The 144179-nt window shown below is 43.9% G+C and overlaps 1 protein-coding gene and 1 pseudogene across 5 annotated transcripts; both read left to right on the top strand.

The window, feature by feature from the left end:
- The first annotated feature begins 58901 nt into the window (after positions 1 to 58901).
- Positions 58902 to 134572, top strand: LOC126069982 (core histone macro-H2A.1). Of its 5 annotated transcripts, none has more exons than XM_049873694.1 (9): positions 58902 to 59051; positions 67588 to 67792; positions 91677 to 91783; positions 92195 to 92392; positions 103059 to 103169; positions 110653 to 110752; positions 117272 to 117361; positions 120344 to 120518; positions 133793 to 134572. In XM_049873694.1, exons 2-9 carry the CDS (start codon positions 67621 to 67623, stop codon positions 133956 to 133958), a joined length of 1119 nt encoding a protein of 372 aa, XP_049729651.1. In that variant the 5' UTR covers positions 58902 to 59051; positions 67588 to 67620; the 3' UTR covers positions 133959 to 134572. The 5 variants fall into 5 exon arrangements, with proteins under 5 accessions (XP_049729651.1, XP_049729654.1, XP_049729656.1 ...); XM_049873697.1 differs by having other exon boundaries at positions 58903 to 59051; positions 103062 to 103169; XM_049873699.1 differs by lacking the exon at positions 110653 to 110752 and adding an exon at positions 112485 to 112575 and having other exon boundaries at positions 58904 to 59051; positions 103062 to 103169.
- On the top strand, positions 132030 to 133781 carry LOC126069983 (60S ribosomal protein L17-like; annotated as a pseudogene).
- Positions 134573 to 144179: the final 9607 nt, after the last annotated feature.

Below are 144179 nucleotides of genomic sequence, written 5' to 3'. Positions count from 1 at the left end.
ACTTCATTAGTGGAGAGTTGCCAGACCTGAATTGCTGGGAACCCTCAGGCACCATTCCTGGGAGCAACTGCCACGGGCTGGTGGTAGCATTCTGGCCACAGTTTCCTCAGGGAGAGACAGCCAGCCACACAGCCTACTCAAAACTCCAGAATCAGAGAATAATGGTGCTCTTGGCAAAAGCTAAGTACTTGATTATATTTTACGGTGCCCCTAGCCCCCAAGCTGGCTTCAGTGGCTGTCAATTTCCCTGGGCCTGAGATAGGCACTGCTGAGCATCCTGAGCCATTCTCCCAGCCTTGGAGAAGGAATAAATTCACAACTGGAGGAAAAGATAATCTGCCAGCTACACTAAGCTGAGGAGCTCAGGACAGAAGCAGCACCTGTCCAGGCATAAACGGTCCATGGACTTTGAATGTCTTTCCCCCTGCATGGACCTGTGTGGGCCTATTTCAGGAGAATGGGCCCTTGTTGGCAGACTGCAACTGTTGCAGCTGTGCAGTGGAGAGTTGGGTGTTTGATGTTTGACACCGCTTTGCCTATTAAACAGGGTCCTTACCTACCCACATCAGGGGCCTAAGGACTAGTGGCTCCACTCAGGTCACCCAGCCACCCACAACAGGGGTCCAAGGATAACTGGTACCTCCCAGTCCTTACAATCAAATGCATTGGGTGCCCATTGTCCATCTGCAGAACCTACCCACATGTGTGCTCTAGGGAACAGGGATGCACTTTCCTCACAGACACTCAGGAGATGGTTGTCAGCCCCCTGCCTTGTTCAGAGCATGACCCCTGCTGCAATCAGACACCTGTACCTATGCTAATCACCCCTGTACCTCTAAGACTGTAGTACAGAGCCAGTACCACAAATTTGATGACCAACTACCTGGACACCTGAGCTGAAATCCATACAAGACAAGTGAATGGACTCCTAGTCTCATATACATGATAACAGCTTGAGCCATCTGGTGACAGGACGTTAGAGTTTCAAAGGTGAAAATAATCAAGCTAGCTCACTCAAGCAACCTATTTGGGCATATCAAAACAAAACAAAGCAAAAAGCTAGGATACAGTAAGCAAACATAAAGTAAATTAATACAATAACTTATAGATGGCTCAGAGGAAACAGATGATATCAAATCACATAAAAAAGCAGACGATGATCACTTCAACAAGCTCTCAAAACAAAGAATCAAGGAATCTTCTGGATGAAGGTGCCTTCCTGGATTACCAGATGCAGAATAACCTAAAAACTCACTGCTGTCGAGTTGATTCTGACTCATAGCAACCCTATACGACAGAGTAGAACTGCCCCATAGAGTTTCCAAGGAGCGCCTGGTGGATTCGAACTGCTGACCTCTTGGTTAGCAGCTGTAGCACTTAACCACTACGCCACTAGGGTACACAAAAGATTAATATACAGCACTCTTCAAGACATCAGGAACAAGATCAGGAAGGAGATCAGACAATATACAGAACAAGCCAAGGTACACAGATAAAGCAGTTTAAGAAATTAAAAAGGTTATTCAAGAACATAATGAAAAATTCAATAAGTTGCAAGAATCCACAGAGAGACAGCAATCAGAAATTCAGAAGATTTACAATAAAATTACAGAATTAGACAACTCAATAGAAAGTAAAGGAGCAGAACTGAGGAATTGGAAGACAGAATTAGTGAGATCGAAGATAAAACACTTGGCCCCAATATATTTGAAGAAAAATCAGATAAAGAATTTTTTAAAATGAAGAAACCTAAGAATCATGTGCGACTCTATCAAAAGAAATAACCTATGAGTGATTGAAGTACCAAAACAGGGAGGGATAATAGACAATACAGAGAGAATTATTGAAGATTTGTTGGAGAAAACTTCTCTGATATTGTGAAAGATGAGAAGGTATCTATCCAAGATGCTCACTGAACTCCACGTAAGATAGATTTAAAAGAAATTCACCAAGACATATTATAATCCAACTTGCCAAAATCAAAGATTAAAGAGAGAATTTTAAGACTGGCTACAGAAAAATGAAAAGTCCCCTACAAAGGAGAGTCAGTAAGAATAAGCTCCAACTACTTGGCAGAAACCATGCAGGCAAGAAGGCAGTGGCATGACTTATATAAAGCACTGAAAGGAAAGAAATTGACTGCCAAGAATTGTATATCCAGCAAAACTGTTTCTCAAATAGAAAGGTGAAATTAGGACATTTCCAGATAAACAGAAGTATAGGGAATTCATAAAAACCAAACCAAAACCACAAGAAATACTAAAGGGAGTACTCTGACTAGAAAATCAATAATATCAGGTATCAACCCAGGACTAGAACACAGGACAGAGCAACCAGATGTCAAACCAGATAGGGGAATAACAAAAATAAATCGAGATAAAAAACACTCAAAACAGGGAAACAGCAATATCATTATGTAAAAGAAGGCAACATTAAAACAATAAAGAGGGGCTAAGAAATGTAGTCATAGATCTTTCATATGGAGAGAAAGACAAGGCAATATAAAGAAATAAAAGTTAGGTTTAAACTCAGAAAAATAGGGATAAATATTAAAGTAACCACAAAGGAGACTAACAATCCTACACATCAAAATAAAATACAAGAAAAAAATAGAGACTCAGCAGAAACAAAATCAACAACAACAAATAAGAGGAAAAGACAATGTATAAAGTTAAACTAAGCACAAAAAATTAAGCGGGAAAAAGAAACTGTCAAAAACAGAGTAAAAAAGACATCAAAATGACGGCACTAAACTCATACCTATCCATAATTATGCTCAATGTAAATGGACTAAATGCACCAAAAAAGAGACAGAGAATAGCAGAATGGATAAAAACACATCGTCTGTCTATATGCTGCCTAAAAGAGGCACTCCTTAGACTTAGAGACACAAACAAACAAAAACTCAAAAGGTGGAAAAAAATACATCAAGCAAACAACAATCAAAAAAGAACAGGAGTGGCAACACTAATTTCCGACAAAATAGAATTTAAAGTTAAATTCACCACAAAGGATACGGAAAAAAAAGGACACTATATAATGATAAAAGGAGGATATAACCATATTAAATATTTATGCACCCAATGACAGGGCTGCAAGATACATAAAACAAACATTAACAACACTGAAAAGTGAAATAGACAGCTCCACAATTATAGTAGGAGACTTCAACACACCACTTTTGGTGAAGGATAGAACAACTAGAAAGAAGCTCAATAAAGAAATGGAAGATCTAAATGCTACAATCAACCAACTTGACCTCATAGGCATATACAGAACACTCCATACAACAGCAGCCAACTATACTTTCTTTTCTAGTGCACATGGAACATTCTCTAAAACAGACCACATATTAGGTCATAAAGCAAGCCTTAGCAGAATCTAAAAATCAAAATATTACAAAGCATCTTCTCTGACCATAAGGCCATAAAACTCAAAATCAATAATACAAAAAGCAGGGAAAAGAAATAAAACACTTGGAAAATGAACAATACCCTGCTCAAAAAATACTGGGTTATAGAATACACTAAGGATGGAATAAAGAAATTCATAGAATCCAATGAGAATGAAAACACTTCCTATCAGAACCTTTGAGACACGGTGAAAGCAGTGCTCAGAGGTCATTTTATATCAATAAATGCACACATCCAAAAAGAAGAAAGGGCCAAAATCAAAGAATTATCCCTACAACTTGAACAAACACAAAGAGAGCAACAAAAGAAACCCTCAGGCACCAGAAGAAAGCAAATAATAAAAACTAGAGCAGAATTAAATGAATAGAGAACAGAAAAACAATGGAAAGAATTAACAACACCAAAAGCTGGTTGTTCGAAAAAACTAACAAAATTGATAAGCCACTGGCAAAACGGACAAAAGAAAAGCGATAGTGGAAGCAAATAACCGAAATAAGAAACGAGATGGGCAATATTACAATACACCCAACTGAAAATAAAAGAATCATATATCATATTACTACAAAAAATTGTACTCTAATAAATTTGAAAACCTAGAAGAAATGGATGAATTTCTATAAATACACTAACCATCTAAACTAACACAAAAAGAGGTAGCACAACTTAATAAACCCATAACAAAAGAAGAGATTAAAAAGGTAATTAAAAACTCCCAAGAAAAAAAAGCCCTGGCCCAGACGGCTTCACTGCAGAGTTCTACCAAACTCTCAGAGAAAAGTTACCACCACTACTACTAAAGGTATTTCAGAGCACAGAAAAGGAAGGGATACTCCCAGACTCACTCTATGAAGCCAGCTTATCCCTGATACCAAAACCAGGTAAAGACATCATAAAAAAAAGAAAATTACATACGTATATCCCTCATGAACTTAGATGCAAAAATCCTCAAAAAAATTCTAGCCAATAGAATTCAAGAACATATCAAAAAAATAATTTCCCCATGACCAAGTGGGATTCATACCAGGTATGCAGGGATGGTTCAACTTTAGAAGAACAATTAACATAATCCATCATAAAAATAAAACATCAGACAAGAATCACATGATCTTATCAATTCACGCAGAAAAGGCATTTGACAAAGTTCAAAACCCATTCATGATAAAAACTCTCAGCAAAATAGGAATAGGAGGAAAATTTCTCAACATAATAAAGGGCATTTATACAAATGCAACAGTCAACATCATCATAAATGGAGAGAGTCTGAAAGCATTCCCCTTGAGATCGGGAACCAGACAAGGATGCCCTTTATCAACACTCTTATTCAACATTGTGCTGGAGGTCCTAGCCAGAACAATTAGGCTAGATAAAGAAATAACGGGCATCCAGATTGGTAAGGAAGAAGTAAAAGTATCTCTATTTGCAGATGACATGATCTTATACAAAGAAAACTCTAAAGAATCCTCAAGAAAACTCCTGAAACTAATAGAAGAGTTCAGCACATTATCAGGATACAAGATAAACATACAAAAATCAGTTGGATTCCTCCACACCAACAAAGAGAGCATTGAAGGGGAAATCACCAAATCAATAGTATTTACAGTAGCCCCCCAAAAGATAAAATACTTAGGAATAAATCTTACCAGAGATACAAAAGACCCATACAAAGAAAACTAGTAGACACTACTGTGAGAAACCAAAAGAGAAGTACATAAGTGGAAAAAAATACCTTGCTTATGCACAGGAAGACTTAACATTATAAAAATGCCTGTTCTACCACAAGCCATCTACAGATACGATGCAATTCTGATCCAAATTCCAATGACATTTTTTAATGAGACAGAGAAACAAATCATCAAGTTCATATGGAAGGGAAAGAGGCCCCAGAAAAGTAAAGCATTACTGAAAAAGAAGAACAAACTGGTAGGCCTCACACTACCTGATTTTAGAACCTATTATACTGCCACAGCAGTCAAAACAGCTTCGTATTGGTACAACAACAGATTCATAGACCAATGGAACAGAATTGAGAATCCAGACATAAATCCATCCACATATGAGCAGTTGATATTTGACGGAGGCTCCAAAACAGTTAAATGGGTAAAAGACAGTCTTTTTAACAAATGGTGCTGGCATAACAGGGTATCCATCTGCAAAAAATGAAAGAAGACCCGTACCTCACACCATACACAAAACCTAACTCAAAATGGATCAAAGACCTAAATATAAAATCTAAAATGATAAAGATCATGGAGGAAAAAATAGGGACAATGCTAGGAGCCCTAATACATGGCATAAACAGTATACAAAACATTCCTAACAATGCAGAAACACCAGAAGAGAAACTAGATAACTGGGAGCTCCTAAAAATCAAACACCTATACTAATTCAAAGACTTCACCAAAAGAGTAAAAAGATTACCTACACACTGGGAAAAAGTTTTCAGATATAACATTTTCGGTCAGTGTCTGATCTCTAAAATCTACATGATACTACAAAAACTCAACTATAAAAAGACAAATAACCCAACTAAAAAATGGGCAAAGGATATAATAGGTACTTCACCAAAGAAGACATTCAGGTAGCTAACAGATACATGAGGAAATGCTCACGATCATTAGCCATTAGAGAAATGCAAATCAAAACTACAATGAGATACCATCTCACTCCCACAAGGCTGGCATTAATCCAAAAAACACAAGATAATAAATGTTGGAGAGGTTGTGGAGAGACCGGAACACTTCTACACTGCCGATGGGAATGTAAAATGGTACAACCACTTTGGAAATTGATTTGGCGCTTCCTTAAAAAACTAGAAATAGAACTACCATACGATCCAGCAATCCCACTCCTTGGAATATATCCTAGAGAATTAAGAGCCTATACATGAACGGATATATGCACACCCATGTTCATTGCAGCACTGTTTACAACAGCAAAAAGATGGAAGCAACCAAGGTGCCCATCAACAGATGAATGGATAAATTGTGGTATATTCACACAACGGAATACTACACATCGATAAAGAACAATGATGAATCCGTGATACATTTCCTAACACGGAGGAATCTGGAAGGCATTATGCTGAGTGAAATTAGTCGGTTGCAAAAGGACAAATATTGTATGAGGCACTATTATAAGGACTCAAGAAATAGTTTAAACAGAGAAGAAAATATTCTTTGATGGTTACGAAAGTGGGGAGGGAAGGAGGGAAAGGGGTATTCACTAATCAGATAGTAGACAGGAACCATTTCAGGTGAAGGGAAAAAACACACAATACAGGAGAGGCCACACAACTGAACTAAACCAAAAGCAAAGAAGTTTCCTGAATAAGCTGAACACTTTGAAGACCAGCGTAGCAAGGGCAGGGGTTTGGGGACCATGGTTTCAGGGGACATCTAGATAAGTTGGCATAATAAAATCTATTAAGAAAACATTCTACATCCCGCTTTGGAGAGTGGTGTCTGGGATCTTCAACACTACCAAATGGCCATCTAAGATGCATCACTTGGTCTCGACCCACCTGGATCAAAGGGGAATGAAGAACACCAAAGACACAAGGTAATTATGAGCCCAAGAAACAGGAAGGGCCACATAAACCAGAGACTACATTAGCCTGAGATCAGAACTAGATGGTGCCCAGCTACAACAGATGACTGCCCTGACAGGGAACACAACAGAGAATACCTGAGGGAGCAGGAGAGCGGTGGGATGCAGACCTCAAATTCTCATAAAAAGACCAGACTTTATGGTCTGACTGAGACTAGAAGGACCCTGGAGGTCATGGTCCCCAGACCTTCTGTTAGCCCAAGACAAGAAGCATTCCCAACGCCAACTCTCCAGACAGGGACTGGACTGGACTATAGGATAGAAAATGATACTGGTGAGGAATGAGTTTCTTGGATCAAGAAGACACATAAGACTATGTTGGCAGCTCCTGTCTGGAAGGGAGATGAGAGGGTAGAAAGAGTCAGAAGCTGACCGAATGGACACAAAAATAGAGTGGAGAGAAGAAGTGTGCTGTCTCATTAGGGGGAGAGCAACTAGGAGTATATAGCAAGGTATATATAAATTTTTGTTTGAGAGACTGACTTTATTTCTCAACTCACTTAAAGCACAATAAAAGTTAAAAAAATGAAAGAGGAAACTGATCTGATAGAAAAAAAGAGAATTATGACAGACTAAAAAAAAAATTTATTTTTTATTTTTATTATGAACAACTGTACAGCAACAAGCTAGATAACCTAAATGAAATGACAAATTCTTAGAAGCACATATCCTACTCAAACTGACTCAGAAGGAAATAAAAAGTCTCAACAGACCCATAACAAGTGAAGAGATTGAATCAGTGATTCAAAACTCACCAACTAAAAAAAAAAAGTCATGGACTGGAGGACTTCACTTGGGAATTCTACTAAGTATTTAGAGAAGAATTGACACCAATACTGTTTAAATGCTTCCAAAAGATAGAGAAGGAGGGAATACTCTCTAATTCACTCTATGAAGCAAATATAATCCTGATACCCAAACCAGACAGACACTACAAGGAAAGAAAACTACAGGCCAATATCTCTTGTAAATATAGATGCAAAAATCCTCAACAAAATAATAGCAAACAGAATCTAACAGAATAGTAGAAGAGTCATACACCATGACCAAGTGAGATTTATTCCAGGAATCTAGGGATGGCTCAACATTAGAAAATCAATCAACATAATTCACCACATGAATAGGACAAAGAAAAAGAACCACATGATCATCTTCACAGATGGAGAAAAAGCATTTGACAAAATCCAACACCCTTTCTTAATGAAAACCTAAAAAAAATTGGAATAGAAGGGAAATTCCTCAATATGATTCAGGGCATATATGAAAAGCCAACAGCCAACATTATACTTAATGGAGAAAGACTGAGAGCTTTCCGCTTGAAATCAGGAACAAGAGAAGGGTGCCTACTCTCACCATGTCTGTTCAATTCTATTCTATTAGAAGTCCTAGTCAAAGCAACAAGACAAGAAAAAGAAGTAAAAGGTATTCAGGTTGGAAAAGAAGAAGTAAAATTATCTCCATTCTTAGATAATATAACCCTATATACCGAAAATGCCAAAGAGTCCAGAAGAAAACTTTTAGAACTAATAGAGGAGTTTAACAAAGTTGCAGGGTACAAGGTCAACAAACAAAAATCAGTTGGGTTTCTATACACCAGCAAAGAGAAATCTGAAAGGGAAATTAGGGAAACAATTCCCTTTACAATAGCATCTAAGAGAATAAAATACCTAGGAATAAATTTAACCAGGGGCATGAAGGATTTATAAAATGAAAACTATAAAATACTGCTGAAAGAGATTAAAGAAGACTTAAATAAATGGAAACATGTTCCATGTTCATGGATTGGAAGACTTAATATCGTTACGATGTCAAGACTACCCAAAGCGGTTTATAGATTCAATGCAATCCTGAACAAGATTCCAACAGCCTTCTTTACAAAAATAGAAAAACCAATCCTCAACTTTACATGGAATGGCAAAAGGCTCCAAATAGCTAAAGCTATGTTGAAAGAGAACAGCAAAATAGGAGGACTCACACTTCCTGATTTTAAAACATACTATGCAGCTATAGTATTCAAAACAGCCTGGTACTGGTGTGACAATAGACACACAGACCAATGGAACAAAACTGAGAGTCCAGAAATAAACCCACACATCTAGAGTCAACTTATTTTTGACAAGGGTGTTAAGTCCATTTGATGGAGGAAAGAAGAGTCTCTCAATGAACGGTGCTGGGAAAATTGGATTTCCACATGCAGAAAAATGAAAAAGGATCCATGCCTCACACCATACACAAAAACAAATTAAAAATGGATTAAGGACCTAAATGTGAAAACTAAAACCATAAAATTCTTAGAAGAAAAAGCAGGGACATTGTGAAGAATGGGAATTCCAGAACACGTAATTGTGCTCAGGAGGAACATTTACATAGATCAAGAGGCAGTTGTTCAGACAGAACAAGGGGATACTGATGGGCTTAAAGTCAGGAAAGGTGTACGTCAGGGTTGTATTCTTTCACCATACCTATTCAATCTCTATGCTGAGCAAATGATATGAGAAGCTGGACTATATGAAGAAGAATGGGGCATCAGGATTGGAGCAAGACTCATTAACAACCTGTGTTATGCAGATGACACAACCTTGGTTGCTGAAAGTGAAGAGGGCTTGAAGCACTTACTAATGAAAATCAAAGACCACAGCCTTCAGTATGGATTGCACCTCAACATAAAGAAAACAAAAATCCTCACAACTGGACCAATGAAAAACATCATGATAAATGGAGAAAAGATTGAAGTTGTCAAGGATTTCATTTTACTTGGATCCACAACCACCAGCTATGGATGCAGCAGTCAAGAAATCAAAAGACGCATTGCTTTGGGTAAATCTGCTGCAAAGGACCTCTTTAAAGTGTTGAAGAGCAAAGGTGTCAGTCACCTTGAAGACTAAGGTGCGCGTGACCCAAGCCATGGTATTTTCAATTGCATCATATGCATGTGAAAGCTGGACAATGAATAAGGAAGACAGAAGAAGAATTGATGCCTTTGAATTGTGGTGTTGGCGAAGAATATTGAATACACCATGGACTGCCAGAAGAACGAATAAATCTGTGTTAGAAGAAGTACAACCGGAATGCTCCTTAGAAGCAAGGATGGCGAGACTGCATCTTACATACTTTGGATATGTTGTCAGGAGGGATCAGTCCCTGGAGAAGGACATCATGCTTGGCAGAGCACAGGGTCAGTGGAAAAAGGAAGACCCTCAACGAGGTGAATTGACACAGTGGCTGCAACAATGAGCTCAAGCATAACAATTGTAAGGATGGCGCAGGAACAGGCCGTGTTTCGTTCTGTTGTACATAGGGTCACTGTGAGTCAGAACCGACTTGACGGCACCTAACAACAACAACAATGCTGCCAGGCTTAGCTTTTAACAATGGATTGTCTAACATAATAATAACACAAACGGCAAAAGACAAAATAAATAAATGAGACCTCATAAAAATTAAAAACTTTTATTCATCAAAGAACTTTACTGAAAAAGGGAAAAGACAAGCTATTGATTGGGAGAATATCTTTGGAAACCATATATCTGACAAGAATCTAACAACCAAAAAATATATATATATAAAACTTTAACAGCTTAACAACAAAAAGGCAACCTAATCATAAAGTGGGCAAAGGACTTGAATAGACATTACACCAAAGAGGACATTCAAATAGCCAACAAACACTTGAAAAGATGTACAGTGTCATTAACCAACAGAGAGATGCAAATCAAAACTACAATGAGAATTAAAACATGCACAAATGATATGAACAGACAGTTCACCAAAGAAGACATTCAGTTTGCTAACAGACACATGACGAAATGTTCACAATCACTACCATTAGAGAAATGCAAATCAAAACTATAATGAGATACCATCTCACTCCTGCATTACTGGCATGTATCAAAAAAACAGATTTTGGAGAGGCTGCAGGGAGAATGGAACTCTTATGCACTGCTTGTGGGAATGCAAAATGGTACAGCCATTTTGGAAAACAACATGGCACTTCTTAAAAACACTAGAAATAGAAATACCATATGCTCCAGCAATCCCATTCCTAGAAATATATCCTAGAGAAATAAGAATAGATGTATGCACACTCATGTTCATTGCAGCGTTATTCACAAAAGCAAAAAATGGAAACACCCTCAGTGCCCATCAACAGATGAACGGATAACAAACCATGGTACATACACACAATGGAGTACTACACAATGATAAAGAGCAATGATGAATCTGTAAAAGATCTCACAACATGGATGAATCTGGAGGGTATTATGCTGAGTGAAGTAAGTCAGTCACAAAAGGACAAATATTGTATGAGACCACTAATATAAAAACTCATGAAAAGGTTACATACAAAAAGGCACAATCTTTGATGGTTATGGGGAAAGAGAGGGGTGGGGAGGGAAAAACACTAAGGAGAAAATAGATAAGTGGTAATTCTGGTGAAGAGTAAGACAGTACACAATACTGGGGAAGCCAGCACAACTTGGCCAAGGTAAGGTCACGGAAGCTCTATAGACACATCCAAACTCCCCGAGGGACCAAATTACTGGGCTGAGGGCTGGGGACCACGGTCTTGGGTAACATCTAGCTCTATTGGCATAACATAGTTTATAAAGAAAATGTCCTACATTCTACTTTGGTGAGCAGTGTCTGGGCTCTTAAAAGCTTGTGAGTGGCCATCTAAGATACTCCACTGGTCTCACCCTGTCTGGAGCAAGGGAGAATTAAGAAAACCAAAGACACAGGGAAAGATTAGTACGAAGGACCACAACTACCACAGCCTCCACCATACTGAGTCCAGCATAACTAGATGGTACCTGGCTACCACCACCGACTGCTCTGACAGGGATCAAAATAGAGGGTCCTGAACAGAGTTGGAGAAAAATGTAGAACAATTCTAACTCAGAAAATAAGACCAGACTTACTGGTCTGACAGAGACTGGAGAAACCCCTAGAGTATTGCCCCTGGACACCCTTTTAACTCAGTACTGAAGTCACTCCTGAGCTTCATCCTGCAGCCAAAGATTAGACAGGCCCATAAAACAATACAAGACTAAATGGGCACACCAGCCCAGGGGCAAGAACAACAAGGCAGGAGGAGACAGGAAAACTGGTAATGGGGAATGCAAGGGTAAGAAGGGGAGAGTCTTGAAATGTTGCAGGGTTGGCAACCAATGCCATAAAACAATATGTGTATTAATTGCTGGATGAGAAACTAATTTCCTTTGTAAACCTTCATCTGAAGCACAATTAAAAAAAAAAAAACTACAATGAGATACCACTTCATGCCCATTTAGATGGCTAAAAGGAGCCCTGGTGGCACAAACAGTTAAGTGCTCATCTGATAACCAGAGGTTAGCAGTTTGAACCCAGCCAGTGAGTTCGAGAGAGAAAGACCTGGCAATCTGCTCCCGCAAAGATTACAGCCCAGAAAACCTATGAGGCAGTCATACTCTGTCACTTGGGGTCGCTATGAAACAAAAATTGAGCTGGCAGCACACAACAACAACAAGGATGGCTAAGATTAAAAAAAAAACTGAAATAACAAATATTGGTGACGATGTGGGGAAATTAGAACTCTTACCCATTGCTGGTAGGAATGAAAAATGATACAGCCATTATATAAAACACTGTGGTGGTTCCTCAAAAAACTAAAAATAGAACTACCATACCTGTTGCTGTCTAGTCAATTCCCACTCAGAGTGACCCTATGACCCAAAAATTTCACTCCTAAGTATATACACAAAAGACTTGAAAGCAGAGACTCAAACAGAAACTTGTACACCAATGCTCATTGCAGCACTACTCACAACAGCCAAAAGGTAGAAACAACCTAAATGCCCATCAGCAGATGAATGGATAAACAAAATGTGGTACATACATACAACAGAATACTACCCAGTAGGAGAAATGAAGTCTTAATACACGCTACGATATGGATGGAGCTGGAAGACACTATGCTAGTCAATCACAAAAGGGCAAATATTGTATGACCCCGCTTACATCAAAAGGCAAATGTATAGAGAACAAAGCTTACTAGTAAAAAAAAAAAAAATTTTTTTTTTTTTTTTACCAGGGGCAGGAGGGAGAAAGAAAGGGGGAGCCAATGGTGATGGAAATACCGCATGGTTTAAGGGTAAGGTTGCACAGCCAATTATTGTAATTGCTGTCAATAAGTTGTTGTTGTTAGGAGCCATCCAGTCGGTTCTGACTCATAGTGACCCTGTGTACAACAGAATGAAACACTGTCTAGTCCTGTGCCATCCTCACAATTGTTGGTATGCTTGAGCCCATTGTTGCAGCCACTGTGTCATTCCATCTCACTGAGGGTCTTCTTTTTTTTCTCTGACCCTCTACCAAGCATGATGTCTTTCTCCAGGAACTGGTCCCTCCTGATAACACGTCCAAAGTATGTGAGACATAGTCTCACTATCCCTGTTTCTAAGGGGCATTCTGGTTGTACTTCCTCCAAAACAGATTTGTTCATTCTTTTGGCAGTCCATGGTATATTCAATACTCTTTGCCAACATCACAATTCAAAGGCATCAATCCTCCTTTGGTCTTCCTTATTCATCATCCAGCTTTTGCACACATATGAGGTGATTGAAAACACTATGCCTTGGGTCAGGTGCATCTTAGTCCTTAAAGTCTTTGCTTTTCAACAGTTTAAAGAGGTCTTTTGCAGCAGATTTGCCCAATGCAGTGTGTCTGGATTTCCTGACTGCTGCTTCCATAGGCGTTGATTATGGATCCAAGTAAAATGAAATCCTTGACAGCTTCAATCTTTTCTCTGTTTATCATGATGTGGCTTATTGGACCAGTTTGTGAGGATTTTTGTTTTCTTTGTGTTGAGGTGCAATCCATACTGAAGGCTGTGGTCTTTGGTCTTCATCAGTAAGTGCTTCAAGTCCTCTTCACTTTCAGCAAGCAAGGCTGTGTCATCTGCACATCACAGGTTGTTAATAAGTCTTCTTCCAACCCTGAAGCCCTGTTATTCTTCATATAATCCAGCTTCTTGGGTTATTTGCTCACCATACAGACTGAATAGGTATGGAGAAAGGACACAACCCTGATGAACACCTTTCCTGACTTTAAACCACACAATATCCCCTTGTTCTGTTCAAATGACTCCCTCTTGGTCTATGTACAGGTTCCTCATGAGCACAATTAAGTGTTTTGGAATTCACATTCTTTCCAATGTTATCCAAAATTTTTATGATCCACACAGTCAAATGCCTTTGCATAGTCAATAAGACACAGGTAAACATCTGATAGTCTCTGCTTTCAGCCAGGATCCATCTGACTTCAGCAATGATATCCCTGGTTTCCTGTCCTCTCTCGAATCTGGCTTGAATTTTTGGCAGTTCCCTGTCGATATACTGCTGTAGCTGCTTTTGAATGATCTTCAGCATAGTTTTGCTTGTGTGTGATATTAATGATATTGTCTGATAACTTCCACATTTTGTTGGATCACCTTTCTTGGGAATAGGCATGAATGTGGATCTCTTCGAGTCAGTTGGCAAGGTAGCTGTCTCCAAATGTCTTGGAATAAACTAGTAAACACTTTTAGCACTGCATACGTTTGTTGAAACATCTTGCCACGGATTAAATTATGTCCCCACAAAATATGTGTCAACTTGGTTAGGCTATGATTCCCAGTATTGTGTTGCTGTCCTCCATTTTGTGATTTCCCTCTGTATTATAAATCATAATCTCTGCCTGTGGTTAAAAAGGATTAGGGTGGGATATAACACCCTTGCTCATGTCACATCCCTGATTCAATGTAAAGGGAGTTTTCCTGGGGTGTGGCCTGTACCACCTTTTGTCTTACAAGAGTTAAAACAAAATGGAAGCAAGTAGAGGGGGTGACCCCATACCACCAAGAAAGAAGTACTGGGAGCAGAGTGCATCCTCTGGACCCAGGGTTCCTGCGCAGAGAAGTTCTCAGTCCAGGGGAAGATTGATGACAAGGACCTTCCTCCAGAGCCAACAGAAAGAGAGAAAGCCTTCCCCTGGAGCTGACACCCTGAATTTGGACTGCTAGCCCACTAGACTGTGAGAAAATAAATTTCTCTTTGTTAAAGTCATCCACTTGTGGTATTTATGTTATAGCAGCACTAGATGACTAAGACACATCTCAATTGGTATTCTGTCAATTCCTGGCCTTGTTTTTCACCAGTGTCTTCAGTGTAGCTTGGACGTCTTTCTTCAATACCATCAGTTCCTGATCATATACTACTTCCTGAAATGGTTGAACGTTGACCAATTCTTTTTGGTATAGTGCCTCTGTATACTTCTTTTGATGCTTCCTGCGTTGTTTAATATTTTTTCCACAGAATCCATCAATACTCCAAATCGAGACTTGAATTTTTGTTCAATTCTTCCAGCTTGAAAAATGCCAAGCATGTTCTTCCCTTTTGCTTTTCTAATTCCAGGTCTTTGCACATGTCATTATAATCCTTTACTTTGTCTTCTTGAACCACCCTTTGAAATCTTCTGTTTAGCTCTTATACTTCATCATTTCTTCCTTTCTCTTTAGCTACTCGATGTTCAAGAGCAAGTTTCAGAGTATCTTCTGACATCCATTTTGGTCTTTTCTTTCTCTCCTGTCTTTTTAATGACCTCTCACTTTCTTTATGTATGATGTCTTTGATGTCATTCCACAACTCGTCTGGTCTTTGGTCATTGGTGTTCAGTGCGTCAAATCTATTTTTGAGATGGTTTCTATATTCAGGTGGGATATACTCAAGGTCGTACTTTGGCTCTCATTGACTTGTTCTAATTTTCTTCAGCTTCAACTTGAACTTGCATATGACCAACCAAACTTGCATACGGTCTGTTCTTAGCCCCTGGCCTTGTTCTGACTGATATCAAGCTTTTCCATTGTCTCTTTCCACAGGTGTAGTCAATTTGATCCCTATGTATTTCATCTGGTGAGGTCCACGTGTATAGCCGCTGATTATGTTGCCGAAAAAAAGGTATTTGCAATGAAGAAGTCATGGTCTTGAATATTTATCATGCAATCTCCGGCATCATTTCTATCATCAAGGCCATATTTTCCAGCTACTGATCCTTCTTCTTTGTTTCCAAAGTCCGCATTCCAATTACCAGGAATTATCAATGCATCCTGATTGCATGTTTGATCAATTTCAGACTGCAGAAGTTGGTAAAAATATTCAATTTTTTCATCTTTGGCCTTAGTGATTGGTGAGTAAATTTGAAGTCATATTAACTGGCCTTCCTTTTAGGTCTATGGGTATTATCCTATTACTGACAGCATTGTACTTAAGGATAGGTCTTGAAAGTTTCTTTTAATAATGAATCCAATGCCATTCCTCTTCAGGTTGTCATTGCCAGCATAGTGGACCACATGATTGTCAGAATCAAAATGGCCAATACCAGTCCATTTCAGATCACTAATACCTAGGGTATTGAAGTTTATGCGTCCCATTTCATTTTTGAGGGTTTTCAATTTTCCTAGATTCATACTTCTTACATGTCACGTTTCAATTATTAACTGGTGTTTGCAGCTGTTTCTTCTCATTTCAAGGCATGCCCTGTCAGCAAATGAAGGTCCTGAAAGCTTGACTCTATCCACATCACTAAGGTCGACTCTACTTTGAGGAGGCAGCTCTTTCCCAGTCATCTTTTAAGAACCTTCCAACCTGATGGGCTCATCTTTCAGCACAGTATCAATGTTCTGCTGCTATTCATAAGGTCTTTACAGGCTAATTCTTTTCAAGGAAACCCTGGTGGTGTAGTGGTTAAGAGCTACTGCTGCTAACCAAAAGGTAAGCAGTTGAAATCCACCAGGCACTCCTTGGAAATCATATGGGGCAGTTCTACTCTGTCCTGTAGGGTCACTGTGAGTTGAAATAGACACAACGGTTTGTTTTTGTTTTTGGTAATTCTTTTCAGAAGTAAATCACAGGGTCCTTCTTCCTAGTCTTAGCCTGGAAACTCAGCTGAAACCTGTTTGCCATCGGTGACCCTGTTGGTATTTGAATACCAGTGGCATAGCTTTCAGTATCACAGCAACATGCAAGGCCCCACAGTATGACAAACGAACAGACACATATTTTTTGTTGGTTATTGATCTGGCCATTTTTGTTTAATGGACATTTTTATTTAAAAAACTATCTCCCCTCCATGATCCCTTAAGAAAGCTGCACCAAATCATCTGCCTGTTTTTTTTTTTTTTTTTTTTTTTAATATACTTATGAAAACAGAAGGTTCTATTGCAGGGATTTTTGATTTATCTTTGTTGTGAATGATGCTTTTTTGTATTTATTAGTATCAAATTCACTTATAAATAAACTTGATAGTGGAAACAGAAAAAAAAGTTATACACCTGTAAAAAGTTGGATTGGCAAAAGATGTGTGATAGACATATTCATAACAATAGCAACAACAAAACGGTAGCTGCTAAGGCTGCTTATGTACAACCAAACTCCCTGTGGGATTTGGTTTCTTGGTTTGGAGATTTAGGGTCTTGGTTTCATGAGACATCCCAGTTAATTGGTCTAATAACATGTTCATTGCTTTTGTTCTACCTTCTAGTTTGCTGTGTAGTGTCTGGGGTCTTAAAAGCTTGCAAACAGCCATCCAAGGCACAAAAATTGTTCTCTATTCATCTAGAGCAACAGATGAATAAGGGGCATTAGGAATAGAAGAAGGATATGGAATGTGTAGCTAACTGCCTCCATGAACACCTGCCTCCTTTGCCATGAGACCAAAAGAACTGGATGGTGCCCAGTTACCATTACTGAACATTTTGATCAAAGAGTCTATAGAAGAATCCTGTTAAAAGGAGGGAAAATGCAGAAAAGAATTTAAAATGAACTCTAGACTTCCTGGAGCCATGAATGTTGGATGAACTTCTGAAACTATTGGCCTGAAATAACCTTTAAACCTTAAACCGAAAATATCCCCTAAAGGTTTCTTAAAATCAAACAACAGTTTAGCTTAACCAGTAAAAAATGTTTGCCTTGCGCATTATGAACTTTTAAGAACTATCTATATGGGATCAAATTGACAACAGCAATGTGCAAGATTAGATAGGAACCTTAGGGAGCAATGAATTTATTTTGATGGGAGGAACAAGTCAGAAAATGAGGGTGAGAATGGTTGTACCACTCAAAGTATATAATCAATGTCACTAAATGGTACTTGAAGAAACTGTTAAATTGTATGTTTTGCTGTGCATATTCTCAACAATAACAACAAAATAAATAAATAATTTTTTTTTAAAGTTAAATATAGAATTACCATATGACCCAGGAATTCTACTTCTAGGTATATATCTAAAAGACTCGAAAGCAGGGACTCAAACAGATACTTGTACACCAATGTTCACTGCAGCATTATTCATAATATAGACAAAAGGCAGAAACTAACCAAGTGTCTATCAACAGATGAATGGCTAAAATAAATGTGGTAAATCCATACAATGGAATATTATTCAGCCATTAAGAGAAATGGAGTTCTGATGCATGTTACAACCAACATACAAGAACCATGAAAACATTATTCTGAGTGAAACAAAGGAACAAATATTGCATAAGCCCACTTGTATGAAATATCTAGAATAGGCAAATACATAAAGACCAAAGTTTATTAGTGGTTACCTAGGGAGAGTTGGAGGGAAAATTGCCTAGGAGGTACTGAGTTTCTGTTAAAGGTGATGAAAAAAATTTGGAAATGGATAGTGATGCTTGTTACACAACATGATGAATGTAATATATAAAACCCCAATAAAAGCCATAGATTCAAAATCATCAGAGAGCTGCAGATGCAACAAAGATTAAAACAAGTAAAATTTCATAGAGGGAAGAAACTTTTCAAAGGCAAGCTGAACATCTGCATCAATACTGGAGGTATTTGTACTTCCCGGGACATACTATAGGCTGAGAACCTAGACCGGGCCTAGGCAGTAGGTGGCTTCCAGAGACAGAGATGAAGCTTTAGGAAGTCAGATGGGGCTGGAGTGACACCACTGGAGTCTTGAGGGGCCTCAAACACATGGCCAGCTTCCTTCCCAAGATCTTAGCTAAATTCCTAAGTTGCACAGCTCAAGAGGCTAAATTTTAAGTCAAAACCTTAGAAAAGTTGAGTAGAATTTTCTACAGCCTTAAAATACTTGTTGTTGTTGTTGTTAGGTGCCGTCGAATCAGTTCCGACTCATAGCGACCCTATGCACAACAGAACACAACACTGCCCGGTCCTGCGCCATCCTTACAATCGTTGTTATGCTTGAGCTCATTGTTGCAGTCACTGTGTCAATCTACCTCGTTGAGGGTCTTCCTCTTTTCCGCTGACCCTGTATTCTGCCAAGCATGATGTCCTTCTCCAGGGACTGATCCCTCCTGAAAACATGTCCAAAGTATGTAAGACGCAGTCTCGCCATCCTTGCCTCTAAGGAGCATTCTGGCTGCACTTCTTCCAAGACAGATTTGTTCGTTCTTTTGGCAGTCCATGGTACATTCAATATTCTTTGCCAACACCACGATTCAAAGGCGTCAAACTCTTCTTCGGTCTTCCTTATTCATTGTCCAGCTTTCACATGCATATGATGTGATTGAAAATACCATGGCTTGGGTCAGCCGCACCTTAGTCTTCAGGGTGACATCTTCGCTCTTCAACACTTTGAAGAGGTCCTTTGCAGCAGATTTGCCCAATGCAATGTGTCTTTTGATTTCTTGACTGCTGCTTCCATGGCTGTTGATTGTGGATCCAAGTAAAATGAAATCCTTGACAACTTCGATCTTTTCTCCATTTATCATGATGTTGCTCATTTAGTAGACAAAAAATCTGCTTGGAGGTTGGGGGATGAGAAAAGTTAAAAGCTCTAGGAATGATAGGAGTAGACACTGACAATCTCCTACCTTTCTTCCTGAGAACACACTAGCAATCTGGGCATAGAATCCAGGCTTGGCCCCTGGCACAGGCTGAGAAACCAGCTTGGGTTAGAACGAAAAATGTGGAGACTTAAGGAGCGTCAAATGTATTATTACTCTCTCTTTTAGAACTACTGCAAATTCCTGAAAGTAGGCTGGGCAAGAGACTTAAAATTTAAGCCATTGATGTCTCAGAGCCAGAATAATAAGTTCCCATAGTCTCTAGGTGCTGAGAAATAAAAGACATGTTAGTGTCTCAATTGGAAGCTATGGAGGGTCGAAACCTATGAACAAGGGCAAAGACATAAATTGAGTCTTTTCAAAACATCACTCAACCTAGCCGCAACCCAGCTCAGGCTTTGATTAGATTAAGGTGATCAGTTACAGTAGTAGCTGGCTTGATCGTGCACATTTAATTGCAACCTTTCTTTTCTTATCACGTTTCTCCACTTCCCTACTGGGAACACAGTCTACCTTGAAGAAACACTGACACAGTGCATTGAAGTTAATGTAGGCCATAAGGATATCTCAGTGGTAGAAGGAGTGGACTGTAGCAAATGCTGTCAGTGCCCTGATCATATTCCTTTGGGCCATATCATTAAAGCGTAGAATGGCCTTTCAACTGTTTGATGGCTCTGTCTCGATGCTGGAGCCCACACTACCCACGCACACACCAAGCGAGAAAGGCTAGAGAATTAATGTCTCTTGGGAACAGCCCTTAGTCAATGGCTGATGGGAGTTAGTGAATAAATATCTCAGCTACCTCATCCTTCAGGTGGGCTAACTCTTAGGCATATATTCTACACTACCAGAATTCCCCAGCAAAATAAAACTCCAGTTACCTGCAGTGGAAACTTAACATGAAATGTACCTCTCTTGGCTGTCTTTGTTCCTAATCTCACTTTCCCATTCCATTACCAATGCTTTCTGAGATCAGATTTTAAATAAATTAATTGCTCTTAAATTCTTGCCACAAGGTCTACTTCTGGAAAAACCCAAAGTAAGAAGGCAGAACACAGGATTAATAAACTGAAAAACAGATTGATAGAAAATATCTAAACTGAATCACAGAGGGAATGGTATGAATGACTTTATGACAATGAATTTGATAACATGAAATGGAGGAACTCTTTAAAAAACATACTAAAACTAACACAAGACCAAATTTAAAATATTATCACCCCTATTTCTGTCAAAGAGACTGAATTTGTTATCAAAGTCCTTCCTACTAAAGAAAAGCTAACAAAAAACCTTCCAGATCAAGATGATTTCACTGGTGAATTCTATCAAACATTTAAGGAAGATATAATACAAATCTGACACAAAGTCTTTTGAAAAATAGAGGAAGAATGAACACCTTCCCAACTCTTTTCATGAGGCCAGCATAGTATTGATTTTAAAAAAAAAGACCAAAGCTTTACAAAAATTATAAGCCAACATATCTCATAACAATGATGCAAAAATTCTTAACATAATATCTATCAGCAAATCAAAACCAGCAGTATATAAAAAGTAATAATAAACCATAACAATGTAATGTTTCTTCCAGGAATACAAGGTGGATTTCACATAAACAGTAATGTATTCCACAATATTAACAGAATAAAGGAGTAAAAGCTTATGATGATCTCAATAGATACAGAAAAATCTTTTGACAAATTTTAACACCTAGTTATGACAAAAATTCTTAGGAAATTTGGAATAGAAGGATATTTCTTCCATTTGATAAAGAGCATCAATAAACAAACCTATAGCTAACATCATACTAAACATTTCCCTTGTATAATCAGGAAAAATTAAAGATGTCTCTTCTCATCTGTTTTATTCGACATTATATTGGAGGTCCTAGTCAGTGCAGTAAGGCAATCAAAAGAAATAAATATCACTTATACTAGAAATAAAGAAGTAAAATTGCTCCTATTTGCAGGTGATATGATTTTTTTTCATAGGAAATTTAAAAAATTAACAACAAAAACTACTAGACATAATTAGTAAGTTTTACAAGGCCTGAGGATAAATGGTCAATATGCAAAAATCAATTGTATTTCTGTATATTAGCAACAAATAACTGCAAGATGAACTTTGAAATTGTGTTTAACATAATGGCAAATAAACGTAAAATACTCAGATGCATTTAACAAAAGACTTGAAAAACTTTTACTCTGAAACCTACAAAACACTGCTGTGAGAAATAGAACATCTAAATAAGTAGATAGATAAACCATGCTCATGAACTGGTCAATTTAACTTTGTTAAATTATTGAGTCTCCCTAAATTAATCTATAAATCCAACATAATCCCAATCATAATGCCAGACTTTTTTTTTAAGTAGAAATTAACAGCTGACTCTAAAGGTATATGAAATGCAAAGGACTCAGAATATCCAAAACAGTCTTGAAAAGATGAACAAAGCTCAGGAACTTATACCACCTGACATCAAGAATTAGTACAAAGCTGTAGCAATCAACACAGTTTACTGTTAGCATAATGACAAATAAACAGATGAATGGGACTGAATAGAGAGCCCAAGAATAGACTTGCATTTATGTGGTCAAATTATTTTCAATAAAGGTGCCAAAGCAGACCAATGGAGAAAGAGAAGTCTTTTTTTTCAGATGGTGCTGGGACAACTAGATATCCCTATGGAATAAAATGAAGCTCAACCTCCCTATTCATACTACACACAAGATTTAATTTGGGATGGAACATAGACGTAAATGGAAAAGCTAAAACTATACAGATACTATGGAAAATATAGGAACATATCTTCATAACCTAGGAATCCAAAAACCAAACCAAACCCAGTGCCGTCGAGTTGATTCTGACTCATAGCGACTCTATAGGACAGAGTAGAACTGCCCCACAGAGTTTCCAAGGAGCGCCTAGTGGATTCGAACTGCCAACCCTTTGGTTAGCAGCCGTAGCACTTAACCACTACACCACCAGGGTTTCCAACCTAGGGATAGGCAAAAAAAAAAAATTAGATTAAACCAGGAAGATGTAAACATAAAATAAATAATGGATAAAATGGAATTTATCAAAATTAAAAACCTCTGCTCATGAAAAGTCATCACTAATAAAATCAATAAGAAAGCCACGGACTGGAAAAAATATTTGCAAAACATGTATATGAGAAAGAGCTTGTATCCAGAACACATAAAAACTTCTACAACTCAGTAATGAAAAGGACAAAACCTAACAAAAATGGTCAAAAGGCTTGACAGACATATCAAAAAGGAAGGTATATGAACAGCCAATAAACTAATAAAAAATGCTGAACATTATTAGGCATCAGGGAAATGTCAAGGATGAGGAGAAACCAAAGCTCTCATATTGCTGGTAAGAACATAAAATAATACAACCACTTTGCAAAACTCTGGCAATTTCTTATAAAGTTAAATATACACTTACACTTTGAGCCAGGAATTCCAATCCTAGGTACTTATCCAAGAGATATAAAAACATATGTTCACAAAATAACTGTACAAGAATGCTCAAACAGCTTTGTTCACAATAAGTAAAAAAATAAAAAATCCAAATGTCCATCAACAGAAGAATGAAGAAACAAATTATGGTATAATCATACAATGAACTATTGATACACAGAGATATTATCATGGGCAAAAATAGCTGAACACAAAGGCATATGCTGTATAATTTCATCTAAAACAGGCAAAACCAATCTAAAACAAAAAACATCAGAAAAATAGTTGTCTCTGGGGTGCAAGTCAACTGCAAAGGGACGTGAGGGAATTTTCTGAGGGGATAAAAATGTTCTGTATTGTGATAGAGGTAACAATTACATGGTGTATCCATTTGTTGAAATTGTAGAGTTAAAATATATGCACTTTGCTTTTTGCACATTTTACCTTAAAAGATCTGTTAAAAACTCATCTTCATCAAGTTGGGCAGGGGGTAGGGGGAGCGGGAATGGTTAGAAGTAAAAAATAGAAAACATAAAAGAATTGCAGAATTTGGACATTGTTGTAGCTGGGTTATGAATACATGGGGGTTAATTATGCTCTCCTGTTTACTTTGTGAATGTTTGAAATTTTCCATAATAAAAACTGTTTGCTATGAAGGTAAAATAAAAGAATTTGAAATAAACAAAACTGAGAGAATTAATTGCCAGCAAGCCAATGTTCAAAGAAACACTAACAGGAGTTTTTTCAGGAAAAAGAAAAATGATACATATGGAAGCATAGTTATGCAAGAGGGAATAAGTGCCAAAAAAAAAAAAAACGGTAAACGTGGATAAATATAAATGAATATAACTGTAAAAAAAAAAATCCTAGTATTGTCTCATGGAGTTTAAAATATGTAGAAAATTAAGATTTATGACAACAAGAATGCAAAATTTGGCCTAATTCAAAATGGATCAAAGATCTAACTATAAAACCAAAAACTATAAAGATCATTGAAGAAAAAATATGATTAATGCTAGAGGCCGTAATACAAGGCATTAACAGAATACAAATCATAAGTGAGTAACAGCACACAAACTCCAGAAGATAAGCTAGATAACTTGGATCTTCTAAAAAATTAAACACTTGCACTAATCAAAACACTTAACCAAAAGAGTAAAAGAGAACCTACAGACTGGGAAAAAAATTTTGGCTATGACAAATCAGACAAAAGCCTCATTTCCAAAATCTATGGGAAAATCCAACACCTCTACAACAAAAAGGCAAATATCCAATTAAAAAATGGACAAAGGAAATGAAAAGACACTTCACCAAAGAAGACATTCAAGTGGCTAATACAAACATGAGGAAATGCTCACAATCACTAGTCAGTAAAAAAAGCCAAACCAAACCTAGTGCCTTCGAGTCGATTCTGACTCATGGAGACCCTGTAGGACAGAGTAGAACTGCCCCATACGGTTTCCAAGGAGCGCCTGGTGGATTTGAACTGCTGACCCTTTGGTTAGCAGCCATAGGACTTAACCATTACACCACCAGGGTTTCCCACTAGCCAGTAAAAAAAAAAAGATGAATGCAAATCAAAACCACAATGAAATACCATCTCACCCCAGCATTACTGGCACAAATAAAAAAAACAGAAAATAACAAATGTTGGAGAGGTTGCAGGGAGATCGCAACTCTTACGCACTGCTGGTGGGAATGCAAAATGGTACGACCATTTTGGAAAACGATATGGTGCTTCCTTAGAAAGCTAGAAATAGAAATACCATATGATCCAGCAATCCCACTCCTAGGAATATATTCTAGAGAAATAAGAGCCTTCACATGAATAGATATATGAGCATCCACGTCCATTGCAGCATTGTTCACAATAGCAAAAAGATGGAAACAACCTAGATGCCCATCAACAGATGAATGGATAAACAAACTATGGTACATACACACAATGGAGTACTACACAATGATAAAGAACAATGATGAATCTGAGAAGCATCTCACAACATGGATGAATCTGGAGGGCATAATGCTGAGTGAAATAAGTTGATCACAAAAGGACAAATATTGTATGAGACCACTACTATAAAAACTCATGAAAAGGTTTACACACAGAAACAAATAATCTTTGATGGTTACAAGGGAGGGAAAGTGTGGGTACGAAAAAAAACTACATAGACAATAGATAAGTGGTAACTTCGGTGAAGGGTAAGACAGTACAAAAAACTGGGGAAGCCAGCACAACTTGTCCAGAAAAAGAAAAAGAATGCAAAAGTTGGGAAAGTGTACAATTTAGTTAAAATATTCCAAGATCTTGGCATTATTAGGAAGACGGCTATATATATATATTTAAAATATATATAAGTATATATATATTTTAAAGCCAAGGATACATCTTGTAATATCTAAGGTGACCACTAAAAGAATTGTAATAGATCATAGAATAACAAGGAATAACTGGGATCATAAAAAAAATTATTAATCCAAAAGAAGGCAAAAACTGAGAAAAAGGAACACAAAACAAATGGGTCAATTAGAAATCAAATGATAAGATGGTAGATATAAATTCAATTACATCAGAAAAAATGTAAAGGACTGATATTCCAAATAAAAGAAAAAGTGATCAGGCAGGATTTTAAAAATACCTATATGATGCTTACAAGACATATATTTTAAATATGAGGACACAAAAAGATGTAGAAGAACGATTTTAGAAGAAGAAATATACCATACAAACACTAAAAAAGAAAGAAAAGCTAATGCAGCTATATTAATATCAGACCAAGCAAGTTTTAAGAGGCATTATAAAAAAGTAAAGTGTAATAATGGCAAATGGCTCAATCTACCAGGTAACATAATACTTAGTGAAATATTGAAAGAGTTACCAATGATAAAGATGTTCACTATAATCCCTTCCATTTAACATACAGGACAGTCTAGCTGGAGCAATTAAGACAATTAAAAAGAAAGAAAAGGCATAAAATGTATAAAAGAGAAAACTGTCAGTGTTTACTGACTGTATGATTGTAATGGATTGAGTTGTGTCCCCCCAATATATGTGTTGTAAATCCTAACCCCTTTGGGAACCCTGGTGGCACGTTGGTCAAGAGTTCGGCTGATAACCAAAAGATCACAGTTTAAATCCACCAGCCACTCCTTGGAAACCCTATGGGGCAGTTTTATTCTGCCCTATAAGGTCGCTATGAGTAGGAATTGATTCAAGGGCAACAGGTTTGGATCGGTGGTTTTAGAGCTCTGGTGGCGCACTGATTAAGAGCTTGGCTGTTAACCAAAGGGTTGGCAATTCGAATCCACCAGCTGCTCCTAGGAAACCCTACTGGGCAGTTCTACTCTGTCCTATAGGGTCGCTATGAGAGGAATTGACTCGACAGCAATGGGTTTGGCTTTTTGGTTTTATAGTGGTTATAATTCCATTTGGGAATGGGTTTTTCTTTTTTCTTTCTTTCATTTTTCTTTTTTATTATTGTGCATTAGATGAAGGTTTACAGAATAAACTAGCTTCTTATTGAACAATACACATACTGTTTTGTGACATTGATTACCAAACCCACAACATGTCAACACTCTCCCCTTCTAGAACTTGGGCTCCCTATTAGCAGCTTTCCTGTTGCCTCCTGCCTTCTGGTCCCTGCCCTTTGGCTGGTGTGCCCCTTTAGTCTCATTTTGTTTTATGGGCCCGTCCAATCTTTGACTAAATGGTGAACCTCAAGAACAACTTCATTACCAAGCTAAAAGGTTTTCCGGAGGCCATACTCTCAGAGTTTTTCCATTCCCTGTCAGACTAGTAAATCTGGTCTTTTTTTTTTGTGAGTTAGAATTTTGTTCTCCATTTTTCTCCAGCTCTGTCTGGGACCTTCTACAGTGATCCCTGTCAGAGCAGTCGGTGGTGGTAGCCAGGCACCATCTAGTTGTGCTGGACTCAGTATGGTGGAGGTTGTGGTAGTTGTGGTCCATTAGTCCTTTGGACTAATCTTTCCCTTATGTCTTTGGTTTTCTTCATTCTCCCTTGCTCAAGACATGGTGAGACCAGTGGAGTATCTTAGATGGCCACTCCCAAGTTTTTAAGACCCCAGATGCTACTCACCAAAGTAGAATGTAGCACATTTTTTTAATAAACTATATTATGCCAATAGAGCTAGATGTTCCCCCAAGGCCATGGTCCCCACAGCCATTAGACCAGTAATTCGTTCCCTCAGGGAGTTTGGGTGAGTCTATGGAGCTTCCATGACTTTGCCTTGTACAAGCTGTGCTGGCTTTCCCAGAATTGTGTAGTGTCTTACCCTTCACCAAAGTTACCACTTATCTATGGTCTATTTAGTGTTTTTCCATCCCTACCCCTCCCCTCCCTTGTAACCATCAAAGATTGTTTCTGTGTATAAACTTTTTCATGAGTTTTATAATACTGGTCTCATACAATATTTGTCCTTTTGTGATCAACTTATTTCACTCAGCATTATGCCCTCCAGATTCATCCATGTTGTGAGATGCTTCTCAGATTCATCATTGTTCTTTATCATTGTGTAGTACTCCATTGTGTGTATGTACCATAGTTTGTTTATCCATTCATCTGTTGATGGGCATCTAGGTTGTTTCCATCTTTTTGCTATTGTGAACAATGCTGCAATGGACGTGGATGCTCATATATCTATTCATGTGAAGGCTCTTATTTCTCTAGAATATATTCCTAGGAGTGGGATTGCTGGATCATATGGTATTTCTATTTCTAGCTTTCTAAGGAAGCACCATATCGTTTTCCAAAATGGTCGTACCATTTTGCATTCCCACCAGCAGTGCGTAAGAGTTGCAATCTCCCTGCAACCTCTCCAACATTTGTTATTTTCTGTTTTTTTTATTTGTGCCAGTAATGCTGGGGTGAGATGGTATTTCATTGTGGTTTTGATTTGCATTCATCTTTTTTTTTTTACTGGCTAGTGGGAAACCCTGGTGGTGTAATGGTTAAGTCCTATGGCTGCTAACCAAAGGGTCAGCAGTTCAAATCCACCAGGCGCTCCTTGGAAACCGTATGGGGCAGTTCTACTCTGTCCTACAGGGTCTCCATGAGTCAGAATCGACTCGAAGGCACTAGGTTTGGTTTGGCTTTTTTTACTGACTAGTGATTGTGAGCATCTCCTCATGTTTGTATTAGCCACTTGAATGTCTTCTTTGGTGAAGTGTCTTTTCATTTCCTTTGTCCATTTTTTAATTGGATATTTGCCTTTTTGTTGTAGAGGTGTTGGATTTTCCTATAGATTTTGGAAATGAGGCTTTTGTCTGATTTGTCATAGCCAAATTTTTTTTCCCAGTCTGTAGGTTCTCTTTTACTCTTTTGGTGAATTGTTTTGATGGGTGTAAGTGTTTAATTTTTAAAAGCTCTCAGTTATCTAGCTTATCTTCTGGAGTTTGTGTGCTGTTACTCACTTATGATTTGTATTCTGTTCATGCCATGTATTAGGGCTTCTAGCATTGACCATATCTTTATAGTTTTTGGTTTTATAGTTAGGTCTTTGATCCATTTTGAATTCGTTTTTGTGTATCATGTGTGGTATTGGTCCTGTTTCCTTTTTTTGCAGATGGACATCCAGTTTCGCCAGCATCGTTTTTTAAAAAGACTCTTTTCCCCATTTGATAGACTTTGGGCCCTTGTCAAAGATCAGGTGACCGTGGGTGGATGGATTTACATCTGGGTACTCAGTTCTGTTCCATTGGTCAATGTATCTGTTGTTGTACCAGTACCAGGCTGTTTTGACTACCTTAGCTATATAGTAGGTTCTGAGGCCAGGTAGTGTGAGTCCTCCTACTTTATTTTTCTTCTTCAATAGTGCTTTACTTATTTGCGGCCTCTTCTCTTTCCATACAAAGATAATGATTAGTTTTTCCATCTCTTTAAAGAATGCTGTTGGTATTTGGATCAGGATTGCATTGTATCCATAGATTGCTTTGAGTAGAAGTGACATTTTCTCAATGTTTAATCTACCTATCCATGAGCAACATTGCAAAGAATGGGAATTCCAGAACACGTAATTGTGCTTATGAGGGAACTTTACATAGATCAAGAGGCGGTTGTTCGGGCAGAACAAGGGGATCTCATTGGCTTAAAGTCAGGAAAGGTGTGCGTCAGGGTTGTATTCTTTCACCATACCTATTCAATCTCTATGCTGAGCAAATAATCTGAGAAGCTGGACTATATGAAGAAGAATGGGGCATCAGGATTGGAGCAAGACTCATTAACAACTTGTGTTATGCAGATGACACAACCTTGGTTGCTGAAAGTGAAGAGGGCGTGAAGCACTTACTAATGAAGATCAAAGACCACAGCCTTCAGTATGGATTGCACCTCAACATAAAGAAAACAAAAATCCTCACAGCTGGACCAATGAGCAACATCATGATAAACGGAGAAAAGATTGAAGTTGTCAAGGATTTCGTTTTACTTGGATCCACAATCAAGAGCCATGGAAGCAGCAGTCAAGAAATCAAAAGACTGATTGCTTTGGGTAAATCTGCTGCAGAGGACCTCTTTAAAGTGTTGAAGAGCAAAGGTGTCACCTTGAAGACTAAGGTGTGCCTGACCCAAGGCATGGTATTTTCAATTGCATCATATGCATATGAAAGCTGGACAATGAATAAAGAAGACAGAAGAAGAATTGACGCCTTTGAATTGTGGTGTTGGCGAAGAATATTGAATATACCATGGACTGCCAAAAGAATGAACAAATCTGTCTCGGAAGAAGTGCGGCCAGAATGCTCCTTAGAAGCAAGGATGGCGAGACTGAGTCTTACATACTTTGGACATGTTGTCAGGAGGGATCAGACCCTGGAGACGGACATCATGCTTGGCAGAGTACAGGGTCAGCGGAAAAGAGGAAGACCCTCAACGAGGTGGATTGACACAGTGGCTACAACAATGCGCTCGAGCATAACAACGACTGTAGGGATGGCTCAGGACCGGGCAGTTTTTCATTCTGTTGTACATACGGTCACTATGAGTCGGAGCCAACCAGACGGCACCTAAGAACAACAACAACAATCCATGAGCATGGTATGTTTTTCCATTTATGGAGATCTCTTTAGGTTTCTTGCAGTAGTGGTTTGTAGTTTTCTTTGTATATGTCTTATATCCCTGGTTAGATTTATTACTGTTTTACTTTTTCAGGGGCTATTATAAATGGTATTGTTTTCCTCATTTCCTTTTCATCATTCTCTTTATTGGTGTATAGGAATCCAACTGATTTTTGTATGTTTATCTTATATCCTGCTTCTCTGCTGAATTTTTTTAGCAGTTCCAGTAGTTTTCTCATGGAGTCTTTTGAGTTTTCTATTTTTTTTTTTTTATGTATAGTATCATATCATCTGCAAATAGGGGCAGTTTTACTTCTTCCTTACCGATTTGGGGAAACCTAGGTGGCATAATGTTTAAGAGCTTTGGCTGCTAACCAAAAGGTCAGCAGTTAGAATCTACTAAGTGCTCCTTGGAAACCCTATGGGGCAGTTCTACTCTGTTCTATAGGGTTGCAATGAGTCAGAATTGACTCGATGGCAACAGGTTTGTTTACCCATTTGGATGCCCTTTATTTTCTTTTCTTGCCTTATTGCTTTAGCTACTGCTTCCAGCACAATGTTAAATAGGAGTGGTGACAAAGGGCATCCTTGTCTTGTTCCTGTTCTCAAGGAGAACATTTTCAGCCTCTCTCCGTTAAGATTGATGTTGGCTTTTTGTTTTGTATAGATGCCTTTTATTATGTTGAGGAATATCTCTTCTATACCTGTTTTATTGAGAGACTTTATCAGGAATGGGTGTTGGACTTTGTCAAATGCCTTTTCTGTGTCAATTGAGATGATCACGTAATTTTTTCCTTTTATTTATGTAGTGGATTACATTGATTGCTTTTCTGATGTTGAACCATCATCCTTGCATACCTGGTATGAATCCCACTTGGTCATGGTGTATTCTTTTTTTGATATGATGCTGAATTCTATTGGTTAGAATTTTGTTGAGAATTTTTGCATCTATATTCATGAGAGATATTGGTCTGTAACTTTCTTTTTCATGCTGTCTTTGCCTGGTTTTGGTATCAAGGTTATGCTGGCTTCATAGAATGAATTCCTTTTCTGTGTTCTGAAATAGTTTGAATAATACTGGTGTAAACTCTTTTCTGAATGGTTGGTGGAATTCTCCAGTGAAGACATCTGGGCCAGGGCTTTTTTTGTGTGTGGGGGGGTGGGGGGGGGCTTTTATTACCTTTTCGATCTCTTCTCTTGTTATGGGTCTGTTCAGATTTTCAAAATCAGTTTTTGTTAGTTTGGGGAGGCAGTGTGTTTCTAGAAATTTGTCCATTTCCTCTAGGTTTTCAAATTTGTTGGAGTATAGTTTTTCATAATACTCTGTTATGGTCCTTTTTATTTCAGTTGGGTCTGTTATAATGTGCCCCATTTCATTTCTTATTTGAGTTATTTGCATCCTCTCCTGTTTTTTCTTTTGTCAGTTTTGTCGATTTTGTTGATCCTTTCAAAGAACCAACTTTTAGTTTTGTTGATTCTTTCTATTGTTTTTCTATTCTCTATTTCATTTATTTCTGCTCTGATCTTTATTAATTTCCTTTCTTCTGGTGGCTGTGGGCTTCTTTTGCTGTTCTGTTTCTATTTGTTCAAGTTGTATAACTAATGTTTTGATTTTGTTCATTTCTTCTTTTTGATTGTGTGCACCTACTGCTATACATTGGCCTCTGAGCACCACCTTTACTGTGTTCCAAAGGTTTTGGTATGATGTGTTTTCTTTCTCATTTGATTCTAGGAATTTTTTTTATTCCATCTTTGATTTCTTCTATTACCTAGTGGTTTTTAAGCAGGGTGTCATTCAGTTTCCATGTGTATGATTTTTTTTCCCTTGCTCTCCCCGTTGTTAATTTCTCCTTTGGTGGCGTTGTGATCATAGAAGATACTTTGTATTATCTCAGTGTTTTGGATTTTGTTGATGGTTGCTTTATGGCCTAAGATGTGGTCTATTCTGGAGAACATTCCATGTGTGTTGGAAAAGAATGTGTACTTCACAGCAGTTGGGTGGAGTGTTCTATATATGTCTGAGGCCAAGCAGGCTGATTGTGGCCTTTAGATCTTCTGTATCTTTGTTGAGTTTCTTTCTAGATGTTCTGTCTTTACTGAGAGTGGTGTGTTGAAGTCTCCTACTATTATTGTGGAACTATCAATTTCAGTGCTGTTAGAGTTCGTTTTATATATTTTGCAGCCCTGTCATTGGGTAGATAGATGTTTATTATGATTATGCCTCCATGATGGATAGACCCTTTAATCATTACAAAAAGCCCTTCCTTGTCTTTTATGGTGGATTTTGTTTTAAAGTCTATTTTATCTGAGATTAGTATTGCCACTCCTGTTCTTTTTTGGTAGCTGTTTGCTTGATATATATTTTTTCCATCCTTTGATTTTTAATAAATTTAAGTTTTTTTCCTAAGGTGTGTCTCTTTTAGACAGCATATTGATGGATTCTGTTTTATTATCCATCCTGTCACTCTTTCTCTTTATGGGTGCATTTAGGCCATTTACATTCAGTGTCATTATTAATAGGTGTGAGTTATTGCTGTCATTTTGTAGTGCTGTGGTGCTGACATTTTTTTTGTTCCTCTTACACTCCTGTGCTGAATTCTTTTTACTTGTGGATTTTTTTTCATGGCTTTTGTTTTTGTAGATTTTTTGTTTACTGAGTCTTTTCTTCTTTATTTTTATGAGTAGGTTAACTTTCTTTGTGGTTACCTTGAAATTTACCCTTATCTTCCTGAGTTTGAACCAGTCTATTATTACTTGGTATCTCCTTGTCTACCTCTCCATTTGAAAGTTCTGTACCTACACCATCTATTCCCTCTTTTATTGCTCTGATAGTGTTGGCATTTACAGATTAACTTCTCTGGTTCCCTGTTATAGATCTTTTAGTTTTGATTAATCCTTGAGAGTTCATTACCTAGGTTTGGTTTTTACATGTTCCCTTAACTTCTGTTTACCTGGAAATATTCTAATTTCACCATCATATTTGAGAGAGAGTTTTGTGGGATATATTATTCTTGGTTGGCAATTTTTTAAATTTCAAGGCTGTATATATGTCAGCCCATTGCCTCCTTGCCTGCGTGGTTTCTGCCGAGTAATCAGAGCTTAGTCTTATTGTTTACCCTCTACATGTGACTCTTCATTTTTCTCAAGCTGCTCTCAAGATTCTTTCTTTGTCTTTGGTTTTAGTGAGTGAGATTAAGATAGGCCTTGGTGATTTTCTTTTGGGGTCTATCCTACATGGAGTTCGTTGAGCTTCTTTGATGATCAGCTTTTCATCTTTCATGATATTAGGGAAGTGTCTGTCAGCAATTCTTCAATGATCCTCTCTGTGTTTTCCATTTTCTCCTCCTGTTCCGGAACTCCAATCACTCACAATTTTTTTGCTTTTGATTGTATCCCACATCGTTTCAGGGATTCTTCATTTTTCTTCATTCTTTTCTCTGATTTTTCCTCAAACAAAATGGTATCCAAGTATTTGTCTTCAATTTTGCTGAGCCTGTCTTCCATTGTTTCAAACCTGCTTCTCAAACCTTCTATGACACTGTAAATTTTTGAAATATTTTTGTTTATCTTTTGGATTTCTAATTGGTGTTTTTGTATGATTTCTAGCTGTGAATTTATTTTGACATTTTGTTCCTGTATTATTTTCCTGAATTCTTCCATTGTTTTGTCTATCTTTTCCATGATTTTGTCTATTTTTTCCTCATCTTTGTCTGCTTTTTCCCTCAACTCTTGGATAGCTCTGAATGTTAGTGATTTTAATTCCCTGTCTGGTAGCTCCAGTGCCTTTTCTTCTCCCGGAAGGTCTTCTGGTGTTTTATTTTGGATGCCTACAGAAACCATACTGTCCTGTTTTCTTAATAGGTTTTGATATTGTCTGCTGTCTTCAGGACATTCAGTAACTATTTTCTTCATTTATTGATTGTAGATTTGTTTGTTTTGTCCTAATTTTTTGTTTCATTTGGTTATGTCTGAGGAGGCAGGTGGGGCGTTCTTTGTTGTTTGCTTGTCTGTGGGCATGATACTTCTCACCTCCTTGCCCAATGGGCAGGACCAGTCATTGAGCTATAGTGCAGCAGGGCAGGTCCAGCAGAGGGGAAGTAGCTGGGGTGGGTCATTTGTGGCATGTACTGGAGCTGACAGGGTGGGACCAGGGGTCAGTGCAGGGCAGGTTCTGGTAGACCATGTCTATGCTGCTCGGGGGTGTGATGCTCAGTGCACAGTGCTGATAGGCAGGAGGGAGGGTGGAGGTTGTGATGTGTGGAGCTAAGTGGGTACACAAAAGGAGAGAAAGAGGATAGAGAAACAGGAGCCAAAAAAAAAAAAAAAAAGTGCTGAGTGACACAGACCAAGGTAAGCCATGTGCTGGTGGCTTTACAGCCATGCAGTGAGGCACAACCCATCAAGAAGGGACAGATACAGCACATGCAGCTAGGTGGGCAGGAGAAAGGAAAGAAAGAGAGAGAGAGAGATAAGAAACAAGGTAAAAATAAAGAGAGAGAAAGGCATACATGGACAGGTGGTCAGAAGAAAGGAATGTAGAACAAGACAGGAAACTGAGGAGAAAAAAAGAAAAGATGCTAGGTGTTTGGGAGGAAGGAAAAAAAGAAAGAAAGAAAGAAATATTCCCCCAGGGAGCCCACTGGCATGGCAGCATGGTCTGGGGAAGTGGTTCCCCAGCTGAGCAGTGCTTCACAGCTGGTCAAGACAGAGCAAAGACGGCACACAGAGCCAGGAGTTCAAGACAAAGGAGGAGGTAAGAGAGAGAGAGAAGAAACCAAAAGAAGCCAAAAAAAGCAACAACTGCAACCAAAAAATGGCACTGAAGGAGCCGGCCAGTACGGGTGGGGCAAATCCCAGCAGCAAGAAGCTGGGACCTCTCCGAGTGACAACGGCCCACTGGAAAACCACAGACGCTGAGCAGGAGGAAGAAGGGTGGGGGTGGGAAAGCGTGTGTCATTTGTTACCAGGTGCTCTGTCTCCTGCTGGAAGCTCTGTGGAGCTGCCTTCCTGTATTTCTCATCTGCTGTTCTCAGTGGCTGAGGAGTCCAATATGGTGAATCCCTGGCTTCTTAGCTAATAGGGGACCTCCACTCTGTATCTTTCCTCACTCTGTTATCTGTCAGTTTCTTATTCCATTTCATGCTTGGTTGCATTCTTTATCCCTTCATCTGACACTAAGGATTCCAGGATTGGCATTTATCTCTGGTTTACTTAGCTTTTTAGGTCTTTGCTGTGGAGGGACAGCATGGTGCTTCTGTCTATAGTGTCATATTGGCTCCGCAGGAATGAGTTTTCTTTGTTATGTTAATGAGCCATTATTAGTGTACAGTGTGCCTTAAATCAATCTCTTTTGAGACACTAATGAGGAGATTAAGTAAGGAAGCAAGCAAGAAAGCAGAGGTGGGGAAAACTGGACACGTGGAAACAGGGAACCTGGAGTGGAGAATGTGAGAATGTTGACACATCACAGGGTTGGCAACCAAAGTCACAAAACAATTTGTGTATTAACTGTTTAACGAGAAACTAATTTGCTCTGTAACCTTTCACCTAAATAACTTTTTTTTTTTTATTAGCTTTTTATTTTCCCCAGAAATCCTGAGCTTGGTAGCATTTATAAGCCCAGAAGCCCTAGCAGGCACTTCCTCATCATCTGCCCCTTATATCTACCTACCATGTCCAAATGCACAGAAAATGTAAGAAGGTGTGTGGAGAGTGAGTTGGGTGTTTTGGTTTCAGGGATGCACTTTTGAAGAGTATGCAGAATCCAAAAAGCAACAGGTTGGCAAGGTCAAACAGTGCTATGTAGACATAGGAGGTCACACAAGGAAGAACATGACTGTGAATATCTCAACTGGGTTACACAACACAAATGGAGTAAATGCATTAACACTGGAGACTGGAGGGAAGGCTCCTTCATTTACTCCAGTTGGCCACTCATGGAGATGTTGTTATGAGCTGCTGTCGAGTCAGCCCCGACTCACAGAGACCCCACGTACAATGGGACGAAATGGTGCACCATTCCCTTGATCAGTTGTGGATCAGGTCCTTGTGATCCACTGGGTTTTCATTGGCTGATTTTCAGAAGTAGTTCACCAGGCCCTTCTTTCTAGTCTGTCTTATTATGGAAGCTTTGCTCAAACCTGTTCAGCATCATAGCAACATACAAGCTTCCACTGACAGATGGGTAATGGCTGCACATTAGGTACATTGGCCAGGAATTGAACCCAGGTCTCCCTCATGAAAGGTGAGAAATCTACCAATGAACCACCACTGCCTCACACTCACAGAGAAGGGGTTAAGTTAAAACCAAAAAAAAAAAAAACATTGCCATCCAGTTGATTCTGACTCATAGCAACCCTATAGGACAGAGTAGAACTGCCCCACAGTTTCCAAGGAGCACTTGGTGGATTCAAACTGCTGGTCCTTTGGTTAGCAGCCGAAGCTGTTAACCACTACACCACTGGGGTTTCCGTTGATAAGTTAGCTTATTTAAAACATTAGGACACACCTAAACACTACTATTTTTTTTACCAGGAATGAAATTAAACTTTCAAAAGAGAATACTAAGGGCGTCCTCAGAGACCAGTTACCAAACAGAACAAACTGAGGTTCTTACAGAACAGACAAATCAATTCATGCTCTACTGGCCAGGAATCAAAGCAATAGGCTATGCATGTCAAAAAGATTGGTTGAAAATGATACGACAAAAAGAAGATATAAAAACAGCCAATGAATATATTAAGGAATAATCCACTTCACTAGCATACAAAACCAAACCCACTCCCACTGCCGTCGAGTCGATTCCGACTCAGTATACAAAGAAATGTAAATTAAGAGTTGGCACAGGTAAAAAAGATAGTGAAAAAGCTGATCACACAGAATACTGGTAGGAAAGTGGAAAATGGTTATGTTTATAAGTTTCAGGTTGCAGCACAACCTCCACAGCTGCCAAATTGTCACTGGGTCACTCTTGACTGCAAGGTACAGTTGTATTTAGGCTTTGGGAGCCAGAGACACCAAGAATGAGACACCTGTAGGTATATCCACCATAACCTGAGGCCCAGAATGACCACAGACTGCTGGAGGGCCTCTAACCTAGAGCTTGACCCTCACATTTTGTTTTTTTCTTAAAAGGGAAAGAGTCTGTGAAAGGCACAGAAACCATTTCAAATATTTTAAAATAATGTTTTAAAAATTCCAGTTTGTTCATTTGGTGATCCCAGGTCCTGTAACAAAGGCTTATAGCGTATGTGTTGGTAACTTCACAGAGCACCTTGGTCTTGAGGGTATTTTTCAGCTTCAGCTGCATCACTCTGACTTAAACAACTCACTGATACCATGTTTGTTAAAACTGGATATGGATGTATTCTAGATCACATTTCAATGTGCTACAGACCAACAGAGCAAAAAAGAAGAAGACGAAAGCAGAGATGGGGGGAGAGAGAAGCCATACCACATGAAGATCATCAAGGAACCAAGAAACAGAAGCTAAAAAGAGACAAGGACTTTATCCCAGAGTTAAAAGACAGAGAAAAAAGCCTTCGCCTAGAACTGGTGCCCTAAGTTCAGACTTCTTGCCTACTAGACTGTGAGAAAGTAAATTTCTGTTTGTTAAAGCCACCCACTTGTGGTTATTTCTGTTATAGCATTGTCTAGATAACTAAGACAATGATTGTGCAAATAGAAAAAAAAATTTAAACCACAAATGATTATAATAATGAATAAATTTAGGAAGATAAAAGGACAATGCACAAAACTCAACTGTATGTATGCTAGAAAATAAAAAATGGAAAATAAATTTTTAATGATTCATTTTATAATACCATAAAAATATCAGATTCCTAGAAGGAAATCTAGTGTAAGACATGCAAGATCTCTGCACTGAAAACTACAAACCATTATTAAACATAATTTTAACACAACTAAAGAAATGGAGAGCTATAACATGTTCGTCGATTGGTATAAATTCAGTATTTAATTTTTTGGGGGGAGAAAAATAGATCTAAATCTAGCCAATAATAGCTAAGGCCATCTTTTTTTTTTCCACTTTTTTTTTTTTTACTGTGCTTTAAGTGAAAGTTTACAAATCATTCTCTCATACAAAAATTTATATACACCTTACCATATACTCCTAGCTGCTTTCCCCCTAATGAGACAGCACACTCCTTCTCTCCACCCTTTATTTCTGTATCCATTCCTCCAGCTTCTGTCCCCCTCTGCCCTCTTATTTCCCCTCGAGACAGGAGCTGCCCACATAGTCTCATGTGTCTACTTCAGCTAAGAAGCCCACTCGTCACCAGTATCATTTTCTGTCTTATAGTCCAGTCCAATCTCTGTTTGCAGAGTTGGCTTTGAGAATGGTTCCAGCCTTGGGCTAACAGAAGGTCAGGAGACCATGACCTCCGGGATCCTTCTAGTCTCAGTCAGACCATTAAGTCTGGCCTTTTTATGAGAATTTGAGGTCTGCATCCCACTGCTCTCCTGCTCTATCAGGGATTCTCTGTTGTGTTCCCTGCCAGGGCAATCATCTGTTATAGCCGGGCACCATCTAGTTCTTCTGGTCTCAGGCTGATGTAGTCTCTGGTTTATGTGGCCCTTCTGAAACCCTGGTGGCATAGTGGTTAAGTGCTACGGCTGCTAACCAAAAGGTCGGCACTTCGAATCCACCAGGCGCTCTTTGGAAAATCTATGGGGCAGTTCTACTCTCTCCTATAGGGTTGCTATGAGTTGGAATCAACTTGACAGCACTGGGTTTGGTTTTGGTTTTCTGTCTCTTGGGTTCAATAATTACCTTTTATCTTTGGTGTTATTCATTCTCCTTTGCTCCAGGTGGGTTAAGATCAATTGATACATCTTAGATGGCCACTTGCTAGTGTTTAAGACCCCAGATGCCACTCACCAAAGTGGGATGCAGAATGTTTTCTTAATACATTTTATCATACCAATTACCTAGATGTCCCCTGAGACCATGGTCGCCAAACCCCTGCCCCTGCTACACTGGCCTTTGAAGCATTTGGTTTATTCAGGAAACTTCTTTACTTTTGGTTTAGTCCAGTTGTGCTGACCTCTCCTGTACTGGGTCTTGTTTTTCCCTTCACCAAAAATAGTTCTTGTCTACTACCTAATTAGTGAATACCCCTCTCCTACCCTCCCTCCCCACTCTTGTAACCATCAAAGAATATTTTTCTCTGTGTTTAAACTATTTCTTGAGTTCTTATTATAGTGGTCTCATACAATATTTGCCCGTTCGCAACTGGCTAATTTCACTCAGCATAATGCCTTCCAGATTCCTCCATGTTAGGAAATGTTTCATAGATTCATCATTGTTCTTTATCAATGCGTAGTATTCCATTGTGTGAATATACCGTAATTTATTTATCCATTCATCCGTTGATGGGCACCTTGGTTGCTTCCATCTTTTTGCTATTGTAAACAGTGCTGCAATGAACATGGGTGTGCATATATCTGTTCCTGTAAAGGCTCTTATTTCTCTAGGATATATTCCAAGGAGTGGGATTGCTGGATCATATGGTAGTTTTAATTTCTAGCTTTTTAAGGAAGTGCCAAATCGATTTCCAAAGTGGTTGTACCATTTTAAATTCCCAACAGCAGTGTATAAGTGTTCCAATCTCTCCACAACCTTTCCAACATTTATTATCTTGTGTTTTTTGGATTAATGCCAGCCTTGTTGGAGTGAGATGAAATCTCATTGTTTTTTGATTTGCATTTCTCTAGTGGCTGACGATCACGAGCATTTCCTCGCATATCTGTTAGCTACCTGAATATCTTCTTTAGTGCAGTGCCTGTTCATAGCCTTTGTCCATTTTTTAATTGGGTTATTTGTCTTGTGCAGTTGAGTTCTTGCAGTACCATGTAGATTTTAGAGATCAGATGCTGATCAGAAATGTCATAGCTAAAAACTTTTTCGCAGTTTGTAGGTAATCTTTTTATTCTTTTGGTGAAGTCTTTGGATGAGCATAGGAATTTCATTTTTAGGAGCTCCCAGTTACCTAGTTTCTCTTCTGGTGTTTGTGCATTGTTAGTAATGTTTTGTATACTGTTTATGCCATGTATTAGGGCTCCTAGTGTTGTCCCTATTTTTTCTTCCATGGTCTTTATCATTTTAGATTTTATACTTAGGTCTTTGATCCATTTTGAGTTAGTTTTTGTGCATAGTGTGAGGTATGGGCCTTCTTTCATTTTTTTGCAGATGGATATTCAGTAATGCCAGCACCATTTGTTAAAGAGACTGTCTTTTCCGCATTTAACTGACTGTGGGCCTTCTCAAATATCAGCTGCTCATATGTGGATGGATTTATGTCTGGATTCTCAATTCCATTCCATTGATCTAATGTATCTGTTATTGTACCAGTACCAGGCTGTTTTGACTACTGTGGCGGTACCATAGGTTCTAAAATCAGGTAGTGTGAGGCCTCCCACTTTGTTCTTCTTTTTCAGTAATGCTTTACTCATCCAGGACCTCTTTCTTACCCATATGAAGTTGGTGATTTGTTTCTCCATCTCATTAAAAAATGTTAATGGAATTTGGATAGGAATTGCATCGTATATATAGATCGCTTTTGCTAGAATAGACATTTTTACAATGTTGAGTCTTCCTATCCATGACCAAGGTGTGTTTTTCCACTTTTATAGTTCTCTTTTGGTTTCTTGCAGTAGTGTCTTGAAGTTTTCTTTGTATAGGTCTTTTACATCTCTGGTAAGTATTTTAAAAAGTATTTTATCTTCTTGGGGGCTACCGTAAATGGTATCGATTTGGTGATTTCCTCTTCAATGTTCTCTTTGTTGGTGTAGAGGAATCCAACTGATTTTTCTATGTTTATCTTGTATCCTGATAATGTGCTAAACTCTTCTATTAGTTTCAGTAGTTTTCTTGAGGATTCTTTAGAGTTTTCTTGGTATAAGATCATGTCATCTGCGAATAGAGATACTTTTGCTTCTTCCTTAGCAATCTGGATGCCCTTTATTTCTTCATCTAGCCTAATTGCTCTGGCTAGGACCTCCAGCACAATGTTGAATAAGTGTGTTGATAAAGAGCATCCTTGTCTGGTTCCCGATCTCAAGGGGAATACTTTTAGACTCTCTCCATTTAGGATGAGGTTGGCTGTTGGCTTTGTATAAATGCCCTTTATTATGTTGAGGAATTTTCCTTCAACTCCTATTTTGCTGAGAGTTTTTATCATGAATAGGTGTTGGACTTTGTCAGATGCCTTTTCTGCATCAATTGATAAGATCATGTGGTTTTTGTCTTTTGTTTTATTTATATGGTGGATTGCATTAATGGTTTTTCTAATATTAAACCAACCTTGCATACCTGGTATAAATCCCACTTGGTAGTGGTGGATTATTTTTTTGATATGTTGTTGAATTCTATAGGCTAGAATTTTGTTGAGGATTTTTGCATCTAAGTTCATGAGGGATATAGGTCTGTAATTTTCTTTTTTTGTGGTGTCTTTACCTGGTTTTGGTATCAGGGATATGCTGGGTTCATAGAATGAGTTTGGGAGTATTCCATCTTTTTCTATGCTCCAAAATACCTTTAGTAGTAGTGGTGTTAACTCTTCTCTGAAAGTTTGGTAGAACTCTGCAGTGAAGTCATCCAGGCCAGGGCTTTTTTTTTTGTTTGGAGTTTTTTATTTACCTTTTCAATCTCTTCTTCTGTTATGCGTTTATGTAGTTGTCCTACCTCTGTTTGTGGTAGTTTAGGTAGGTAGTGTGTTTCTAGAGATTCATCCGTTTCTTCTAGGATTTCAAGTTTGTTAGAGTACAATTTTTCATAGTAATCTGATATGATTCTTTTAATTTCAGTTGTTCAAGTTGTAGGGATAATTCTTTGATTTTGGCCCTTTCTTTTTGTATGTGTGTATTTACTGATATAAATTGACCTCTGAGCACTGCTTTTGCTGTGTCCCAAAGGTTCTGATATGAAGTGTTTTCATTCTCATAGGATTCTATGAATTTCTTTATTCCATCCTTTATTTCTTCTATAACCCAGTCGTTTTTGAACAGGGTACTGTTCAGTTTCAAAGTGTTTGATTTCTTTTCCTTGCTCTTTGTTACTGATTTCTACTTTTATAGCCTTATGGTCAGAGAAGATGCTTTGTAATATTTTGATGTTTTGGATTCTGCTAAGGCTTGCTTCATGACCTAATACATGGTCTATTTTAGAGAATGTTCCATGTGCACTAGAAAAGAAAGTATACTTGGCTGCTGTTGGGTGGAGTGTTCTGTATATGTCTACGAGGTCAAGTTGGCTGATTGTGGGATTTAGATCTTCTGTGTCTTTATTGAGCTTCTTTCTGGATGTCCTGTCCTTCATCAAAAGTGGTGTGTTGAAGTCCCCTACTGTTATTGTGGTGCTGTCTATCTTACTTTTCAATGCTGATAGAGTTTGTTTTATGTATCTTGCAGCCTTTGCCCATTTTTTAATTGGGTTATTTGTCTTTTGCAGTTGAGTTCTTGCAGTACCATGTAGATTTTAGAGATAAGATGCCGATCGGAAATATCATAGCTAAAAACTTTTTCGCAGTCTGTAGGGTGCATAAATATTTAATATGGTTATATCTTCTTGGTGTATTTTCCCTTTAATCATTATATAGTGTCCTTCCTTATGCTTTATGATGGAATTAACTTTAAAGTCTATTTTGTCAGAAATTAATATTGCCACTCCTGCTCTTTTGTGATTGCTGTTTGCTTGATATCTTTTTTTTCCCATCCTTTGAGTTTTAGTTTGTTTTTGTCTTTAAGTTTAAGGCATTTTTCTTGGAGGCAGCATATAGACGGATCATGCTTTTTTATCCATTCTGCCACTCTGTCTCTTTATTGGTGCATTTAGTCCATTTACATTATGGATAGGTATGAGTTTAATGCTGTCATTTTGATGCCTTTTTTGTGTGTTGTTGACTTTTTTTCCCACTTAATTTTTTGTGCTGAGTAGTTTATCTTTATATATTGTCTTTTCCTCTTATTTGTGGTTGTCAATTTTGTTTTTGCTGAGTCCTTATTTTTTTCTTGTATTTTACTTTGATCAGTAGTATTGTTAGTCTCCTTTGTGGTTACCTAGCTAAGGCAATCTTGAAGAAGAAAAACAAAACTGGAAGATTTACACTACCAGTTATCACAAACATATTATAAAGCTATATTATTTAAGAACATGTATTATGGGCAAAAGAATAGAAAAAACATATTGGACATCCATAGGCCAAATAAATAAATAAAATAAACCTTGACCTAATGAGACTGACTGCAAGTAAAACTGGGGAAATCTGATTAAGATCAAAGGGTTGTATCAATGTCAATATCCTGGTTATGATATTCTATGATAGTTTTGCAACATATTACCTTTGTGGAAAACTGGGTAAAGGGTACAGAGGATCTCTCTGTATTGTTTCTTAAAACAACATGTGCAACTACAATTATCTCAATAAAAATTCCATTGGGGGAAATAAAGCCAATTAAGACACTGAAAAAGTAAAGGCAAACCATAGTGTGGGAGAAGATACCTATAATACATACTAAGGACTTGTATCTAGAACATATAAAGAACTTCTTTAAATCAATAAGCAAAGGACAAACAGCCTAATAGGAAAAAAATGACAATAGTTTTTGTGTGCTTTAAAAATATATATAACAAAACATTTGCCATTTCACTCTTTTTCTTGTGTAAAATTCAGCGACATTAATTACACGCACCACGTTACACAACGATCATCACCATCTGTTCCCAAATATTTTCACCACACTTAACAGAGACTCAGTGCCCTTTAAGCAATAACTTTCCCTTCCTCCCCTCCCACCCATCCTTGGTCAACACGAATAAACTTTGGTCTCTGTATATTTGCCTATTCTAGATATTTCATGTAAGTGGAATCATACAATATTTGTCTTTTTGTGTTTGACTTATTTCACTCAGCATAGTCTTTTCAAGGTTCATGCATGTCTGTCGTAGCATGTATCAGAACTTCATTCCTCTCTATGCTGAATAATATTCCCTTGTATGCATATACCACGTAATAGTCTTGAATAGACACTTTATAAAAGAAAATGTCCAACAAACATAGGAAAAGGTGCTCAATCTCATTAAACATCAAGGAAATGCAAATTAAAGCCACAGTATGATAGTCCCTACGCACAGCACCAGAACAGCTAAAATGAAAAGATAGACAATGCAAGTGTTGTGGATATAGAGTGATTCATGGGAGTGTAAAAGACAAATCCACTTTGCGACAATGGCATTATCTTCTAAACTAGACCCAGGTTCAGTTCCGGGCCGATGTACCTCATGCACAGCCACCATGTGCCTGTTAGTGGAGGCTTGCGTGTTGCTATGATGCTAAATAGATTTCAGTGGAGCTTCCAGACTAAGAAAAGGAGAAAGGCCTGGTGATGGACTCCTGAAAATCAACCAGTGAAAATCCTATGGATCACAACAGTCCGATCTGCAACCCATCACGGGAATGGCACAGGACACGGCAGTGTTTCATTCTGTTTCGTATGGGGTCACCATGAGTCAGAGGCCGACTCAATGGCAGCTAATAACAAATATATATTATCTATTGTCAAATGATATTGCATAAGAAGCAACTACAAAACCTCGGAACCATACACTGATAAACATTTATTTTTGCTCAGTAATCGATGGGTCACCTGGACATTTTTTCCGTCTTGGCTAGTCCTACAGGGCTTACTCATGCCTTATTCATCCAAGGGTCAGTCAGTCAAATTTGCTTCTCTCGATTGGGCCTTCTCAGATTCCTGGGGCTTTAGCTCTGATGACTTTCCTCCACGTCATGTAGCAGCAGGCTAGCCCAGATTTTGTCTCAGGCTACCTGGGGGCATGTTCTCATGGCAATAATAAAGGAACAGGAGAGTGAAGGAACAGAAGTGCACAGTGCCTCTTGAGGCCTGAACTCGAAACTATCACAGCATCACTTTCCCGCATTCTGTTAGCCAAAGCAAGTCACAAGGCCAGCCCAGATTTAAGGGGTGTGGATATAGGCTCTACTTCTTGGTGGAAGAAATTACAATTATAGTGCCAAGGACATGATTATAGGTATGGTTAAAGAACTGATGCCATTTTTGCATTAAATCTATTACCTCCTATGACCCAGTATGGAAATGTGCGTGTGTGTGTGTATGTATACATTCTCAAAAGACATATCCATGAATACTCACTCATAGCAGCACTATTCATAAAGCCTGAAACTGTAAACTATCCAAATGCTTATAACAGTAGAGTGAATAAAGAAATTTTGGCACATGTATCCAATAAAGTACAAATGCAATGAAAAAGAATGAATTACTACTAAATACAATGATGTGGATGAACTTCAAAGATGTAAGACTGAGAAAAAGAAGCCAAACACAAAGGAGTACATACTATATGATCCATTTATGTGAAGTTCAAAACAGACAAAACAAATCTATGATGTTGAAAGTAAGTATAGTGGTTACTCTTGGAACCTAGAAACTGAAAGGGAGCTTCTGGGACGCTGATAATGTTCTTTCTGTCTTTTGGTCTCGGTGCTATTTATGCTTTGTGAGAAATTCAGGGAGTTATACACTTATGATTTGTGCATTTTTCTGCATGCATGGTGCAGTGATTAAGAGTTCAGCTGCTAACAACCGAAAAGGTCGGCCGTCCGAATTCACCAGCCTCTCCTTGGAAACCCTATGGGGCAGTTTTACTCCGTCCTGTACTGTTGCTAGGAAACCCTGGTGGCGTAGTGGTTAAGTGCTATGGCTGCTAACAAAAGGGTCAGCAGTTTGAATCCACCAGGCGCTCCTTGGAAACTCTATGGGGCAGTTCTACTCTGTCCTGTAGGGTCGCTATGAGTCAGAGTCGACTCTACCGCACTGGGTTTTATAGTGTTGCTATGAGTCAGAAGCAACTTGACAGCAAAGGGTTTTTTTTTTTTTCATGTTATACTTCAGTAAAAAGCCAATGATATAACCCCAAAGAAAGTAAAAACTAAATAATAAAGAAAAGAACAGAAATTAATTAGAAAATAAAGCACAATAAAGTAGATCAACAAAGTTGTTTCTTTGAAAAGATTAAATTGAGTTTTGGCAAGGTTGATCAAGAAAAAAATAGAAAACGCACAAATAACCAATATCAGAAATTTTAAAAGGCACATTCTCTTAGTTTTCTTTTCAAAGGCTGCCATAACAAAACACCAAAAGCGAGTGGCTTTAAAGAACAGGAATTTATTGTCTCAGAGTTTTGGGGGCTAGGAGCCCAAATTCAGGGTCAGCAGAGCTAGGTTCTCTCTCTGCCAGCTCTCAGGGAAGGTCCTTGTCTCCTTCAGCTTCTAGTAGTTGCAGGCAATCTTTGGCTTTCCTTGCTGCTTGTAGACATATCTTCTCAAGGCATTTGTCTTCCCTCATGTGTGTTTCTGATCTTTTTATAAGATACCACTCAGAAATGATTAGGATTAGGAATCCCTTTATCCCACTATGACTTCATTAATGTAACAAATGAAAACCCCTATTTCCAAGCAGAGTCATATTTACAGGTATAGGGATTAGGGCTTCTGAATATCTTTCCTGGGGGACACAATTCAACCCATAACATCTGTGCTACGTCTTGCAGATTTTTTTTTTCCAGTTTGTCATTTGGGTTCTGATTTTGCTTATATATATTTTTTTAACCATGCGAAATTTTTGTTTTTGTTTTTAAATCAGTCAAAGGAAGAGTATTGGAACAATCTTTTCAGATAATTGTGGATACTTTTCTCTGATTTTACACTAAAACTCTGCAAGTGGCAGTTTCTTAAAGGTTAGTAGTTACGTGGAATCTGAAAACACATCACTGAAGTTTTTGCATTCGGTGACGTTGAAATATATTGGTCTGTCTTGCAGTCTGAATGAATCTTTTACCTACAGGTGATTTTGTAACATCACACATTGGTCATTTGGGAAATATTGTTTCGATGAGTTATGCATCTCTTCCAAATGGTGACACGTTTTATCATATGACATCAAAAAATCTTTCAGTTAATGCTATCACTGATCTCGTCGGAAAAGCCTTGATGTGTTGAGAAACTGTCAAGCTCACGGTGGCAAATATGAGTTTTCCATAATTCTAATTTTACTCATTCACTAAGGACATTCTTAATTTTTAAGTGAAATTAGCTTTTTTTTTTTTCTTCTGTGTGAGTGCATTGTGGTGAAGGATTTCATGACTGCTACACGGTTCGAGGCTACTGCTTTGATTCGCGTTAAGGTGCCAAAAGCTTTCCTCACCACTGCTTTTATAACTTCAGTAAAAAGGTCGACACAGTGAAAAGAACAAATAAAGCCCCAGTGTTACTGTGAAAGGCCCATGGGTGTGCAGTTTGTACTCCTCTACTAATTGACAGGTTAGTGGTTTGAATTCACCCATCAGTAAAAAAAAAAAATTTTTTTTTTTTTTGCTGCAGAAAAAAGGCCCGGGAATCTGCTTCCGTGAAGATTACAGCCAAGAAAACCCTATGGAGCACATGTCTACTCTGTAACACATGGGGTCTTCATCAGTCAGAATGAACTTGAGGGCAATGGGTTTGGTTTTTGGTTTTTTATTATTGTGAAAACAGTTTTGACCTCCACAGGCCCCATGAAAGGGTCTCAGGGATCCCCCTACCCCACCCCCGGGGTCCACGGGCCCATACTTTGAGTACCACTGCTCTGCAGGTATCCTAAATCCTTTAAACTGTATTTTCAATCAGCTCTAACCTCAGGGAAAGAGAATATTTAAATCACTCAAAGAGATGCCTCTAGGCAAAGAAAGAGGTAACACGCCCCCTCCCTCCTCACACACAGTCCAAGAAGGTTTCCCTTTGCCCCTTTGTTATGCCCCATTTCAAGGAAGTATTCACCTGACTAAACACTATACTTCCCTCAAAGCAGGGTTGATTGCTGACTGTGAGGCATTAACTGCTTAACAAAGACTGAGGCGTTGCTGAAAACACGGGAATGTGTCAGATGTTGCCGCCAATTGCAGATCAAAGGAAGAGAGCTTATCTCTGTAGTAATCAAATAAGGAAAAAAGCCTTCAATTTGCAAAAATGACAAATGCAATAAAGCTCAAAGTTGCTTGTGGGGCAGAGGATGGTGGGGGAAAGTATAAGAGGTTCACCAGAGGCTTCCTTTCCTGGGGGTCCTCTCTGCACCCTACACGCTTCTAGGCTTAATGTTGTCGATCAGAAGAAGTTGAGGAACTCATTGGAGACCTGCTCCCTGCCCTTCTCCAGACAAGGTCAAGATAGGCTGAGGGAAAGGGGACACTCACACTCAAATGACACTGATCATCAGAGACCTTGGGGGAATACTCAAGGTAGGGCAAGGAGGTGCTGGGGAAATACAGGAATGCTCAACCCTCTTCACTGGCCCTTACCAGTTCTACTTCTCTGGAGGGCTATCTGTTAAAGCTTTTTAAATATGCACCTTTGATCCAGCAATTCCACTTCGAAAAACTTATCCTCCAGAGTCAGCTGTGCACCAAGATGTACGTCTAAGGATATTCATCACATTGTTATAATAGAGTTGGAAACAGCGTAATAAATAAATAAAGCAACAAGGAACTGGTTAAATAAACAATGGTACAGCCTCAGGATGGTCTCAAAGTATGGTCTGTGAACCCCGGAAGGCTACTGAGATCTTTTCTGGGAGTCTGCAAGGTCAAAGCTACTTTCATAATAATAGACCCGTTGCTGGCAAGTTGATTCCAACTCATGGTGACCCATGTGTTAGAGAGTATAACTGCTCTGTAGAGTTTTCTAGGCTGTAATCTTTACAGAAACATCACAAGGACTTCCTTCTGTGGCACTACTGGGTGGGTTTGATCCTCCAACCTTTAGGTTTAGTAGTTGAGGGCAAACCATGAGCCACCCAGGGACTATTTTCATTGTAATACTAAAACACCCTTTGACTTCTTCACTGTGTTGACCTTTGCACCTATGGTGCAAGAACAATAGTGGGTAAAACTGCTGGCAATTTAGCACAAATCAGCAATGGCACCAAATAAAATGAAGTCAGACAACTGCCTTGAGGAAAAGCACTTACATGATTGAATTTCAGGCTGAACTAGCTGCTTTTTTCATGGGACACCGTTTTTACTTAAAAAACGATGATAGCAGGGCTCCATTACGACTTCGTGAACCCTAGCATTTGTGTTTTTGTGGGCCCTTTCCTCACAAAAACATACAAAAATGACATTTTACAACTGTACTGGCATAAAGACAAATATATTAATATTATATATTTAATGTATTTTTGACCTATAAAAACTAACCTTCATTTTTTCCTTCTGATTTTAAAAGAAATTAAAACTTTTGTGTGGGCTCAGAAAGTACTATGGCCTCGGCACCGTGCCTGATGGGGAGTCGGCACCAACCAACAAACTATGTTTATTTAGACTTGGCTTGCTGCAGGGCTGAATGCTCCATTAAAAAAAAAAAAAAAAAGCCACTCATAATATAGGGTCCCAGACAGAGCTGGAGAAAAATGTAGAGCAAAATTCTAACTAAACAACAACAAGAAAGACCAGACTCACCGATCTCACAGAGACTGGTCAAACTCCTTGTCTTAGTCATCTAGTGCTGCTACAACAGAAATACCACAAGTGGACAGCTTTAACAAAGAGTTTATTCTCCCAGGGACGTGACCTGGTAAGGGTGTTACAATCCCGCCCTAATCCTCTTCAACATAAAATTACAATCACAAAATGGAGAACCACAGAATACTGGGAATCATGGTCTAACCAAATTAATACACACATTTTTGGGGGGGCATAATTCAATCTGTGACATTCCACCTTTTGGCACCCCAAAAAATCACATTCTTGCAACATGCAAAACATACTCAGCCCATCATATATATTATAGCAAAAGTCTTAACTCTAAGTCCAAAATCCAAAAATTCCTCTTCCTCTGTGAAATCTAGAATACAAGTTATCTGCTTCCAAAGTACAATGGTGGAAGAGGCACAAGCTAGACATTTCCATTACAAATGGAAGACATTGGAAGGAAAGAAGGCATAACAGGCACCAAACAAGTCAGCAGAACATATTACATTAGCCCTCAGGGCTTTGAAAATAATCCTCTGTTCTCTGAGACCATTTACACAACAGCCCTGCCCTCCAGACTCTAGGTATTGGCCACATTCTCCAGATTCTGAGTGGAGGCCCCTTGGCCCTGGGCTTCAGCTCCGCCTTCCGGGCCCACCAGGACAGCAACTCTGCTCCCTCCGCTTTAGGCGCACCATTCTCCTATTCCATCTGAGTGATGACTCTACCCTTAGAAACACCAAAGGCCATGGCTCCACCTTTTGGGACCCCAGAGGTTGGGGCCATACCTTTTGAAACTGAGCTCTTTGTGTTCCTTGTCTCTTCAGCTTCTGCTTCCTGGTTTCTTGGTCTCTTGGATCCTCTGGCCTCACATCCGCATCTGCCCTGCTGGGGCAAGTGTTCCAAAACTCTGTAGCTCCACCAATAAGTGCCTGGAGGCACCCCACTCTGCCAGGAAGCCTCCTGCGCAGAGGCACTCAGCTCTCTCACTCCGTGGGTCCGCTCCAGCTGTCTGACGATGGTCTTCTTGGTTGTGCTGCTGCCAGTTCTCTGCCGCCGCCACTTCTCTATCACTGCAGGTTCTCTGCTGCTGCAGGTCCTCTGCTGCTGTGGCTCCTCTATCCAACCACAGTTTCAAAACCACTTCCACATTTTAGGTATCTGTTAGTGCAGCACCCCACTCTCCTGGTACCAAATTCGGTCTTAGTCATCTAGTGCTGCTATAACAGAAATACCACAAGTGGGTGGCTTTAACAAAAAGAAGTTGATTCTCTCACGGTACTGTAGGCTAGAAGTCCAAATTCAGACTGTCAGCTCCAGGAGAAGGCTTTCTCTCTCTGTCAGCTCTGGAGGAAGATTCCTTGTCATCAGTCTTCCATTGGTCTAGGAGCATCTCAGAGCAGGAACCTCAGGTTCAAAGGACGTGCTCTGCTCCTGGCACTGCTTTCTTGGTGGTATGAGGTCTCCACCTCTCAGTTAGCAGCCACGTGCTTAACCTCTGAGCCACCTGGGCTCCTTGAATGCTCCATTAAGCACAGTTCTAATATAGGTTATTAATATACTCATTTTTATACCAATGCAGTTACCTTTGTGGAGGAAGAGGCCCACAAAAGCAAAAGTGCCTAGGGCCCACAGAAGTCCTAATGTTGCCCTGTACCTGTGGCAGGCATCTTCTTGAAACTGAATGAAATAAGCCTATCACTTCAAGGGAAATAACTGTGATATTATGTTATACTATTACGAACAATAAATTTGAGTTTTCAGGCAAAAATTCAAGTTTTGGTAAATTTGTACCTGCCACCGTGAGCTTGATAGGTTTCCAATACTTAAAAGCCTTTTGGATGAGATTTCTGATACTGTGCATTGACATGTACTGATACCTGGAAGATCTGTATACCTCAGTGAACCAATATTTTCCAAATGACTGATGTTCCTTTTTATAAAATCATTCACAGCGAAAAGGTCCATTCAAGGTGTAAGACAGACCACTGGATTTTAATGTAACTGAGTTTAAAAATTTACAGATTGGTTTCTATATTGTAATCAATCTTTAAGGAACTACAACTTCTTGAGTTTTAGTGTACCATCAAAGAAGAAAGGAGCCCTGGTAGAGCAATGGTTAAGTGCTCAGTTGCTAACCGAAAGGTCGCCAGTTCAAACCCACCGGCTGCTCCACAATCTGCTGGCGATCTGTTTCCGTAAAGATTTCAGCCTAGGAAACCCTATGGGCAGTTCTACTCTGTCCTATAGGGTCGCTATGAGTTGGAATCAACTGCAAGGCACAAAACAACAACATCAAAGAAGAAGGTCCCATACGATCCAGCAATCCCACTCCTTGGAATATATCCTAGAGCCTTTACACGAACAGATATATGTACACCCATGTTTATTGCAGCACTGTTTACAATAGCAAAAACATGGAACCAACCAAGGTGCCCATCAACGGATGAATGGATAAATAAATTATGGTATATTCACACAATGGAGTACTACGCATCGATAAAGAACAGTGAGGAATCTGTGAAACATTTCCTAACATGGAGGAACCTGGAAGGCATTATGCTGAGTGAAATTAGTCAGTTGCAAAAGGACAAATATTGTATAAGACCACTATTTTAAGAACTTGAGAAATAGTTTAAACTGAGAAGAAAACATTCTTCTGTGGTTACAAGACGGGGGAGGGAGGGAGGGTGAGAAAGGGGCATTCACTAATTAGATAGTAGATAAAAACTACTTTACGTGAAGGGAAAGACAGCACACAATACAGGGGGGGTCAGCACAATTGGACTAAAGCAAAAGCAAAGAAGTTTCCTGAATAAACTGAATGCTTGGAACGCCAGCATAGCAGGGGCAGGGGTCTGGGGACCATGGTTTCAGGGGACATCTAAGTCAATTGGCATAATGAAATCTATTAAGAAAACACTCTGCATCCCACTTTGAAGAGTGGCATCTGGGGTCTTAAACGCTAGCAAGCAGCCATCTAAGATGCATCAATTGGTCTCAACCCACCTGGATCAAACGAGAATGCAGAACACCAAGAACACAAGGCGATTATGAGCCCAAGAGACAGAAAGGGCCACACGAACCAGAGACTATATCACCTTGAGACAAGGAGAACTAGATGGTGCCCGGCTGCAACCGAGGACTGCCCTGATAGGGAACACAACAGAGAATCCCTGAGGGAGCAGGAGAGCAGTGGGATGCAGACCCCAAATTCTCATAAAAAGACCAGACTTAATGGTCTGACTGAGATTAGAAGGACCCTGGTGGTCATGGCCCCCAGACCTTCTGTTGGCCCAGGACAGGAACCATTCCCGAAGCCAACTCTTCAGACATGGATTGGACTGGACAATGGGTTGGAGAGGGATGCTGGTGAGGAGTGAGCTTCTTGGATCAGGTGGACTCTTGAGACTATGTTGGCATCTCCTGCCTGGAGGGGAGATGAGAGGGTGGAGGGGGTTAGGAGCTGGTGAAATGGACATAAAAAGAGAGTGGAGGGAGAGAGCGGGCGCTGTCTCATTAGGGGGAGAGTAATTGGGAGTGTGTAGCAAGGTGTATATGGGTTTTTGTGTGAGAGACTGACTTGATTTGTAAACCTTCACTTAAAGCACAATAAAAATTATTAAAAAAAAAAAAAGAAGAAGGTCCCCAGGTGGCACAAGCAGTTTGTGATCAACTGCTAGCCCAGTGATGCCATGTAAGAAAGGGCTGGCAATCTGCTTTGTAATGATTAGAGCCAAGAAAGCACTACAGAATAGTTCCACTCCATAACATTCAGGGGTACCATGAGTCCGAATCAACTCAACTATGTTTGGTATGAAAGAAGAATATCCATAGTTCTCTGAAATGGTTATTAAAATTCTCTATTCTTTCCCAAATACATATCTGTGGAAGGCTGGGTTTCCTTCATACACAACCAATTGAATACAGAAGAAGATATGAGACTGCAGCTATCTTGTATTAAGCTAGACATTATAGAAATGTACAAAATTGTGAAACAATGTCCCTGCTCTCACTAAATAGTTTGTTTGGAAAGATATAGTTATTTTTTTTATAAATATATTATTTATGTGAATATATAAGTGGTTTATAGGTTAACATCTAAAAAATAGTAAATATTTAAAATTTTTCTTAGTTTTAATTTCTAATAGGACAAATGTTGACAGATACAAGACACATAATAAAAGCTCATTGGGGTCCTCAACAATTTTTAAGAAGGTAAATAGGTTCTGAATACAAAAAGTTTGGAAACTGCTGTTGCAGGATAACTACCTGATAAAATGTTCATAAAAAACCATTAAGCAGGTAAGAAGCACTAAATACAGTAGGAATCCGTCTACGTTTAATATTAAATAGGCACAAATACGGAGACTGGAAGGGAACAGTGGTTCTCTCCTAGTAGTGTGCTTAGGGGGATTTTTATTTATTTATTTATTATTATTTTTTTCAAGTCTTCCATGGTGAGTATGCATTTATTTTGCAATTGGAGGAAAAACAAAACAAAAATAGAAGCAGGTGAAACTCCTTGATTCAGATTGGGGGAGGGGGCAGGCCACTGAAGTGGAAGAACTGAGAGAGCAAGGTGCAGGAGAGAGTGGAGAGACAGAGAAAGCCAAACTTCTGGAGAGAGGTAGGGATAGAGCTGCCGGGTTGAACAACTCTGGGGGACAACATTCCTAGTACATTCTATGAGGGGTGGGGCTGGCACCAAGATTAGCTCTTGGAGGAGTACAGACTTTAACAAGCAAGCGAAAGAAGCAGAGCAGGGTAAGATAGATGCCAAGGCACACGAAGATCTCTAAGAAACCAGGAAGCAGAAGCTGAAGAGCCAAGGGCCTTCTTCCAGAGCCAACAGAAAGAGAAAGCCTGTCCCTGGAGCCAGTACTCTGAATTTGTGCTTCTCGTCTCCTAAACTCGGAGAAAATATCAGTTTGTTAAAACCACCCACTTGCGGTATTTCTGTTATAGCAGCACCAGATAACTGAGACACATGGGGCAGTGGTGATGACCAAGTGGAGACAAAAAGAGGTGCTCTCCATGAAAGGGCTGGGCAGGGGCTGGGCACAGAGGAAACCAAGCATCCCAAAGGCCTCTTTTGAGGCTGGACCATCAGGGCTCCGAGCCAGATAACTCAAGTTCGAATCTCAGCTCCAGCTTACCCTCTCTGTGACCTTGGACAGCTTTCTTGGCTTCCCCAATCTACGGTGTCCGCATCTATAAAATTGAGGTAGTAATGCCCCAGAAGCAGCCTGCCTGTTAGGGTTGTTGTAAGGGTGAAATGACATTGATATATGTAAACTGGCACATGGGAGTGTGCAAGGAGTTGGAGACCAAAGTCACAGAGACACCAACTGGGAAACCAATGGTGAAGGTGGTTCTATTGGACATTGTCCTCTGCATTCGACCTTGGACACTAATGGACCTCGGGTTGAAAAAGCCTCAGGTCTGCCCACCACCAGGACACCGGCAGGCAACACAAGTCTCCCCCTCCCCACACAGTCCTGGCTTCCTCCACAGCCCAGCTTTATGGCTTGTTAAGTTTTTCAGGAAAAGGAGCCCTTGTGGCACAGTGGTTAAAGCTCGTGACTGCTAACGGAAAGGTCGGTGGTTTGAACCCACATCCTGCTTAGCAGGAGAAAGATGTGGCAGTCTGCTTCCATAAAGATTATAGCCTTGGAAACCCTATGGAGCAGATCTACTCTGTCCTATAGGGTTGTATGAATTGGGAACGACTTGACGGCACACAACAACAAATTTTCCAGGAGTCCTGTTTACATTTTGACTAGGGCCTGGGCAGTGTTGGTAACACACCCAGAGGGTATCTCTCCTTGGGAAGGAGCCTGACATAGGCTTGGTACACGGTGGGTGCTCATCAAGTTTGCTGAGTGAATAAATAAAGTCCAGCATCCTCCCTACTTGCTGTAGCCCACAGAAACCTCACCTGGTGGCCCCTGCAGGTGCTTGACAGAAGGATCCAGGGAAGAACAGAGCAACAAGGGGATTACTGCCCCTCCCCTATCACCTCTACTCAGCTTCCCCTGGAAATCCCCACACATGCTTATGACTGTTTTGGGACCTGAAGTGTTATCACTTCTCCAGCATCATTGTCTGTTAGTCTTCCTTGTACTCATTCCACTCCAGCCTCACACTCCCTATTCCTTGACCATTTGGGACATGCTCCTGTCTCAGGGCCTTTGCACTTGCTGTTCCTCATGCTTGGAACACTCTTCCCCCAGATATCCATGTGCCTTGCTCTGTCAATTCCTTCAAATTTTTGCTTAAATGTCATCTTCTCAGGGAGGCCTTCTTTAAAATTTGAAACTCCACCTCTATCTCACTCTCCTTATCCTATTCCCTGCCTTAATTTTCTCCACAGCATTTACACCATCTGACACATTACCTCTATTGTTTATTGTCATTTTTCCCACTAGACTGCAAACTCCAGAAGGGCAGGCATTTTTGCCTGTTATATTCACTGCTTCATGCCCAGCACCTGAATTCGCATACAGACATACGTCCTTAGCACTTATTAACTGAATTAATAAATGCATAAACAGCATGTTTTGGAGGCTGATTTGGAAAATTTTAAAGGGCGGTGTAAAGCATTATTGTAAAGGGGAAGAAGTTCCAAACCTCAAACCAAACTCACTGTATTAGAACTGCTCATAGTGTTTCTAAGGCTGTAAATCTTTTTTTTTTTAATAATTTTTATTGTGCTTTAAGTGCAAGTTTACAAATCAAGACGGACTCTCATACAAAAATTTATAAACACCTTGCTATATACTCCTAGTTGCTCTCCCCCTAATGAGACAGCACACTCCTTCCCTCCACTTTCTCTTTTTGTGTCCATTCACCCAGCATCTGCCCCCCTCTGCCCTCTCATCTCCCCTTCAGACAGGAGATGCCAACATAGTCTCGTGTCTACTTGATCCAAGGAGTTCACTCCTCACCAGTATCATAGTCCAGTCCAATCCCTGTCTGAAAAGTTGGCTTCAGAAATCGTTCCTGTCTTGGGCTAACAGAGGGTCTAGGGACCATGACCTCTGGGGTCCTTCTAGTCTCAGTCAGACCACTAAGTCTGGTCTTTTTACAAGAATTTGGGGTCTGCATCCCACTGCTCTCCTGCTCCTTCAGATGTTCTTTATTGTGTTCCCTGTCAGGGCAGTCATTGGTTGTACCTGGGCACCATCTAGCTCTTCTGGTCTCAGGCTGATGCAGCCTCTGGTTTATGTGGCCCTTTCTGTCTCTTGGGCTCATAATTACCCTGTGCCTTTGATGTTCTTCATTCTCCTTTGCTTCAGGTAGGTTGAGACCAACTGATGCCTCTTAGATGGCTGCTTGCTAGCATTTAAGACCCCAGACCCCACTCTCCAAAGTGGGATGCAGAAAGTTTTCTTAATAGATTTTATTATGCCAATTGACTTAGATGTCCCCTGAAACCATGGTAAGGCTGTAAATCTTTATGGGAGCAGATTGCCACATCTTTCTCCCGCTGGTGGGTTGAAGCGCCTATCTTTTGGTTAGCACCTGAGAGGTTAACCTGAGGGCTGGGAGGAGATTTGATTACCTTCATAGATTCCCTTGCACAAAGACCTTCTTTAACCTCACATCAACCCTTCGGCGTGTGTATTAGTATCCAAATTTAGTCCACAGCTGGGTGTTGGGGTGAAAAGGAGGGTTAGAGGGGAGGGCCCTATTAAGTACTTGGTATGAGGCACTAATGCCTTGAGGCCAGTAATCAAATTTAGGAACACTGTGTATGGATGCATTTTGCTGTGGCCTCTCCTTCTACTGCTTGTCTGCAGTTTTATGTGGGCGATGCTAAAGAATCACTATTTATACTAGTAAATGCCAACTTGAGTCCAATAGCAAACGTTTGCTGAATCAAAGCAGCTAACCACTTTGATGTGCAAAGCAGGTCCAGACTTCAAGGGGTGCCTATGAACAACTCCGTGGCGGGAGGGAGCGGGTGGGCAGTAGCTGGCTGTGGGGCACACAAAGGCTTGAGGATGGCTTGTATCCAAGGCAGGGGCAGATTAACCAATGAGCAAAGTAGCTCTGGTTTATATCATATTAAGCAAGGTATGCACGGGTTTACTTGTGTTTACTTACGTGTAGTGAACAATTTCACATGGGTTTCACAGGTGAAATTGTTCACTACAGATTCGTAAGTACGCACAAGTAAACCCGTGCATACCTTGCTTATTGGGTAATCCAGCCCTCATCCGAGGACTGTGGGGGCGCTGAGGTGCGTGGGAGATTGGCCCTTGGTTGGGGAGAGAAACACGCTCGCAGGTAATAGCAATTGTGCCTCCCTCCCTAAGTTAAGGAGCCCTGGTGGCGCATTGGTTGAGTTCGGCTGCTAACCAAAAAAGGCTGGCAGTTCGAATCTACCAACCGCTCATTTGAAACCTTACGGGGCAGTTCTACTCTGTCCTGTAGGGTCGCTATGAGTCGGAATAGACGCGATGGCAACAGGCTTGGGCCCTGAGTTAATGGAAAGGCTACTAGGGCCAGGGCCAGACACACAGCAGGGGCTCCGTAAACGTCACTCGAGACCCAGAGGCTGGGAGGCGTCCTGGAGAAGCGCCTCTCTCGTGGGCCCGACCATTTCCAAGGATTTAGCTTAGGGCGCGCCTTGAGCTCAAGGGCTGGACAGTGCGATGAACAGCCGGGCGGGCTACCTGAGGGCAGAGGGCCAGATGACTGGGCCTCGGTCCAGTCGGGGGACAGACAAACCGACATCCAGGGAGCAGAGCGCGGAAACCCCCGCGGGCGCAGCAGCGGAGTGGGGTCAAGGCCGGGGCGATCGGGTGGCGCGGGGAGGGGTGGCCGGACGCGGGGGGGACGGGATGGGATGTGACGAGCGGCGCGCTGTGCATTGTGGGAATCCCGGGGCCGCGGCGACTGGTTCCAGTTCACTCGGCAGCGGACCAGGCGGAGGGGGCGAGCGCGGGGCGTGCGGGCGGGAAGCGAGGAGGCGGGTGGGCCAGCGAGGAGCGCGGAGAGAAAAGGCGCGAGCGGCCGAGAGGGCACAGGCCGAGACACCTTGCTGCTGCAGCCGCCTCCGCCGAGCCGCCCTGTAAGTGCCGCGCGGCTCCCTAGCCGCGCGCTGGGTCCTCCCAGCTTGGGTCCGGCCGCGGGTGCCTGGGAGCGGCCCGGCCTGGCGCGCACCAGGGCGGCGCGCGGGCTGCGCTCGGCCCGCCGGTCTCGGCGCGGCCCTCGCCCGGGCCTCGCGCGCGCAAGGCGCCCTACCGGGCCGTCTCGGCTGCGCGGGATTCCCTTTGGTTTTGTTCAAAAAGGGAACCCGGAAATCAACTTCTCTTAGAAACGCATCCTCCTACCTGCGCCGTGGCGCTTTTGTGGGAAGGAGACAGTTCTGGCCGCTCCCCAAGCAGTCCCTTCCAGGGGCAGGCCGGCGAGCTGGGCCGGCGGAAGCCCCGCGGCGCAGGCTGGCCAGCCCGGGCCCGGACGCCTGAGAGCTGTTGTGAGCGGAGTTGTACTTGGTGAGGCGTCCCCCCCTCCCCGCGGCCCGCGAGTTGCCGGTCCCGGCACAATAAGTCGGGCCCGGGATCCAGGGGGTCGTGGTGTAGGAGTCTAGATCAGTACCTGCTGATGGGCGGGGAGTGGGTACTGGGGGATACTTGCTGGCTGAAGCTAGACTGGGGCGGGTGGCGGGGGACTATCCAGGGATGGCCTTGAGAGGGGCCACGGGAACCCACGGTGCTCTCACTCGGCTCCTGCTCACTCAGCCTTTTGTTTGCTTTGTGGCTAAGGGTTTTTTTTTTTTTTTTGAGGTGACTCTGGAAGGCCATAGGTTTCCCGGTTGGAGAAGGCCGGGAGGGAAGAGACTTGCTGGGGGAGGGGTGGAGTGAGGAGGCGAGAGTGAGCAGGATGCTGTCGGTCATGTCACCTGACAACAGGTGTGCGGAATGGCGCGCCCCACCCCCTCTCCTGCAGGGACCACAGATCACTCACGGATCCATCCTGTCATTAGATTGCTTGTAAGGTTCTTCTGAACACGATTATTAGGGAAAATATCTCCGAGTTTAAAAGTGAGAGACTGTGCAAACAGCTGAGGCAAACCTTGAATTCAAACAGTACAATTACTATGAAGTCCTTGTAAGACTTTAATGACCCAATAAACAGCATATAAGAAGAGACAATTAGAGGGGCACTCCTACTAGCTACCCTCTTTTCTTCTACTTTTCTGGTTTGAGGTTTTACCGTTAAAGAGGGGGAAAGTGCTTTGTTCAAGGCTTCTGCTCCAGGGAATGGGGGAGTGTTGAACAGCTTTCGGTTTGAGTGAGAGACCCAAGTTGTAAATTAAGTGGAATCCACCTACTGAGGCTGTCTTTAGGGTACTAGTCTGCTGTCAGAGGTGCTATTAACTCTGAAATGGATATCTCATGCCTGCAACTGGAATTAATACCCCATGTAGCTCATTGATCATTCGAGTGGGAATTGACTCCACGGCAACAGGTTTGGTTTTTTTTGGTAGCCCCTTGTGTACAACTAAAATTGGGCAGCAGCAGCAGCATCTTAATTTTATATAAGAGCTTCTCCCATGGGGATGAATGTGTTTTTAAAAACTTTTTTCCTTTTAAAAAACTGAAACGCTCAAGTCTTTAAACTCTTTCTTTAGTTTTACAAGGAGAAAGTGAAACCTCTTTTCTGTGCTTTTGTTTTTGATCTGTAACTATTGCTATTGCTCCTTCCTTGATATGGGCATTCAGGAGGAAGGCGAGGAGTTGGCGGGGGGCATAAGTGAAAATTATTAGAGGCCGGGCCTTTAGAGTGAGGCAGGTGGCTCATGTTTTACTAAACTTTGGGAATTGTCAGGAACATCACACAAGATGTTCTAATGCACAACCATAAGTTGTTGGTTTGGTGTATATGGAATGGGTCAGGGTCAGGGGGTATCACACCTCAGTCTTCTGTTTCTGCTAGTCCTGGAGACAGCAGAACACCTGGGAGAGTCCCTCATCCCCCCTCCATAGATAGGCTCTGAGTATATATATTCTGGGACCTGCCTCTAATACCTTCATTGCTAAAGTTGCTGCAAGTTGTTTAAAGGCTATTTATTTAAATAAATGAAAGCACAAACTTACAAAATCCAACAAAATCTGTATGTGGTGTTCATCAGAATTGTTTGTCTCCCCACCCCCAAGAATGCATTTTGGGATTTTAAGTGCCCCATTCCTGGAACTCTGGTAGTACAGTGGTTAAAGTGCTCAGATGCTAACCAAAAGGCCAGTGGTTTGAACCTACCAGCCACTCCATGGGAGAAAGGTGCAGCAGTCTGCTTCCATAAAGATTCACAGCCTTGGAAACCCTGTGGGGTAGTTCTACTCTGTCCTGTAGGGCTGCTTTGAGTCGGAATCTACCCGAGGGCAGTGGGTTTGGTTAGGGTTTATTCATGGAACCTGGGCTGGGCAAGAACAGGGGCGAGTGGGGCCCATATCTGTCCTATGGATCCTTCCCAGCGTTGTGCCCTGTAGGCTTAGAGATACATTGGACCCTACCTTAGCTCTTAGGAGTAAGCCCCAGTGGGTTGGCTCTTTGTTTCAGAGCTGTATAGCTTGTTTGCTTGACTCCAGCCTGCCAGATCTGTGTGTTGCATTCTTTCAATAAGTATTTCCTTGATCAGGCACTGGGGACACAGCCATGATCAATAAAATGGTAACCTTGCCAGCAGTGAGCCCTTACCTAACATGGAAGGGCCAAGTAAGCGTTGTCTGGGCAGAGGAGGGAAGGTGGGGAGAAATGTTTGAGACCTGGGCAACCACACGTGCAGTCTTAGAAGAAAGCGTAGAGGTCATATGGGGACCTGCCAGAGGATCAGAATGGCTGGCTGCTAGTGGGGAGTCAGGTAAGGCTGGAGGGGCACATGGGCCACATCACAAAGGGTACTGATCAGAACACACTGAGGGATTTATTTAGACTTTTTCTCCTGAAAGCAGTAAGGAGCCACAAAAGGGTTCTGAGCAGGTGAGAAATGTGATTGGGTATTCTTGCCATTCTTACTGGGAACTTTTCATCTACTCAACAAATATTGAACAGCTTCTAGATTCCAGGTACAGGGCCCAGCCTGACCAGGGCCCTGCCCTCCTGCTGCTTACATTTTACCTTTTCTCTTGGTGACCTTCCATTGGAGTGGTTACGTTAGAGTTCAGCACAACCTTTAAAAGGGCAAAAAGGCATGGAGGAAAATTTCTTCGTGGAGCAGGCAAGCAATGCCTTGCTCTTGAAATACAGTGCCAGTTCCTTTTACTGCCGCTCAAGAAGAACACCTGGAATGAGTTTGACCAGGTGAAATTTTAATCCCGGACTAGCTTCCCACAAACTGTTTCCTGCTTGTGGTGGATGACATTCATGTTTGAGTTTTGTTTTTTTCCCACCACTACGAACTCCACACACGAGGAAGATTAAGTCTGCTGGAACAGAACACATGATTTAGGATATATTTACTATCTCAGTTAATCTGTGTTCTCTCCCTGTTTGTAAACCCCTGGTTCACCAAGGGTGGACTGTAGTTCTTTAATCATCCAGCTCACTTTATGATGTAGTATCTTTATGAATGGAGAGAGGTGTTTTTCCTGATTGGCTAGAGTACAGCAGCCAGTCTCTCTCCTAAGCCAATCAGTGCAGCTTGTGAACCCCAGCTCTGTGGTTGATGGTCGTGTAGTATATCCACATGCCTCTGGAGATGTGACAGCAGTGACACTGTTAATCATTTGGTGTGATACGAGTAAACGGAAGAGAATGCTGTAAACAGGATTACTGTCGTACGCTTCAGAATTAAGTGTCTCAAGTTTGCCTTTGTGAGTGGAGTTGATGGGAAGGTGACCAGTGCATGTGAGTACATGGGCATTTATGCCTCTGCAGGGAATGAATGGGGCAATACTCTCATGGACAGCAGTTTGAGTGCCGATAGCTCAGATTCCTGCATCCTCGGGTGCTGGAGATAGGGCTGTCTGACCAGCAGTCCCCAAGCAGCTCTAATCAATATTTTGGTCAGGATTGATTTGCATGCATTCATTGCTTAGATAATAAAAGACTCCACGCTTGACCATTTCAGTAGTTTTGTGAGTGCCCTGATTGTTGAAGGATTTTCTGTGGCTGCAGCTTTAACAGGGGTCGGTCTCTTACAGGTGTGAGGAAAGTAGGTCTCCTCTGGTCTGTGGTACTGAGAGGTCTGTGGCAAGAGGAGAGGTCACTGGAACCACAGGATTGTCAGTCATAAGACCTCTGAGTGTTTCACACTCCAGCTATCAAGACAATTGGGGTGTTGCCTTTCTGGAAATCCCAGGTGGTTCCCTAGGTTCACTGAAATTTAAGGGTCTGGATTCTCACAGGGACTTGGCCACGTGTATGTTTGTGAATGGCCCCAGAGAAGGTCCCTAACTGGACATCCCACTTGCCGCAACTCTGAGTCCTGTGACCTTTGGAAATGCCGCCTTATCGTTGTCAAAGGAACTGCATCCACGGTAAATGCCGACTAATCAGCACCAGCCAGCCAGCATTTGAGGGCCTCCCAGGTACCAGACCGGATGGTGAGTGCTTGGAGATTCAGTGGTCAGCAGAGCAGACTGGTCCGTCCCATCAAGACAGACAAGTAAACAGGCAGTGATGATACAATGTAACAAATGCTAAGGACAGATTAATTGACTTTAGAATTTATATAAGGAGCCCTGGTGACACAATGGTTAAGTACTTGGCTGTTAACCGAAAGGCTGACAGTTCAAACCCATCCCCCAGCTCCATGGGAGAAGGACCTGGTAATTTGCTCCTGTAAAGATTACAGTCTAGAAAACCCTGTGGGGCAGTTCTGCTCTGTCACTTGGAGTCCCTGTGAGTAGAAATTGACTCGATGGCACCTAACAACAACAATAACAGAATTTATATATAAATTAGACCTAGAGTGGCAATCAGGTTGGAAGAAAGAGCTGGAAACTACATTTGCAGAGTACTGAACGTAAGATTTAGAAAGGTGATTGAACATGATTAATAGTAGGGGTGGGCCGAGGGAGATGACAGGGGATTTTTAGCTGGGTCCAGGGGCTGGAGCAGGCATGTCCTCTCATGGACATGTGAGTGATTCAGCCTGGTGGAGCCCTGGTTGCTGAAATAGGAGAGATGGCCTGGAGGTCTGTAGGACCTTGTCTGATGTCTGGGCAGCAGATTGCCCCAAACTAGGCTATGACTGAGTAATACAAGGCTCAGCTGGCACAGGAATGCAGAGGAGGGAGCGCCTTGATGGGTCTGCATCACCAGAGAAGGCATTGGAACCACTAGGGAGGATTAGCCCAGACAGATGGCTGGAGAGACCATCCCAGACTGAGCGAGTAGCACGTGCTAAAGGGTGGACATAGGAGTGAAGGTGGTTTGTAGTGACAGAGGAGCCTGTTAGGTTCCCTGTTAAAGAGTTCTTCTCGTTTGCATGTCCATCTTATTCACAGGATCCTCACAGCTGCCAGCCTTCTGGTGGTATGAAGACAGACCACATTGCCCTGTCACAGCTCATTTGTTGAGGGGCCTGTGGTCAGAAATTTGCCTCTCACTCAAGCCTGGCTCATCTCTCTGTGTATCTTGGAGTAAGTTTTGAAGTTCCACAAACAAAGTTATGTTTATTGTGACGGATTTATAGCTGGAGGAGTTGTAGAGATGAAGACCACAGAGATCTCCTCAGGATCTACCACAGAATCTTCGCTTCCTGGCAACTGCCGAAAGAGCAGACAAGCTAATGTATAATGATAAGTGGTTGCCAGGGTTGTCTGAAGACCTGTCACTATTTCCAAAGCATTTGGGGCCTGCAACAGGAATGAGGTCACCTGGTTTACTGAATAGGATACCCTTACAGGTGATTATTCCTGGAAGGAAGGCTACGTACACCTTTGTCAGTTTTGACCAGATGGCATAGGTATTTCTCATCTGGTTAATTTCAGTGCCCTGAAGAGAAGCTGAAGGCTTATGAAGTCACCTTTCTGTCTTTACTATCTTTTTACCACCCATCTCTCAGATCAGGCTGGATGCAAGATGTGGGTCAAATAGGGCCCGGCAGGCTTTGGCTGGTCACTCAGACCCTGACTTCAGTGTCAGCTCTTATGTTGATTTGAGTCATGTGAGAGACTAGACGTTTCCTCTTTTCTTCTGAACAAGTAGCTAGAGGATATTTCCCAGCTTCTCTTGCAGTTAGGTGTGGCCATGTGACCAAGTGGTAGTCAGTGGATCATGGGCGGAAGTAATATGTCCCACTCCCAGACCTCGCCCATGCAAACCTCCCATGTGTCATTCTTCATGATCTTTTCCTTTCCTTGGCAAACCTGGGAATCGCATGTTGAAGGTGCCAGAGTCACAAGAAGGGAAGAGTCTGGATCTGTGAAACATGTGGTGGAGAAGCACCAACCAAGCATGGAAATTCATCTTGTATTTTTCATGAGCGAGAAATATACTTCAGGGTTTTTCTGTTTTAGCAGCTAGCGTACCTGCACCAATACAAGTGTCCAAGATGAGTTCCATAAAAAGGTGGCCTTATTATTATTATTTTTTAATCTTATACACATTGCCATTGTTTTTGTTAACTTTCCTGAGAACTCATTCAATAAGGAGTATCAGGCCCCTTTGTTTGTTGTTAAACAGAATCAGGCCTCTTACATGCAGTTCTTTATTCAGTCCTCCCACTAACCCTTGAGGTCCATTCTGTTGTCATCTCCATTTGACAGATGAGAACATAGACTCAGGTTAGGTAACTTACCCAAGGTCACATAGCAGTAAGTGGCAGAGCCATGATTTGAACCAGGCCAGTCTGCCTTTGGAACTCTTATTGTTAACCATGATGCTCAACAGCTACTTCCCTCATAGCCACTCTCTCTCCCCACAGTAGTGCATGGCTATAGCTGCTCACACCCCCACAGAACTCTGAAGAGTAGGATCAGCCTGGCACAGTCATGGTTGCTTCATCAGAATAACAAGAACTACTAGCTTTGTAGCCTCTACAGTCATAGAGGCATGGACTGTTGGAGCTGGAGGAGCCCATGAACCATGGGACTTGACCTCTCCAGTTTACCAATAGGTAAATGGTAGGCTTGCCCATTTGGTTCAGTGGTTTGAGCATAAATGTCCTTTAGGGAAGGCTTTCCTGGTGCTCCATATGAGGCTGAGGCCCCCTCCTATGCCCTCACCCAGCACCCTAAACTTCCTCTTTGAATCAGTCATTAGGATTATAATTTAAATGACTGTGGGGTTATTTGTTGTCTTTCTCTCTCACTAGCTCTGGGAGAGCAGGGATCACATGTGTCTTGTACACTGTTGTCTTCATTCCCCAGCCTAGTTCCTGATGTGAATGCATGCATGAATTGGATGCCTTTGGCAAACATCTGAGACCCTACTGTGAGGCACTGCGCTAGGAATACAGCCAGGGGCAGCCCTCAGTGAGCTTGCAGTCTGATGGGAGAGACAGGAGCATATGCCTGTGGTGTGGGCGCATGGGTGCTGAGGATGGAGCAGCTGGACCTGCAGGTTTGGCAGAGGGCAGGAAACAAGTGTGAGGGATAAAGGAGATCCTGGCAAAGGGAACCACTGCTGCAAAGGCAGGGAGAAAAGAAGCAGGCATTTGAGGGGAACCTTGTGTGGTTCCCTTTGTCCAAGTTTAAACTACAAGTGGTACGAGGCAAAGCTACAGCGGTTTCTAGGGCATTGCATGGCAGACCAAGAGTGCATGATTTTATCTTGGGAATCATGGGGAGCCACAAAAAGTTTTTGGACCAGGGCCATAGCATATTCAGATTTGTGTGCACAAAGACAGAGTGGAAGGTGGACTAGAGGAGTTACAGGCTAGCAGTGGGGAGACCTTTTCAGGAGACTTCTGTGATCATTTGGTTACCACAGTGATGACCTGGACCCAGTCCCAGTGGGGCAGAGAGGAAGGGACCAGCATGAGAGGTGTTGAGAAGGGGCCTCCTTAGGATGGGATGGCTCTTTGGGTGGGGGTTGGGGGAAGGGTCTAGAGAAGGAAAAGACCCAACACCTCTCCCTCTTCTGGATGGCCTGTCTAGTGGACTGGAAGTGTTCAGGGGGCCTTTTATTTCAACATGGCTGTGCACTGAAGTCCTGTAAGCTACTCTTACCTCTCCTAGATCAAGGATCATAAGTTGGGGACACTGTTTTCATCAAGGAACCAAATATCTGGCTTACATCTTCATTCTCAGGGCTGGTGACATAGTTTTGTTTTATGGAGGCTTCGACAAATTTATAACTCCAGTCTCAAGTGTATGAAAATGCAATTATTAAATGAGTGTATAGAATGTGGCCAAGTCATCTCACTTTTACATCGTGTGGCAAGAGGCAAGGCACTTAAAAGCAGTCATTGTCAGTGTAACACTTAAAGGGAAGTGGCCAATAAAATTGGTGTCAGGATATAAAATGTGAAAAGCTGGGCCGTTGTGTTCGGAAGCCAGACCACTCCAGCAGAGCACTGGGGTCAGCAGGCTCAGTGGCTACCGGGCGGTGGCATCTGCCGGCAGGACCTGTGCTTCCAGACGGCTGAGTGGATGGGGAAAAGGGGTCCAGGTGCACAATTCCCAGTAATCCTGACAGGTGTTCTCTTGCCTTCACAGTGTTCTCGCTGACCCATCTCCAGGGCCACTGCCATGTCAAGCCGGGGTGGGAAGAAAAAGTCCACCAAAACCTCACGGTCCGCCAAGGCAGGGGTCATCTTCCCTGTGGGGCGGATGTTGCGGTACATTAAGAAAGGCCACCCCAAGTACAGGATTGGAGTGGGGGCACCCGTGTACATGGCTGCTGTCCTGGAGTACCTGACAGGTGAGTACGCCTGTGTCATCGCTGGCACAGATGGCCGCAGTTTTGGTAGCTTTTCCAGGGCTGATACGACCTTTTTCTTTTACTCTAAAACATTTTAAACCTATAGAAGAGTTACAAGAATAATACAGTGAGCACTTTCACCTAGATTCAGCAGTTATTAACATTTTGCCTCTTTTGCTTGATCTTCTCCTCCCCCCACCCTATGTGTGTATACCTGTGTATGTGGGTGTACATGTATGTATGTATGTTTTTGGCTTATATATTACATGATTCATTTTGAAATCTCAATTGTCCCAATAATATACAGTTTCATTTGTTTCCTGATTCAGGATCCATTTCAGAATCATACTTTGTATTTGGTTATCTGGTTCCTTTGTTAGGTGCCGTCGAGTCGATTCTGACTCATAGCAACTTCATGCACAACAGAACGAAACACTGCCCAGTCCTGAGCCATCCTCACAATCATGGTTATTATGCTTGAGCCCATTGTTGCAGCCACTGTGATAGTCCATCTCATTGAGGGTCTTCCTCTTTTTCGCTGAAGCTCTACTTCACTGAGCATGATGTCCTTCTCCAGAGGCTGGTCCCTCCTGATAACATGTCCAAAGTACGTGACATGAAGTCTTGCCATCCTCTCTTCTAAGGAGCATTCCAGCTATACTTCTTCCAAGACAGATTTGTTCATTCTTCTGGCAGTCCATGGTATATTTAATATCCTTCGCCAACACCATAACTTTAGTCTTATTTAATCTAGAACAACTCCCTAAAACCACCAAAACCAAACCCAGTGCCGTCGAGGTCGATTCTGACTCATAGCGACCCTATAGGACAGGATAGAACTGCCCCACAGAGTTTCCAAGGAGCGCCTGGCGGATTTGAACTGCTGACCCTTTGGTTAGCAGCCATAGCACTTAACCACTATGCCACCAGGGTTTCCAGCTCCCTAGATTTTATTTATTTATTTTATGGTTTCATGACATTGGCATTTTTGGAGTCCGGGCCGGTTGCTTTATGAAATGTCCTTCAATGTGGGTTTGTCTCACGAGTAGATTCAGGTTAAACATTTTTGGCGGTAGAATTGCAGAAGTGATGTTGAGTCTTTCTCTGTGCCTCACGTTAGGAGGCACGGGATGTCTGTGTGCCCTATTATTGGTGATTTTGAGTGTGGTCATTTGGTTAAGATGGTGTCTGCCAGATTCTAAACATTCTCTACCACAATAGTTCCTTACCTAATGGCTTGAGCATCCGTTGCTGATTCCAGCCTGAGCCTGTTATTACTGTGGTGGTAATAAAAGAGTGACTTTCCCGCTTCCAACGTTCCTTCTGCATTCATCAGCTACCATTCTTCTGTCAAGAAGAAAGTTCCCTCTGCCCTTCTCTTCTTTTTATTTTTTAGGCTCATGGATTGTTTTATTTAGTGGGTTGTAACCCATTCCTGTCCCTATTCATTTTGGTGCTCAGATTTGTCTAGGTTGAGCCCTCTGCAGGTTGATCCTTATGTCCTTTTTTATGTCTCCATCAGCTTCTGTGCATTTTCTTGCACAGACACAATAAGATGTTTCAGTCTCACCTTGAACTTTCCCTGCCACAGTCCTGAAATCAGCTATTCTGCAAGGAGTCCTTGGTCTTTTTTACAGATAACTTATTTGTGGCTCATTAAAAATCCTGGGAGGGCAGCTGAGTAGGGATACCAGTCCCATTTTTAGAGATGAGAAAGCCAGGCCTCAAAGCATAAAAGGACTGGCCTAGGCCACATACAGCCGGTACAGTAAGAGATTGAGAAAGGGACCCAAATATTGCTTTCCAGTTTTAATGCTTTTACCACTTACTGCTCGATGCATGATCAGGGAAAGTCTGTAGATGGCAGGAGGGAACCTCCTACAGCTGGAAAGAGGAGACCCAGCAAGACAAAGTGCCTCTTCCAAGTCAGGCAGCAGAAGAGCTGGGTAGCATCCTGTTCTCCCAGGTGTCTCAATAGGCAGGGCCAAGGGTTCCCCCACAGCAAACACAGCCACAAGGGATGTAAAGCTCTTGCGTTCTGCTGAAAGCATCTGGACACAAGAATTGGTTGGTGTATTACAGTCACCAGGCATCTGCACACATTTTGAGACTTTTGACCTCTGCTTGGCTCCTGTTGTTGGTATCACGCCCATGCAATCCTGGTAGTGGGTGCACACCAAGTTGGACACCCTGTCACCTGTACATGATTCTCCTCCCTATATAGATAAGGAAATGGAGATCCAGAATTTAGGTGACACACCCAGGAAAGCCATCATGGCATTGGCAGTCAGCCAGGAATCCAGGGGAGAAGTCACTGGGTAGGAAGCAGAGAGCACTTAAGTTCTCACCTGGCAGTTCACATGCTTTGGGACCTCGAGTGAGTCACCGAGCTTTCAGAGCCCCAATTTCCTTACTCAGATGAAGACAATAGTACCTGCTCTACCGACTCCAGGCTGCCGTGAGAGCAAGAGCTTTGCACATCATGGGGAAGCTGATGTGCTGTGCAAACCCAGCCAGCCCTAGTTACTGGAGTACCGTGATAACTCCTGTCCCTGGGGTGCTCACAGTCATTAGGCCAAGTGCAACGTCAGTGTCCTTTCTATCATCCAGATCCCTTTTTTGGTTGCAGGATAGGGGGTACACCATCGCTTATCAAATCTGAGACAGTTGATGTCTCTGCCACACAAGGGAACTGATGACAGGTTGTACTTTTTCTTTGCTGAATCTGAGTACCTTAGTGATACCCAGCCCAACCGCTGTACCTCAGGCTTCCCTCCTGGGTTGGCCTTTGGTCCTGACTCTTTTTGGATTGTTGCTCCCCAGTAAGCCCTGCGGTTCCCTATGATTCCCGGGCCACATGGCTTGAGGATGAGGAACAGGGGGCCTGGCAGCCACCACCCCTGATGCCAGGCTGCGGATCCCTGATGTAGTGTGGGCTAGAACAAATTCTGGGTTTTCAGAAGCACACAGGCTCAGCGTGTAGGATCTGAGACAGACTGTGGAAAGCATGCAGCGGTGTAGTCAGAAGCCCTGGATTTGCGTTCTGACTCTGTACTTACCAGTTGTATGATCTGGGAGCAATCACGTTGTACCTTTAAACTGTAGGAGTCCTATTTCTAAAATGTGGACAAGCCTGCAAGCCCTTGGGGTAGTTGTGTGGATGAAGTGACATAAGTGAGAAAGTGCTTTGAAACCAAGCTTTTCCTCACTAGGTTCTCATTTCTACCTCCGGCTGGCTGACCACCCTCCTGTGAGAGCCTGGGACTCTTCTCACCTTTCCGTGCAGGCGAGGCCGTGGTCTGTGTGCATGCTCTGCCAGGCCCCACAGGGTCTGCTCTGCAGGGTCTTCTTTGCACACCCCTGCATCGACCCAGACCACACACATCCGCTGTGTGGTTGTCCTATTAGATACCACTGCCTTCCAAAGGGGCTCCGAAAGCTGGCTTTTCCAAGTGGTGGCTGGTCCAGGCTCAGGAGCATCTACTCCATGGGCCTTTAACCAGTTAACTAGAGCCCCCTTCCTTGTCTAGTTGTCACCTAGAGGGTCCTGTGAAAAGTTTTTCCTCTTCTCTGCTCAGCCCAGATTCTTACAGGTGGCAAGTACAATGCAGACTGGTGATGGACTGTGCCACATTGATGCTCTTTGACACAACGGGCCCAGTAGGAGGGTTATGGAGGGGTCTTGATGCTCAGGGATTGCTAATAGGAATGCTGAGCTTTAGGGCCCACCTAGGGCTAAGTAAGGAGCTCTGGTGGTGCAGTGGTTAAAACGATCGGCTACCAACTGAAGGTAGGAGGTTCGAAACCACCAGTGGCTCCTCAGGAGAAAGACGGGGCCGTCTGCTTCTGTAGAGATTTACAGCCTTAGAAACCCTATGGGGTTGCTATGGATCGGAATTGACTTGATGGCAGTAGAGTTTGGGGTTAGGGCTAAGTGGTTCTGAAGCAGAGAGTTGACATCTCCTTGCTGACAGCTCTGGGGACCACTATTTGATACCATGTTGAGTGGTATCAGGCAGTAGAGCTGAGTGCTTCGGAATGTGGACTTTGGTGTTAGATCTGCCACTTCTTTTTTTCTAGTTGTGGTAAATAGATATGTAACAAAACATTTGTCATTTCCACAATCTTCACTGTACAATTCACTGACATTAATTGTGTTCTTAATGTCGTTCAACCCTCATCCTTAACTATTCCCAAATTTTTACCCCTTAACACAAGCTCGGTGTCCCCTAAGTATTGTGCCCTCCTTTCCCTCTCCCTCCTGCCTGCTGCTCATAATCAGACCTGCCACTTCTTACCGCTGATCTCAGACAAGTCACTACCTCTTCATGCTGCAGTGTTATTGTCTATAAAATGAGGACGACAGCATTTGTCTCATAGGGTTGATATGAGGCTGAATGAGAGAGTGCTTATGCTGTCCCCGGCACACTGGAAGTGCTCAAGCTTAACAGTTAACCTTAGGAGGGAAGTGCAGCAGAGGACGTGCATCCCCAGTAATTCTCTTCTGGCTCTAGAGGTGACTGTGCCCGCCTCCCTTTGGCATGGCAGTGGGAGCTGTCACTGCCTGCTCATCTGGCCACAACCCACTGGACCTCACCAGGGACCTGCAGAATGTCTTGGCCTCCTAAAGTTTCTATCCTCCCCAACACCTTAAGATGCCTTGTTACTAAACTCTTCTGTCTGGTTGAGGACCACTCTGTCCTGGGCTTCTGGCACGTTCATGTAGACTTTCTTGTGGGATTTTCCAGGTTAGCCAGGAGCTGAGCCTGTTCAGCCCTGGGCCTTTGTTAGGCCAAGCTGAGGACCAGCCAGCACAAGAGTGTCTGAACCGGTGATGGCCCTGCAAGCCAGGGGCAATCAGAGTCCAGTTGTCTGCTCCCCTGACCTAGGTGAGGAGTGAAGAGCATGTTTTCAAGGGTCAGGGGCCATGCAAGTGCTCCTCCTAAAGGTCTGCTCGAGGCTGGAGTGGATGTGGGGAGGACGTTGTGGCTTTGCATCTTGCTCTGAAACTTGAAGCTGGCATCTGTTTCTCCTCTTGGGTGCAGAGCCCAATCATCTGCCAAACTTAAAAGGAAAAGGCAACATCTGGACCAAGCTTGTGTCTGGCAGCCAGACAGCTCCTTCCCCAAATCTCTGTGTGTCTGGCTTTGGAGCCTTGCTGGGCTCTTCCCAGAGCCTCTTCCTGAGGAATGTGGTGCTGTCTGCTTGTCTCCTCTGGCTGTCTGGACCTTACTCTGCTCTCCTGCCTCCTGTATCTAAAGTATTCAGTTAGCATTCATACTAGGAATTCAATGAATAATAGATAAAAAAAATAAGTGTCATTGTGGGGAAACTGAGGCAGTCAGAGGCAGCTTTTGCTCAGCTGTCACCCTTGCCCCCATACTACTGTGGTGCTTTTTCCTTTAATGACAATTAAAGGAAATGTGACTTTAGTTCTGCTCAGAAAGCCTCTATGGAGCCTCTCCCCTGTGCCCAGCGCAGCACTGTACCATCCTGGGAATGGGGGTAAAATAGGAGATAGGAAATAAGCACGTGACATTGCTTTTGCCGCAGTGGAATTTCCATTGATGTTGGGGACACACAAAAACACAGACCTGTAGGGGAATAAGGCAGAACCAAGGGGTACATTAAAAATACCTGAGTTCCCACTGCGTGGGGCAGGGAGGGGGGAATGAGAAGCGTGTGGATAGTTAGGAAGGTCAAAGAACAAGTATACTTATGAACTGATGATCTTAAATTATGGACCCAAGGCGCTCTGGCTCAACATTGTCAAGCTGTGTCAGCAGAACCTAGGTTTTTGGTGAAATTTAAGAGGTATTCCAACAAAAAACAGGGTTCTGAAATCAGGGACTGCGTAGATTCACACGCACTCTTTGGAGATGGGTATACAAATAACTGATGAGTTCCTCGGTAGAGAAACTAGTTTTAAGTTTGGGAACCACTAAGTAAAACAGCTTTCTTTACTGTAGGGCTTCTCAGAGCCTTTAAGATGCTGGTGTTGCTGTGAATTCCTAGGAGACAGAGATGAGATACATAGCGGTTCCCAAACTTATATCACAAAACCCTTTTCAAGGAACGTCTATAAACACCTTGCACCGTACAGTGTAGGGAACAGTGTTGTGAGTTAAACTCATGAGAAATGCAACTATGAGGAGGGTTAAGCAAAGAAGCAAAATGAATGGCTGCCATAAGGAATGAACTTCGGTTGGATTTGTGTGCCATTGAGGCACAAAGTTTGACTGATAGATAAGGAGGCCCACATCTTCCTCCTCTGTATTGGTCTGCCACATAGAAAGTACTTAAATATTTGAGAAGTGTTGCCACATTGGGAAGCTGTATACCTCCCAAATCATTTATGCATTCATTTCGGGAGGGCCTATCACACTCTAGGCGCAATGCAGACACTGAGATACAAGACAAGATTCTCTGCCTTCAAGGAACTTACCCTGGAAGGAAGTGCCTTTGGAGCAGGTCACCCAATACCTGAGAGAAAAAGCTTAATTTCTTTTTTTTTTTGTCCAGAAACCCTGTTACATGGCCTCATCACACACCTTATTCTACCAACTACCTCCTAGTAACTTAAGACTGTTTGCAAAAATCAAATCCACTCTCAAAGGATTTCTTGACATTCTTGACATTAAAGAGAATGAAAAGCAGTATCTGCCAGCTCTCAAGACTGAATGTCGACATCTTTGTAATAAGCATGGATCCGCCCAGTGTGACCACTTTAAGAAATATGTTGATTTGGATATCTAAGCTCTGGTCTGTTTAAAAACCCAGTGTCATAGTATTGTGTTCCCACCTCTCAGATAGGGCAAGGCTCTGGCTAAAATATTATTTTTTTTCCTGCATTGCTTGGATCTAATCTAGAAAATAATGAAAACATCTGGATTTGCATATTCTTAATTCTCTACACCTTCTTTTCTGTTTTCACAGTTCCTACACCCCTATTCCCCATGTTTTAGACCTTGGTCTCCCATCCCCTGTCTCTGGTCAATGACCAGAACCTCCACACTCTTCTGACAGACCCCCAGCATCCTCTGGTAGCAGATGCTCCAATCTGAATCTGCCTGTGAGTACTTCACTAGCTGTTGTGAAGTTTACAGGGCTAGTATCTGATGTGGGGAAGAGGCAGGGTCCCCTGGGTTATCTTATAGCAACTTTACAGACTGGATGAGGCCCAGCCTGACTGCATTCTGCAATAAAACCTCAAGGAAAAGGGGCAGTTGTTAAAAATACACCTTGTGCCTGGTTTTGGCTAATAAAAGGATCGTTTTTATCCCAAATTTCAGCTTGTTTAACTTCTGATCTATGTCTCGGGTCAGATGTTGCCTATCCCATTGGTGTTAGTCACTGGGCCATGATCCATCCCCTTCCATCCCTGTAAGTGAACTAGGGAGAGCCCTTTCCTATCAGCAACACATACTATTACACAGACACTCATTTCAGGAAATATCCTTCATATTTGGTGTTTCTGGCCTGGGAAAGAAAGGATCCTCTGAGCTTGGAAGGTTGGGGTGGGCAGAGCTGCAACTGGCTCTGCCACCTACCTTGAAAATAAGTAATTGTACCAGGCCTCTTTACAATTTTCCCATTCGGGACACCGTGTGTCCTGAACTCACACAGCTAAAAGTAGAACAGGAAGAAGAGGACAGTCAGACTCAGCTCTTTGATGCTAGAAGTCCCAGTGAATTCCTGCATCTCTTGCCTGTTGGCATGATGACCCCTACCTTAGACTAACTCTTCAGGCCAGGGCCCAGCTAACCCTTGCTAGAACGTCCTTGAGCGTTTGTGCTGCCTTGGGCCTCTCAGCATCCCACAGTGCCTACTATGCACAGCAAAGCCCCTCACCAACCTCGTTTTCCTCAAGTTAAAAAAATGCAGAAAGGGAGGACTGAGAATTTTAAGGAGCCCCAGGGGCTTGCAACTGGAAAAAAGTTGGGAACACTGAAGTTGAGACTTTACTGTAGTGGGTACCCAGTATGTGCAGACTGTATTTAAATGCATGTTCCCTTTTCTGGTTATATGAGTAATTTGTGTTTGAAAATTTCATTTAAAATTCATTCATAATCCCACTGCCCAGAGGTAGCAGCTGGTATCAAGTGCTGTTTGTATGTGTGCGTGTATATGAAAGAAAGTCAGATTTTAGCCTAATTATTTGTTTTTATTAACATCTGCTATTGATGATCTTGGAGCCCTGGTGGCACGGTGGTTAAGATCTTGGCTGCTAGTCAAAAGGTCAGCAGTTCGAATCCATCAGCCATTCCTTGGCCATTCTGCTGTGTCCTGTAGGGTCACTGAGTCGGAATCAACTCAACGGCAAAAGGTTTATTGATGACCTTCATTCAGACCACCACTATATATAACCTTGTAAGAAAATTGTGAAGTAATTCGAGGCACTCCCCACATATGCCATATTGTCAGTCCTCCATCAGTCTCCCAAGGGCAATAGATAGATTCCGTGGCGGATCAACATGCAAGTAGCACTTGAAGCAGAAACAATTCAGTATTGTTTTGCTCTAACAGTTCCCTGATGATCTGGGTCAAATGACCAGAAAGTTAATGGACTCAGGCAGGTCAGATCTCAGGGCTCAAGGCTAGAGCCTGGAAGCCAAGGGGTGGGATTACCACAAAACTTCGTTTACTACCTGACCCAAAATATGGAGGTGGCCGCACAGCTTGAGGAAACACTTCTTCCAGGGGGACATGAAACTGCTGTAGAGCTCCCAGAGTTTTTATCTAGTCCTTCGTCCAGTCTGTCTAAAAAATCCGTGAAATTATCCAGGAGAGTGTAAATGTGATCTAGGCCCACTTCGCTGAACAGTGATCTCCCAGTGCTAGGGGTTGAACCTTATCACCTGGAGCAAAGAGGGGAAGGCCTCCTTGCTTTCTTGAAGATAAACTGCGTTGCCTACAAATCCTCATTGGTCAAGGAGTCTCACTGTTGCTTCACAATTTCCCTTTGAACGACAATCTGCAACTTTAATGTCTGCCATCAGGACCCGCAGATGGGTAGACAAATTCCATATTAAGGGTTCTGCTTTTGCTCAGGCCAGTGGAAAAGCAGACAGCATCACAAAGCCTGTTCTGGAGTCAGGCAAGGAAAAAAAGTGTGACCAAATCTAAGTGTGCCTTCTTTATGTTACATCTTCCATCTAGGATCACTTTACTTCTGATTGAAGTACATCTTTTAGAATGAGAGTCACTTGGTAATAACTTTCCCAGGCTCTGTGTTTTGAATGTGTCTTTATTGCATCCATAAAGTCCTCAGCCATTTATTTCTTCAAATAGTACCTCTATACTAGTCTCTCTCTGCTTCTTGAACGCGAGTTAGACATACACTGGTGTTTCACTCTATCTTCTGTGTCTGTTAATCTCTTTCATATGTTCTATCTCTGTCTCTCTGGACTACTTTCTAGATAATTACATCTGATCTGTCTTCTAGAACTGTCTTCCAATTTACAAATTCTTTAACTGTCTAATCTGCTGTTTAATTTAGCTTTTGAATGTTTAATTTCTCTTACGATAATTTCCATTTCTAGAATGTTTATTTAGCTCTTTTTGAATCATTTTGGTCTTTCTTCATCCTTGTTTGTTTTCAAAGTTTTCTCTTAAATGTATTACACATAGTTATTTTATATTCTTCATCTGGATAATTATAATATTTCATGTATTTATAAGTTTATTTCTGCTGGATTTTGAATCATTCTTAGAAAAGGAATTCCCTCATGCTTTCGTTTAGTATTTTTATGTTTTCATTTTTTACTTTGGCCCATTTGGAATTTATCCTAATGTATGAGATCCACTTTATTTTGTCCCAGTTGGTTACCCAGTTATTACAACACAATTAGTAGAATTTCTCTGATGTCCTGAGGTACCACCTTTATCATATACAACCCTTTCAGATATAATTAGGGCCATCTCTGGACTTGCTTTTTAGTTCCATTGGTCTGTCTAGTTAGGTACTTTACGTTTCTCATATCTGGTAGGTCTTTTATTATCTTTTTACTTTTGTAGAATTTCATTTTTCTTTAATAATGTAAATTTTCCCTAATTTAAAATTTAATCTGATTTTTCCTTAACAAGTAACATATACCCATGGTAAAAGTCACACGATGCAAAGGGTATAGAGTGAAGTGTGTGACTCCCTCCCAGCTCTTTTGCATAGCTACTCAAGGAGCAATCATTGTTATTAGTTTATTATATATCTTTCTAAAATATTCTGGTTTTCTTTTTATTTAAAGTAAATCTAAAAAATGAAACACCAAGAAATAGTGAATCGGGAGGGTAATGGGAACATGTGGTGTACAGAGAGTAAATACTCACTGACTTAATTAAATCTGAGCCACAATCTTGGTTGGGAGAGTCTGAGGATATATGATCCTGCCTCACCTTCCTCTTGTTTTCTACTAGTCAACCTGCAGTCTTGCCTCCAGACTGTGAGATGAGGCCTGCCTGGATTCTGGGTCCATCATGGGGCTGCTTTCTCCTGGGATGATAGCCTTATAGTTCAGCATTGCCTGCCATGGATCCTGGGTATTTGTTCTAATATATGAAAGCAGACCAGTGCCTTAGAAAATGTCCCTGCACTTCCGTCCTTAATCACTGCCTGACCACTGCAGTGCTTCGTTTACTTGTTTAGCTGTGCATCTGTAGTCACTGTTTGTGGAAGTTACCAAGCCTGATCAGGTGCAAGATGCCAGGCTGGGTGCTGGGCATCAAGAGAATCATTGTTGATGTCAACAACCTTTTATTGAGTGTCTGTGATGTGTCAGCATTGGATATTCAGCCTTGAACAGAAGAGACAAAATTCCTACCCACCTGTAGTTTAAGAGAATAAAGAAGCAAACACCAAAAGTATGTCAGTTGATGATAAATAAATTGTGGAAAATAAAGCAGCGAAGGGGTCCCGGAGGGCCAAGGAGTCGGGTAGCAGTTGCACATGGTAAAATTCACAGGATGGTCAGGGAAGGCCTTGCTGAAAAGGAAATGAGGACAAAAGGCATGCTGGGAAAAGTGTTCCAGCAAGATGAAACAAGTGCGAATGTTGGAGTGTAACCAGTGTGGCCGTTTTGGCAGGAGCTGAGTGAGCAAGAGGGTAAGGAGTTGGAAGTGAGGCCAGAGAGGTAATGGGAGGCGTTTGGCTTCTGCTTCAATGAAACAGGGGCGTTGGAGAGCTTTGAGCAGTTCAAAAGGATGATGCGGCTGCTGCACTGAGAATACACTACAGAGAGAGAAGAGGGAGACCTGATGGGAGGCTTTTGTGACAATCCATGCAAAAGGTGATGGTGGCTTGAATGAGGGAAATAGCAGTGGAGGAGGTGAGAAGTGTTCTGATTCTGGATATATTTTGGGAGTAGATTCAATGGGATTTGCTGATAGATTGGATATGGGGTATGAAAAAAAAGAGAAGAGTCAAGAAGAACTCTAAGACTTTTGACCTGAACAACCAGAAGGATGGAGTTGCTATTTACTGAGCTGAGGAAGGGGCAGCTTTGGGAGCCCTTGTCCTTTTAGATCCCACAGAGCAGGGTGAGTGATAAACATGTTCATAGAAGTCACAATACAACGTGCTTGGCATAAAAGCCCACCCACTTGAACACCTGTTCTATCCTCAAGGCTAAACATACTCCAAAGGGAAAGTTTCATTTCCACCTGAAAATAGTCAAGGCTGCAGTGGTTCCTTGCCACTGTATGGGTTTTATAGCATTGGGGATTTTATTTATTTTTTTGGTTAATTTTTTAATTAGGTAAGTCTCTTTTTCATCCTTGACCCCTAGTTCTCTTCTTTAAAGGCAACTAAAGTTGGCTCTTTCTTATGTTTTTCCAAAATGTTCTATGCAGAAATAAGCATGTATGTATCTATGGATTGTGAATTTTATGGAAGTTGAGACCATGAAGATTTATTAGCTGATTTGGCAAATCGGAACCATGTCCCTCGGGGGCAGAATGGTCCCAGGAACACAAGTCAGTTCCCAGAGAACCCTGAGCAGGTGACCGTGGTGGGAGAAAAAGATGTCAGTAATCCCAAAATGCTACTGTTGGTCCTGCCAGCGACAGAGTGTCTTCCTTCTTCTAACACGGAGCATGCTGGCTAGAAATATACACATATGCAAAAAGATCTAGAGAAAGTCTCAGGTGAAGGTTCATAACTAATTGTTAAAGGAACCTTAGGTCTTAGGTTACACGTGAGCAGTGATGGGGTGGAAGGAGAGCTAGATAAGCTCCCCAAGGGTCTGTAGTGGACCTGTGGGTGGGGGGTGGAGCCATCACCAACAGTGGGAACCAGGAGGCAGGGCAGTTCTGAAAGCGAACCAGAAATCATCAGAGAGAAATGTGGGTGCCCTCAGCCTGAAGGTGGGTGTAAATGAGCCCACCCAGGACAAGCTCCAGGGAAAGACCCGAGTTTAAGGGTTAGACAGAGCCCTTAGGCAGTTAGCAACATGATCCCAGGGCTGAGGCTACGTCTTCCCCATCCTGTCAATGTTATATACCCCGCTCTGAGCATAAGGCCTGACACCCCACAGATGCTTGGTAAATAGTTCTTTATCAGTGAGTTGTTTATGATGAATTTCAGGAGCAGAAGTAGCGGTAATATCAGATGCTGCCCAGAAATTCAGGTGGATGAGAGCCTGACTGATCCCTGAAGTTACTAATGAGGCATACTTAGGATTAATAGCAGGGCATCATGGGCCTGAAAGAGGTGAATGGCTGGGCCACTAGTGACTGCTAGCAAACAGGAGGGAGTGGGAAGTGTTTCAAGGGCTGATCTCTTCTGTCACAAAAGCCACTGAGGGTGTCTCAGCTATACCTTGAAAAGCAGAGAAACCCGGGAACCACCCACATGATTAAAGATAGGAGCATCCCAGGAGGGGTGGGAGGTATCCCGGGGTACCTCTGTGGATGACCATCAAGAGCAGCTTCCAAGAGAACTTACTTACTGAGAGGAGAAAGAAGACTGTAAATATCTCCCCTCCCATTATCTTCCCTTTAAATTATCAGCAGTTAATAAAACATATTTATAGTCTTCTTCCTTTCCTCCCCTTGTCTGAGGGTTTCTATGTCTAGTCAACCCAGAATAAAATACCATGAAAGCAAAAAGCCACTCCTCAGAGCTATAAATAAGTCCCAGCAAGAAGACAAGCCCAAAGGGTATTAATCACAGTTGGTCTCCCTCTGCATCTGTCTCCTCCCATCGCCCCCTCTGGTACTGATTGCCAAGAAGACACAAACCCTCTTTGGATTTGTCACGCTGCTCAAGTCAGCCTACAGCTCTGACCCTGGCTCCTTCCTTCCCTCCCCCACCATCTCATTGTTCTCCCTCTTCTCACCCCACCTCCTTCCTTTGGAGCCAAGTGTGTCTCCCACCTAGTGGCCAGAAAGGTGTGTGTTCCCTGGTACCCAAAGCCAGCTTTGCCAGAGGCCTGTGATGGTGTCTGATGCTGAGTTGTCTTCTCTTAGGGCTCAAAGAGGACAAGGGGAAACCTGGGGAGACGAACTGTCACCCCCATATGTCTATAAGGGAACATTCTGGGCCTAGAGAAGGCCCATCGCCTGCCAGAATTCCTGGTTTCTTTCCTGCGGAGCTGTGGGAGCCATGTGGAAATCCAGGCCTCTGGGAATGGCTACTCTATTGCCTTCCCTTGCCATCAATATCCTGATAGATGTTTCTTGTGGTAATTGTGAGCTGAGGTAGTCTTTGGCTAATCTTTGGTTTATTTGTTGCCTCTGTAAATCTGGATATTGACTACTAAAAGTCAATATCTGCTGTTCATTCAGAAATGAGGGTACTTAACTTGAGTAATGCTATGGATTGAATTGTATCCCTCCAAAATGTGTGTCAGCTTGCCTAGGCCATGATTCTCAGTATTGTGGGGTTGTCCACCATTTTGTGATCTGATGTGATTATCCTATGTGTTGTAAATCCTAACCTCTATGATGTTAATGAGGCTGGATTAGAGGCAGTTATGTTAATGAGGCAGGATTTAAGCCACAGAATTAAGTTGTATCTTGAGTCAATCTCTTTTGAGATATTAAAGAGAGAAGTGAGCAGAGAGGAGAGGGACCTCCTACCGCCAAGAAAGAAGAGCCAGGAGCGGAGCACGTCCTTTGGACCCGGGTTCTGTATGCTGAGAAGCTCCTAGACCAGAGGAAGATTAATGACAAGGACGTTCCCCCACAGCCGACAAAGAAAGCCTTTCTCTAGAGCTGGCACCCTGAATTTGTACTTTGCCTCCTAAACTGTGAGAGAACAAACTCCTGTTTCTTAAAGCCATCCACTTGTGGTATTGCCGTTATCGCAGCACTAGATAACTAAGACAAGTAGCATCATTTCTCTTGCCCTCCCACCACCACCTCAGGCCTGACAGTCTCAATTCCAGATTCAGATTGTGGCTTGTTGTAATGCTAGGTCGAGGCAAAGTTGGAGCAGTTTAAGTTAGAAGACATCTGCCATGTACTCAGCACTTACTGTGCACCGGGCACCAGCTTCATGCTGTACATATGGTGACTCACTGATTCCTGAAACCACCTATTTTGCTTAGGAGGAAATCGGGGCTGAAAGAGCTTAAATAACTTGTCCGAGGTCACCCAGCACAGTAACCCACCTTCAGAAGAGCATTTCCTACGAGGTCTTTACTGGGCTTGAAGCCTTGGCAATTAAAAAGGGAATTGGGGCCCCGGAGCACTTAGTCCGCTTTGCATTTCCTTTTAGTCTTGAATCAGCCAGCTGACCGCTCAGGAGTACCTGGTACCTGCCCAGTCCTCCAAGGCTGACTCCTTGATGAAGCTGCAGCCTAGCTGAGGAGCCAGACCTGGACTCCTGTGAGGGGACAGGCTCTGAGGTAGTCACGAGTGATTGTCAGAGGGGGCATGGTGTGGGCCTACAAAGGCCAGAGACATTCCTATGGCCTAGGATGGGAGGGAGGACAGGGACTGCAGGACATGGGCCTTGGCAGACAGGTAGATATGGACAGGGATGAGGGAAGTCGAGAGCAGCTGGCCAGGAGATGGGTGTGAGCACAAGAAGGTGATGGTAGCTGGGATGACTGTGCAGAGCTACAGGGAAGGAGAACTCTGGTCAGTGCAGAGGTACTGGCTATCGCAGCAGCAGGATAAGTGAGGCCCTGGAGGAAAAGCACCCAGATGGCCAGAGGTGGCCAGAGGGCTGCCATGAGGAGCCACACACGGCCTCAGAGCAGGAAGAGCTTTGCTTAGTTGGGTGTGGAGAGGTCATATTGCTTAGTGATGCTGAGGAGGGCCTGGAGGGTGAGAAGTTTTTTTGCCCATTCCCCTTCAGTTCGCCCTTAGCGAAGGGGAGTGGAGTCCTTGGAGACAGAGCTTAGCAAATCCTTAGACAAGCATCCCTCAGCATGGGATATCCACTTGGGACCCCATATCAGCATGGGATATACCAGACAGGGCAGGGCTGGTAAAGATAACCCTAGGAGTGGTAGTCTCTGTTGTGCGCTTCCCCTACTATGACACACTCTTATTGCTCTACAGTCAACCACAGAAAGGGAATCTAAAAAGTTTTCATATGCTCAGAACTTTTTTGGGAGAAGCAGGATTGAGCAGGCTGGGACAGAATGTGTCTGAGGGCAGGAGGGTGCTGTCATATAGCATGTAGCATGGTCTCTTCTACTCATACATTCTGCATTTTTATTTTACTTGTTATACTTCGAAAAGATAATATGTGCCCCAAACCAAAACAAACCCTTTGCCATTGAGTTGACTCTGACTCATAGTGTCTCTATAAGACAGAGTAGAAGTGCCCCGTAGAGTTTCCAAGGAACGCCTGGTGGATTTGAACTGCAGACCTTTTAGTTAGTAGTGCCTACCACTATGCCACCAGGGTTTCCATATGTGCAGCAGGTAAATTCAAATAGCACAAAAGAGCATAGAGCAAAATATCTCCCTTAGTCTCCAGTTTCACTCCCACCAGGCAAACGCGGTCCCACATCTCAAAATCATGTGCAATCATGGATCACAGGTCTCACCTCCCCCCCCGCACAACGGCAGCCCCCGACACACTGTTCTGCTCCTTGTTTTTCCTCTTCAAAGTCCATCTGGTAGATGGTACCATGTCGGGGCCCTTATAGACGAGTTTCCTCTTTACATCATACTCTTCAAATCATTTCATTCCAGCAGACATCTCTTGATTGTTCACCCCTTCCTGAGATGAATTAAGAACAAATGGCTCTGATTTTCCATATCAAAACAAACATACCTATTAACCATTTCCTTGTAAATTAACGTAGAGTCCTTGAAAGCAAGTGATTGGTGGGGCAGGGGGCTCCGCCCAGCTGCTAGCACAGGTGGTCAGGCTCCTCTGAGCCTTCCCTGGCACGTCTTCCTTCCCAGTTCCTTCCCTGGGCCGTGACCTCTGCTGCCTCAGCAGCTGGCCACTCTGGTCTGCCCCTGCCATGCACACCCTGCTGAGCTCAGACAAAGGCCCAGACCCCTTCCCAAGACAGAGACTGCCTGGGGGGCCGCCTGGGTGCTGTGTTCCATCAAGGCAGATCTGGCAGCACTGAGGTTAATCGGGTTCAAGTGCATTTTTCAAACATATGTAAACTGTTAAGTGTAACAGCAAAAAGTAAACTATCGGGGAAGGAAACACCAGGTTTTCGATTGCCTTTCTCCTCCTCCTCTTGGTTTTCCCACAAATCCTTTCATCCATCCATCCATCCATCCAATTATTTACGTAGAATAAATTGAGGAAAAGAAACTATAGTTCTCTCTCTCTAGAAATAAAGTCTGCTACACTTTTTTTTTTAATGGTATGGTTGTAGCCTCAATAATAAGACCAAAAAAAAAAAAAAAACAGTTGCTGTCTAGTCAATTCCAGCTCATAGCGACTTATGTGTTACAGAGTAGAACTGTGCTTCGTAGGGTTTCAAGGCTGTGACCTTCTGGAAGTAGATTGCCAGGCCTGTCTTACAAGGTGCCTTCGGGTAAGTTTGAGCTACCAACCTTTACATTTAGTAGTCGTTGCTTACCTGCACCACCTGGGGATTTCCAGCCTCTGATAGTAGCTTACATTTACTGGGTGCTGGTTGTACTAATCATCTCACTTTGATAACTCGTTTAATCCTCACAAGCCTATGAGGTAACCACAATGATCATCTCCCTTTCATAGAACGGGAAACTGAGGCTTAGATGTCTCTTGACGAAGTCTTAGAGCTAAGTGTAGAGCTGGGATTCAAATCTGGGCTGCCTGACAGCAGATCCTGGGCTCTCTGTTCATAGTGCTGTTCATGGTTACTGTCCTCCACTGAAGACAGAGCCCATGAGCTTAACCAGAAGTACCAGTGATTGAGGTAAAGGAGAGAAGGGCTTTCCCCACAGGGAAGCTATCAGGCATTGGTCTGGGTTAGATGAAGGTAATGCCTGCCAAGAATCATAATACCTTCTTTTTGTTATGCTTAAATGTAAAATTCCTTATTTTTTACTTTGAAATGTGAAAAACAATTAGCAGCCTATGTAAAGTCTCTAGAGACTCTCACAAGCTGTGTTTCTATCGCACTGGGGGACTTTGTGGAGAAGGCAGGAGACTGGACCAGATGATGGCTTCTGAGCTCTCCTAGTTCCTGTGCCCTACAGAGGATTCTGTCATGTGGGGGCTTCACAGAAATGGATACGTCTGTGTCAGACTCAGAACCATCTATGGAGAAGCAACAAGATGGCTCATTCTTGCAAAATACCTTGCATTCTGCACATAAAGTACCACTTCCAGTATGGCTGTAGGTTTTATTTTCTCTGTGGAATCCCTGATTCCTTTGAGGTGCCTGGGGCGGGCAGGCTGGAGAGCTTTGCTGTGGTCCAGGGAGGCCCTGGAACTCCGAGTTGGTGAAAAGGTGGGATATGGGTTCCGAGATGTGGCTGCAAACACTCAGAACTCTGAGGGAATTGGAGGAGGAGTTGGTGTGGTCAGGATGCAGGAAACTCTTAGCCATCACCCTCCAATTGGGGTTGATTGGGTTAAGGCCTTCCGGAACAGTGTAAAACAGTTCTGAACTCAATGAACTGCTGATGGAAGGCTGATGAATTGAAAGAAATAAAATAAACAGATTCCTTGTCATGTTGTTGGCTTTGTAGCAAATATCTGTTTTCTCCTTGGGATTATGTGAACGTTTGCTTTTCTTTGATTTCTGCTTGTTATTTGCAATATTTCTTTTGTTAGATGAGACGCTTCAAACAGCTCTGTAAAAGCCCCTGACTCTTTCCTATTGAAGGTTTGTGTTTAGAGTTTGGCACAGCCTCAACCCATCACCTGTTAGCTGTTAGGAGTCTAATTCTGCAAACCATGACTTCATCTCCCTAAAGGAAGATAGACAAAATGCTTCAATCCAACAGAAATGGTTTAGTTCAAGACGTTGGGGGTGGGGGGCTCTAAGCCTTTGGTTTCTGGGTGAACTTGAAAAGTAGACCTGTCGAAGGTATTCGTGTTCAGACAGCTGGTCTGTAGCTGCAAAGACTGCCAAATAATGCCGTTACTCAAGGCTGTGGAAATTTTGTCAAGTGGCCTTATAGGGATCACGTTCGATGAGGCTGGGGAGTGTTTGGCCCAGGGGTGCATCTGCAGTGCTTGCTCTGAGGAGAGAGAATAAGGTCGTCCTGCTGATCAGGCCACTCCAAACAATGGAGCCAGTAGCTCACCAGTTGCCAGAGACTGGTGGGAGCCAGACACCCCTGGGTGTTCTGCAAATTAGACCTTAAAAACAAAAAGTGGCTAATGAGCTGGCCAGTGTTGCTCATCATTCTGTGTGTCCCCTTTGCAAGGCTTGTCATTCAGGAACCATACCATATTACAGTCCTGACCCTACATGCTTGGGACCCCAAACCAGTCCAGCATTGGTTATTGGTAACAGAAATTAGATGATCATTGGCCAAGAAGACTTGGCTTAAGGGGGTGGAGAACCCTGTAAGGGGTCCTGTTTCTTCTCCTTCTAATTATTCTTCCCCCAGTTTCCTCCTGTGGTTTCTTATGGATTGCATTTGTTTTGGTTACAACCTCCAGGGCGGTGGCTCCTGAAAATTCTCTCCAAGGGAGTATGCAAGAGTTGAGCTCTGGAAACCAGGGAGAAGGTGGTTTGCATCTGTAGACCTGTGCTTTCCTGGTTCTCCTTCTCAAAACTCCTTTTCTCTTAAACCAGCTATAGGCAAAAAATTCAGAGAGGCACAGATCCCTCCAGAATACAACATGCATTGAATTCAGGAAAACCAATCTTGTAGGAAGGCGTGGGTTCTATTCAAGTTGAGGCAGAGGCCAAAGCTGTCCTGGTTTAACCCAGGAAGTGGCCTTTTTTTTTAATTGTGCTTTTTTTTTTTTGGTGAAAGTTTACAGCTCAAGTTAATTTCTCATATAAAAAGTTATACACGTATTGTTATGTGATCCTTTCCACCCCGGGTTTCCCATGTCCATTCACCCAGCTCTTATCCCTTTCTGCCTTATCCTGGCTCTGGACAGGAGCTGCCCGTTTAGTGTGTCTACTTGAAGTAAGAAGCACAGTCTTCATAAGTATTATTGTATGTTTTATAGTCCAGTCTAATCTTTGTCTGAAGAATTGGCTTCAGGAATGGTTTTAGTTCTGGGTTAACAGAGAGTCTGGGGGCCATGTTTTCTGGGGTTCTTCTAGTCTCAGTCGGACTGTTAAGTCTGGTCTTATGTGAATTTGGGTTCTGCACCCTGCTTTTCTCTTGCTCATCAGGGACTTGTTGTGTTCCCTGTCAGGGCAGTCATTGGTGGTAGCGGGGTACCATCTAGTTCTTCTGGTCACAGGCTAATGGAGTCTCTGGTTTATGTGGCCCTTTTGTCTCTCGGGTTAATATTTTCCTTGTGTCTTTGGTGTTCTTCATTCCTCTTTGCTCCAGGTGGGTTGGGACCAAATGATGCATCTTAGATGGCCAGGAAGTGGCCCTTCTTGCTGGTACCCCCAGGATTCTGGTGGGGCTGGTCATGGGTTGTAGGGCCCATCACAGCTTCCATGGGGTGGAGTGGCAAGGAATTGATGTATAGGTCCAAGCATGAAGCCTCCATGGCTCTCTGCCTTCGGATGTAGAAGATAACATTTGCAAAGCAGAGGATCATTTACTTGACAGAAAATGTAATCGGAAATCTCCTTTGGTGATGATGCATCCCTGCCCCAATTCCTCTGCAGTCAGTCACCCTCTCCCTCTTCCTCCCTCCAACATGCCCTAGGTAGCAGATGGGAAGTGTTGCGCTAGCATTTTGTACCTTTCCTCTCCCCTTGCGGCAGGCAGCCCTCTCTTAACCAGGAAAACCCTTTATGATTGCTGCTTCTAAAACCGGACTGAGGATAAAAAGACAGGTAATACTGAATACTTGGCAAGGCATGAGCTCATGCTGAGTTCCTGCTTTTGTTAGCAGCCAGAATGAGGCCGCCATTTTCCTTAGCTGTTGTCAAATGTCCCAGCCCTCTGCCTCCTGCAGGGGAGGAGTGGGTGTGGAACCAGAAACATGCTTCTCATAAAAGGTGTGTCTCCGAGGTGCTCTGTCTTGTGTGTCCCTTGAGGATGGAGTTACTATGGTAACTATCCATCTGGAAAAAATGCAAGAGTAAACAGAAGGGAAAGCTCTTGCTCAGCTAGCTGAAGTATGCCACTCTTTGTTATCCCTACTTGACACAGTCCCTTCTCTTCTCCCCGGGGGCTGAGGGCCCATTCTTTGGTGGTAGAGGGCAGCGGGGCAGGAGTTATCTTGGACTGAGCAGATCAAAGATGAGCTGAGGTTTTGCAAAAGGAAAGGTGCCCTAGATTTTCTGGCCCTTGGTGAAGAAGGCAGCAGCCTGACACTACAGCCCAGCTCTAACCAAGGAGGTGAAACGCTCCCATCACTCTCCACACACCTCCCCAAACCCTCCACATCCATTTAGCTACTCGTTGTCACTTCCGGGTCCATCCAGTTTAGTACCCTTAAACCTGAACAGAATTAGCAGGAATTCTAATAAGGAGCACAGTCCTTGAATTTTCCCAAGTGGAGAAACTAAGGCTATTGAAGTTTCCGCCACAAAGTGAGAGAGCAGGGGAAAAAAGCTCTTAGAAGCCAGAGGGAATTCCTGAAGTTCCCAAATTTCTCAGCCATGAGTGCCTATTACTTACTGGTCATTTCACTGCTTTATTTCCTTGTTCTACATACTGCCTGCCCCTTACCCAAGTTAGGGACACTCACAGTTCTGGGGACACCCCCAAGGTCTTTATCCTTCATCACCATTTTCCCTGAACAAAAGAAGTTGGGATGACTCTGCAGAAAAGGAAAAGACATCCTTCCTCTCCCCCCCACCGCCAGCAGCCACTGTGCCTTCTCTTGGGGAGAACCTTCCGCTACCACTCTGGGCAGGAAGAGCAAGCAGGCCACCTCCACTTCCTCAAGAGACATTAGGAAACTGTAACTTCAAACAATTTCTTGGGGTGGGCTTAGCACTTAGCAGAGCAGGTCCCCACTGACAGAGGGTGGGTGTATTCTCTAGCTCTCTGACTGTAATGAGGAGCAGATAAAGCATTCTTAAGCATATTATGAGCAAAAGATTGTAATGTATATTCTGCCTCTGCAGATACTGATGGCTTGGTGCTTCCCTGTGGCCCCCAAAAGGGGGCGAGGGAGGCTGGTGAAGGGAGGATATGGTGGACACCAGGAGGCCAGCAACTCTGTGGTGCCAGATGCCCCTTTCAGGCCCTCCTGCCACATGGGTTCCCAGCCCCAGGATGGCTGTGATGGCTCTCCTCCTGCTCCCATACTCCCAGGGTCTGGGCTCAGGCTCCTACTCTGGCTCCTTCCCAGGCCGTGGGCAAGACTACAGCTTTGCGGATGTGCTGCCTGCATCATGAACACAGGCTGGTCAGGCAGACATCCTAGGGCCTGTTAGCATCCCAGCATCCTTTTCTGTTTGCCCAAGATGGATCCATCTCTGCTGGGCATTGGGACCCACTGCCATGATCAGTCACAGGGAAGCTTCAGTGACTGCTAGGTGGGCCATCTCCCCAGCAACCGGTAAACTAAACTGTGCCGGGCTTTGGGGGAAACAGCCCTTTTGAGACTGTCAGGTGAGGTGGGAAATAGGAGCCCCCATCCATATTTCATATAAGTGTTGTTTAGTTTCCCTTCTTCCTTGGCCTTTACTCCAGCGACCCTCACATGTGCAAATCCAAGGGGATGACCCTGTGGCAATCTCTATCCACTGGCAGGTATAGCCCTGCTGGCCTGGGAACATGGTGAGTGAGGGCAGGGCCTCATGGTGCCTCTGGTGCCCCACTGTGCCAAGCACAGGGCTGTCTGTCTTCAGATGGTGATGACTAAGTAGATTCCTGCACCAAAGTCCTGGTGGCATAATGGTTAAGCGCTCAGCTGCTAGCCGAAAGGTTGGCAGTTTGAACCTGCCCCGCAGCTCCGTGGGAGAAAGGCCTAGTGATCTGCTCCCTTAATATTACAACCTAGAAAACCCTATGGAGCAGTTCTACTGTCACTTGGGGTTGCTGTGAGTTGAAATTGACTTAACAGCACCTAACATTGGATTCAGGGAGGGAAACCTGCTGTTTCAGGTGTGAAAAATTCCACACACCCCACCCCCCCGCCCCGCCACCAATATGAGAGTTTACATGAGTAGCCAAGCATGACAGTGTTTTCAGCTTTACACACACAGCAGTTTTTGCCTTGGGTTCAGCTGTGAATAGCCACTTAAGAATTTATACCATGTAATATTATCAATTTCAAGTCCATGATTTTTATGTTAAAAATTTTGCCTAGTTATTTCATAATGATTTCTCTGCTGGAGAAATCTAGTATTTACAACATGATGTAGAATATTAAAAATTGTTTAGTATCAGGAAGAGGTGAGTCTTGAGTTGGACCCAGAAGGATGGGCTGGATGGATATCACAGGCAAGGGCCTGGCATGGGCCAATAGTGGAAGTGGGGGAGTGTAAGACACATTCTGGGACAGTCTGCACACCTGTTAAGAAAACAGGGAAACAGTGATGAGGTTGACAGGTTATCATGTGAGCTGTATTGCCAAGAAGAAAAATATCTCTTGCCAAAGGGCGCTTCTTAATTTCTACCATCTTCAGTGCTGTGGAAGATCTGTCTTCTTGTGGTATGAGTCTGTGCCCCAAATAGCAACTAACTAAGCTCTAATTTAGTACCAGTTATGGATCCGACACAGAGCCCTGGTTAAGAGGTTGGCTGCCAACCAAAAGGTTGGCAGTTTGAATCCACCAGCCACTTCTTGGAAACCCTATGGGGCAGTTCTCTGTCCTGTAGAGTCGCTATGAGTCAGAATCGACTTGATGGCAGTGGGGATGGATCAGACTCATATCCATCCTTCTAGTTTTGAATCCAGATATGCAGGTGTTCAACACTGATTCAGTCAACAAAGGTTTATCAAGCACTTACAATATGCTCCTCACCACTTGAAGCCCTGTAAACCCATGACCTGTTACCCAAGATGCTCAATGCACTCTTAGGGCCTTACTGCTGAATGTATCTTGCCCAGGACATCACAGGGTTAGCTCTGGTGGAGTGCTGACTGCAAGCAGCCCTGTTCTGGGAGACAGCAATCTGGGTTCAAGTCTCAGCTCTACCACTTGCTTACTGGCCCCTTTTCCTCTCTAAGCCTCAGTTTCTTCATCTCCAAAATAAAGGAATCAGACCGGTGAGCCTCCTAAGTCCCACTCAGCTTTGCCATTCAATACCTGTGATTCAGCCCAAGGTACTGCCAGGGAGACCTGCCTACAGCTTCCCAGTAAGAGCAGCTGCTTTGTGAAGCAGCTGCCTGAGCCAGTTCCTGGCACCATGAACAGACGGGACCAGGGGGATGTGTGCATCCTCTGATGCTCTGATGGGACCATATTTTCTTTCCTTCTCACAGCGGAGATCCTGGAGCTGGCTGGCAATGCAGCAAGAGACAACAAGAAGGGACGGGTCACACCTCGGCACATCCTGCTGGCAGTGGCCAATGATGAAGAACTGAATCAGGTATGGGGCTCTCCCACCCAGCTGTCCATTTTTACAGAGGGAGGTTGGCATATGGCTGGCTACCAAAGGTGTAGACTGCATTTTGGACTATTAGCAGCTTCCCTATCTCCAAAACCGTGACAGTTTTTCCTCAAGGCTTTATTAGGGGTAAGTGTATGTGGGGAGATGGGATGAAACAAGGTATTTGGCTCTCCCTGGAGGAAAGATATTATCTAAACTCCATCTGAGTGAGGGCTCTAAGGACTTGACCCCTGTGTAGTGAGCCTGGGTCCTGTCAGCATCCTTGGAGATGCCACGGAGGAAGGAGCCGTGTCTACCAAAAGCAAGAGCGTGGATGGACAGGGCTGGCTTCTTGAAGGTCAGGGTTGGGGTGGTCTGATTCACCATCTGGTACTTTGGTTTTCCTGCAAGCTGCTAAAAGGAGTCACCATAGCCAGTGGAGGGGTGTTACCAAACATCCACCCTGAGTTGCTAGCCAAGAAGCGAGGATCCAAAGGAAAATTGGAAGCCATCATCACACCACCCCCAGCCAAAAAGGCCAAGTCTCCTTCCCAGAAGAAACCGGTATCTAAGAAAGCAGGAGGCAAGAAAGGGGCCCGGAAATCCAAGGTATGTGATTTGGCAGGGATGTGTGGAGTCAGGTGGGGAGGTACAGATGGGATCATGAGGGGTTCCCCTTTTCTCTGAGGGCCCATACCCACAGATGGATGTGGGGCCCTAAGGGAGGTACATGTAGGAACTAGTTACATAGGGATTAGTCCAGCTCAAGTGGCCAGAGTCAGCAGGGATTCCCAGAGTTTGGACACAATAGGAGGAGTGAACTCCTGATGGCAAGGAGGCTGGATGGGCCTTCAGGGTTAAGGAGGGTGCTGGGGCAGATAGCCGCACCCTAGAAGGGTACCGTGCCTGGCCTTCCAGGGAGATGCTTATGCTTCTGGGAAGGAGCCTGTGTGTACAGGAGCTTCCCTGTGCTAGGGAACAGCTGCCGCCGGTCCTGCCCAGAGGGACTGGCTGCCTATTGGCCCTCATGCCCAGTTGTACAACTGTCTTGTGTTGCCATGGCTGTGTGGCTTCTCTGAGCATGTTTCAGCAGAGATGGTCCAGACAGTCTGCTATTTAGAATGGTTGCCTCTGTTGATGAGGAAGACAGACATATTCTTTAGGCTCTTCCGTCTGGACCCTCTTTGGTCTAAAGACTAGTTCTTGGTTCTGATTTTTTCTGTGGTTGGTGAAACCCTCTCAGCAGTGTGACCTTATGTCTTCTTGGCTGGGAAATGCCAGCAATTCCTGGGCCGTGTACCTCAGAGCACAGGGGAGCAGCAGCCCACACTCAGGAGGTCCAGGCCTGTGGGTAGGTGGTTGTACTCACCTGTCTGAGCATCAGCAGGAGACTATAGGGCTACTGGAACGCATTTTCTTTGTTCCTTTTGTGCTGGGCCCTGGCTCATCAGCTGTTGTCGCCAGGCTTTAGATCAGATAAACAAGGGACAGCACAATTAAAGTCTCAGCTCTAGTCTTTAATAAAATGGAACCTCCAGGCTGCCCTGAGGAGCCCCCTAAGGCATCCTTCTGGCTGGCAGCCAGCCAGCTTAGGAGGAAATGACCTCTGCAGAAGGTGACCTCCTTAATTTATAAGAAGCCACCATAAGTCCTTGGAAGTGCCTTGTGATCTAATAACCCAGGGTCAGGAGGTTCTTCCTAACATGAAGCCCACATCCTCTCACCAGAGTGAGATAGCGAGGAGTCCTTCCCAGGACAGGCACAGGGAGCAACGTTAACCAAGAGCCTGCCTGCTGCCCAGCATGTGTCCCTGCCTCAGAACAGGTTCCAAAAGTCAGGCCCACCTCAGGCAGACTGGCTTTCACCCACAAGTGGGAGCATCTTCTTTACCTCTGATCCTCATCTCCCACCCCCACTGTTCATGGGCCTTTCTTTAGTTGAGTTGAAAAAGGCTGTATTTCTTTGCATAGCCTTCTGGGTGCAAATAAGCACTTCTCTAAAAACAACAAAATCTTTTTAATTTTTATTGTGTTTTAAGTGAAAGTTTACAAATCAAGTCAGTCTCTCACACAAGAACTTATATACACTTTGCTACATACTCCCAGTTGCTTTCCCCTCAATGAGACAGCCTGCTCCCTCCCTCCACTCTCTCTTTTCGTGTCCATTTTGCCAGCTTCTAACCCCTTCTACCCTCTCATCTCCCCTCCAGGGAAGAGAAGCCAACATAGTCTCAAATGTCCACCTGATCCAAGAAGCTCACTCCTCACCAGCATCCCTCTCCAACCCATTGTCCAGTCCAATCCATGCCTGAAGAGTTGGGTTTGGGAATGGTTCCTGTCCTGGGCCAACAGAAAGTCTGGGGCCCATGACCACCGGGGTCCTTCTAGTCTCAGTCAGACCACTAAGTCTGGTCTTTTTATGAAAATTTGGGGTCTGCATCCCACTGCTTTCCTGCTCCCTCAGGGGTTCTCTGTTGTGTTCCCTATCAGGGCAGTCATCGGTTGTAGCTGGGTACCATCTAGTTCTTCTGGTCTCAGGCTGATGTAGTCCCTGGTTTATGTGGCCCTTTCTGTCTCCTGGACTCATAATTACCTCGTGTTCTTGGTGTTCTTCATTCTCCTTTGATCCAGGTGGGTTGAGACCAATCGATGCATCTTAGATGGCCACTTGCTAGCGTTTAAGACCCCAGACGCCACTCTTCAAACTGGGATGCAAAATGTTTTCTTAATAGATTTCATTATGCCAATTGACTTAGATGTCCCCTGAAACCATGGTCCCCAGACCCTTGCCCCTGCCACGCTGGCATTCGAAGCATTCAGTTTATTCAGGAAACTTCTTTGATTTTGGTTTAGTCCAGTTGTGCTGACCTCTTCTGTATTGTATGTTGTCTTTCCCTTCACCTAAAGTAGTTTTTATCTACTATCTAATTACTGGATACCCCTCTCCCATCCTCCTTCGCTCCCCCATCTTGTAACCATCAAAGAATATTTTCTTCTCTGTTTAAACTATTTCTCGAGTTCTTATAATAGTGGTCTTATACAATATTTGTCTTTTGCAACTGACTAATTTCACTCAGCATAATGCCTTCCAGGTTCCTCCATGTTAGGAAATGTTTCACAGATTCATCACTGTTCTTTATTGATGCGTAGTATTCCATCATATGAATATACCATAATTTATTTATCCATTCATCTGTCGATGGGCGCCTTGGTTGCTTCCATGTTTTTGCTATTGTAAACAGTGCTGCAGTGAACATGGGTGTCCATATATCTGTTTGTGTAAAGGCTCTTATTTCTCTAGGATTTATTCCAAGGAATGGGATTGCGGGATCGTATGGTAGCTCTATTTTTAGCTTTTTAAGGAAGCGCCAAATCGATTTCCAAAGTGGTTGTACCATTTGACATTCCCACCAGCAGTGTAGAAGTGTTCCAATCTCTCCACAGCCTCTCCAACATTTATTGTAAAAACAACAAAATCTTAAATTCCCCTTCTCACCGACCCATCCTCCTCAGCCCAGAATCACTCCCGGCTCTTTGTGGAGAAACCCGATATTGAAGAACGCCCTGCAAGGTTATTTCCAGAGCTTGCACTCCATCTAGCTCAGGAGGCCTGGAGGCAGCCCGCTGCCAGGCAGGGGTTTCAGGGAATGCTCCCTTACTCACTCCAGCTAACTATAAAATTAGCAGATTGAACTGTTTCTTTCTCCCCTTTCAACATTTGCAGTTGCAGGGAGGGGGCGGAGCAGGAAAGGCAGGGGGAGTGTGCCTGTGCAACCCTTTTTAAATGTTAAAAAAAAGACGCCAAATCCATCATCTCTGGAAATTGGGCCCAAGGGATTTGGCTGCCCGCAGAGCGGGGTGTCTGCACTTGGTGCTGGGGACCAGCAGGGGCAGAGCAGGCTCGCTGGGCTCAGCCTCCACGCTGGCTGTGGCCAAGCGGTTGCCCTCTCCTTCAAGTAGGCTGCTTATTGATTTTGAGCACATTCCTAAGACACCAGCATCTGCCAGCAAACCTGGGCTGAACCTAGTTTCCTTGTTACCTCTAGCCTTCCCCTCGTAGTTTTTGCCCCGTGACTCTGAACTTTCCAATTTACCAGACACTAGGAATTCTTTTTCTTTCTTTTTGGACTTGAAATATAGGTATAGCTCCTAGTAGCTATATTTGGAACTTAGTGTTTCTAATAACCATATGCCAATAATCACTTGAGCGCTCAACTTTTCCCTTGATTACAAAAGCAGGAAGTCTGTTATGGTGGTCTGTTTTTCTTCCACACAATAAAACACATTGTCTGCTTACTGTACCAGTATTTGGCTAACATTAAACCCTGGGGGAAGCTGAAATTGGAACCGTGAACAGCTAATTTTCAAAACATTTGTTTAATGTAAATTGTGGTATCAGCTCCCAGAAACAGCGGAGAACCCTGCATCTCCAAGTTTAAGTGGAATGTTCTGAAAATAACCTTTCCAGGGACGCGCAGAGAAAGCCTTAGTAACATGCTAAAGCACTTGTAGTGGAAGGGAGTTGGTATTTTTCAAGTGTCAACACTTGAATTCCAAATCATAATTTTTCCCCCAATTCTATGTAATTTGAAAGTTTTGAAAATCTCCAGTTGTGACAGCTGAGTCAGCTATAGTGGAAATGGTTAGAGAAGGCAACAAAGCCCACTGAGGTCTGGGAGTCTAGAGCCCTGGTTGTGCCCCTCGGGCTTCTTCCAACTTGGGTGGCCTCAGGCAAGTCTGTTCCCTGCTGTGCCTCGGTTTCCCCCCATAAAATGATGTGGTCCATTACAGCCGTACAATTCAATGACTTTCTCTAGGAATATTTGTGTAATGTGTTTTTGCGTTAGGTAACACGTTTAAGAGTTTGGAAAGTACAAAAGAGAAAGCAGTAAAAAAATCTGGCACTCACCACCACAGCCCCCGCACGTCTTCTCCCTGGGCAGTGTCTGTAGTTAGTTTTTGTGTATCCTTTTAGAAAATCTATGGATATAAAAGCCTATGGATGTATAAACCCTTCCCTGATCCTACCTGCAATGAACACATTTTGAATATAAGTTACATTGCCTGTTTTGGCAGTATGGAATAGTGGTTAAGAGTTCAAGCTCTGGGGTCAGCCACTTGGCTTGTATTTCAATTCTGCCATTTTCTAAGCTGTATATGATCTTGGCAAGTTACTTAACTTCTTCTGGAGTCTCAGGTTCCTTATCTTTAAAATGGGGATGTAACAGGGTGGTTGAGAGGCTTAAATGAGAATTCATGTAAAGGGCTTAGAATAGTGTCTGGTATAAATGTTAACTGTCGCTTTTAATGTCTTGGCAATTCTTCCGTACCTCTCTGCACGTAGAGCCACCTTAGTATTTCATAGTATGGCTGTACTTAACTTGTGTAATATGTAAAGCCAGTGTAACCTGTCCTCTATGAATGGATGTTTAGATTGTTTCTATTATTTGCTATGACAAACAGTGCCACAGTGACATGTAGGTATCCTTGTATGTGGGTCTCTGTGCTCATGTACCAGTATATCTACAGGACAAATTCCTCACAGTGAACTTTTTAATTTTGATGGCTATTGCTCACATATAAAGCGTTTTACCTCATTAAGAAATTTCAAAATCTGCCCAGTTATTTAAAGTCATTCATTCATTTGACCAATATTTATTGAGTGCCTGCTTTCCAGATACTGAGGATACAGTGGTGAACAAAAAGTCCTGCCCTTTCTCATTGAGCTTTGGTCTAGTGAGGGGAGACAGACAGATTCTTTATAGAAGATAGGAGGGAGTAGGTGCTGTGACAGAAATAAAGTGGAGAAAAGGGCATATTGACGTGTGTGGGCAGTGTTATTTTATATAAGGGTGGTCAGGTGAGGCTTTTCTGGTAAGGTGACACTTGAATGGAGACCTGATTGAGTGATTGAGAGAAAAGAGCTCCCAGCAGAGGGAACAGCCCTGAGGCAGGAGTGTGTTTGGCGCCTCACAGAAGAGAACTTATATACGGAGTGGTAACATTTCCGGGGAAGCCCTAGTGGCGTAGTAGCTAAGAGCTATGGCTGCTAACCATAAGAAAAAGGTTCACAGTTTGAATCTACCAGGTGCTCCTTGGAAACTCTACGGGGCAAGTTCTGCTCTGTCCTGTAGGGTTGCTTTGAGTTGGAATCGACTCCACAGCAATGGGTTTGGTTTGGTTTGGGTTTTAACATTTCCGTAACATGGATCCTTCTGACAATCACGGAAGCCAGTGGACCTTTTTCAAAGAAAATAACGTAAGATTCAAAGAAAATAATTTATGTGGAAATCCTCCAGGTTAAGACCCCTTGTCAGAGTGCTTACTAACAGTCATAGGATAATCTTTAGAGGATCTTTAAGGAGATAGTTTTTGTTAAGAATTTGAATAAAAAATTGTTTCATCTAGGATTTTTCAAACACAAACCCCACTCCACCCTCATGAAAATCAACCTCTTGGATCTTGAAAATAGTCTTTGTTTCTCACTGTCTGGGAAAAATCTGAGATGATTTTGGTAGAGTACCTGTTTCTTTTTTGAGAAATAAATATTTAAACTGAAAATTAAGTGATTAATGTTCTGGTAAGGGATGCCAAAGAAGGGGCTTGGTTCTCTTGAAAAGCTGCCATCCTTACGAAATTTTGTTGGCCTTTTAATGAAATTTCAAGCAGTTCAAACATCAGAGCAAAGAGACGAGGTATAGGTAAATTTGGGTTGATGATTTCACATAAGCCTTCTGGGACCCTGAGTTCTACAGATTCTTAAATATGTTTTCCAGCTGACTCTGACCTTATCGTTTTCTACTGCTCAAAGCAAGGCTGGATAAGTATACAACATGGGAGAACTTTTGGGTTTTATAGACTAATACACAATTTTAAAAAGTAAGTCATTTTGGAGATTGTTTGCTTTTATTTTTTCCAAGCTGGGATATGAAAAGAATCTATGTATCACTGTTTCATAAAAGAAAGGGCATTTTAATACCAAAAAATTAGGAAAGGACATAATTTCAGACTATAGGTTTTAAGAAAAAGTTAGGGCACAGTCATTATGTTTTGAATGCAGTAACATCTCACAAGACAGCTGTGCCGACCTTAAGCATCCCCATTGCCCGTGGGGTGAGAGAACCTTGAAGGTAAGAGGCAAACGTTATCTGCCAAGTAGCTGTCTAGAGAGAAACAGGAAGGAATGGCTTCTACCTGTATAGTATTTTCCCACTTTCACTCTTGGCTGCTCGTTTTTAATCAGGAGCTCTCCAGCCTTAGTCTCATTTCTGGATGAGGAATCTAAGGCTTAGTGAAGATGAGCCATTTGCCCAAGGTCACACAGCTAGCAGAGCAGGGACTCACCTGCAGAACTTCACTGTATCAATTGCATGTCCTGTGACCAAGGACCACCTCCTTTGGCAGACACCTCTCTGTTCTGATGGTGGAGGGTTGCAAAGCCATCCACTACAGGGTGAGTGGGAGCAACAGTTCTAATGGAGGAGGCCACAAGCAAATGAATTATTGCTAAAAATGACCAGTATCATCCCAGGCAACCCTTATAACCTGCTGCTGACTTGTATCAGGGGCTCAGAGAAGCTCCCTGCCCCCTTCTTCCCAATAAAACTAGTTCCCACTCCAGGATGCCTGAAATTCTATCAATTAGGGCTTTGTCACCTCTTAAAATCAAAGTATCTTTGGGAGAAAACACTAAAGCCTTACCTTTTTATTCTGCAGTGTGAACAACTGCATCCTATTCCCTTGCATTTCCTGAGCACCAGCTGTATGCACGGTGTTGCATTGGGTTGAGTTGAACAGTGGCTTTCAAACTTTTTTGCTGGCATACATCCTGAAAGAATTATGAAAATCTCTGTACCTCACACATTTTCAATTTGACAGCTAAAATTTTCATAATAAATTTAAATAACTGTGCATAGTATAATTTTTGGTATACTGTAAATATTGATATTTAAAAGTAAAAATGTTTCATCACTCATTTAAATGTATTCAGTGAAATCTAAATAACTGTGATGATTTGATACACACTACCATCCATTTTAAAAAATGCGCAAACAAGCTCTTTTATAACAGCTGGAAAATTTACATTTTTTCTTCTGAAGCCCTTATTTCCCTTTTACTTGCCCCCCCCAGTTTCATCCTAATATAATGAATTTTAATGTTTATAGTATTTACTGATCTCTGCAATAAAAATAATGTATGTAAGTTTAAACTTATTTTGAAAAATTTATGACCATAAAGCACTAAATGTTTTGGATTTTATAGGATTGGATAATTATCAGATTTGTTAATATTATGCATTTGATTAAATTGATCAGTACATTACAAATTTTGATAATTATTAAAGAAAAGGAAAAAATTTTATTAAAGAAATGGATCTTGTAATGGGTTAGATGGAGATAGACTTTTTTCCAATTACCTTCTGTATCCTAAAATGAATGTTACTTATTGCTAAAATGAGACAGGGATCAACATCCTCATTTTACATATTTATAGATATAAAATCTTGTTCACAAAAAATCTTGTTCACAAAAATAAGTAAATAGAAATGGAAAGAGTTTTGTTATAGAAATATCCCTCAATCTTCTGAACTCTTTGTGAGTTACATGCCAACAAGACATAGTACTTGGTCATCAATTTAGTCTTTTTTAATAAACATTTTATTTTAGAATAGTTTTAGATTTACAGAAAAATTGCAAAAACAGTGCAGAGAATTCTTGAGCATCCCTCACCCAGTCTCCCCCCTTGTTAAAATCTTACCTAACTGTGATACATTTGTCATGATTAAGACACCAACACTGTGCGTCACTATTGACACCATCAGTCTGTTTTTTAATGATCTATCAGCTGTTAACTCAGATGCTTCTTCAGTTTAGTTGAAAGCAAAGAATTGGAAACACCTGACTTGCAAAAGGATTTGTCATCCAGCCTTTCCCTGACTTGGTTCCTGGGAAGTATATCAAAAAAGGCTTTACTAAAACTTACCATGTAATTGTTGATTCTACCTGTTCCTTTCTCACTTAGGGACACCTTGTTAAATCTCATACATTCAAAGTATTAGGAAAATAAAAATGGTGGTAATTTTAATATGTTTTTGCCAGTATACTATTTCTTGATAAAATGCTTTTTAAAAACCCTATCTTTTATAGCAAAACCTTGGAGCTTCAGATTTAGCTCATGTAATTTATGGAAAATGTCAGTCATATAACTTGTCAAAGGTGTCCTTATTGTTAAAGCAATCAGCAAAATTAGACCTCATTTTTCAGTGGGAGTAAAAATGTTAATATGTTCATGAATTTGAATCCTCAGACAAATAGTACACAAACAGTGCCCTGAGTTTATGGCCCGGGTGAAGGAAGGCACGGCCGTCTTCACTGTTTCTCGCCCTGCTTTCTTGATTTATTTCCATGGTATCCTATTTTATTGTGTTTTCGGTGAAGGTTTACACAGGAGTTTAGATTCCCCTTCAACAATTTCTACAAAGATTGTTCAGTGACATTCATTACATCCTTCATGATATGTGAACATTCTCATTACTTCCGTTCTGGTTGGCCAGTTTCTATTCATCTAGTTTCTCTGCTGCTTTACATTCTCATCCTTGTTTTAAAGTAATTGTTGACAGGTTGGTCCTCATATAGATGATTTTTTAAAGGAACACAGTACTTGTGGGTGATGTACATTATTTTGTGAGCTAATCTGTTATTTAGCTGTAAGGTGACCCTAGGGGTTAGTTTCTCTTCAAAGTTTGAAGAGTATCTCAGGACACTAGTCCTGGGGAGTCCTCCGTCTCAACTAGTCCAGTAAGTCTTTTTTTTATAAATGAATTTGAAGTTCTGTTTCACATTTTTCTCCCATTCTATCAGGGTCCATCTGTTATGGTCCTAATTAGAACAGTTGGTAGTGGTAGCTGGGCACCATCTCGTTTTTCTGGGCTTGGTAGATGAGGCTGTGTTTCATGTAGGCTGTTTGTCCTGTAGGCTGGTTTCTTTGAATCTTTGGTTTTCTTCTTTCTCTTTTGCTCTGGATGAGCAGCGATCAATACTTGTATCTTAGATGGCTGCTTGCAGCAGCAATGTACTTTTTGAAAATAATTGGCAGAAGGGAAAAGATGAAATGTTTAAACAAAAATTGCCATTGTTCTCACTACGCTCACCCTGTACTATATCTGAATGCAAAAAATCCCCAAATGAGCCACATTGTCCATATGTAATACAAGCTTCGCCCTTAACAGAAATATACAAACAACAGGGAAGGGCATGCAGCCCAGAGCAATGCACCATACTACATGCTGGGCAGTAGGAGAAGGGTGAAAGGAGAACCAGCATGAAGCTGAGATAGACCACCCTTGTTGTTGTTAATTGCTGTTGAGTCAATACGAACTCATGGTGACCCCATGTGTTACAGAGTAGAACTGCTCCATCAGGTTTTCTTGACTGTAATCTTAATGGAAGCAGATTGCCAGGCCTTTTCTTCTGCAGTGCAGCTGAGTGGGTTCAAACCACCAGTCTTTAGGGTAGCAGCTGAGCGCTTAACCATTGTGCCATCTAGGGACCTTCAGGGCAGATCAGTTTTAATATATTAGGAAGTTGAGGATCTAGAAATTGATTTGTTTAAAACTCTCTATGCCCACATACTCCTTGGAAGGCCCTTGGGAACCCCAGGTTACATGTACTTCAGTCAGAATGATGCTGGGGAGGAGGCCAGACAGCATGCTGTGGTCTGTGCCCTCTGAGGGGATGGTCCTCAGGGAGACACACGGAGTTCCCAACAGCCACCAAATGGATCCTTTTCCATGACTGGTTTTAATGAAGGAGAAGGGAAGAGAGTCTTAGCTCCTGGGTGAGGAGGGTTGTGGTCCTTGGTCTGCTTCTGGGCTTTTTGAAAACTAATGACCTAGAACAGTTTTTTGGTTTTTACCCCACAAACCTGAATACTTTTCTAGAAAGAAAGAGACTTAAAGGCCCCTAATTAAGACATTTACTTAGTCTGAATTTATGAGAATGTTTCTATTCTAAATTATCACGTCAAAGTAAAGTTTTGCCTTTTAGTGGCTTTTTTTTTCTTTTTAAGATTAAAAAGTGGTGAAAATACAACTTAACGCTCTTCATGTAACTCTTGGACCCCAAAAGTAAGTCTGCAGACCCCACGTTAAGAAATGCTGATCAGAATTGGTTGTGGTTCAGTTTCCTGTTTATTATTGAGTATTATGGGCAAGGTCTATTAGAAAAGCAGCCTCTGCCTGTGTGGGCTACATACCGACTCTTACACATTTGTGCAAGAAGAAGCAGGGAGAAGTCAGCAAGGCAGCCAGCGCCGACAGCACAACTGAGGGCACGCCTGCCGATGGCTTCACCGTCCTCTCCACCAAGAGCCTCTTCCTCGGCCAGAAGGTAGGCAAATACATGGCTTTGGTCAGCTCGCAGGGCCACTGGGAGGCCTGGGGATTCCCGGAGGCCACTTCCTGGGCCTATTGGGAGGGGAGAGTGGGCTGGGGGCTTAGGAGTGGCCTCAGGGAGGGCCGTGGAGGGAGTACTGAGGAGATCATGAAGCTGAGGGGAGACTCTGGCAGGTGGGGAAGAGGAGATAGTGGTAAAGAGGGAACTAGGGCACCCCGTGGGGAGTCGGGAGGCTCCGGAGGAGCCGTTTACCTGGGATAACTTGGTCATCAGATAGCACCAGCTAGAAAAACATCCAGAAGTCAAAAACCCTGTCCTGGGAAGCAAAAGATCTAGCAGACAGCATACTCTCTGATGGGCACTGGAAGCAGAGCCTCCTGATCAGGGGGTGGGGTTGTTTTTAGACATATGGAGTGGGTGCACTGGGGGTTTCGTCACTGAATCACCAGACGATTCTTCAAACCAATTGTTTGTTTGTTTTAACCTTGGGCAATATATTTTCAGCCACCCCAGTGATGCAACTTTGCAAGGATGCCATGGTTTTGTAAAAGATGATTTGCTTTTATTGAAAATAAAAATGATGCAAAGGCTTTTAAGAGCTGAGAATGAGAATTATTAATTAATATTTCTCTATTCAACATCAAAAACGGGGGTGGCAAAAGAGGAAATTCAACTTGCTTAATTTTTTTATTCTACATTAAACAATTAAAGGCATGAATTTGACCTTCATGTAAATTGTGTTTAGTTTTAATGTTGTTAACAACTTGGTTCCAAAGCTGCATCATTTTTAAATCCTCACTGTCAATTTTCTTTTGTATCACAGTGACACAGTCCTCTTGATCACGTCATTGCAAGTTCTCCTTCTACCCTTTCCCCTCTTCCTGTCACCAGTTGCACTCAGTCTTTCATGATGCAATTCCTGTGATGGACTCTGTGTTCCAGAAAATAACCATTACAGTTTACATTTTATAACCATTATCTGTATTTTGTATGCATTTTTTAAGAGAAAAAAAAAAAAGCAGTACTAGTTGTCATCTTAAGGTCTGGGGCTTTGAAAGATTTTGTTTAAAAAAAAAGTCATTCATTAAAAAAATTTAAACTCAGCAGTGAAGGCAACCACCTGGGTCTAGTTTCACACCCTTTAACATGTCCTTTGAGTAATATATTGAAAATTAATGTGACCTGTCAACCAGAATGCCTTGGTTTGAACTGAAGGGTGAAAAACACACACTACTTAGGAAGAGCTAGCTTCAGTGTGTTCTAGATCCTTCATGCAGATGATATCCAGGACTCAGCCTGTTAAGCAGGTAGAACCCTTGAGCTACCCTCCCTCTCTCCTTCCTTACTTGCTCTGGGCAGCCCTAGACCCTGGCTTCTCCGTTCCCTGTGTTCATCTTGCTACCTCTTGCCGACCCCCTAAAGCCAGCCTGAAACCTGAATTCTTCACACCCCTCTTGCTGGATGATCTCAACTGCCTTGAACATAGCAGCACTGTGCTATACAAACGTCTCTGCACAAATGGAGATACCTTCTTGTTCTTCTGCTCTTCAGAAAGAATGGGATGGGTACCTTGTCTGGGCATGTGAGCCCTGGAGGAGAAGTGGGCAAAGGCTGCAGGCCCCTTGCTGGCTCCTCTGCAGAGCAGGGCATACGTCAGCTACCCTCTACAAAGACAGAACTTATCTTTGCCTCCATTTTGGGTACGCCTGCTTTCAGGCCTCAGGACCAGGGACCACAAGAATAAAAGTCTCATAAAGTACAAACCTGGCAAATACTGAGTGCAGCCCCCTTAGAGTTGTGGTGGGCAGGAGGGTGTCAGGAAGCCATAGAGAAGTACTGATACTCTGTAGTAATTTACAGACCTGCCATCTAATGCTATTTAAGAACTAAGAGGCAAATGAAAGAAAGAAGCGGACTTGACAATGAAACTAATGTCACTGTTTGATTTTTGGAGAGACTGAAAAAATTGGTTGAGCTGTAGCCCAGTGTAAAATGGTTAGCTCTAAGCAGAGCAGCTGAATGCAGGACAAACAGACCACCCAGCCTTCTTTCCCATGTCACCCATTTAAGTCTGTTAGTGGTGAAAACAAAACACCAAGCTGCCCTGAGATCACTTTTCTTGTTAACATGCTTTTCCAACTTAGTGGGCCAAGACTCACAAACCCAAGGAGAGATACCCCACAATTCAGCACTGCAGACGCCTTTTAGCAGAGTAAACTACATTTCCCCAAATGCGGCCTCACAGAGTAAAGCCACATCTCACGTCAGGCCAGCCACCAGTGTTAGAAACAACGGTACCAGCTGCCTTTACTGGAACCCTGTGCCCCTTAGCCTGAGGTAGTGAATGTTTACATTTTCAGGGTGTTATTTGTGAAGCCATACTTTCTGGCCCTTTATTGGCTGTTAGTGTCGGGTGAAAGTCATGCCATATAGTACAAAAGGGGCAAGAGTCATCAAACTGACACAAATGCATTTTTACACAAAGCAAATTTTAAATGTTATTATTACAGACATTAATTTTGACTAGGATTTTAGGAAATATTTCAAAAAGTGTAGTTTAGAATGATGACTGTACGGTACGCCTGTGTTCTAGGAATCTTATTTTTCCATCTGCAACAATGAAACCAGTGCTTGAATTTTGCAACCAAGCTAAGGGTGGAGAAAGGTGATACTGTGTTTGCTACAGCCCTGTAAGGCATGGTTGCTAGGCTACTCACTGGAGAATACAGGTCCAGAGCTTAGGAGGGGACCTAATTGTTGTTAATGATGTTGTATTCCATATCCGGAAGTCCCAGGAGTTATCACTTTCATTTTTCTATGATTTTACCTAATGTTCACACACATTGTTGAATTATTATAAAAAGAAAATAGTGCTGTGGCTCTGAGTCAACTAAATGTTTTTGCATTGTGGTTCAACCAAGATTTGCAGTCCTCTCAGAGGTTTTAGAACCTGATGGTTTGATTAAAAAAAAAAAAAAAAAAAAAACTTTCTATGTGTATTTCTATAAATCTGTGTCAAATGGGAGTAAATTGTTAAAGAGTCAGGATTGTCTGCAGCAGTTGGGCAGGCAGTCTCAGGATGGTGTGAGTCTGCACATTTCCCAAACTTAATGGGGTCCCTGCCTGAGCCCCTTAGGCCACTGAAGGCAGAGGAGGAGAATGTGAGCTTTCTCCCTCTGACCCAGACACCCTTCTCCTGGAGGATGGAAAACTGAAAGGAGAGAGGGAACTCTTGAAGCAGCAAGGAGGAAGAGAGGGCAGTTCACCCCTTTGCACTGCTATGGCTGACGATTGGCTTCTGAGACAGTTTAGGAAACTGATGAAGCCATGAAGAGATACCTTACTTGGTGGGTCTCCTGGCAGTGTCCATACGTATCTTATCTTTGTGAGGTAACGGTCTACCCTGAAACCTATCAGGTCCCACCGCCAGGGCCAAGGCCTCCTGAGGAATTCAGGCTGGGGATAAGTATAAGGTGGGCAGCACAGCACAGCACAGATAAAGGAGCCTCTTTGCTCCTGAGTTGAGGGCAGGAGTAGGCCCACGGGGAAAACGTAGTTCTCTACTAGGGAAGTAGGGACAGTTCTGTGGATGACATAGCCATTTCCATCCCATTTAGCTGAAATGGACTCTAGAGACAGAAAAGAGTTACATTTCATGTGGCTAGCGCAGGGACATAAGACCAGCCAGTCTTCCCTCCTCTTCCCGTTATGAGGGAATGAGAGACACCAAAATTTGACAATTACAGGCTAGACTATATATCACCCAGATAGTCTTTAACAGTCACCTCACTTCCTAAAATTGAGTTTCTAATCCTATTGTGTTAAAAAAAAAAAAGGATTGTACTACTTATTGCAGCCAAGTAGGTCATGTCAAGGCAGCCCAGATATCCATCCAATAGCTCCAAGCCACTGGCTCCATCCCTGTCATCATCAGCAACCCCTCTCCTGACCTGCCCTAAATGATGCTCACCAGGCCTCCCTTCCAGATGAGGCTGAGTTGGCTCTCAGCCACCTCATGTCCAAGCTAGGCCAAGGGCCCAGTTCCTGAGCTCTGGCATTTGCATCAGCCCTGCTTTAAGGGAAGGCGGGGAAAAGGGGATGTTCTCAGAATTATGTTTGAGGATGTTTGACATTCATATCCAAATCTGTGTACCTACAGAAACCCTAGCACTGTTAGGCATTATGTGGCACTCAGGGCAACACACAACACACTCCCCGCCTTCAAGGAGATTATATTCTAATGAGCAGACATAGTGATAGAGAACAAGCATCAATGTGGGCGTGACCACTATAGGGAAGACTTGGGTACTGGAGACATCAGACACTGGCTACAGCACAGCCAGTTGAGATTAGAATAATCAAATCCCAGTAGTAAAGGGATCTTAAGGCCACTTGGCAAAGTCCCTTTCTCCCAACTCCAGCAGCCAAGTGGGACCCTCCCTCCTGCTTTATAACTGGCAATACCCTTTGGTTACTCATTCTAGTGGCCAGCAATCTTCACAACATATTCTCCATGCTGTGGCTTAAAACTTTTAGTTTTCCGTCTTTCCCAATGATGGGACAAAGAAGTAATCACCTTGTTCCAATTCTGACATAATTTAATGACCCTCCTCCCTCCCCTGAAATAAGGCTAATCTTGGCAATTTTCAGTTCCCAGAAATCTGATTTCCCAAACCACAAGTATCACTGCTTGCTGTGAACTCAGACAGCCACATGCCCCTTTGGGAGAGGCCCAGCTGAATTTGACCTGCAAGGTGGGAGGGGTGCTGAGACCTCCTAGGATTGGGCCTCTTCATTTGTGACCTACTGGGAAGTTGGATCGTATTCAGACATGTGCATACATGTTCCACTAGACCCTGTATTCAGGGGTTTTCTTCTCCTGTCCAGGGGAGCTTCTGTCTTTGATGGTGATCATTTCACTGTTGGCCCAAGCCAAGTTCATTACCCATTTTATCTTCCCTAAGTGCCTGAATCAATTTTGCCTGTCTTCTCCCTCAGTCTGCCTGTCTTCTCCCTCAGTCTTCTGCAAACTGGTCTCTACACAGACCCAGCACATACTTTCTACTCCAGTGGATTTAAAAATACATATTTGTATGTATTTATCTAATAGCAGCAAAACTATTTTGTGGCTCAGCCCCCACGCCCTGAGGACTTCTGCTGAGCCCGGCGCACAGCAACGATTAGTTGGAAGATCTTGACTCTAGCTTCCTCCCGAAGATGTGAGTGAGACAGTTAGTTGGTTAGCTGGAAATTTTCAGTGCCGAGTAGTTGTTGCTCCTGGGCTACCTTTACCTTTGGTCAGAAGGGAGGGCAGATGAGAATTTACTGAGAATTCTCCAGGGCACTTGAGCTCTGTTTGACACTGCTCCCTCCCTTCAGCAAAGCCATGGAACACCAGTTTCCCCAGAGAATCCCATTCGCCTAAACAGAGGTAGCGGTTCTCCCCAAGACAGAATCAGAGACGGGTACTGGGGATTTTTCCTGGCTAGTTGAATTGGAACCCTTGGAAATAGTGGATTTTCCAGTGAGGCATTTATGAATAAAAATTCTGGAGCATCTATACAATTGGAAAAAAAATAGTGTGAATTTTAAGGATTTGAACATGTATAGTTTTAAAACGAAATGTCTTAAAAGTATATTCATCCATGCTACACTGAGGGAAGTGTTTCTTTCCTTTTTTCTCCTTCACCTTCCTCACCAACCTCCTGCCTCTTCACACAGTGCAGGTTTTTGTTTTGTTTTGGTGGGCGGCAGGGGATATTGGCTTAATTTGAGTTTCTTAAAACAGCATTTGTATGGAGTCAAATGCAATACTTGAATGATATAATAAAATCCTCTACCTTGTTCTGAATCCTGAATGTTCACTTGCCTTACTCTGAGACCTCCTCTAGTCTGTGCCCACCCCCTCCCCCTGACCCCTGAGGGCAGCAGTCACCTAGCCCTGACGCTTGCCTTCCTGTGGCTCTGTGTGAGATCGCCCTGCAGTGCTCGCAACAATAACCCAGGAAGTCCAAGTGGATGAGGCCCACTGGCCCGTGTCAGGGCCTGACCAGAGCCCTTGCCTGGCCATATGAGCAGTTAATTTCCACAAGTGCTTTCTCACAGAGGACGATTTTTAAGCAGGTTCCTTTTTAAAAAAAATCTACTCATTGCCTCGGGAAATCAGAAAGGTGGGTTTATATTCCTAATGCTTACAGAGTGTCAGGTTTTTTGTTTGGTTTTGAACAAAATTTTTGGCCCCAGAAACTCCGCAACTTGGTGTTCAGTTGCCAGAAGCCTCCCTGCCAACCTGCCAAGTGTCTGCACATGGATCTCTCCTTAGCGTAAACGCCTGGGCAAAGTCTCCTACCCTACCGGGCCCTGCAGGTGGCCACAGTCAACTCTCCAGCCTAGATCACAGTCTGTCTCAGGCACCAGCTCTGTTGGGGGCTGCTTAGACATTTCTCTTTGCTGCAGCTGTTAGAAGTGTGTGTCACTGAGGAATGAACGTCTTCATTGAAAGAGAGAGACAGGACTTTCCTGCAGGCACTTGTACCTAGAAACAGAAGGGGGAAAGCAGGACCCAGGGTGGCTGCCGTAGGCCAATTCATTTCCCTTGCCCCCCTGACAGCAGAGTCTAGAACTCAGGATTTCTCTCATACTGAGATGCTAGGGGTTGCTATGGCAACAGAATGAAAGGAAAGTGGGGAGGAAGGTAGTTGAGTGGCTCTTCAGAAAGAGCCAGTTGGTTGGGTAGACAAAACTCACTTAAGGAAAGTGCTCAATAAGCTGTCCATTGAGGCTCAGAATAACCTCACTAAAAAGGTGAAAATAGTTTAAGAGACACATTGCCCTACTAGAGAAAACTGCTTTTTCTCTCCTTGAGTTTTACCAGAACTTCAGCATTACATGAGTAACAGGCATGTAAAATTTAGATATTACTAAGTAATGGACCATTCTAGCTCCTTGTCACCCCCAAGCAGGGCAGGGGAGCCAGCCAGTAGTCACAGTGATGGGGACAGCCTTGCAGACCCACAGCCACTCAGAGGACAATGGCAGAGCTACCAGGGGTTTACCCAGACCACGTGGGACTTCTGCACTGGCCTAGTGCTCAAGGGAAAGAACAGTCACAGATACCACCCCTACCTCAGCAAGGAGCATTTTGATTCTGGGTCTTGACAGCTGCCTTAGTTTGGCCCTCAGATCAGAAGTGCCTTTAAAGGGAAATGGATCCACAGGTCCAATATAATTTATACTTTTATCCCAAGCCTCACCCAACAGTTTCTGAACCCTCAACCTAGCTTTCTTCCTTTCAACATCCTGAGAGACATTTGAGTCTTAGATTTGCAATAGATTGATTTTAGCCAGTGACTCCATATTCCCTTTTGTGCCCGCTGCACCTTGAGGTGTCCACTGCCCTTCATCTGTATCCCAAGGCTCACTTCTCTGTGACTTCCCGGCTGTCCTGTTATTTCCCACCTCATGCTTTTCTTTTCAGCTGAACCTTATTCACAGTGAAATCAGTAATTTAGCCGGCTTTGAGGTGGAGGCCATAATCAATCCTACCAATGCTGACATTGACCTTAAAGATGACCTAGGTAATTGGGGATGGGGTTTGGCACCACCAGCTGTCAGATGAAAAGTTATGGAACCCAGAATTTAGGCTCTTCATCTTCTCAAACTTTAGAGTGGTTAAGCCAGATTCCCAAATCAGAGATTGACATTTGAGCATAGAAAGTCAATGTCTAATTGCACCAAGCCATTCCAAATGGAAAAGGTCTGATACATTTCATTAAGTGCAATTGGCTATTTTCCCTTCGATTGCAAATATATTGCCATCTAAATTCTCTTCCATAATGATCATACTGACTGCTGGTTACTTGGGGGGAATTTTTTTTTTTTTTTAAGAACTGAACAATTTCAGGTAACTACAAAATGATAGTTTCTCCATTTAAGCCTTAATTAGGAATGACAAACAAAGCTTGAAAGCACTTGAAAAGGGAGACAATTAACCTGCATTCAATATAGCATTAAGCTGTCTTTAATCCACAAGCAAATCAGTTTCCCCCAAATTTACCACCTATTGTCACTTCTTCAACTTTTTCTATAACAGAAAACAGTATACTACTGAGTGCCACCTTTGTGAATTATTTGGATCAAGCATGATACGAAAGAGAAGGGCAGCATCTTCTGGGCCAGTCCTTATACAGGAGAACTGCCCAGAGCCATGGAGTCCATTGGCTTAGGAGGATGGATGGCTCAGGGCAACCTGACAACTGCTACCTCTCAGAGTCCCTCCTCTGTGGGTTCATCTTTGCATACAAAGAACTATCAGCTCAGAGGTATAATAACCCTCCTGTCATCTTGGGTGTAGAGCCTTGCCAGGACAAATAGGCTATACAGATGCTCACAAAGGCAGTCTCATCCCCAGTGTTGACCTAGCTATGTTTTGTGTGCCCTTAGCTTCCAGGTTTGGCTGTTTGTAAGATGGCAGACCTCCTTACTGGAAGAGGTGCTCATTCTAGAGCCCAGGCCTGACCCACACAAACTGCATACAACAGTGGGCCGAAGACATGGGAATGGGTACTCAGGAATGGCCTTACTCACACTTGTCTTCCAATTGGCTTATACACATACTTTCTTTTTAAAAAAAACAAACATGAAAATCCACAAGCTAAAGAAAGCAAGGATCCTACCAAAGTACGTTTTAAATGTAAAATACATTAAAGTAGGATTGGCTAGAATAAGAGGTAAGCCTGGAAAACTATTTCTAACTTTGAGAGGGAAGTAAAGTCAGTTCTCCACACAAACCTATACTGTTTCCTTGCTTTACAAGCAATAATCCCTTGCAGGTAGACGAAACGATGAATGTTACAAGAATACAAATTGAAGCCTGCAAGTTGATTGCTGCAGACAAAATGGAGAAACTTGTTGTTTTGGTTGGCCTGATGGTCCACATTTTTTTAAAACAGATGCCATGTTTTAGTAGTTCTCCGTGGGGTGCCAGTTTATAGGCTTTTGCAAAGTGAACTGGGGCATTCGTTTTTTGTTATTTCTTTTAACCTTTGGAAATGATCTCATGTGTGTCTTTCTCTTTTTTTGGACTTGTCATTCAACGGTTTGATTTAAACATGTCACATTTGCTATTCCTCCTCCTCCTCCTCTGCCCACCCCCATCCACACGTGCACACTGCGTGGACTGGTTGCCCCTTGGGCTCATATGTTGGAATCGACCAGGTAGGCCAGCCCTGCCATTGGGGCGTTAGTAAATGTGCCTGTGCGTGGGTCTCGGTCCAACACAGTTGATATACATTTGTTTACCTGTTATAGTTGCAAGTTGTACAGGCTGACATTGCCTCGATCGACAGTGATGCTGTCGTTCACCCGACAAACACTGACTTCTACATCGGTGGTGAAGTAGGTAATGCCTAGCCGGGTGCTGCCGAGTGTGTGTGTGCATGGTCAGTCGGCCGCCGCAGACAGCTTGATCCTTTGACAGCTATGCAGGCTGCATTCATTTCACACTTCCAGCTGTCCTGACCTTCCCGAGGTCCCCTGTCCCTGGGTTGTGAACAGAGAAATACAGCTGTCAGCCAGGAGGCATCATGCAGCTCATAAACGGGCACTTCTGGCTTGGAAACTGGTTCAGCAGCATCACTTCTTCATTTTCTTCCTGAGGCATGGCTTTGCGGGAGCCTGGGTTCCCAGGTGATTCAGTCTCCAGGAGCGTGCAGGGAGACCAGGTCTGTGTCCTCCAGGGAACAGACACACGAGCGCGTGGGCAAAGGTCTCTGCGCCACACACGTCTCTTGAATCAGAGCACACCTACTCCTAATGATGGTCTTAAAGCCACGGGTGCACAATGGGACCCTTTCAGAGTGCTCTCCACCTCCAGGGGTGCTCAGACTTTAAGAGCATGAAATCACCTCACTCCGCGTGGTGTCCTCTCCCCTGGCAGCTGACAGTGCACGGTTGGTTGGCGTCTGGCACATTTCAGTAGTGGAGGGCAGGCAAGGCAGAGAGAGCACTCAGGATGCCAAACCCTGTAGCTGCAGATTTGCCAGCCCAGCATCAGGTATGCTAAGGGGCTTCTACAAGGAGACGGCATCCAGGTGTACTGGGAAAGAGTGCAGGGTTGGAGATAGGCAGAAGGGGCTTGCCTCCTGGCCTCGCCGTTTACTTGGTATGGGGCCTGGGTGAGTCACCTAACTCCTCGATGCTTCAATTACCCTACCTATAAAATAGTGGTAATACTGAGGATTACATTAAATAGTGTAAACAAAGCACCTCGTTTTGTGCCTGGCTCATGATTGTGCTCACTATAGGGTCTCACCATCATATGTGTATATGATTTTAAAGTAAATATGATGGTCTCAGAAGCAGCATTCTAAATATAAATTCAAATACCAGCCTCCAAAGAGAATGGTTACATTTCTAATAAGCACAAAAGTAAAGTCATTCTGAAGGATAAGAGTATCAGAAGTTTCACAAGTGCCCAGGACACTAGGTGCGCAGTAGCTCAGCCGCCTGTGCCTGTCCAGCTCTGTTCAGTGTCATTAGCAAAGACTGCTGCTCACAGTCTTCCTCTGCCACTGTGATTTGGACTAATTACTCTCCTGGGCATTTTGGATTTCCGACATGGATGAAGGACAAACTGGATGGAAAGTCAAGATTTGCCAAGTCTGCCTAGCCAAAATAAAGTCAGGCTGTCAGCAATTAAAATAAACTCCCCTTTCACAAGACTTTGGAGGAGTTTAAGAACTCCTAAATCAGGCAGCTTAAGAGAAAGATGCATCCTTTCTTAACCAAATGAAAACTCAATGGGAGAGAGGTACTTAATCTGGAGAAAAATAAACAAACAGCTAAGGGCTTGTCTGTATTTCAGCCAGGAGTGACTAAGTCCTGAACTGATCCTGCCATGCAAGACATTTGGTGAAATGGAAATTATGAAATTTCTTGGGCAAAAGTATCTTAACAGGCCCAGGGAGAGGAGAAAGTCCACCGACCTGCTGTGGCCCATGGAAGGTGCATGTTTGGCAGGATTAGCCAGGACAGGATGTAGAGCTGGAAGCTTTGAGATGCGGCTTGAACCAGTTGGGAAGAACAGGCAGAGCCAAATGTGCGTACCCAGAAAAGCCCAGTCCTTCCTGAACTCCTCTCATGGAAATAATGACAGTACTAACGCTCTTCCCTCTGTCAAGCTTGCCCTCTGCCCACTGATACGCACAGGGCAGAGGTAATTAGCCTCGGTTGGCGTATAAGCAGCCTGAGTTCAAAGTTTGCCCAGGGTCATGCCACACATTACTCATGACACTGTCAGAGCTGGAAAAAACCTCAGCAGGTCCAGGCATCCCAACTGGCAGAGGAGGAAAGACTGTGCCTGGACGAGAACCCAGGTCTTCCAAAGCCCACCTCGGTGTTTTTCCTGCCCAGTGAACCAGCCCAAACCAGTACTGAACCCAGATATTTTTACATCACCCAAATAACGACAAACCAATTTATACATGGTCTCAATTGGTTCCAGCTCCCACTTTGATGTGTTAGAGGGGGGGAAAGGAAGTTAGGACGTAATTGCTCCATTTCTCATATTTGGTGTGAATTCCTGAGTCCTGAGACTGCTGGAAGAAGGAATGCGAGTGCAGGAATGCTTAGCCCCAATGATTAACTTTGACCGATCCAAAGTTCTTTCTAACAGTGAAATAGACCACAGGCTTAGCCTGACATTTGTCCAAGCCTAAATTTTCGCTTAGGCTGTTTCGAACACTGATACTTATGCCTGCTTTCTAAGCATGAAATAATGTTCTCGTTCTCATGGGAGTAACACAAGTTTATGCTTGGGGGCAAATAAGCCAATTGCTTTATGATTAACCCTGAAGTTAAGCCTAAAAAGCAAGAGTCTTACATTAAGAGTGTTGACAATCCAGTTGAAATGGGCCTGTTTCTTGTTAAAAAGTACACGTGTGTCTATATGAACATGTGCATACATATGTGTGTGTAGGAGTCAAGTCCTGATTGGGTTGATTGCCTGCAATCTAGGGTGGAATTTTAAGTTTGGGACATGTATTAAGTGTATCTTAACTTGCAAGTTTCACTTCTAATTAAAGCAGTGTTTAATTACAAGTAAAAAATTTTAAAGTAAACACTCTTCCTAAGATAAAACACCTTTAATTATAAATCAGCCCATTTTCCTAAATATTTCATGTTTTAAAAAGTATATGATAGTACTAATATGGTACTTATTTTATTGTGCCTTCCAATTTTGCCAGTTCTCAACAAAGAGTAGATACCCTAGAGAATAAGGACCTTAAATGGTCCAGCCCATGCATACTGGTTTGCCTGTCCGTCAAGATTGAGATCAGGCTGAGAGGGAAAGCTGGACCAGTGGTAGCTGGGGCAGAAGTGTATAGGTCCCGGCTAGCTGATTCAGACTCCAGATTCCTTTTCTCAGCTGCATGGATATGTTGGGTGAACCTGTATTTGGGTCTCACCTGGGTTGTATCTTGAAAGCCTCCACTTCTTGGTGGGTAGGCCCAAGTCTGCTCCTGGAGCACATGGCCCATTTTGCTGCCATCTTTGATGCTGGACTTGAACAGAAACACACAGCAGCAACAGATGACAGTCTATGAGTGGAGTGTTTTTCCCCTCTGATACCTCTGCCACTTAAAGACTATTTGCTGCTTTTTAAGATAGGTGAAGGCATGAGGGCAGCCTGGGTGATGGGGAGGGATATGAGATCCCACCTCAAGGACCCTAAGTTAATATTTCTAAAAGCCCAGCCTTCTCTTCAACATCTGAGCTCCTTGTGGGTAATGAGCTGCTGGCTATATGCCTATAGCGGGGCAGCTTCTAGGTCTAGTCCCTGCCTCTGGCTCTGTCTGATTTGTGACAGTGCCTAGGCAGCTTGCTTCCAGCCACTTCCTGAGGTTCTTCCCCCTTGCAGAACAAGCATGCGAATGGGCAGGTTTCTCTAAGATAATCAGTCCTAGTCATTACAGGTTGAATACACAGAGAATTTGGGCTGGTGCATTCCAGTGTACCCTGCCTGGCCCGTATCCGAATTGTGCCAGGTGCACGTTGATTTTTCCAAGACAAATGGTGAATCTTAAGGGGAGTATTTTATCCTTTCCTGAGGAAAAGTACTTTAAAATGTGGAAAACTGAGGAACCAGAGCTTAAGGAAGGATTAGACCCCATTCTGGCGAAACCTTAATGGATGATGTTGTCACAAACTTGGTCTGTTGATCACTGTCCCACATAAGATACTCAATTCAAAGGTCTTACAGATGTTGATAATCTTGTTTGGGAAACTGGTTTTCATAACAGAAATTGATTACTTACAAGTATCCTAATTCAAGAAAACACAGTGCTCCCGACCAGCACTGGATTTTTTTTTTTTTCCAAATCCGGTCCTGAGCTGTTAAGACATCCTTCTTCCTAAGCCTTTATATAAGTTTATCTTTAAGCTCTGCTTCTGATGTTGCTCTCCTTTACCTAAAATGAGTCTGAATCATTGGTGTAATTAGGAAATACACTGTCTGAGGCCTTTTTTTTTTTTTTTTTTTGGTATTCACATATGACACTAAAGCTGCAAAATAGGAACTAAGCATGGTAATAATGCTGGTCCAAAGGTGGCCATATCTGATCACCCTCTCCTGGGCCTTCTGCCAAGAGTAGAGCTAGCTGCTTGACGGGAGCATGGTCCCATTTGGGGGTTTTCCCCAGAGACAGAGAAGAAAACTCAGGGGAAGCATTAGCCTTCGAAGCCGGCACCATCTGGTTTCTCACGCCACTGAAAAGCATGCAGGACAGGAGTGTATGCAAAGAACAGGCGGCTCCCGTCTCCCTTGCATCTATGGTGCATCCAGCATCGCCCTGAGTTGGACCCAAATAAGTGAAGTAAAGCAGAAATGCCACTGAGTGGTAACTGGCTAATGATAGTAAACCCCCTCTAAATTCCACCTTCCTGACTCAGCCAAGGTTTAGTTCCTGTTTTGCAACCTTATGGAAGTCTAGCTGGTCAGATCGTTTGAAGTATATAGTCACCTGACATGCTAAAAAGTGTCTGTGTGTGCCAGAGACACAAGGATGGCCGTCTGATCTAGTCCTGTCCTTACCTAGGAAACACGCTGGAGAAGAAAGGTGGCAAGGAGTTTGTGGAGGGTGTTCTGGAACTCCGGAAAAAGAATGGGCCCTTGGAAGTCGCTGGAGGTGAGGCGGGGAAGCCGCTGTGCTTGTTTGGGTGTGGCACTTGCAGTTCTATGGAAACCATTTTATAAGATAGCTTAGAAGTCAGATGAGCGGTAAGGCAGATGTGTCTTCACAGTGGAGGCAAGGAAAAGCCCATTCACTTACAAACTAGACTTCTATCACGTGCAGATGGTCAGGGGAACTGAAGGTTCGGGAAAATCACCTTTCCAATTTTTTTTTTAAATTACTGAAAATAACTCCTAAATATTTGCTGTCTAGACCTCAAATTTTAAGGAATTACAGGAACCCAAGTCTGACAAACCTAAGAGCATTACATTACAGAGCGATAGATACTGAACTGTCTGCGAACTGCCGGTGAGAGATGCAAATTAATAATCTCACTTAGACATCTGTGTTTTTAATTGGAAAACTATAAATATGCATTTCTCATTTGCCAGTCACACCTTTCCTGATACGAGGTGGAAGAACAAAACCTGACTTGGAATCTGATGTGAGGAGGATTGTTGCAAAGAACGGGAGACAAGTTATTTCTTATTCACTGATGCAGGCCTAAATTTGGGGATTTTAGGTGGTCAGCTCTATTCTGTCCTATAGGGTCGCTAGGAGTCGGAATCAACTCGACAGTGCTGGGTTTGGTTTTTTTTTTTTTTTTTTGGAGGTGGTCAGCAGGGTCTGCAGGGTGGGGGCTCCTGAGGGCCTGAGAGTACGGAGCAGTGGATTAAGGCCCAGCTCCCCTGACCAGCCATGTGAGGAGATTCCTCTCTGTGGGCTCGGGTTTTCTCTTCTTACTAGAGCATCCTTGATGCCCATTCTGTCTTTCAAGTCCTGTTTGTTTTGAAAATGAATCTTAATTAAATACAGACATCAGTCATTACTACATAACACAAGCTCTCTCTCAAGGCCCAGGGATGAACTGAACAGAGGGTACCTCAGACCCTGCCCCTTTTTCCCCATTGACCACACTTCCCATCTTGGGCTAGTCACAGGGCCTAGTGGGATAAGAGGGTGGCATTCCCTTTGCTAATTTGTGGGTTTGACCTCTTTTGTGCCAGTTCTATTTTGCCTGCAACGGGCCTGGCATGTTGGGAGATGGAGAACCACTAATTATAAAGTCCTCCAGCCAGGTCCATCAAAGTCACAACCGTGCAAGGGAGGCCACACAGGGTGTTTAATATGCAGCCAGAGGCTCCTGGCCTTCCCTCAGCCCCTTCCCAGCACTTCCTCATGCCAGCCTTGGTCCTTTCCCATCAGTGCTTCTCAAATCATGCCCAGGTAAGCCTAGTCAGTGATGCTTAGCACGTGGCCTGACGAGAGGTGGCAGTGGTGCTGCCACCCAGCTCTGCTGGTGAAACCTGAACCGCAGCTCCTGCAAACTCATTGGATTTAGCCTGGTCTAAGATGTTTTTTGCTTGTTTTAATAATACATTTTTTCCCCTGATTTTAAGAGCTATTTTAGAAAATGTTTTAAAATATTTTAAAAAGTGTAAAGAAGATAAAATATACATACCTCTACTCTCCTAACCAAAGATAGCCACTATTAACATGTTTCTTTTCAGTCTTTTTCCAGACAGTGTTTAGTAATGACTTTTCTATGGACAGACCAGTGAATTAAGCCCCACCCCGGGATTCTGTAGATCACCCTGGCAGCCCAGAGTTCTTGCACCCAGTCAATGAGCAGAGCCAAGACTCAGGCTCACATCCCATGACTCTTAGTTCATAGCTGTTGCTGCCACAACACAAAACGCCACCCACGAGTCACTCTTTCTTCAGTATGTACTAGGGATGACCTTAACAGCCTGTACCCTTGGGAAATGCTGCTGGGTGTTCCTTAAAATATGGCTTCTGTAGTTCAAGTAGGCTTGGAAACTTCACTTGATCAAACAAAAAAGTGGGGGTTTTCCTGTAGCAGTGGTGCAGAGACTCCAGAGTGCTCCTGCATGCCATGCTCCTCTAGCTGTGGCTTGCCAAACCCACCGGGCCCAGAACCCTGCTTGTGCAGGGCTGCCATGGGACAGTGATCCTTGAAACATGCTCTGGGAGACCCTGGGCTGGCGCCTGACGTTCCCTTGTGTGTAGGCAGGCAGAGGCTGGTGTCTCTAGATCTGACAAGAGAGTGACCTTGAGGAAAGGTGGGTCTGTTGCGGAGATGTACAGCTGACAGGAAAAGAAAACAGTTCTATCTAAAAAAAAAAAAATCTTATTCTGTCAAAACTAAACCAGATCAGTTGGTCACACAGTCCATCAAGGTCGTCCTTAACAGGGAACAGAAGATGGCAGCAGAGATGCTGCTCAGGTTGCTTACCAAAAAAAAAAAAACAAACAAACCCATTGCCGTGGAGTTGATTCTGACTCAAAGCAACCCTATAGGACAGAGTAGAACTGCCCCATAGGGTTTGCAAGGAGCAGCTAGTGGATTCGAACTGCCAGTTAGCCGCTGAACTCTTAACCACTGAGCCACGAGGACTCCGCTCATTAAAAAGGTTGCTGTTTATCCTGATTTGTGTCTGGGAGATTTATAGATACCTCATAATTATTTATATATGAATCCACTTAAGGAAAAAGGGACTGGAAACCCAAAAAGGCAATTAATTCAAGGATGCAAGCATTTGGACACGTTTAGTTGAGTTAGGTGGTACACACCCTGCCTTCTGGGAGCACCCAGCATGTTTTCTGAAGGGAGAGAGAGGGCTTGCTATGATCCTGACTAAAATTTCTGGTGGTGCTGCATCCCAAATGCCAACTTTCCAAGGGTGGGTCTTGGCTTGCCTGTCCTTTGGCGTGAGAAGACTAAAAGATGAGCAGTTCCAGCCCCAGAGCTCATGTGGGGGGTCACAGCACAGCAGGAGCTGGGTTCTTCCTTGGCACACAGGCCACAGAAGGGCCAGGAAAACACTCTAGCTGGACAATGGGTCTGTCTGGTACCTTGTGCCCGTGCACCTTGCAGAGGAATAGAACTCACTGTTTCTGTTTCGTCTTTTCCAGCTGCTGTCAGCGCAGGCCATGGCCTACCCGCCAAGTTTGTGATCCACTGTAACAGTCCAATCTGGGGTGCTGACAAGTGTGAAGAGCTTCTGGAAAAGACAGTGAAGAACTGCTTGGCCCTGGCAGACGATAAGAAGCTGAAATCCATTGCGTTTCCATCCATCGGCAGCGGCAGGTAAGGCCACATGTCAGTGGCGGATGTAACGCTCCACGTTTTTGCTGTGTAGTTGTGGAGCTCCAACTCTGGGCAAGGTCTTCCTGAGGCTGCTTTAGTGCACCGGCCTTGGTCGAGTGGACCAGAAACATGAAGTAGGACAAATGCAACATTAAACAACCATGAGAGACATTTCCAGACATGAGGTCTGATTCCCATGCATCCTTCACCTCAAGAAAACCTACTTGTTCTGCTTCTGCCCATCTGTCCTGCTATGCTAGGTGACTCTGATGGCCTGCTAAAGAGGTAAAGGTAGAACTGAATGAGCAATTATGTGATAATGAAACAGGACTGGGTCCCTGCCCCACCTCCCATTCCTGACGTATTCCCAGAGTTTCAGAGGCCTTCAAGAGCATCACAATTGCCCCTAAGACAGATACCCAATCAGAGGGCCACCACTAGAAGAATGAGTTCTTTAACAGCTGATGGGGCAGATAGGACTCAGTAGCAACCCCAGTCACCCCACCTACCTGGCTGAACAAACAAAAAAACCAAACCCAGTGCCATCAAGTCAATTCCGACTCATAGCGACCCTATAAGGACAAAGTAGAACTGCCCCATAGAGTTTCCAAGGAGCACCTGGCGGATTTGAACTGCTGACCCTTTGGTTAGCAGCCGTAGCACTTAACCAGTACACCACCAGGGTTTCCGCTACCTGGTTGCGTACCCCTAAATACCAGTAAATAGTCTACGAGGTTCCTGCCCGTCGAAACAGCACCAAGCTCTGGCTTGCAGGGTCAGGCCTGGAGCCAGAGGCCTGGCCACTAACCAGCTGAGCAATCATGCATAAATTAAGCCCCACTCTGAGCCCAACCCTCTGCTCTGTAACATGGGCATCATAATCCCATGTGTGGCATCTCAGAATTGCTCTGGAGATTAAAGGAGCTCTTACAAGAATGTTCTGAGAACTCTGAGTCATGGTCCAGATGCAAGGGCTTGTCGGCCACTCTGCCTCTGAGGCTGTGGTCCACTGTCCATTACATCACTGGGGTCCTCCCTTCCAAGGGTCTTCAGTTGCAGGTTCCTGGAAGGCTCTGGGTCTGGATTGGGCCCTAAAGCCAAGGAAAAAGTTTCCGAGGCCACAGATGCTAGTCTCGGGCCTGAGAGGGGCCACCATCTAAGGCAGGTGATTTGGTTTGGAAGGCCTGCCACTGTACCTGAGGCTTCCTATCCCAGATCATGAATCTTCTCAGTCTCTGCCCCTCAGTTCCTCCCAGAACATGAGGAAGGCAGGGTTATGTGGCAGCAGCGTGAGTTTCCGGCAGACTGACTTCCCACGGCAACAGCTTCCTGTGGCAGGGGCTGGGCACTGCAGGCTGAGTAGCTGTCCTGGGTGAAGCCTGCATAACAATCCTCATGACCATTCCTTGATTTATCAAAAGCCGCTCTTTTCAAAGCACTTCCCTTTCAAGCTCTCCAGGAAGATGGAGAGTAGATTTTGCTCTTTTCCTCTCTGGTAGTCCTCATAATTCAGCCTCCCTGAGTGTTGCCATCACTGAGGTCCCACACCTGTAATGAAAATGATGGACTAGCACCAATGGGCTTCCTCACACCGCACTGGGACATATCCTCAAGCAGAGTTAGACCGTGTACCAGCAGATGGCCTTGCCCACAGGCAGCTGGGCACCACCACTCTTCCCCAGGTCTTTCTATGGGCCAAGGAGGTCCCACGTGACTGGCCAAACCCACCAGAGGACCCAATTATGTGACAAGATTGCTGGGTGTGCTCGAACCTTCTCTTCCAGCGCCTGTGTCACTGCCCACCTGTGTTGACAGCAGAGCGCATTTCCCTGGCAATCCCACACTGGTCAGTGAGCTGTGGGCCTTCTGGACCAGTGCTCTTTTGGGGGAGGTGCCCTCAGGCCTCTGCCCTTTCAGAGCAGGACTTCTCCTCAAGGCTTCTGGCAAAAGGAAGCTGGGGTGCTACAACAAGTACATCTCCATAGTGTGGAGGGGACTCTGAGCAGAAGAGAAATGAAAACCACTTTCGTAGCTTTAGGATGGACTCCTATCATACACTGGTGCATGCCTGCACGTGCACACACTCTGCTCTGCACGCTCCAAGTTCAACTTCACTGCCCAAGTGCAGGGCAGACTAAGTGCACCCAGCTGAAAGCTGACAATCACGGACATGTTTTGGACTGCTGTCTATATTTTCAGTTACTATACTTTTCTATTCCCTTTATAAAAACATATGTTGAACATCATTTTAGAAGTCAACATCATTTAAATGCATGTTGAAAATAAAGCTCACAGAGACAGAGCACCTAAAAGCCCTTTCACTTGCCTCTAAGAGCAGGTGCAGACAAACTGACTTCATAAGGTGGTCAGCCAACACCCTACAGATTGATCTTCCCTGGAATTATGGAGACATGTGATAGGTGCCAGGCCCAGCCCCAGAGTAGATTCAAGACCATTTTTGGACAAAGTGCTTTTGGATCAGAGATTAAGTGGACATGCTTCCTGCTGCTCCCACCCTACTATCCCCTGCCTCCCACAAAAGATCTGCCGATTGCCACTGTGCTGTGTGACCTTCAGTAAAGGAATGAACCTCTCTGTCCCTGGCTTCCTTATCAGCAAGCAAGGCTGTGGGGGACTGCCCTTCCTCAGATGGTTACGAGGCTCAGTTAATTAGTACTTCAGATGCACTTTGATCTTCTCTGATGAAAGGTGCTTCCGAAGAGAGGGGCAATTGGAGTCTTTATTGGAGGTAATAATTTCACGTTCTTTCATATGGCTATTGGGAGATTTTTAATTGAAGCATAAAAGTAATTCCCATAAAAGAGCATCTGTTATTACAGACTTATTTACATTTTTCACGGAGTAAAAAGTTTTAAAAAATAATAAATTGCAATCTTTTAAGAAGGCAGAATGCCAAAGGCACACATGTGCACAGCCGCCCGGCCCCGACATCTGTCAGGCAGACCTCGTCCCACAGAGCCGTGTAAACAGCCGCCCTCTCTTTCATGAGTCAAGAATGGGATTACACCAGAGCCAGCCAGTAAATCATGGTGGGCTTTAGGAGGGGAAATAAAATGGCTTGTCTGTGGCATCCAGTGTCTCTGGCATAAAAGTCATGTTGGAATTAAAATGATATTAATGCAAACATGTTGGGGAAGAGCTCTGGGATCACTTTCTCCTTGCCGAGGCCCAGCATCTGTGGCACCTGTGGAAGGATGATGAGCCTTGCCTGTGTGATGGCACCCGCTTACCTGCTCCCTCAGCCCGTTGGCCCTGGGCGCGCACTGAGGCACTCAGGACCCCCAGTGTAACCCCGGCCACAGGAAACTGCGTTTGGCATCTGGACGCCCTGTCCTCAGCCAGTCTGGTCATGGTATTTATTGATATCCCTGCTCCTTCAACTCTGTTTGACATTAGGGGGCGACCCCTCTCTGGAGGGGCAGTACACAGGGACTAGCTAGTTTGGAGTTTTGATTAAAATCTCCTTAGATTTATGAGCTTAAAAATAAAGCCAGTTTGTTTGTTTCCAGCTACCGTTTGTGAGTTTTCAGTGAGTCCCATGCTAATCCCTTTTTCTGCATTATCTCACAACAGCCCCAACAGGGGAGCACAGTTATTAACTCCACTCCAAAGGTGAGCCACAGCCGCTTGGAGGGGCTAAGTGACTCACCTGAGGTCACACGGCTTGTGTTGGTACAGCCAGAGTGAGTTTGAGCTGAGGCCCTTGGCTTCAGAGCCCCTGACAGTAGGCACATGGATCCCTCCCCTGCCTTCTGTCCCCCCAGGTCAGACAGACCCTTGTTCCCAACTCCTGTCACCCAGCCAAAGGATGGCCCACTGCCTGTGCACTTCTGTGTGCATGGATTTTATAGGGAACCTGTGGAAACACCACCCTGGATTTTCCTGACCTGCACAGGGCCTCTCTACCTTTCAGGCATTGTCCTTAGAGGAGACAGAAAAGGACAGAAACAAACTCAAAGGCCTCTGGATTGGGGAGAATTATGAACCCAAAGCTTGTGAGCCCTGGCAGGAGAGATGAGAAGAAGCCACTTTAGGGCTGTGCTGCCCAGCCCGTCTCTAGCTGCAGGGCAGAGCCCCAGAGGAGGCATCAGACCTTCCCTACCCACCCCCCTCTGAATGTCTGCTTCCCCATCTTCATGCCACTGCTCTCAGATCAGGACCCTAATAGGCTTGCTCTTTACCCCTGGCTGGAGAGGCCTCTGGCTGGAACAACTTCAGACAGCCAGGCAGTTACTCAAAAGCAGGCAGAACATGGAAAACAGAAAGACCCAGGAGCAGCCAGCACTACAGTGTGAGGGAGACCTAACCTAGCAGATTAGTGTCTACACACGGGGACGGGGTAATGGACATTTTCCCCACATCACCCAAGCTTCCAGGACATCCAGCCCTACCTGTCTCCCAAACAGACAACTAGTTAGGTTGATTGGCCCAGCAAGAAAGCTAGACTCCACTCTTACTCCTACCCAGTGTTCAAGGGCAAGCTCCCCACCTGCCTCCTCCAGGAAATCTCCTGGATTCTGCCCATAGGATACAGCCTCTCCCACTGGAAGCTCCACCCTCCCTAACCTGTCTGCTCCTCAGCTCCTGGCCTGGTCTCCTGTGGACCCACCCTGGAGACTGAGCTCACTGAGAGCAGGGACACCTGGCAAAGCCCCACATGGAGGGGCACAGCAAGAGGTGGAGAACCTAAACCTCCTCTGGAATGCGGCCTTGGTGAACCCAGAATCTCTGCACACCCAGATTTGGGACAGTAGGACAAGCATCAGTGTGCCCCCTGGCCATCACTGAGCAGGCTGATAGCACCAGATGGATAGCACATGGGGTCCCCTCACTCCAGCCTAGGGAGACTGAGGCTTAGGACACTCAGGTAAGCTCAAGACACGACTGGAGTGGCTGCAGGGAAAGCTCAGACGTCTCCTTAGTCTGCTTAAGGCAAGGCCTGAAGTGAGGGGCAGGGAGGGGCGGTCAAAGTCTAGGATCAACTCCCTGTGGGGAGGAAGCACTTGGCTCCAGAGGAACTTAAGACACAGGCTGTCACAACAATGCACAGCAGAAAATAGGTCAGGAGCTGAAAAGAGTGGGAATATGAGGAGCACCCCATCTCTTGAGAGTTGGGGGAACTGATGGCAACAGCAGCAGCAAGATCATCATCATCATGTGTACCCTTGAAGTACCTATTTTCCAGTCAAGGACACAAGTGCTTAGGTTAATGACCTTGCCCATGAATAGCTGGGACTCAGACCTGACTCTGACTCTAGGTATAAACTCTTAACCCCTCTTGCTTGATTGCATCTTAGAGGACCTGGCATCTGGTTTGGTCCAGAAGGCAGACACAGTGCAGCTCTAGGATGGAGTGACTGTCACAGAGGCAGTAGGCCTGAAATGGGGAAGGAAGACAAAGATTTGGCTAAGTAGAATGGCCACTTGGAGGGGCTGTGGTTGTGCGGTGATCGTGGGAACCCAGCCAACTGAGAAGCCAAAGAGATGAGCGAGATGCAGAAAGCAAGCAGTTTCTTGAAGGTAGTCAGTGGCGCACCAGGGAGCCCCTCTGGAGCCCCTGCATGCATGCCTCTGACCTGCCAATGGTCGTGGTCAGTGTCCTCCAGGAGAACTGGGCATGGCAGACACAGACGGCAGTCCTCTGGGGACCTGAGGCCAACACTGTTAGTACAGTGTAACTGCCTGCACAGGGCAGTGACAACAGTCACCCAGTACAGGGGTCACAGGGCCTGGGGTGGGGAGGCAGCTTTCCTGTGTGAGCCCTTCTTTCCAGAAGCTGAATGAATTATTAAGGATGTTACAAAGAACCTTCAAGTCTGCCCACTTTAGAGATAACTACCATTGACTGAGGACTCTCTGTGCCATGTCCTGGTGCTTAATGTGCATTATCTTGCCCAGTACTCACACCATCCTGTGTCATAGGCACTCTGATTACCCCATTGCACAGGGTGAAGAGACAAGACACAGAGACACGGCCAGGATGTAGGTATAAGCCAGAGCTCTTAGCCACTCTAGGGAGGGGTAGGAGCCACCTAGGCCACTGCATCTGCCCAGCTGCCCTGTCCTGATGGCACAGGGGTCTGTGTTTAAAGAACTCTTGCAAGGGCATCTGTTTATCCATTCCATTTTGTTAGAGTTTTTTTTTTTTTTTTTTTTTATGCTTTAAGTGAATGTTTACAAATCATCAGTCTCTCATACAAAAATTTATATACACCTTGCTATATACTTCTAATTGCTCTCCTCTTAATGAGACAGCCTGCTCCTTCCCTCCACTCTCTCTTTTTGTGTCCATCTCTCCAGCTTCTAACCCCCTCTGCCCTCTCGTTTCCCCTCTAGATAGGAGATGCCAATGTAGTCTCAAGTGTCTACTTGGTCCAAGAAGCTCATTCTTCACCAGCATCTTTTCCTATCCCATTGTCCAGTCCAATCCCTGTCCGAAGAGTTGGCTTTGGGAATGGTTCCTGTACTGGGCTAACAGAAGGTCTGGGGGCCATGACCACCAGGGTCCTTCTAGTCTCAGACCATTAAGTCTGGTCTTTTTACAAAAATTTGGGGTCAGCATCCCACTGCTCTCCTGCTCCCTCAGGGGTTCTCTGTTGTGTTCCCTGTCAGGGCAGTCTTCGGTTGTAGCCGGGCACCATCTAGTTCTTCTGGTCTCAGGATGATGTAGTCTCTGGTTCATGTGGCCCTTTCTGTCACTTGGGCTCGTAATTACCTTGTGTCCTTGGTGTTCTTCATTCTCCTTTGCTCCAGGTGTCTTGAGACCAATTCATGCATTTTAGATGGCCGCTTGCTAGCATTTAAGACCACAGACGCTGTTCTCCAAAGTGGGATGCAGAATGTTTTCTTAATAGATTTTATTATGCCAATTGACTTAGATGTCCCCTGAAACCATGGTCTCCAAACCCCTACCCCTGCTACACTGGCCTTTGAAGCATTCAGTTTATTCAGGAAGCTTCTTTGCTTTTGATTTAGTCCAGTTGTGCTAACCTTGCTTGTATTTTGTGTTGTCTTTCCCTTCACCTAAAGTAGTTCTTATCTACTATCTAATTAGTGAATACCCCTCACCCTCCTCTCATAACCATCAAAGAATATTTTCTTCTCTGTTTATTTCTCAAGTTCTTATAATAGTGGTCTTATACAATATTTGACCTTTTGCAGCTGGCTAATTTCACTCAGCATAATGCCTTCCAGATTTCTCCATGTTAGGAAATGTTTTATAGATTCATCATTGTTCTTTATCGATGCGTAGTATTCCATTGTGTGAATATACCATAATTTATTTGTCCATTCATCCATTGATGGGCACCTTGGTTGCTTCCATCTTTTTGCTATTGTAAACAGTGCTGCAGTGAACATGTGTGTGCATATATCTGTTCGTGTAAAGGCTCTTAATTCTCTAGGGTATATTCCAAGGAGTGGGATTGCTGGATCGTATGGTAGTTCCATTTCTAGCTTTTTAATGAAGTGCCACATTGATTTCCAAAGTGGTTGTACCATTTTACATTCCTACCAGCAGTGCATAAGTGTTCCAGTCTCTCCACAACCTCTCTAACATTTATTATTTTGTGTTTTTTGGATTAATGCCAGCCTTGTTGGAGTGAGATGGAATCTCATAGTAATTTTGATTTGCATTTCTCTAATGGCTAAAGATGGTGAGCATTTCCTCATGTATCTGTTAGCTGCCTCAATCCTCTTTAGTGAAGTGTCTGTTCATATCTTTTGCCCATTTTTTACATTGGGTTGTCTTTTTGCAGTTGAGTTTTTGCAGTATCATGTAGATTTTAGAGATCAGGCACGATGAGAAATACCATAGCTAAAAACTTTTTCTCAGTCTGTACATAATCTTTTTACTGTTTGGGTGAAGTCTGAACGAGCATCCCACTGCTGTCAAGTCGATTTCGACTCATAGCGACCCTATAGGACAGAGTAGAACTGCCCCATAGAGTTTCCAAGGAGCGCCTGATGGATTCGAACTACCGACCTTTTGGTAGCAGCCGTAGCACTTAACCACTACGCCACCAGGGTTTCCTGGATGAGCAAAGGTGTTTGATTTTTAGGAGCTCCCAGTTATCTAGTTTTTCTTCCGCATTGTTAGTAATGTTTTGTGTACTGTTTATGCCATGTATTAGGGCTCCTAACGTTGTCCCTATTTTTTCTTCTATGATCTTTAACATTTTAGATTTTATATTTAGGTCTTTGATCTTTTTTGAGTTCGTTTTTGTGCATGGTGTGAGGTATGGGTCTTGTTTCATTTTTTTGCAGAGGGATATCCAGTTATGCCAGCACCATTTGTTAAAGAGACTGTCTTTTCCCCCATTTAACTGATTTGGGGCCTTTGTCAAATATCAACTGCTCATATGTGGATGGATTTATGTCTGGATTCTCAATTCTGTTCCATTGGTCTATGTATCTGTTGTTATACCAGTACTAGGCTGTTTTGACTACTGTGGCAGTATAATAGCTTCTAAAATCAGGTTGAGTGAGGCCTCCCACTTTGTTCTTCTTTTTCAGTAATGCTTTACTTATCACAGGCCCCTTTCCCTTCTGTATGAAGTTGGTGATTTTTTTCTCCATCTCATTAAAAAATGTCTTTGGGATTTGGATGGGAATTGCATTAAATCTAAAGATCGCTACAAACAGACTTTTTAACTTGGAGACTAGAAAGCATTTTGGGTCCCCACCTGAAAACTTGAGGAAAACCATCACCTCTTTCTTCTTGGCAGTCTGCGTGGTCCAGAGTGACCAAGACCCCATGGCCTGGTTTCTTCTTTAGGCTGTGGTTACCTAGGAAAGAGGATGGGCTTGTCAGCAAGAGGTTTTCCTGGAAACAGATCCAGATCCATGTTCACCCAACTGCAACCTTGGTGGACAAGGCCAGGTACATTCTGGCAGAACAGCCTGCACTCTACTGCCAGTAGGGATGCAAGTGTGATCCAAATGGTTTTCATGGGCTAATTGCATTGGGCGCATCTGACCCAAGCCATGGTCTTTTCAGTCACCTCATATGCATGCAAAAGTTGGATAGTAAAAAAGGATGGCCAGAAAAGAATTGATGTGTTCAAACTGTAGTGTTGGCAAAGAATATTGAATATACTGTGAACTGCCAAAAGAACGAACAAATCACTCTTAGAAGAAATACAACCAGAATGTTCTTTGGAAGCATGGATGGCAAATCTTTAACTCACTTACTTTGGACATGTCATCAGGAAAGACCAATCTCTAGAAAAGGACATCATGTTTGATAAAGTAGAGGGCCAACAAAAATGAGGGAAACCCTCTATAAGGTGGACTGACAGAACAGCTACAACAATGGACTCAAACATATCAAGGAGCATAAGGATGGCACAGGACCTGGCACCATTTCATTCTGTTACACGTAAGGTTGCCACGAGTCAGAGCCAACTCAACAGTAACCAACAACGTACAGATACCGGCACTGAGGTCTAAATCTTTTGATCGCTGTCTTTCTCTCTCACCTGCAGGTTCTTAACCGTTAGTGCCTCTCCGCAAGCTCAGATGGTAAAGTCAGTGCTGGCTGCATGGAGAACAGTGGCTCTGAAAGTGTGGGCCCCAGACTGCTGGACCAGAGTCAGGGCTGAGCCAGCAGTCAGTGTGACAAGCCCCTTGTGATTCTGATAGAGGCTGAAGTTTGAACACTAGTGATGTAGAGGAACAGGGAAGAACATTCCCTCACTGAAAGTCACACACCCTCTTTTAGGGGTCCAGATAGAAGAACCAAGAGCTTTGGGAGAGGGTCTGTCAGAAAGCAGTGGACACAGGCAGGAGTGGCAGGCACATTTTTGAGGTCTTACAGTCAGCAAGGGCAAAGGGGCCAGGGTGCACACTGCACCACACCACGTCCCACCCGGCATCAGCCTGGCATCTGTAATGCTGAAGACATAGTAACCTGTGGCAATTCGAGCAGCTAAAGAAGCCCTGCACCAGGGCCAGCTCCTGCAGGGCAGGGGAAACAGGAGTGGGTGGGACCATGGCCATCAGACCACATAAGAGATGGCAGCTCAGGGAAGTCTCACAGGCTCGCCCCTCAGCCAGGGCTTTGAATCCCTGCTGAGAATTTGCATTTCCACCCTACACCAAAAGGTCCTTAACCAGCAGCATTAGCGTTGCCTGGGAACTTGTTAGAAATGCAAATTCTCAACAGGGCTTTGAACCCTATTCAAAGCTCTGCTCTCAGCCCAGCTCTCCTGTGCAGGTGTGAGGCAGGCAGACAGGCAGGAGGGTGCCCTCACTGAGGGAGCTTGGAGCCAGTGGGGCATGGTCTTGGGCTTCACATGCAAAGAACGCTGCTTCTCACAGCCCGTCTCAGCCACCTTCAGGTCAGGCCCACCGTCAGCTCTGCTCGATCTCCCAGGCCCTGGAGCTCCCTTGGCCCAAGTGCGGGCTGTGTCCATCTGTGGGCTGGGCCCCTGTCCTGCCGCAGCCACCGGACGTGCCCCACTCCTGCCCACCTGACCACTTGCTGCCTCCTCAGGCTTTTCTCATCAGGGATGAAATTAATGGGGCCATTGTAATCTGATCAATCCTTCTAGCAGCAGCTGTATTTACAGCAGAAAAATGAACATTCGTTCTTTGTGAGACACTCAAAATGGGCCCTTATTCCAGTGACCCTGTGACCTTGTGCCTGCACACAAAAGCAGACCTGGTCCCCCCTCTCAGGGGAAGGTCCAGGTGGAGGGAAGGCAGCCCTGCCACCCCACACTTCCCCCAGTGGATATGAGTTCTGCTCCCTATGGGACTCACCTGTGCACACTCCCTTGGGTACATGCCTACCAGGGAGACAGCCACAAAAACTGGAAGGCCAAGTTAACACCTTCAAGCAGTTCCTAAGGTGTGTCTTGTTCTAAGTTACCTATCCCCTGTGCTCCTCAGTCCTGGAAAAATAGTCAAGGCCACTGTGTCAGGTATGATAAGAAAAGCTTATTGCCAGACTGAGCTTTCTGGTCCAAGGATGTGGATGGGTGTGAGGGGAAAGGCCTGCCACATGCAGTCTCATCCCTGTCCTCTCCCTGCAAACCCTTCTTCCTGTACTGCCCCTCACCCACCTGTTGGTCACTCTGCCCGATCCGGTGGGACGCAGAGCCACCAGGATTTCCTCAGGAGGAAGCCGTGCATACCCTGCTCAGAATGTCTCTGAAGCTCTCTGCTCAGCCCCTGAGCCGCCTTCCTCATCAACAGTGTCCTGTGCGCTGCCTGCTTGGTGGGTTCTCTGTGTGGCTGAGGAGGAGCAGCCTGTGTGTGAAGGAACCCTGACCCCGGTTCACCGCACTAGTCACATGCTGGCTTCTCCACACAGGCTAGGGAACGCCCGTGGTGACATCCCTTTGTTCTCTAAAAATGAGCTCCATTTCTGAAGTATCCAGAAGTTACTAGGGGTCTGTCTTCTAGATGAGTGAAGCCATGTTTGATCAAAAACAAGTCACAGGAATGGTTTTCAGCTGTGGCTCTGAAATGCTCTACGTTGACAACAATGGGAGAAGTGTGGCTGTCCAAGGACCGGGGACACATTCAAAACCCACAGACATGGTCTTCCCGTAAGAGACCCAAAAACCTCCACAAAATCATGTAAATCAAGAGGTTCAAATCTTCAGGTCTATTTTAAGAACACCCATGAAACTGCCCAGGCCATCAAGGGTATGCATATCCGAAAAGCCACCAAGTATCTGAAAGATGTCACTTCACAGAAGCAACGTGTGCTGTTCCAACATTATGGTGGAGTTGGTAGGTGTGCCCAGGCCAGACCGTGGGGTTGCATACCGGGTTGGTGATCTAAAAGAGTGCTGAATCTTTGCTGCACACGCCTCAAAATGCAGACAGTAATGCTGAATTTAAGGGCCTAAAGTAGATTCTCTGTCATTGAGCACATCCAGGTGAACAAAGCCTCCGAGATGTCGCACGTACAGAGCTCATGGTCAGATTAACCCGTACGTGAGCTCTCCTGCCATGCCATGTATGATCCGTACTGAGAAGGAACAGATTGTTCCTAAACCGGAAGAGAAGGTCACACAGAAGAAAAAGATACCCCAGAAGAAACTAAAGAAACAAAACTTACGGCTCGGGAATAAATTCAGCTTAAAACTCAAATAAAAGTTTAAAAAAAAAACAAAAAACCTACAAACTGTAGTGAGTGAGGAGCACCACAAGAAACCTCAGGTGTCTGAAAACTTCTCCCCAGCAGCAGGAGCCCGAGCTGTGGGGTGGGCCAGCACCTCAGTGACCAACTATAGATCTGCCAAATAAAGAAATCCCAATGAGAGCTGGCCCCAAGCCCTTACCCTCAGTACCCTTAAGTGTGAAATGGGACCAGTAAGGGATTTAAGCCCAGGGCCCTGACTCCAAAGCCCATGTTATTCCCACCATACAGGCAAGTCGCCATGCTGACGGCCATCCCCCTCTCCCTCAACCAGGTCATCTGGCCATGCACACATGGTGTGGACCAGGAGCACCTTGGCGCCCAGGCAAAGGAGTACCAGTTTTCCTGTCCTGATTTCAGATTCTTGCTTAAGTTCTGAGTCCTGAAAATGTTGCCATGCAATAGTTACTTTAAACAGAAATGTATAGGAACTCTAGTAAAATTGGCCTGGAGAATTGGATGACAGCCACTGAGATGAACAGACCACTTGACCCAGAGTTTTCCCCTGCACCGTGGCTCCCCAGTGCCCTGGCCTTTGGGCTGGCACAGCTGGTGTGTGTTGTGGTGGATTCCTGGCCATCAGCCCCTGCACTCATGAAATCTGGAGGCCACTATGAAATTTGTAGGCCCCTCCGCTTTCATGGATGGAGGTCATTGCCTTCCTGGAGAGCCACCCCCTGGGAGTGTCTCAGCCTGGGCTGGGTGTCAGGCACCATGCTGGTGTCCATGAGGTTGGGAAAAAACATGTGGGAGCCTGTGCTGCCCTTGTGGGGCTTCAAGCACACCACACACCACAAACACACACCTCCTGTCTGGTCACCTTTCAGAAAATTTCCTGGTGCGCCTCCTTTCTCTGAAGGCACGTTCTCCCCCAGCTTGTAGTTTTCTGCCCACTTGTCTGTGCCTGCACCTGGCAGGGACTGGGTTTTCTCACGCCTGTACTGAGCAGCCACTGGCCCAATACAGCTCATGGAACATGACCCAGCATGAGGCCACTGCCGCACAGAAGGCCTGGGGGTGGGGGGAGTGACCCGGGGCAAGTAAGTCCCACAGCTACCGTGGCCTGCTAGCTGCTGAGAGCTTGTGTTCTCTCCTGCAGGAACGGTTTTCCAAAGCAGACAGCAGCTCAGCTGATTCTGAAAGCCATCTCCAGTTACTTCGTCTCAACAATGGCCTCTTCAATCAAAACAGTGTATTTTGTGCTTTTCGACAGTGAGAGTATAGGCATCTACGTGCAGGAAATGGCCAAGCTGGACGCCAACTAGGCAGAGGAACTACAGAGCCAGCCCACATCGCGTCCCCTGCCTCCCATTTGAAAGAAAGAAAGAAAAAAAAAAATCCCTTCACTCCTGGGAGGCGGGAACCCTTTCATTTTCAATTTTGCTCATCTAGGGAAAATAAGGTTTTGGTTTTCAGTTTGTTTTTGACCTTCTAAAATGTTTTTATGTTAGCACTGATAGTTGGCATTACTGTTGTTAAGCACTGTGTTCCAGACCGTGTCTGACTTTAGTGTAACCTAGGAGATTTTATAGTTTTATTTTAATGAAAAACCCTGATTGGTGCAGAACAGTGGGAAGAGCAGTGTCTTTCACATGTGGCAGAATCCAGGAAGCCCCATTTTGTAACTGTGTGTTGTGGTGCTTTATTGTACACCCAGTGGCATTCTTTTTACTATAATGTTCTTTTTTTTTTTTTTTTTTCCTCAAGAAGAAAAGAAAAGTCATGAATTTGCAGCAGACCTAACTGTTTTTTTTGGTTATCGTCTTAATGATGTATTTGGAAAGGAAAGATTTAAAAGACAGAACAGAACCTGTTGTCCTTAATTATATTTGCAATTTGGAATTTGTGTGAATTGATTTAGTAAAATGTTAAACTGTTACTGTGACTGCTGTGTTTCAAGTTATTGTGCCTGTGAGTCCTAAGTCTGGGGGTGAGGGGCCTGGCTGGTGCCCACTGCAGCCTGGGTGGGTGGTGTTATCTTCAGTCCTCTAGTGGTTTGTAGAAGGTGTTGATGAAAAACCCCCTCCTTCCATCCTTGTACCACTTGGGTTAGCATGTTATCCCCACTTCACAGATGATGAAGCAGACATGCCCAAAGCCACACAGGTGGCAAGTGACAGAGCTGGTACTCCAGCCCAGGTCTTCAGACTCTGAGCCCAGGTCTCTCCTAATGCCCTCTGCTCCTGACAGTCTCTTCATGGCTGGGCCTGGGTGCCTCTGGGCTGCTTGCCAGAAGAAGCTGAAGAGGCCTTGAGCCCTCTGCTGGGGCTTTGTTGGGCCTATTGTCCCTGCAGGCCAGAAAAGAGGGGTGCCAGGAGCTTTCCAAGGGCAAGCTGCCACCACCCAGGTCCCCAGGATGTGCTACCAACTTCTACATGCCTTCTCACAGCTGAGGGTGTTTAGGGATCTAGTTTATTTAGAAAGATCCCAGATGGACCAGAGTAGCTAAAAATACATTAGCAAAACAGACACTTTTTGCTTCAAAGGACATTTTGCCAAAAACACAGAAGACTGCTTCCACTTCTTAAAAAGAAAAGTACCTACTTCTAAAGCAGACTAACCAGGAAGAAACAGCAGTACCCTGCTTATCATGGATGAATGTCAAAGGTCATTTTTCCTTTCCATACTCTGCCTAATGAAATAGAAACAGGGTACGAAACTATCATGTGGCTGATCTCTTTTTCACCAAAAAGGCAGACTACTAACTCAAACCTGATAACTTCCAAGTTTCTTCTAAATACATTATTAAGACTTTTAAATTTCTTTTTCCAAGATCTTTGCTGGGTTTAGATTATGAATTACTATTTCTTCATTCGAGTTTGACCAAAAAGAGAGAAAAGGTTTAGCAGTTGTCTTTTCAAGAATATGTATTTTACAGTGATAACACTTCATATAAGACATCTGCAGACTCCCAAGAGCATTGTCTATAGGTAGGATCTGCAGTGACCCAAGGAGGGTGATGAGAAATAAACAGTGGCTGTCAGTGAAAACGAGCCCTGGTGGTGCCATAGTTAAGAGCTCGGCTGTTTAGTAAAAGGTTAGCAGTTCGGATCCACCAGCTGTTCCTTGTAAACCCTATGGGGCAGTTCTACTCAGCACTGTAGGGTTGCTATGAGTCAGAATCGACTCAATGGCAACCGTTTTTTTTTTTTTTTTTTATCAGTGAAAATGGGGGGAAACCTCAATGAAATGACTGACACAATAGCACAACAATGGAATCAAACATATCGAAGATCATGGAGATGGCACAGGAGTGAACAGCATTTTCTTCTGTTATAATAAGGTCACTATGGGTTGGAGCCAAATCCATGGCAAGTAACAACATTGCTAGTTGTAATACACTGTGTTTAGTCATTTATGGGCATCGTTTTGCTTTATTCTTGCAATGATCCTATAGGACAGGCTCTGCTATTAGGTCCATTTTACAGCTGAGAACACTGAGGCTGGGAGAAGTAGCTTGCCTATGGTCACACTGCTAATAAGTGACCAGATCCAAATCCACAGATACTGATCACTGTGATATAGGGTACCTGATGGCACCCTCTAATATTAAAAAACAAGAGTCCATTTGGCCTCGATGGTATTTCTAATTTGGAGGCAGAAGCACAGATGAAAATATAAATGGAAACAAGGTTTAAATGGCTTCCCAATGAATCTTAATTCCTTAACTTTGGAGAAGGAACACCACGGAACTAAATTCTGTATTTTGCAAAGATCCTCCACTAGATGTCGCTAAAAGGATTGGGAAGAAAATAGAGGAGGGGCAGCCAGTTTCTCCTTCCTTGTGATGGCACAAAAGAATAAATTGCATTTGTCAGGGTTTGCATGAATTATTTACCATAATCACCTAAACGTTTCTAAAATTTCAATAATCCAAAGTGCATCGTGCCCTGAGATGTGGCTTCATTGAAGGAAATACTTTTCAATGAAACTAAAAGAAAGGGAGCCAATAAACCACCTGGGATTCCCATCATCTCTAAACCACCCAGTTAGTTTTTAAAACTGGGATCAGAAACTGTTTTCTGATGTCAGCCTCATGTTTAGAGGGGGATGAAAAAGCTTATTACTATAAAAAATTGGTGCAACTGCAAGGAGCCTCCTGAAATGCACACATGCCTCTATTCAAAAGACAAGTTTGCAGTTAGTAAAATTTACCAGAAATGAAATTATTTTGTGAGGGGAGAAGTCCAGCAGTTCCTAGAGAGGTAAGTGGTATTCCCCAGGCCTCCCCTTCACTGTAAGCTGTGTCGGAGCCAGACTCGAAGCAAGTGCTATGGAGCAGAGCCACCTCATTACCCACTGTCACTGTGCCTGAGTGTCCCCCCTCCCCAAGTCCATGCCACCCTGGGATGGACGGGACACTAAGCAGACAAAGCCCCTCCCCCTTGTTTCTGAGGAAACAATCCTTGCTCTTAGTAGCAGGGCTCTGCCCTGAATTATCCAGATGATTTCCTCAGCTCTCCACCACGAGCCTTTTTAAATGACTGTCTGAGAACTAACAACTCCATGGCTCCAGCTGGGACTAAAGTGACAATAGTAACTACAAAGCCTGTGTGTGTACATGTGCACACACACACATCGGCCCTCTGCATACATCATTTCATTTACTTCTCATCACAACCTCATGAGGTAAGTAATACCATCCCTGTGTTACAATGAGGGACACAGAGGAGTGAAGCATATTCTCCAAGGTCACACAGCTATGAATGGTGGAGCTGGGATTTGAGCCCAGCTCTGTCTGACTCTACAACCAGAGCTCTCCCCACTCCCGTGGAGCTGGGCCCTCCTTTGGTATCCACCCAACATTCTGTTCTCCGGTTGGAAAGGGCTTCTTGCCTGTTCACAGACAGGTCCTGTGTGGCCAGCCCTGGAGGATTAAACAGAAGCTGTTGTGATAGACAAATAGAAATGTGTATTTAAGGAAATCTAGTGGCCAACAAGGATTCATTGAGTGCTCACAGTGAATGACACCTCAGAATGGGTGCCTCTGACAAAAGCGTTGCCTCTCCCCAGTGGAGGGGGGAACCCACAGAGAAGCGCCTGCTGAACAGGCTTGGGGCTCAGAGGAGGGAATATTCTGCTCACCAGCTCAGAGGACTCAGGGAAGGTTTCTTGAAGCAGATAACCTCCAGCTGGACTTCATTGGAGGGGTTAGAATTTTCTAGGCCAAAAGAACAAGGTGATAGGTGGCAAGGTGGCAGATGGGCTGCTCCCCCCAGCCCCAGTGGGGGTGGAGGGTTGTTACCCATGGTCCCTCTACTGAGAGCCCCTCAGGACAGAACCACTTCAGCCCTGGCCTCTGCTGCTAGCCGCTCCCCTCCCCCCGCCACCCCCACCCCCCCCCCCCCCGCCGCATTTGGAGCTATCCATCCATGGACTTGTTTATCTGACAGAATTCCTCCCTCACATTCAGGGTCAGGTGGCTGTATTTGGTCACAGCTGCAGTTAGCCCTGACAGAAAAGCTGGCTTACACTAAGGCAAAAAGAGAGCGAGAGATAGGCAGTCTTCTCTGTTTCTCATGGGTCACGTCACTCCCCTCCCGTTGCACACACACACACACACATGCACACACTCTCCCAGGGTGCCCATGGCTGTTGGTGCTCCCCAGTGCCAGCCTTTCTCAGGAGGGTAGAAGCCTCGAGGGAGCCAGTCAGTGCTGGGCAGGCTTTCTTCTCACTTCTGTTTGTCACTGAGGCTGTGTCATCAGGCACCTGAGTGGTCTGGCTTCCCTCTCATGGGGCAACGGTATGTGTGGGAGGGTGGGGAGTGCTTGGATGATTTTTTTCATTAGCAACTGAGGTGTTTAATTTTCCCTGCTAGGCGCCACAGGCCAGCGTTATCTTGGGAGCTGGCCTTGGTGCCGCCTTAGAGCAATCCACCTGAAGGCGCTGGGGAGGGAGGAGGGTCCCGGGCCACTCCCAGCCAAGAAGAAAGGGAAACGCTCAATGGCAAGGGTGAGGCCACCTTTTCTTTGGGTTTTCTTCTATTTATAACCGAGCCTGTTGTGTTTGCTTCTGGGGGCCCTGATATCAAAATAATATCACATGACCCTCCTGACAGGCAAGGCAATAAAACTGCCCATTAATCCCCAGCCCCCATCACCGCCCCTCCATGCTGCTTGGCAAAGGTGTGTAAATAGATTGGCCTTTCCCTGACCCCTAAAGCCCAACCCAGGCTGGCTGCTTTGTCAAACTCAGAGAATGAGCGTCTGAGAAAGTCTCCCCATAGAAAGCACTTCCCTCCTCACTCCCTCATCCCACACCAATGTGACCGTGCGCACGCACACACGTACACGCACACTGTTGTACACACCCAGACTTGCATGCTTACACACTCAACATTCTCACACTCACACTTGTACACCTGCATACACACGCTGGCACATTTTCACACACATTACTCACATGCACACTCACACACATTCACATATGCATTCACTCACTCACCTACATTCACATAGGGAAACTCCAGAGACCTTCTGTGTCAGCAGAGCACAGAGCTAAGAGACATGCAGAAAAACATGCTGAGACCCTGAGGTCTCTGCCTCTTGCAAAACATAACTGGAATTTCTCTGCGAAGTGGCCCTCCCTGGCCTGTTTGACCCTGAGATGACGAGAACTGTGTACAGATCTTCTGCTCACAGCCACCTTGACAGCATTTAGACCTCCCCACCCCCAGGGTCTGCCAGGAGCCAGATGCCCTCAGCGGAAGCAGCAGTCGCAGTGCCATTAGGACAGAGCTCACTTGTCTGTGAGGATGTCCCCAAAGTACATGTGTCAGGTAATGTGCTCACTGTGGAATAAGCCCTCTGATTGCCCCTGTGGGCAGAGCAGAAAGTGGCCCAGTGTCACAAGTTCAAGGTCACTGCCTCAGCTTTAGGTTGATGGTCACACTTTAGGGAGGGCAAAAACCTCAGAGAGTCCAAGAGCAACACCCTTTAAATCTTCTTGTCTCCAAAGCTCTAAAACCAGAGTGACAATCACAGTGTGGAATAACCAGAGGCCCGAAGGGCCCCAGTGGCAGCAGGTCCCCACCAGCTCCCTCCCACCCTGAGCCCTTGGGCAGGCGACTTTGATCCAAACTTTGATCGGTTGTTATGTCGCCTCCCCAGCCCCACCCAGCCTTCCCATGGATGAGCCTGGCTTCCTTTGAGACAGGTGATGGCGCCTCCCTTGCTGACCACCACACGGTGGGCCCAGGTCGAGATCCAGGCGCAACCCTCTTGACCCAGGTGCCTGTGCACTCCCCTTGCCAGGCTATCTGGGAAACCCGATATTTCTGTACCTTGAAACGACAAGGCTTCCTAAGCTTAAGAGAATAAATTAAAGTTGAGTTCAAGTAGGCTCAGCTGTGGCGGATGGGCAAATTGATTTGCTTCCCATCTGGGAGATTAAATTCCACTGCCCAAAAATGGCAGCGGGGTAATGAGCTGTCAGTCAAACAGTGCAAAGCCAGGGCCGGACGCATAATTGAAACCTGGCAGCTCCTCGTTAGGTCCCACGAAGGTGCTGGCTGCAAACTCCCGCCTTGAGGAGTTCCCCTGAAGCCCAGGAGAGAACCTCCTCAGAGCGGCCAGTGCTTTTTTCCACAGGGAAACGCACCTTGCACAAGGGCTGGGCTAATCTTAAGGAACTTCCACTTAACCCAAAGTGCTCATAACGTATTCATCAACAACCATGGACAGCCTCGCCAGGATTGAATTACCAGCAAATCCAAACAACTGGAAGTGTGGTGCCTATTTCCACTGAGATTACACCCAAGGGACACAGCTTCCCATGGGCCTGAGGGCCAAAACCCTCCTGTGCCTCCTCAGGCATTTCCCCAGTCACCCCAGGGCTTCTCGAAGGGCAGCACCCCCAAAACCATCACCCCACCCCACTCAGCCCTTTGCAGCATATAAAACACGTGTGCAGATTCAATCCCCCAGCACTCTGGGCTGATAGTACCAGTGTCTGCATTTTAGAGATAAGGCCCATAGAAGTTCAGAAGCTGCCATCTAACGTCTAACTGGGTCCAGGAATGGAGAGACGCTGTCCACCCCTCCAGCCTGCCCTCATACTTTGCCACCAGCACCTTCTCTACCGCACTCTGTTACAGGCCGCTTAGATCTCAGTTTCAGATCTCTGCACATGCCTCAGCCCAGAACACAGCACTGCCTCCCGTATCTGTAAACCTCCTCAATCCTGCAGGTCTCTCCTCTTAGACATCCCCTCTGTCTCCTCCAGAAAGCATTCCCTGACCCTACGGCCTGGGTTCAGTGCTTTCTCCGTGAGCCCTGCACCCCCACCAGTCACAGCAGTCTGCATGCTGGACACTTGTCATGTGCTTACATGGCTGTGAGCTCTGCTCATCCACACTCGTTCCCTGAGCCCTCTGGCCAAGTCCTGTACTAGGGCTCCAGGGTCATGGAGGTGAGAAAGACGCAGGTGACCCTGCCCTCTGCTGCTTGGTGCCTCGCCCAGAAGGCATGGGCCCAGTAGGGGTTCTGCCACGGTGACTGCCTGAATGATTGGTCAGGCTGAGCCTGCCAGGGTCTCAAAGGCCAGTCACCAGGCAGAATGCCTGACTCAGAGAAGGCAGGCAGAAGGTTGAGGGGAACACGGGCTTCTCTTCATGCCCACCTTGAAGACATTCCTGACCCTCCAGCCCTTGGAAGTTAGCCCAGGGTTAGCTGCGAGCTGCCCACCACCACAAGGCACATGGTGGCTTTAGAGAGAAGCCTGATGTTGGCACTAGGTCCCAGCTCAGCATCCTCTTGCCACATCCACTAACCACAGCCTAGTCACATGGCATTTGGGCCTTCTACTTTCCCTGGCTTCTGACTTGAAAAGGGAGTGACATAGGACCTCTCTGGCTAGATGCTAAATCCACATTATCAATAAACAGGGGAAGCACTGACACTGCTTTGCAGGAAAGACTATGAGCTACTACAGCCAGAGAGGTCCTGTCTGCAGGCTAGTGAGCTTGGGTGTATATATTTTACAGACACGAGTATTGGCCACAGGGCAGGTGTCCTTAGTGGGTCACTAGCTGCATGTCCTGGTGACCCTACACACACACCGGAGTCAGGAAGCTTCTCCTCACAGCCCCATAGATGGACCAGGTCCCACTGCCAGCTCAGTCCAAGGCCCTAAGCCTGGGTCCTGGTACTGTCAGGCTCCTACACCAGTAAAGGGGCTTCTGATCACAAGCACAGGCCCAGTGGACCTGTGGGTCTCTGACAATCCCCTGACAGGCCATGTGCTGCCCCCTGACGCCCAGAGGCAGAATCACCATGGCAGCAGGGCCTTCAAGATCTGATAGTGAGACTCAGAGGTATCTGCCACCTCCATTCTCAGGTGGAAAACAACAGAACAACACAGCCGAGGTGTGCCTGCACACTGAGAATAGCAGTGGTGTGAGCACTGTGTCGATAGACTAAGGAGTGCTAGCATGCATTATCCCCTCAAGTCCTCCTACAACCCTGCAAAGTGGACGGTATCCTTTCCAGGTGAGGGAGCTGGGATCAGAGAAGTGAAGAAACTTGCCCAGGCTACACAGCAGGAACCTGGTGGAACCAGGATGCAAAGCTGTGAATGGGTAACCCTGAAGCCCATGCTCTCATTCATTCTGGAATGCTGCTTCCCAATGACTTTGAAAGGTATATTATCCCATTTTACAGATAAGGAGAAATGAGAAGAGGAGAGGATCAGCACCTGGTTCAAGGCCACAGTGTTAGTAAGAGGAGGAGGCCAGGCCTGCATGCCTTGGGGTCCCCAGGGCTCATGCTTCCTCCTGAGCCTCCTGGGTAGAGACCCGCCTCCAGCAAAGCCTTAACACAGAACCTGCCTGAGCTCTGCTCCTCCACAGAGTGGGGTCCTGGGCCGAGGCCTTCCAGTAATTAGTGGGCTCTCGTTAAGACCCAGTCGCGCCGTTCTCGGGCCAGGGCTTGTTTTTGTTCCCATGCGTGGGCCCTGGCAGGAAGGCCAGGCGCACGTGCACAGCCCCATAAATCCAGCCAGCATCGCTCATTACAACGTTCCGCTTCACAACTCCGCCAGCCCCAGCCCAAGCGGCTTCGCTGGGCAGGCGGGCCTCTCTGCAGCCGGGCTCGGCTGCCCCGAGCTGGAGCTGCCCGTAGCCTCAGACATGAGCTCATCCAGAGCACGGCGTGTGAGGAAGTGGCCGGGCGGCGCACTCTGCAGCCGGGGGACAATGTGCCTATTAAGGCCTGTCAGCCCCCCACCACCCCACGCTGCCCCGCCCCGCTGAGGCAGGACCACCCCACTCTCCGCCCTGCCCAAACTCCGGAGGACCACGCTTCTTGAAGCCAAATCATGAGGCTGTGGTCCCATTGTGTCCAGTCCACTCGGTGAGTGGCTGCAGGAGGTCAAAGCAAGGCAGGGTGGATTTGTGGGGCGTGGGGTGGGAGAGGTGGGCTCAGAGACAGAAAGCCCCTGAGCACCGTCCTGCCCGCCCAGTGGACTGGCAACTCCCTGTGGATCTTGGGCTGGCCACTGACACCTCTCAGCCTCCATTCCCACTGCTGTTAACTGGGAAGCTACTCTCTGCACTGGCTGCTTCACTGTGTGAGCACTGCCAGGAGAAAATGACAGGACAGGACAGTGGATCAGGTGTCCCATATTTGGGGCAGCACTGTAGAGGTGGCAGACAGAGAGAGGCGCCCAGCAGGCACCTCTGTGCTCTGGCTTTCTTCAGTACAAAGCCTGGCGGGCCTTTTGTTTATGTGGTCTGAGGAACTGGCAGGGACATGAAGAGGTAGGCACCCCACTGAGTGATCTTGGGGCAAGTCAATTCACCTCTCCTGGGTGTGGTTTCCTCTTCCGCAAAATAGAGTTGGCAGCATGATGTTGATCACAAATGCTTAATAAAAATCAGTTGTCATGGAGTTGGTTCTGACTCATGGTGACCCCCATGTGTGTCAGAGTAGAACTGTGCCCCATAGGGTTTTTAATGGCTGATTTCTCAGAAGTAGATCATCAGGCCTTTCTTCCGAGGTGCCTCTGGGTTGACTTGAACCTTCAACCTTTCAGTTAGTAGCCCAGCATGCTAACCACTTGCACCACCCAGGGATTCCCAATGCTTAGTAAAGGTAAGCTATTAATTTCCTTGGCTCTAATTTTTTTTTTTAATCCCCATATAGGTTAGAAGCCATGTACCTGCCATGGCCAAAATCCAAACTCTGGCTATGGTCAGTGTTTGAGAGTAGCCAGCTCATCTTCCACACAGGCCAAGTTCAAGGGAGCATGGTGTTATCAATACCATGTACCATGAGGATCCAGCCATGATTGTATGTGGCTGACCATAGTGGAGTCATCTGTAAGTTCCTCTCCATCAGGTGCTGTCTTGGCTAAGAAAGGGAACCTTCTAGAACTGTGCTAAAATGATAGCCACTAGCCACATGTGGCTATGTAAGCTAAAATTTAGCTCTTCAGCTGCATTAGCTATATTTTAAGTGCTTGGTAGCCACATGTGGCTTGTGGCT

Source organism: Elephas maximus, chromosome 2, assembly GCF_024166365.1.
Source record: "Elephas maximus indicus isolate mEleMax1 chromosome 2, mEleMax1 primary haplotype, whole genome shotgun sequence".
NCBI classification, from domain to species: Eukaryota; Metazoa; Chordata; class Mammalia; order Proboscidea; family Elephantidae; genus Elephas; species Elephas maximus.
Note: the sequence above shows the minus strand (reverse complement) of the source record. Positions and strands in the feature narration are given on the sequence as shown.

Excerpts from the sequence above, each read along its gene's own strand:
- LOC126069982 (XM_049873694.1), top strand. The coding sequence starts at position 67,621 with ATGTCAAGCCGGGGTGGGAAGAAAAAGTCCACCAAAACCTCACGGTCC. Across the intron at positions 92,393-103,058 it reads AAGGGGCCCGGAAATCCAAG|AAGAAGCAGGGAGAAGTCAG; the intron begins GTATGTGATTTG and ends CATTTGTGCAAG. Across the intron at positions 120,519-133,792 it reads CCATCCATCGGCAGCGGCAG|GAACGGTTTTCCAAAGCAGA; the intron begins GTAAGGCCACAT and ends TCTCTCCTGCAG.